Here is a 136,310-nt window from a genome sequence, read left to right on the forward strand (position 1 = left end):
GAATAAGTTTGATAGCCAATTAATTTGAGCCAACAGAAGTTTTTTTTTTGATAAATAAAGTTTTATTAATTTTGAAATCATTACATCAAGATGATTAAAGATCTTGAAACACTCCCGACCTTTACATAACTAGGGATGCACACAACCTTATAGCCAACAGAAGCTATTGAAGGAAGCTGAAAGAGGCTTGGAGGAAGATGCAAGTTGGAAAAAAAAAAGAATGCTCAATGCACCATGAATTGGTATATGCAACTATATTTGATAAATTTGTTTAAAAAATCTAGAAATAATGTATTAATTTTGTATATTTATAATTTTTTAAGATAACGAATTTTAAAAGGATAAAATAATAAATCAATTCGCGCTATTTGCACATGCCACCTTTCTATATAGGGGCGAACGGGGAGATAGGTTAAGAGAACTTATATCGAGAGTCATAACTATTAGGAGGAACAGTCGTATATACTGTGGAGATTGGGGTCCATTGGCCCAACTAGTTCTCGTACATATACATTAGAGATCTTGTATCCCCAACAAATTAACACATGGACACCTTCAACGTGCGTGGTGCGCGCTCGCTCGCTCGCCCTCACTCCTCGCGTTGCTCCTCCATGGCGATGCGGCGTCCACTCACCGAGGGCTTCAGGGTACGTAGCACATCACCCATCCCGCGTTGCCCGTCCCTGCTCTTCTCAATCCCATCAGCTTTGTTGTTTTTTACGCGTGAGCAGACGCCGAGGCCCCCGACCTCCCGTGGGCGAACGCGACCGCAGACGCCGAGGCCGACGAGCGCTTGTTGCACGGCACGTCCTGGGCTAACGAGACCGATCCGTGGGCGGCCGTCTACGGGCATGCTGGATGGTGGCTCTCGTGGAGGTGCCCACGGAGGGAGAAGAACGGAACCCTGCCCAGGATAACCAGGCTCTGCTACGCCCGCGAGGTAAGATTGCTGGAGAAGCTCCACCCACCGCCGCCGCCGCAGGAGAGCCCAGAAGAGGAGGCCCGCCGCAGAGTGGTTGAGATCTTGAGCACCTCCTCGGTGCAGGTGGATCCCTGGCCTGAGAAGATTCTTAATCCAGTGATGGAGTCAACAAGATACCGCACATACAGGGTCCCTCCGTTCCAGCCAGCAGCCCGGCACGCCCCGATTTAGATCGTGATTCCTCTCCTTTTTTTTCTGTTTGTGATTATCCACCATCTATGTGTAATCGAAGATATACGGTATCTGAGATAATTAAACAGAATCGAATCGGTTAATTAGGCTTGTTTTTTTATATTTCAGTGGCTATTATATCTGGCGAGCATATCTTTTATAAGCCGCAAAATTCGGATCCAGATTACCCACCCGCCTTGGGTGGTTCTTGACCTGTGAAAACGCTCTACGTGTAGTTCATGTTGCTGAAGCTACATCAAAGTGTGATCCGCATTGGAACCTCTGCTTATTTTATATCTTGCATACTAATTGGAAGCTCCGACAAGAGCCCCTATCCTAATCTTTGATTAAAAAGCTTTGTAAGTCCAAATGAACCAGATCAGGGAAGCTATTACTCCTGCAAAGAAGGTCGCTAAACAGATCACACATAAGAGAAGTCAAGTGGACAATGTTAATTGTGGTTTTTTTTACTTATTCTTGGTAATAGATTAAGCGCATGTGGTTGCAGGTAAAATTGCAAGAATGGATTATCCCTGGTCCCTGCAACGCAAAAAGAGATCCTACAGCATACCAGAAAATGGACAATAGAAACTCTGAAGATGCTAATGCACACAAGTTCAGTAGTTCAGGCCCTCCAGGCATAGTCAATAGCTCATGACGAAATCTCGTTTGGAAGCAGAAAGCGTAATATCCGTTTGCACCATAACAACAGGGACATACAAAAAGGGTAACTTGAAGTTGTGTGGAGAAGGTGATTCAGATGTATTAAACAAAGAAACAGAAATAGGATGCTACATGATTGTTACAGATAGACAGCGGCTCAGAAGATTGGATGTAGAAAGTACACTTACAGTTGCAAGTGCATCAAATTGCAGTGCAATCAGAACATTCTTTTCTTCCCACTGTTTGAGTTTGTCTTTGTGCAGAGAACCTTCCTGCCTTTGGCACGCCTGCGCTTCAGTACCTTTCTTCCAGAAGTAGTCCGCATCCGCCTGCGGAAACCATGTGTACGGGCAAGTGACTTCCGAGATCTTGACCTCTTGGTCATGCAGAGGGCAGCCTTTCCAGCCCTAATCTGCAGACCACGGGATCTTCGTGTTGTCATTCTATTGTAGCTGAACTCAATTCCCAAAGATGAACCTGACATACAATATATGTTCTAAGTTTTAGAACAATGACGGCACACAGGCATTCATAATCACTTATTTGTTAATACCCATAGGGTTGTGTTTAGATTTTGGAAAATATTATAAAATGCTTAAGTTTTTCATTGAATCCAATTCTTCTCTGCCTATTTTAGGAGCTTTGGGATTGCTTTAGGTAAATGGAAAAATCAATCGTGATTAAAGTGGTGTCAGGGTGAGTCTAGGGATCAAATTACTTGGAAGGTATTGCTTATGCTTCAACTGTGCTTTGTGATTTATTCTGTTATCTTGGATAATGATTCAGCCGTTTGCAGCACTTCTTAAAACTTGATTTCTCGTCGAGCAAAAGAAAACGTCAATCCAATGTTCTGTAACATGTAGCAACATCTAGATGGTTCAGGGCAGAAAACAAAGAGGCGAATTCTATGTAGCTGTTTTGTAACATTTTACGACATCTAGATGATTCAGGACAGAAAAAAGGGCAACTCTATGTAGCTAGTTTGTAAGAGTTTGCGATGTCCACATGATTCAGGAAAAAATTCAGATGCATACAGTCTAGAATCCATCAGATGGTACATGGGGATGACAACAAATGTAGAGTTTTGTATTTGCTCCTTCTCATAACTCAAAAAAAAAAAAGATCACTGAAACGATCAGATATGAGCACAGTCAGTTTCATGTTTGGAGTCTGGACACTAACACACAACTGGCTCTACAAGTACTCTACAAATTAACTTTGTCTCTTATTCAGATTATTAAATAAAACTTTGTCGATCCATGATCAATTACAGCCTACAGGAATGCTCAGACTCCATGATACAAAATTTCAGATTTCACAGAACCATCCACATCAACCAACAGGTTCAACAATAACTGAATTTCAGATTTTTCATAATACCAGCCAGACAAATTTCAATATTTTCAGACAACTAACCAGGGCACCTTATAATTCTGTTTCCACAGGTTAAACCAACATAAGTTCCCAATTTTTCTTCTGTTCCCTACATTGGACTAGAGCGATAAACTATACAAGCTCCACCTCATGCATATGATACATTTCTGCCTTTCTGGTATCATTTACTGAAGTCTGTATTAAAACTCGTACGAAGCATCCTATTATGCAAAACTAGTGCCAACACACAGTGCACGAAGTCATAATTTCAATGACATTTCCCCGTGTGAGCGTGTAAGCAGAACCCACTAATTCCCCAAAGGCCAAAAGCAAATGGCCCGCCCGAACGCTAGCATACGAACACAGAGAACAAAAGAAAGACGGAATCCTATCTCACCGGCGAACGAGGAAGAGGACGTGAAGGCCAGCGACGCTGAGACCGCCGCCGAGAGCGAGGCGGGGGAGGCGGAGGCGGACGACGTGGAGGAGGACGAGACGAATGAGCTCCGGAGGAACGGGGAGGCGGAGGCCCCCACCGGGGCTGCCCTGCCAGTGCGGGCGACGCCGCCGATAGCCGCCGCGGAGATCCTCCCGGAGCGGAAGGAAAGGGACGCCATTGGAGAGGCCAGCGCGAGCGCCATGGTTGGAGAACTCGCAGCTGCTGCGGGCTAGCCACTCGATCTTCCCTTCTGCTTGTGTTTTATCTTATCCACGGCTGGATGAGACAGGCCTTGTGGGCCTCCATTTTGGGCCCGTGCTTATTGGGCCTAATTTATCAATTCTTCTTCTTTTTTCCCTTGCTAGTTGCTCTACTCGTCTCTTGTATTTTCTTCTGAATAATTCTCTATTTAACATCAGAAAAAACTATGGATTACTTTCTCGATCTCAAAAAATTTTAATTCCTCATTTAACAGCAAATTCAAACTTACGTACACTCTATTGGATGGAATTCCTTGCACCACACTCTATTGGATTTTTCATCCGAACCATAAATACTCTGCGAAAACACAATTTTACTCGTATGGACCCTACCACCCTTCTACCTCCTCCCCCTCCCCTTCTCCCCGCTTGTCTTCGCCGGCCATCTCCTTGGCCACCTATCTCCCCGCTTGTCTTCGCCGGCCATCTCCTTGGCCACCCAATCCGGTGCACGGCCGCGAGGAGGTCGCTCCACGGCGCGCAGCCCGTGGCCATCTCGATGACCGTGCAGCCGAGCGCCTAGACGTCGGCGGCTGGGCCCTGCTCCTCCCCCCGCGCCACCTCGGGCGCCATGACGCTCGGACGGCGCGCTCGCCCAGGCGCCCGCCGCCCCCTCGCCGAGCCGCTCGGCGCGAACTCGAGGAAGAGCTGGCACTCCCCAGCGGCGGCTCGAGGAGACCATCAGCGGGCGTGGGGAGGCGCGAGGAGACGCTCGATGGGTGTGTGGAGCACCTCGACAGAATCGCAAGCACAGCTCACAAGACAGACGACCTCGCTTCTCTTCTGTCTTCTCCCTACCAACAGCCTCTCCTATTCAGCTTCTTGCTTCGATTGTTCCTGCAACACAAACTGCGGCGGCCATGGGGAACCACAAGAAGCTTATCCAGTTCCTGCGCCCGGACTCGGCAGTCACGGCGGCGCCCAAGCCGGCGCCGCCGCCGCCGTCGTCGGACAACGAGGACGACGACTACGCCTGCTCCACGCCGACCACGCCCACGACCACGACGACCAACTCCGCACCCCGCGTCGCCGTTCGCCCTGTCCCCCTGGACGCAGCTCTCAGGGCTCGCTCGTCAAGGCGGACGGCCACGTCTACTCCATGGCCGCGGCGGGGGACTTCCTCTACACGGGCACGGACTCCCGCAACATCCGCGTGTGGCGCGACCGCCCCGAGCTCGGCGGGTTCCGCTCCTCCAGCGGCCTTGGCAAGGCCATCAACGTTGCCGCCGACGGCCGGATCTACACGGGCCACCAAGACGCCAAGGTCCGCGTGTGGCGGCGGGCCTCCTCGCCGCCGGAGGACCCCGCGGCTGCCGCGCACCGCCGCGTGGGCTCCCTCCCGCGGCTCCGCGATGTTCTCAAAAGCTCCCTCCTCCCATCGCAATACGTCGAGACGCTCCGCCACCGCGCGGGGGAGACGGAAGCGACGGGGGTGGCCAGCGCTGCCGGAACCATGCTTGCCGAGTGCTGTCGCCGCTCGGCCGCACGCCCGGCTCCTATATCTTATCCGCAGGCACCTGACAAGAGGACGCTGCCGAGCCCCGCGTACGCACGCCCTCCTGGGCTTTGCCGCGGTCACACGAACAGAGCGAGAAAATATCGCACCCGTCTGGATAAGGCGCTGCTCTCGCGTGAACCAGACGCGACGCCGCGCGCGAGCCCGGCCGTTTCTTTCCCCCATGGCCTCATCGGTGTTCTCCCCGCTCTTCGCCTCGCTCCGGCTGCCCGCGCCCACCAGCTCGCGCTGCACTCCTCCTCCGCAGACCGCCGTGGCACCGTCGGCAGACAAAGCAGTCACAGTCCCGCGACCGGCGCCTCTCGTTGCGGTCGCCAGCCACCGGAGGGAGCTGGTGCTCGGGGCGGCGCTGGGCGCGCTGCTGTCGCGGGCGCCGCTGCCGGCGCAGGCGCGCGAGGTCGTGGTCGGCACGTACCTGCCGCCGGCGCCGTCCAACCCGGGCTTCGTCTTCTTCCGGGCCACGCCCAAGGACACCCCCGCCCTCCGCGCCGGTGACGTCTCGGTTCACCTCTCTGCTCCGATTGCTCAAGTTTGTGTGGCATCAGTTCATCGATCAATTAATTGGGCTCATCCGTGCCATTTCCAGGCAATGTGCAACCGTACGAGTTCGTCCTGCCGCCGACGTGGAAGCAGACGCGGGTGGCCAACATCCTGTCCGGGAACTACTGCCAGCCCAAGTGCGCGGAGCCGTGGGTGGAGGTGAAGTTCGAGGACGAGAAGCAGGGCAAGGTGCAGGTGGTGGCGTCGCCGCTCATCCGCCTCACCAACAAGCCCAACGCCACCATCGAGGACATCGGCAGCCCCGAGAGGCTGATCGCCTCCCTGGGGCCCTTCGTCACCGGCAACACCTTCGACCCCGACGAACTTGTCGACACCAGCGTCGAGAAGATCGACGGCCAAACTGTAATTCAACTCGATCGATCGATCCCCTCTCAATATGGCACGATTCCCGCGCAGCAATTGAAATATGTTTCATGGTTCTTTTGATTGATGCAGTACTACAGCTACGTGCTGGAGACTCCACTGGCACTGACCGGTTCTCACAATCTGGCCAAGGCCACCGCCAAGGGAAACACGGTGGTGCTCTTCGTCGCGAGCGCCAACGACAAGCAGTGGTCGTCGTCGGAGAAGGTTCTCAAGGCCATAGTGGACTCGTTTCAAGTATGATAGATTGCAGCAACAATGCACTCTGTGAGCTGGTTGGTTCAGCGGGTGATGAGTTGTTCGCTAGCAAAATCAGGTGATGGGTTGCTTATCTGAAGCTCTGAAATATGAAGTACATAATCTGACGAGGCAAACTACTGGATTTTGAGGCTTGGGGAGTGGAGCAAACAACGATTTTCTATGTAATGCTCTCTTCACATTCTCAAAAGATTTTCTATGTAGTTGCTATATATGGGGCTGTTCATAGATTATTGAAGAAGAGAGGTTAAGTGTACACAGTGACTCAGTGAGGAACAGATTGTTTATAGTAAGAATTGTAAGTGAGAATCACCTTATGCGGGTATCTTGCAAATGTTATTCTATATTGCCACTTCACTTGTCTGGCTGTAAAACCCATGATATGAAAATACTACACATCAGTCTCCCGGCGCCTACGTAGAAATGCCCAGCCATGAGGAAAGGTGGAAAGCAGCCTTCAAAAAGTGGGAAGCGACCTTGATGGCTTGTTTTGCGTTTCAAATTTGGTGACCCTCGGAGTCGTCAGCTGCGCCTGTGTAGACCGTGATGTGCTCTCTTGACTTGTCTGCGATAGTTCGAGAGTCAGTGGAAAAATTTGTGGCCGTGTAGTTGTTGTTAAGCTCCACCGAACTCGCTCTGCAGTCGCCTGTCGTCAGTCTTCGCGTAGCAAAGAAAATGTCCACGGCGGCGGCGTCTCGGCACGTGGTGGCCGTGCCGTTCCCCGGCCGCGGCCACATCAACCCGATGCTCGTCGTGTGCCGCCAGCTCGCCGCCGCGGACACCGCCCTCGCCGTGACCGTCGTCGTCACGGAGGAGTGGCACGAGCTGCTGGCCGCCGCGGGTGTGCTCGCCGCGCTCCCCGCGCGCGTCCGCCTCGCCACCATCCCCAACGTCATCCCCTCCGAGCGCGGCCGCGGCGCCGACCACGTCGGCTTCATCGAGGCCGTGCACGCCAGGATGGGGGAGCCCGTGGAGCGGCTGCTGGACCGACTGGCGCTGGAGCGGAGGCCGGACGCCGTCGTGGTCGACACCTACCTGACGTGGGGGGTGGCGGCCGGCGCGGCGCGCGGGATACCGGTGTGCTCGCTGTGGACTATGCCGGCCACGTTCTTCTTGGCGTTCTACCACATGGACCAGTGGCCGGCGGCGGATGGCCCCGAAGGGGAAGAAGGTTTTGGCTACTTCACCTTCCTCTTTTTTGCAGATGTGCTGAATGCTACTAGATGTCTAGATTGTAATTTAATCATTTGTTAAATAAAACGTAGCTATTTTTTTTCGATTCTTCAAATGTAGGGTAAATAAAATGAAAATCTCGTCATTTAAATCGGTAGAGGCAAAGGGCAGAGCTATTTTTGTTCTTCTTACTGCCGATTTAAGGCAATCACTTACAACATCGTTGTAGTGTGATGTATCCACTCTGCACTGCATGACCTGATTTTTTTTCTCCTTCCGAAGAAAACTTTTTCTTTGACCATTAGCCAAGACAATTAATACTAAATAAGATACCTAAAAGGAGAGTACCAAATGGCAAAAATAACTTGATTAGACTGTTTCTCACTACTGTTGTTCAATGAATCAATATCCCTAACATCACTAACAGATTTTGTCCGTAGAGAAATCGAAGCATAACAGCTGATTATTAGAATCTCTGGAATGCTTGGTCATGCATTTTCTGTTATGCTGATTATTAGAATCTCTGGAATGCTTGGTCATGCATTTTCAGTTAGCTCGCTTCTGAAACTTTATGTTCGTTTTCCATTTGTATCTGTACTAATTCAGATTCCGAACCCATGGTTCTTGCATATAACTACTCATGTCCTTTTCAGTTTCCATCTCCTGAATAAGCAAGTTACAGATGCTTATGATCTTCAGAATTCAGTCACAAAATCACTTGTTACTAATAAAAAAATATGAATAAGTTAGCCCACAAAATTCTTGTAATCAATGTCTTTACCCTTTAGCTGATCTGCTGATGGCAACTTCCAACTTTGCAGGCATTCAGAATCTCCAACTAAAATACCAATGCTATTCTGAAGTATTTCCAGCCAGTTACAGTGCTAATGTTTTGCAAATGTACTTTTAGTTGCTCAACTTAGTAACTATATATATCTGAATTTCTGTGATCTGCAGGACAAAGCTGCAAGTCCTTGGATCAATATTTCCCGTTCCCAGCCCTCTCATCAGTAAAATGCTCTGATATCAAGGTCTTCCGCTCCTGGGAGTTGCCGATGAAACGAGTTGTACAAGTGTTCTCCAACGTGCGCAAAGCACAGTGTGTCATCTTCACCTCCTTTTATGAGCTTGAATCTGGTGCCATCAATGGAATATCACAAGTGCTCCCATGCCCCGTATATACATTTGGTCCTTCAATTCCGCATATGCCACCAGAAGGCAACTCAGACAAGATTCAGCATGAGAAATACTCTGACTGGCTGGATGCCCAACCGAAAAAATCAGTGATGTACGTCTCATTTGGCAGCTATGTTTCGATGCCATCCTCACAGTTGGAAGAGGTCGCCATGGGGCTTCATGACAGCGCAGTCAGGTTCTTCTGGGTGGCCCGGGACAAGGCCACCACCACCACTCTACAGCAGATCTCCGGTGACAAGGGCTTGGTGGTGCCATGGTGTGACCAGCTGAAGGTCCTGTCCCACCCCTCTGTCGGCGGCTTCCTGAGCCATTGTGGGTGGAACTCGACCCTGGAGGCCGTGTTCACCGGAGTGCCTGTGCTCGCGTTCCCCGTTGCTTGGGATCAACTGGTGAATGCCCGGCTTGTTGCTGATGAATGGAAGATTGGGATTAACTTGAGGGAACAGAGAAGGGAGGATGGCGCTGTCAGCAGGGCCGCGATGTCTGCTGCTGTGACAAAGCTTATGGATCTGGGTGATGGTGATAGCCTAGAGATGAGAAGAAGAGCTGAAGGACTGCGGGAGGCTTCACACAGCGCAATTCAGGAAGGTGGATCGTCAGGGCGTTCTCTGAAAAGTTTTGTGCAAGATTTCATCAAAGCAAAACTGAATGTTGCGGAAACTTCACGGTAGCTTTTGATTCATGTAGTAGGGTCAGTGAAAGCACCTGAAACAAATAATTGTATTTGCTCTTCTCTTTATTATGCGTGTGCGTGTGCGTGTGCCCGGTTTAGGCCCGCGTTGTATCACTACTTTTATCTCTTCTTAATGGAATGATACGCAGCTCTCCTGCGTATTCTAGAAAAAAAAATATTATGCTCTCGTCAATCATGATATTTATATCTTCTTCTATACAGGTCTCCTTTGGCAGGCTCCGGCTCCTTTTAAAATGGGGAGGAGTCAGAGAAATCATTTTTTTTCTTTGATCCGACTTCTCAATACCAAATGTCTCTGACTCCTCCAATGCTCGTGGAGCTATTTTAGATTCTCTGTTTGGTAGAGCTCTAGCCGCAGGAGCTTAAAAAAAATTATATTTTCGTAAGGCTAATCTTAGTGCATAGTTTCATCGTATTGTTAACAACTGCCATGTCATCTTTTTAATGAAATGAAATTGTCACTCTCAGTGCATAGTTTCGACAATGAAAACAGTCTGTAGCATTTAATTTTTGTGTGAAGTTATGATCAAATATGTTCTGCGACGAAACTATAACATTCTCAGTGCAAGTTTCATTAGGTTTCATGGGACTTCGGAAATGTGACTGGTGGGTTTCATGGGATGAAACCTCCTCTTCTCTCTCCTCGTAATTAGGTTGCCAAATCATTAAAAAATGCTTACGTGGCATACGATGAAACTCTCCACGACACCCATTGAGACTGGCCTGTTCCTAAATGGTCCTCTTAATATATATGGCCCCACTCATCCGCTTACTATATTGTGGCTACCCATCAATCTGACGCTCTCCCACTCCCAGTCCCCGGACCAACCCGCCGCCGCCGCTAACGCAAGCCACTCCGGCAGCTGAGGGAGGAAGCTCACCGGTTTTCCTCCCCGCCACCGCGTGGCTTGAGCTCTGGTTTGCGCCGTTTGGGGTCCCCTCCTCCGTCCCGCTACGTGTTCGATGGCGCCCGCCCACAAGGAGGTCGAGGGAATGTTCAGGTCGGGCACCCTCATGTCGGCGTTGGAGGATGCCTTCAGGCTTCAGCACGGCCTCTTCGTCGTTCTTAACAACGGTCGTTCTCGGTGAGCACGGGCGCACGGCATCACGGCTGCCATTGCCACCTCGGCCGTTGCCTCGCAGCCAAAGGGTGCCCTGCACTGCACTGTGGCCATCTTTCAGTTGTGGTGGATGTTATGTGCAGCTGAAGCGTTCGTGGCCACCACCCAGCCTATTGGAAACAATGAGCGGTGGGGTGGGACGGTGGAGCCACGACCAGGACCTTGGCCGTAGACACTGCCACACTGGTCGTCGATACAGAGACCTATCTTGTTCAACGGCCACTCGAAAAGGAAGTGAAGCTCCGCAGTTTGAAGCTGAAAGTCATGCATTCAGTTTGTCGTTGCAACTGGAGAGGAACTTGAAACAAGGCAAATGTTTAATTTAGCCTTGTTGAGCAATGTTACTGTTTACTGTAAGATGGGCATTAGGCATTAGCATTATCAATCATATCAATAGTCACTGTCAATTGGTTGACCCAGTACACGCTGAACTAAGGCATTTGAAGTGGACGGGGCTGTTGTTGGCTGTTGGTGGGAGATTTTGGAAAAGCCTGGACTCTTGCAAGCATGAATTGTCTGGCTACATGGACATTTTTAGTATAGCTAAAGAGTTCGAGCTGATCAAAGCTTGGTTCAGAGTTAGGAGAATACCCACTGATCAAAGATCAGATGAAACTCTGGCTGTGGTAGGGATTTGGTAGGATTAATAACAGAAATAGCTCTCCTGCGTTGTTCAAGAAAAAAAAAGGAAATCGATGAGAAATGCAGGTTTAGACATGATTATATCAGGCTGAAAAGTGGAAATAGCTTGTTGAGATAGCTCTCATGTTCCCTTGACAGTAGAGAGTACTTTGGGGCTGATTTTGTATGAAATTTTTATGCAGGGAAAGTGTCAGTGCCACCCAGGCAACCTGATTTGAGTAAAACAGAACCTGCTAACAATCTAGCTTCACCATCTGCTGCAAAGTGGGCAAAATTTGAGGGTCCTTTGAGCAATGGATCTGAATCAGCTGCTGCTAACAGGATACCTACACAAGGTGGGCAAACATCAGCTTAACCTGAAGAGTGGACCTAAAATTACTCACCCAGTTGCTGCATCTGCTCCTAGGAAAATCAGTATGTCCACCATCAGTAAGGTAGGTGAAGTACTGAATGCCTTTCCTGGGAAATACACAAGACGAGTCCTTCGAGGGAGAATTGCCATTGAGGTATTGGATCATCTTTGGTACCTTTTTGTTTTCTCTTCATACTCATTGGCATTTGTATTTATCACAAGAAATTGGAGCAACCCTTTTCCTTACATTACTCTGGTTTAGTTCGTGGCAGTAATTTTTAATGCATTAAGTGCCTGTTTATACTTGTGCATTGTGGTAATTGCATGTATCACGGATTGCAAGATATGCTCCTTGCATTAAGAACATTAGGCTTTTACTATATCTTCTGTTCATATATCTTGTTTATGCCATACTCTGATTGAAACAAGATCTAGTATATTGAGCTCACAAGATTATCTGCAGGCCATTTTGATTCCATGAGAAGCTTCCATATGGAATTCAGGAACTACCTTTTTTCTTAGGCTGATTCAGAAACCTATCTCAAGAGGGTCTTAATTCTGCTGTTGAAATTGGATTGGGTGCTTCAGGGTGCTAAAGTACCCTTAGTGCCCAGTAAGAATGCGCTGGAGATGTCCTGGTATTGATGGATTTCAGGTACTTCTACTTCAGATTATAACTAAAACGCGTTCAAATTATATCTGTAATGTATCATCATGCGGCTTCCATTTGATTTTATCATTTTCGACAAATTGGTCGGCTGCATTTCTTTTGTTGATTTGCATCTTTGACAGTATTATGGTGTAGTGCAAATAGCTGTCAATATGCATAATACTGGCCCACAGAGCTATTCTTTGGACTCAAGCAATATGTTTCTCTTGCTAATGTATCAAGAAATGTTTGTCTTGAGAAGCTATTAGATGCCATTCATTAGATTGAAGGAAGATGTCAACACTACTAGTTCAGAGTGAAAAGAAGCTAAGTCCGTTAGCCTTGAGCAAACTTGTGAAATGTATAGTGTGCATGAGTCTAATGCTTTGCCTGCTATCACAGTATAATATTCCGATATTCAATAATACTGCAGTGATAAGTTTATGAAGTTGGTGCGCAGATTTTGCAACCTGTGCTTACTTGTTTTTCTGTTCTGTAGCAAGACAATACTCTTTTATCTGCTTGCCTGTATCTGTTGGTGGTATAGAACTGGAAACTGTACTCAAGAGCTTACATAGGATTCTGCAATCGGATAATACTACAAACAGAGATGGATTCTGAAGCATTCTGTAATTTTGAAGCTTGTTTGTTATGGATTAAAGTTTATGTGCACCAGAATGATGAAGCATTTGCAGATTCAGAAGGTTTCACCTGGAAGGCTGGAAGGTGATATGTTCTAAACTTCTTGAGACATGTTTGCCTGTTTCATGTGTTCCTTTCTGTTAATTTGCAGATTCAGAAGGTTTCACCTGGAAGGTGATATGTTCTAAACTTCCATGTCTCTATGTATAACGGGTGCTCTTCCATGTCTTGATGTGAGATTTATAATCTCAGATCCTTGACACAGCAGGGCCTATGAATGATTCTGATCATCATCATGGCTCGTGCTTTGCATACTATCAGCAACCTCCATTCCTTGTGCAGAGAGAAGTTTGTTTTTCAGAGCTCTTTGTGATTATGCACGGTTAGTACCACTTTTAAGCTTTCTCGGAGAAGCATGTGTACCATATACTTTTGAACTAAATAGGTTGTTCTAAATGTCATATATTTAAAAAATAGACCAAGTACTTCTATCGATACATATCAATTCATAACTGGCATGGTGACAATGTCATGGCCGTGAGGAAATGGCTGAATAGGAAATGAGAATTCAGAGAAACAAGATGAAAATTCGGAGAAAAGATGAGAACTAGTTTGCTCTGTAATTTCTTGATTCAATCTTGATACAAACATCATTATATAGCCAGACAATTTACAGTTATCTCACGATGATTCTGCGTAATTTCTGCTTCGTACCGATCTGTTAGAAACTTGTATTCTGTAAATTATAGGTCGTTTTAACTTTTCTAAATTATTATGCATTTAGATATAGGGTATATCTAAGTGCATAACAAACTCTATGAATTCAAAAAGCAAAAACGACCAATAATTTAGAATAGAGGGAGTAATATGAAGTATATAATAAAAATTCACTCTTTGTTGGGATACTATTTTCCTTATCATCGTAGTACTACTCCGTACTCCGGAAGATCACGAATTGTACATGACAAAAATATTCGAAAAATGGGTTTTCTCAAAGGATATTCCATAATCCATAAAGCGGCCACTGATACGGAAAGAGATATCCCCAGATTCTTGCGCGCGCACCCCATGTGCGCCGCTGCCAGGCTCGTCGGAGGGAGCAGTTCAAGTGAACCCCAGTGGAGCCGTCGCACCGCACGCCTCGCTCACTTGACCAACAGCAACAGCCATCGATTGCCCAGGCGAGGAGGCAGAGCGCCACACCGAGACGACAGCAACGAGCGGGATGGCCGCCGCCGCCGCGGGGGACGAGCCGCGCGTCCGCGGCTGCCACATTGTGGCGATGCCGTTCCCGGGCCGCGGCCACGTCAACGCCATGATGAACCTCAGCCGCCTCCTCGCCGCGCGCGGCGCCGCGGTGACCTTCGTCGTCACCGAGGAATGGCTCGGCCTCATCCGCTCCTCCTCCTCCTCCACCGCCGTCGGCGTCCGTCTGCGCTCCATCCCCAACGTCATCCCCTCCGAGCACGGCCGCGCCGCCGACCACTCGGGCTTCCTCGACGCCGTCGCCACCGAGATGGAGGCGCCCTTCGAGCGCCTGCTCGACGGGCTCGAGGGCCCGCCGCCCGCCGCGCTCGTGGCCGACGCCTACGTCCCCTGGGTCGTCGGCGTCGGCAACCGGAGGGGCGTCCCCGTCTGGCCGCTCTTCCCCATGGCCGCCTCCTTCTTCTTCGCCTACTACCACTACGACCGCCTCCCGACCTGGCTTACCGGCGACGGTAAGCACGCGCCGGACTCCGGTGAGGTTGTAGGTGAGAGTCCTTGTTACCATTGCTTGTTGTTGCCAGGGTTTTAGCTTGTCCTGAACCTCCTGATTAATTAATCGTGCACAAATAAGTATATAACTCAACTTTTGGACTTCTCCATCTTTATTCTGAATTATGTTCCTAGGAAATGAATTGCTGAATCTGGAGATTGTAGGATCTGTTTTCTGATTACAAATTCATGTGAAAGCTCTTCATGTCTGTGCATTTGTGTATACTCTTTTTTAGACCAAAGACCTCTTCGGTCCAGCTTTTACTGAAAGCTAAAATTAGGGGTACATTGTGTATACTTAATACTGCTGCAAAACAAACATATGCTGGTCACTAGGCTAGTAGGCTGTTAAACAGTCTAAACAAATCTATTTCTCACTACTCATTCAAATGTCATTGTTCATGTGCACAATCCAAAGCTACCAAAGTGCATGTGGAGAGGTGCAAGCAGTTTGACAGTAACGAGTCATGAATAAATATGAAAACTATTTGCTAGGATCACATGTAACTCTGCACTTGTATTATAGCTTTCTTTTTCTTGAGGAATAATATTTTAGCTTTTTTCACTCGTCAAGGAGTCTGTGATAACCTCACGTGATTTCGTTCTTAAAAGATGCTCACGTTCGGAAGGAAATGCAATCTTCAGCAGTTAACATAGCTGTACTCCACAAGTTTAACAAATCACCTACCCTGCTACTCATACACAATACTCACCATGTGCATTCAGCTAAGTATTTAATCCAAAAATAAGATATGGAGTATATTTTAGACATACGTTTAATGCTACCCACTAAGATTTGCTCTTTGGTTAATTGGGCTGGAAGGATGGCCACCCAACCTGCTATGTATGAGCATAGTGAGTGAGATATTTTGATGCCTTGGTATGGTGTGGCATGGTGAGTGAACCCCTATTTCAGAAAGAGTACATCAAACGGCTGTGTGAGCATGAATCAAGCTTGGAAAAGTGTTCCTTTTCAATTTGTCTTGGCAGAAATAACCTATTTCTCACTCGTGCTGATTCATAAATTTTAGATAGCTCCGTCACATGTCCCCACAGCTCCAGAAATGTATTTTTTTTCGTTATTGTATCTCATACTTCTTATTTCTGGTGCTTTTATACCAAACACTGACAAGGCAGCTTGCAACATTTCTCACCTATCTATTTTACGACCTGCAGATAACTCTGATCAGAGACTTATGCACTATATCTCCAGCCAGGCTTCAAGTTCAATAAGATTGTCTGATCTCGAGCCCTTAATTCACAACAAGAGAACAGTAAAGCATATCCTATCAGCCATCTCTAGTATTAGAAATGCTCAATGCCTCCTTTTTACCACCATGTATGAGCTTGAGGCCAGTGTCATCGACTCTCTACGGTCGGTACTCTCTTGCCCAGTGTACCCAATCGGCCCCTGTGTTCCCTACATGACACTTGGAGACCACAGTTCCATGTCCAATGGGGATACCAGCCAAGGAGACTACTTCACATGGTTGAATTCTCAACCTGTGAGCTCAGTGCTATATGTGTCCCTTGGCAGCTTTGTCTCAGTGTCAACCTCGCAGCTTGACGAGATTGCATTGGGCCTAGCGGCGAGTGAGGTCAGGTTCTTGTGGATTCTTCGTGAACAATCCCCTCAGGTGCGAGACCTCATTGGTGACACCGATAAGGGGATGATACTGCCATGGTGTGAGCAGCTGAAGGTTTTGTGCCATTCCTCAGTTGGGGGCTTCTTGACCCATTGCGGGATGAACTCGACACTTGAAGCCATCTTTGCTGGTGTACCTATGCTTGCCTTACCACTATTCTTTGATCAGCCAATTGATGGCCGATTAATTGCGGAAGAGTGGAAGATTGGCCTGAACTTGAGGGATTGGTCTGACAAGGATGGTCTGATTGGGAGAGAGGATATTGCACGTGCTGCAAAGAGGCTGATGTCTTCTGATGAAGCTGAGGCAAAGGCAGTGAGGAGACGTGCTCTTGAGTGGAAAGAGGCTTCTCGCAGAGCCGTTGACATGGGTGGATCTTCATATGGCAATCTGAGTTCATTGATGGAGATGGTATGTGCTTCAGAATAAGAGAGGGAATTCCTTATTTGACACTGGAATCAGCATGGTATGTACTGAAACCGCTCTTGTCATACTGTAGTGGTTTTGTAATAATCAATGTTTCAAATATGGATGCTACAATCATCCCTCTTAAAAAATTTACGAGATTTCTGAAAGGTGATGCAGATTTTTTTTTTATAAAGGAATGCACAGAGACAGAGTTACCTTTATGTAGTTGATGTGTGACTCTCTGTCATCTTTTAAACATACAATAGTACTTATTGTTAGATGTTATATTGTATCAAGCACCGAAATACTGGTGTGCTGTTTTCTCCTCATTATTGAAGGTTAAGGCCTTGTAGGATCCTATGATAGACTAAGAAGCTACGAATTAGCGTGGAGTCTCAAAACTTCAGAGATTTTGGCCATCAAGACTGTGAGCAATCTTTTAAAGGACAAAGGTGCCTACGTAGTCTGCTCGCACCTCTCACTCTCTCAGCCCAACATGATAGTGTGTGTGTGTGTATATATCAGGAAAAGCTATATATCTAAAAGCGGCAATTGCACGAACAAAAAAATATATGTAAGCGTCTGAACATCACCATCACGGCATCACCTTTCACCTGCATCATATCCTTCACCGCTGGGCAGCAGCTGACGAGTGAAGCACCCATCTGGAGTGGTAGCAAACAGCAATCATTTCCCACGAGGTGGCCTTGGCAGACGCCAGCCTCGCCGTTGACCGGCGGCCATGCCACATCGTGGCGCTGCCGTACCCAGGCCGTGGCCACATCAACCCCATGCTAGCCTGTGCAGACTGCTCACCGTCGTCCTCACCGAGGAGTGGCTCGGCCTGCTCGGCGCGCCGGCGGCGCTGCTTCCAGAGTGCGTCCGCCTCGCCACCATCCCCAACGTCATCCCCTCGGAGCACGGCCGCGCGGCCGACTTCTCCGGCTTCATCGAGGCGGTGCACACCAAGATGGAGGCACCCGTCGAGCGGCTCCTCAGGGGGGTGGCCGCGGCGCCCGCGGCTGTCGTGCTTGCCGTGGGCGGTGCCGATGGCCCTGAGGATGGGCGTGGCGGCCTGCTCGTTCTGCCCCAGCTCGGCCACCCACTTCGCCGCCTTCTTCCATTTGGAGAGCCTCGCGGCCGAACACCGCACCACCACGGGTCGCGCCGGCGATAGCTTGGCCGTCACAGGTCAGAGCTTTTGCCCTTGGCACAAGAAGTGTTTACACTCGAGATAACTTTCAATTGTCTGTGATGATAGCGATCTATCTTCATCTTGATGAGTTGCAGACATGGGCGATGAGCTGTGGAATCAGTATTATCCCTGGCCAGACTTGCATAAGGTTGCGCGATCTGGAGCCGACCATTCCAAACGAGTGTGAACAATTCATGCTGAGAATTCGCAGTGTCAAAGCAGCTCAATTTATGCTTTTCAGCTCATTTTACGAGCTGGAGGCTGGTGTCATAGACTCTCTAATGTTAGTGTCCCCCTCTTCCCTTATGTACCCGATTGGTCCATGCATCCCCTATATGACACTTCAAGAACAGCCGGCGATGGCTGCGAAAGATGAATATTTCACATGGCTGGACTCGCAGCCTGCAGGTTTGGTTCTGTATGTCACAAATTTCACAAGGTTTCACAATTTCTTTTTCAAAGTTTCACCAGGTGAAAAGGAATTCTGATGCTCACAAATCATGCTTATCAAGAATGGTTAGATAAGATTCATATCATCAGATGACAGGTAACTAAGCAAAACAAATTCCAAATCAGCAAACATCCAATTCCTCATCCATATTTATGAAATAACTGGTTACCGATAAATTCCAACGACAAGTATATATACACCAAGGTGTATCCATCACTGTTCACACCTTGGATTTTCCAGACAAATTACATAATCACAAGGTTGTCAATTTTTTTTCCAAAGTTTCACCAGGTGAGGAATTCTGATATGCAATTTTTTTCCCCACAAATCCATTCATGCTTATCAAGAATGGTTATTCATATCATCAGATGACAGGTAACTAAGCAAAACAAATTCCAAATCAGCAAACATCCGATTCCTCATTCATATTTATGAATAACTGGTTATCGATAAATTCCAACGACAAGTATATACACCAAGGTGTATCCATCAGATGGGGCAGAACATCCGAATCCTAATTGCCATCACAAGTCAGATAACGCTCCTGACTCATCTCTGAGAAGTGAGAACAGCCTAGCAAACAAACGACTGTCTCAAGTGTTCAAACTTTCTTGACTCCAAACAAGCAAACATAAAAAACCTAGCGAATGTCAGACTCGCCTTCCATTACACTCTTGAAACCAAAAGCAAACACAAATACTGGACGAGGTTATCATCATCTTCGTTTATTTGCAGATCTCCACTGCCGGTGGACGTAGTGCAACCCCTCCAAACTGCTCGGAGGAATACTTCTTGTAGACGACCCTCAACTTGCTCTCCGGGGCAGTCAAGTGTGCGCTCACCAGCATTTTTGTGCATTCCCTGAAACCATCACAGTTGGTCATCATGTCTAATCCAAGCTTATGCTGATGCATGATTTAGGAAGACATGGCGATGGGCAATGGGGTCTTACATTAGCTCTGACTCTCTGAAGCCTGTGTGGTGCTCGAGCGTGTCAGTCCAAAGTGGAGACTTCTTAAGAGTAAGCCTTGCTGCATAGACAGCAGAGGCAGCAACCATTGAAGGCAGGTGTGTCACCAAGCCATATTGCATCAGCGATAACTCCGCAAAGAAGAAGACCATGTTCTCCATCTGCATTCAAACATAGAGATTTTATATCACAGGAACAATAATGCTGTACCTCTGACTGAAAAAAACAGCCCAATTTGAATGTTTACCTCTTTATCAATTTTGATACCCGGAGACGCTGCCTTGAGAAAGCGAACGAGGAACATGTAAGATGTAGGGACAGTTAAGTTCCACTCAAGCCTATTTAGTATTCCCTTCTCCATAGAAAGAATCTGCTCCCTGGTGTATGCACTATCTGATATCAGGATGAAATCATTCACCTGAGAAAAGCACACAAACAATTAGAAGAAGAACTTGAAAAATAAGCACCAAAAAGGATAGGAGGGAGAGATATGGAAGCTTTCTGTGTACCTCAGGGGCCCAAATCTCCTCGTATTTGCAGGCGATCAGCATGGCTGAAACGCCCACAAGCTGCAGTTCCCTTCGCAGGACTGGTTGCAGTGAGAGGTATTGGTCGATGATGTACATAGTCAAGTAGAGAGTCTCGGGCATCAGTTCAAACTTGTGGTGTACTTCAATTATCCAGTCTGCCAGGATAGCCCTCATCTTGGAGTTGATCTCCACCTGGGCATCAATGTAGTCACGTGGCCGGCTCTGATGCTGCAATTAGCCAGGAAGAAACACTTTCAGAGACTGCTACTGATGGATCACGTAATTTACATAGCAAAGATCTCTGCAGTTACCTGAGCAGTCTTGTAAAAGGCGTAGATGTCCTCAATGTAGTCAACGACCGCGAGCTCATTGTTGACGTCCAACTTGTCAATGTCTTCTATCGCTTGTCGAGGCTTATCAGCGATTCCACAGGCAGCCTGACATTCAGATGGGCAACAACAATCAGACTAATTCCTCATGCTTTTTGTGGAACCGGAATTACTAGACCAAGGAGATATTTGACAGATCACACGCACCTTTGAGCGAGCCGAGAGAACAGATGTAAGGGTGTTGATGACCTTCTTCCTCGAACGGACGGAGCTGGCGCTGCTCTCGGACTGCGTCTTGCTCTGGTCAGAGTCAGAGCTGATCTCTATGACATGTTCAGGAGGCGGCGGCTTGGCAGGTGCCTTCCTCTCCAGCCTCGGCGCAGGCCTCGCAGGTGCAATTGCGGCATTCTGCTGCAAACATACGTTCCAGTTAGAAACAGACTGAATCGACTGCTTTCAAATGCCCAGATTACTCTTGCCGGAAGACCCCTAAGAGAAGGGAGGGTGATTGGTCTGTGTACCTTGTTTGCGGCGGCATTCGCCTGCGCGTTCTTCACGAGTTGAGCACCGAAGCTCCTCGTGACGGGGCGGTTGACCTGCTCCTGAGGCTCCGGCTTCCTGCAACCAAGAACGAGTTTGTTCTGAGATGAAGAGCGGGAAGGAAACAGTGATTTGACAGATAAAAAAGCGCTTGGTTTCGTTCGTACCCGTCGGTTGCGCGGACGCTGACGTAGTTGCCGATGTCGCCCAGGGGGGCTCGCCGGTTCATGGCGTCAGCACGGCCAGCCGCGACGGCTTTCTGCTTTCCCAGAGCGGGAACACCGCCTGACGATTGCACGGAGACACGAGATGAGAAATTCATCGTAACAACTAGCAGGTTGCAGTAAAATAAGAATCTTTCTTCCAGAATCCGGTAGTCGAACAGAGACAAAACATAGATTAACAGATTTGGGGGACGATGATAACAAAGATCCAATCTTTTTCATGAATCGAGTTAAAGAACTCGCTATAGAAGCTACTCGTTCCCGATTTGACCCGAAATCCAACCTTTAGCAAGAAACCAGGGAGGGGGAGCAACCAAGAACTCAGGACCCGTGGGCTCACCTCGGTTGTGATGAAGCTGCGGAGCGGCAGCGGCGGCGGCGGCATTGTGGTTGCGCGTGGCCATCTCTAGCTCGTCCTCGCCCTGGCCGAAGAGCCCGGAGAGCACGGAGGTGAAGAAAGACTGGAGGCGCGCCGCCCGCGTCCCCTCTTCCCCGCCAGCGAGCGCAGCCACCGCGGATCCGGCAAACAAGAAGCAGCAGCGCCTATTGCCCCCTTCCTTGCCTCTCCCTGTTCAATCAATGGCGATGGCGTGGTGGTACAGTTCTTGAGGGAAGAGGAGGAGGCTACGGCTCGGGGAGGAGAGCAGCAGATATATCGAGCGTGCGAGCGCTGCCGGGCAGGGGGGCGGCGCGGCGCGGAGCGGGTCTTGAGGTGGGGGAGCGCTCCAACGGTCGGGAAGGGTTCGTATCGCAACGGTCGGGAGAGGGGATCGGACGGCTGGGATCGGCCGCGGGGAACTAGCCGTTGCGACGGCGAGTGGGATTCGCCTCCGAGCTGGAAAAGGGCCTAGCCTTTCTTTACTGCGTGTCGAGTTCCTTTCCTGATAAAGGGAGTCGCGCAAACAAGGCAAGTGCGGCAATAAATGATGGCGATTCGCGAGAGTTCCCATCAAAGTTTTTCACATCAGCATCTCACAATTACACGGTAGCTTTGGTTTATGAATTTTTGCTGACGTTTGGTTTTGTGAACGTCAACGTGAAGCCAAATTCCGTTCAAATTTGTGTGTCAGATACAGAATTTTGTACGAATTTGACGGGAGCGTGTATGGCTACTTAAATCATGGGAAAGCAAAACTTAGCTGGTCGTCCGTCCAGTGAACGAGTAGGGGCATAAACAGCCGGGACCGGGAGACACCAGTCACGTACTCGTGACGATGCGGTCCAAGAGGTCAGTACTAGCAGCAGATGGACTCACTGACAAAAGGCTCCGTGACTGCTAGCTTTGGACCAAAGATAAGGTCTTCAATTCCCTCGCATCCATGTGACTATTCTATTCTTCTCAGGATATGAAATAGTTCAGTGCAGTTCGATCCACCCAATCAGGGATTGACGTCTAATTTGGTTCATCAGAGGATTTTTATACAGCACTCACTTGAAAGAAAATGTCGCCATGTTTGTCCGCGTGTCTCACAAAAAGAGTACTGCTGTTTCCTTTCTTTATGCAGTATTCATGCCACCTCATGCTCCAGCGATGACAAATGCAGTATCAAAGATCTTTACAGCTGATAATCGACAGATAGAACTCCGAATCATGTTCAACTACAAAAACTGTCCACACATCACGCATCCACTAAAGACCACCTGAATATCATCAATCGATGACTTCAGGAAACCAGCTGTCTGTACACATTTCTTAGTAAATAAAGGAAGTCTTCCTGGGAGAAACTATGACAAGCCTTTTTCCGTTCAAATATTACAGATGTGACGCACAAGAACAGTGATTGATTTGTACATCTTGTTTCAAGAAGAAGAACGTGGCTAGTGCTGCTGGCAGGCAAACAAAAACAATGCCTCCATAAAATATATGAAAAGGGGATATCCTCACGTAGTGTACAACCTCTACTCTCACAAGCACAAATAGACAAGCACCCAATCAGCCAATCCACACACCCTAATTATGTACCATGTCGCTGTCAAAACATGCCCTGATCACTTCATCAGGTGCCTTGATCACCCGGGCCAGTGAGAGCAACCTGCAGAGCCATCAAAAGGCATAAACCATGTTGTTTTCTGAATATCATTTGCACAATAAGACAACTCAAATAGAAAATCATACATTGCAATTCGAAGCAAATTTGCGAGCAATCATAATTGCAGCATTCCTGTCCCTGTCTGTTTCGAAAGCTAGAGTGTAGGACAAGCCTTTCCTAGCTTGCCAGAAAACTGCCCTAGCTGCAGCATTACCGCCACCACAGCTCCCACATAACTGTAAATGGAACAAGAAAAACAGATTTAAGAAAATTAATCAAAAAAATAGTGTTGAACTGGCTTGGACTGCAGCATAAAAAGTTCTGTCAACGAATGAACAGCATTTAATCAAATCCTTTGCACAGTCAATGAAGCATTGGACACATAATGCATTGCAACAATATGAGTGCATGAGACCAATATTCTTCTAAACATGGCTACTGCTACAACCACAGGATAGGCAATATGTCAAGCAAGTGCATATAAAGACCTAGAGAGTACTTTGGTTACACACATACTGTGATCAGACTTTACCTTCATCGTAGTGGAATACGACTCTCTTGCTTTTGTAGACCATCCTTTTCGGAGTTTTATTCTCAGCTTTCCAATGTGAAATACATGAACAGAATTTGACGAGTAATCCTTCCCGTTCATTTGGGTGACTACCACCTATAAAGCAACACAGGTGCGAATCTTAGTTCAACATAGCATTTATATTAAAGTAAAAGCTCAAACACTGTTTTCTACTGCAAATAATAATGCCAAAATATAGTCAAATTCAGTGTCGCTTCAACTGATGAAAAAACTGAAGGGCCTGGTTACATGTGGGGGGACTTGATGTATTCATCTTTTGAGGCTCAGATCCCACCACATCTGAGCAGGCCCTAAATAACTTTCAAATAGTGCTCACTGGTTTCAGTAAACTCATAGAAGGTGATTTCCAAAAAAGAATCAAAGAAACTGTATCATATATGACAGATGGAAATCTTACATTGAACTCAATATCCATCCTTTTCATTAGTGAGTCCACATAACGTTCAAGTCCTGCAGCTGTTCAAAGCACAAGAAGTCAGCTATTTAAGAGAAACTACAGTCATGTCAGAAGCTTGTATCAAACTATTAGTGGCTCACTGTTTTAGCAAGATTGTTATAAAATATGACAAGATAAATCATACAATACTTGTATTTACCTTATCTGATACTAATAGTAGGAAGTCAGATAAGACACAAATGTAGAAGAAATGTACAAACAATGAAAAAGTTAAAATAACAAGTGTCGATAATTGAATTTCAGGTATTTTCTGGAAGAATTGTATTAGGACTGCCATTCAAACTTGTTTAAAAAATAGATCAGGAAATGACTTGAATCAGTTAAAAAGCCTTGGAAAAAGACTAACCGTTCTCTATAGGACCATCTGTCTGAACTATAATTTTGTCTGCATTCAAAACCATCTCTGCTTGCAATAAGCGGCCAACATCAAACGGTTCTGGAGCATATGTAAATTTCGTTGCTCCTGCAGGAAGATTTCAAAATATCTTACCATATATATATATATATATATATATATATATATATATATATATATATATATATATATATATATATATATATATATATATAAATATAAACGAAGAAGAATGGGAATATGGGAACAGTTTTACAAATTTTAGGAACGACTGCATGAGATGCCAAAAAAAAACAGAGACAGTTATTATCAAATGAGACTGTTTCTTTGAGTGACTTATGAAGATGTCCTGCTAGATTGCATGGCGCTGCTAGATTGCATGGCGCTTTATTGACGTACCAGATATGAGCTCTCTAGTGCCCCCAGAGATTACACGGTACCACTGAATTGGACAGTTTGCAATGTTTGGAGCACCATCAACTCGAGGGATAATATGAAGCTGTGATCCGAGGGTATCAGAACCTTCAAGCTCAAAGAGGTCAGAACTATCCTCTTCCAGCCTCTTGATCATGGCAAGCTATAAATAGAAAGTGATGGTGGTGATTGGCATATGGTTGAACATTGCTTAAATTAGAAGACCCTATGAACTCTGTTTTATACATCTGACAGGAAATACCTCTTTCTTTAGCTGATTACAAAGCTGAGTTTTCTCTGAGATGAGGGTCCGCAGTGCCTTCAGCTCAAACTCCATGTCCATAACCTATGATTGTTTTTATGGTCATTAGTGATAAGCACATAGCACAAACATAATTATGAGAAGATGATATGTTTTTTTTCACTAGCTACATCAAACAAACTGCAGTGAATATATAGCAAGTCGATTAAGACTTGGATACAAGATATAAAAAGAGAAACATGATAACCAATGATGTGAAACAAACCTTGCTAGGCTGGTGTAGCATTTTTATTCTCCTAGCCTCTCGGACCTCTTTCTTAAGTTCCTCTATCTCCTGATTATTAGCAGGGAAAAATCAATATACAAAATAAATATGGGCTAATGGCAACTTGCAACAGCTCAAACAACACATGATACAATAGCCACAAGTCAAACAAACATTCATTGTGAAATAAGGCAGTACCTCTTTCTCCCTGCTACTTGAAGCAGAATCATGCACCTGCAATGCTTTCTCAACCTTTTCTATTGCGGCTCTAGCCTTTTCAATTTCAGCAAGTGCAAGAGCCCTTTCCTCTTCAGCCACTTTACGTGCATCTTCAGTAGCCTAAAATAAATGTAAAAGTCTGGTAAATCTTAAGGTTCAATTAGACTAGTCTGCTATGCCTCAAAAAGAAAAAGGAAGCTCCTAGGTTGCTAGTGGTGCTAAACACAATCAAAAGAGCTCACAAGAAGTTTCCAAATCATGAGAAACTGATGCTCAGTGTTTCCAAAAACAATTGTATTCCACATGAAACACGCACAAAGCAACTTGGTTATGTTGTAACACTTTGACAAAAAGGAAGCAATGTTCTAGGCCTCACCTCTGATTTTCAGGTTTGATTCACCATAATTTTAAAGGCTTCAAAGCTACTTGGATACTAATAAAAAAATGTGACAGACCTGCTTAAGGAAGTTAGCCAACTTTTTTACTTCAGCCTTCTCATAAATTAACTCCCCTTCTCGTTGAGTCAGCTGAACGGCTAGTGCCTCCACCTGATAGCATATAACTTCATAATCACTTTTTTTTCCAACTAAAGACAGCATAGAGGGAAAAAAACGTTTACAATCTCAATATGGACAGGGCACTGGGCAGGTATAACTCAAAAGTAAATTTGAAATGAAAAGTAAGGGGAAGTGCGAACATAGTCCTCATCTACTATTCAGAAAGAGAAAATAGAGATATATTCCAGAAAACAGAAATTCTAAAAATATGTCCAAAGAAGCTACAGATGATACATGTCAAAAGGATCTCATGACCATCTTGCAAAAAAGCTACCATGAGACTGGTTGGCAGGTTGCTATTTTCATTACAAGATTACAACCAACATACAGTAAAATCTAGCATCAACACACTGAGTGGGTGAAATGAAAAGAGCATACACTTATTTGAATAGCTTATAAGATCATTGCCTTTTATCTGGAACACTAACCTCAAGAAAGAGATACTTGAGAAAAAAAGGGTCCATTTTGATCAAGAAATGAATCTACAAGAAGCGTATAGAAGGAGGCAGAGATTGGCAAGTCAAGAAATTTCAAGTTTGTAAGAGAAGAGGTTAACCAGTGAGATAGCTTCCTCAGCATCATCTCTATTTCGACCAGCTACACGGCCTCTCAGTGTGTCTAAAACATCTCTGAGCTTCTTCAGAAGAACCTGCCTGTCTAATGAAGCTGCTTCTCTCCGCTTAGCCTGAAACATGAGGAAATAACTTTAGAATGGAACTCCATTTTTTTATTGGAGTAGCGTAACACTAGAATCTGAATATTCATAACAAACTTGTGAGTTCTCAACTATCAAGTAAGACGTCAAACATCACTGTAGCCCATTGTATTTATTGTCCCATGTGTTTATCCATTTCCTTCTATAAACAATATGCTATTGTGGAAACTTGAGCATGTTCAGGAAAGGAAGACAAACTGGCAAGTATTTCAGGAGGGGGCCCAAACAGCAAACTAGAAATAAAAATTAAGAAGTGATGGATTTGAGCTATGGAGGAAGACGCAGATACAATTAATATGAGACTGAGATAAATTTGAGCTCTGGAACCCACAGATACAATCATGCAATTAATGTGAGAATGAGCACCATCTTAATATTTTTACTGGCAGATAACTTGAACACAATTTGAATCTTTACCCTGTTGTCATTTCATAAAATATCAATGCTATATCCGAATCCAGCCGCACCTGCACTATTTGCATGAGAGGTACTCGAGCAGAATTTCCAATTGGCAATTGGTGTCTAGGGTGAATAATATTTTTGCTAGGATTCCCTACATTGAAAAAAGGAGCGGCAAACTGAGCAAAATACCTCTTCAGACAGCTTGGAAGCACCAGACAGACCCTTCTCAAACTTCTCTTTGAGATCACGCACTGAAAGGCGTCTGTGCTGCTCTAGCAGCTGTGCTGTTTCCTTGGCAACAATCTCCTTGAGAGGTACAGCCTCATGTGTCTCTTCTGGATCAATGATTTGGTTGTTTGGTCCAATCCTGTAGTCCGGGAAATGGCCCTTGGGGAAGTTAACATCGGATGAGACCAAATCGAGTGCCTCCTTCTGCACGCCATCTCCAGAGTCATGGATGACCCTTGTCATGTGTGGTTCTCTGATCACAAATTGAACACAAACATATATCCTCAATGCTTCAAAAACTTGAAAAACTACTAGCACATCAGAGAGCTATTACATATTGACAGATTTGTCCTGTGTGGAATTTTGTGTTGTTTGTGGCTACATATAACAAGGCACAGTAAAGTTGGTGTTAGATCAGGAGGTAAATTCCATTCATCCTAGCACCTAGCCACCAGTATCAGAAAACCTTACTAAATTGACATCCTAGGGACAGGAGTGAACTTTACAATTCGAAGCACTACGGCTGAAGGTAAAGCCACAGCCTTTATTTAGACTATAAAATAGCTGTTATTGAGTACAAGGACACCTAAAATTGGTTAGAGTAAGGCAAAAGCTGGACCCAAATTGCTGTTTCTATTCTCTTTTTTTGGAAGATAAAAAAAACAGCACTGGCACGTTGGCTAGATTCATCTTCGATGCTGAAGAACCTAATGGATTTGCAGAGCATCACTCAGAAGCATAAATCGACAGCTAAACGAACTTAGAAAAGGGAAGGAAATTGGATTCGATTGCTCGCAGTAACAGCAAACAAAAGGTCCCCCAGAACAGCACCAACTTCTAGAACAAGCGAATCCGCCCAATTGAAGCAAGCTGTGACCACTTACCAGCAAAATAACGAACCAAAAAAATCCACGTCCCCGATTAATCTCCACCCAAATCCACCAGGACAGTGGAGGAGCGGCCGGCGGAGGATCCGCCACGGAGAGAGCGAGGCACCGGCGGCGTCGGACGCTGGGAGCTTCTAGGCTCCGCACCCCCCCGTCTGGAGCACGCAACCGCAATTTGGTTGGGATGCGAGGAAACGAATTTCCCTTCCTCCAATTTCCTCTAGGGTTTTAACCTCTCGCAGCTTTTTCAAAAGCGGGGGCTTTAATAATCGGGAGCTGTTGCTTTCGATCCCGCGGACGGAATCCTTTTGACGACGAGTGGGTTCGAATTCTCGATGCGCCAGCCACGAGGAGACGGCGACGACGGGACGGCAGAGCAGGGGAGCAAAGCAAGCAAGCGAAGGGAAAGGGAGGGAGGGGGAGGGGAAGGGAGCTACTACGTATGCTGCCTGTAGCTGTACTTGCGCTGCGGAGACGAACGATTAGCGACAGGGTTTTTTTAGGATTAGTTGGAGCCGGGCGGTCACTGAGACGTGGGCCCTCCTTTTCTAAATGGCCTTGGGGTTGTGTGACTGCCAGGTAATAAGCCAGGCCGGCTGTCCAGAGCTGACCGGCTGGGGATTTTTCTAGGAGTATCACGGATTTGGCAACATAAATATATCCGCAAGTTCAAATCCCTCGTGCAGTTCGAGATGTGCTGCGTGTCTGCCCAACTGAAAAATCAGTGCCAGGATTAACAATGTGCTAGACTGCCCAACTGATGTACATTATGTTAGTACTATTACATGGAATTGTTTTCTAATAAAAAAAGGAAAAAGTTTATTTTACTCAATGACTTTGTTTTGCTTGTAATTTTCGTACCATCGTGACAAAACTTTTACTTCGGCGTATATGTACAGGTGCTTGAGTGCTATACGAGGTGAGTAGGTGACCACTTGACTTGTACTGAGATGCGGCCAAAGAGAAGAGACCGGCGGCGGCAGCGTCTTGTGCGCGGCCGACGGCGACGCGGCACACGGCTCGCGGAACGGTCCGTGACAGCTACACAAAACGGCCAACCAACCCCCTTTCGGCAGCGCGCGCGCTTTGACTCGCATCGAACACGCAAGCGAGGCAGCGACGGGTACGTGGCCGGCGGCCGGTGCCGGTCGGCGCGGGGGCCGGGGAGGAGGACTCGCGCCGGTGGCCTCCGCGCCACACGTTTGATGGTGTTTTCTATTTCTATGTTAGCGCATGCGCCTCCAATGGCGTCATCCGGAGAAACAATCTGGAGCAAGAGGAGGAGATGCTTGTAAGTTTGTAACGCAAGAACGGGCGCGCGCGTAAATGCCTCACCTAATAGCGTCGGCCCATGGATCCGGCGACGAGCCGTCACGACAGGGACAGGGTCGGGGGGAAGAACAGCAAATGGATGTTCCTGTTCGGTTCAGGCTGCAGCGGCAGGCCGGCTGCATGTAGAGAATGATCTGAATTTTGGAGTAGCGGAAGCTCTTTTGAGTCTTTGTGCACAGGTCAGGGACAAAGCCAATCAGCAGTGTGTCCTAGTGCCAATGTGCCATCTATACCAACCAACGATGAACACGCACGGATGCCGCGCTGCTCCTGGATTCTGGCCAGGTATGTTCTCGATGAGAATGAGACCCAAAGGGAAACACTTGGCGTGTAGTTGCATGACCTCCTTCCTAGTTGTCTACTGCCTAGTATTCTATCTTTTGATCGGCGAAAGATGAACGCGTGAATCATTGCGGAAGCGATAGGATTAGCACCAACCCAAAGCGCCGGTGGGTCGCTATCTCGCTTTGCATTATCTTTTTCCTTTTTTCTGGAACGTACTCGCTTCGCGAATCATTTCGCAGTTTTCTTTCTTTCCCTTCCCCTGGGGTGCATCATCCTGACTTGTTTTCTTATGCCACTGCATATTCTATCCCCGGGCGGTGTTCGTGCTCATCTTTGTTTATGCTACTGTTTCGCCCTCGCCTTTTATCTCCCGTCCTTGTGTTGGTGTTGTTCGGTTGGTGGATGCTGTCTGATGATGCCACTACTGCTACTAAAATGTAGCCACACCTTTATTAAGCATTGCTGCAAGGCTGCAATTGCCGGTACAGATTTAATGCGTGGTACCCTCCTGATGAAATACCAGCCAGGGCTCAGGATTGGAGTGGTCCGATCCATCCCTGCAGCAGCCTGTTTGCTTCAGCTTATCAGCCACTGAATAATATTTTTCTCTCACAACAAATCAGCCGTTTCAACTTTTCAGCTGGCTTATAAATCCAGCCGAACAGAGCTCGTGGTCTCAGACGTCTTCTCTACCAGAAATCACTTCGCTTCTTGGTTTGGAGTGCTATAGCGCGTACGGAAACAAATCACCGATTTTTGTTTAGATCTTGGTGGGTGGTTGAATGCTGAACGGCTCGTTAGTGTGCTGCTTATTAGGGCAGCTCTCTTTCATGATGGCCACTTTGTTTAGAGTACATGTTTTTGTACAATAGTTTTATCATGGTTCGGTGGTTCCAGCACTAGATCCGCTCGCTCACCAAAACACTCTCGAACAAACTAATCCGCCCTTTTGTTTTATTTAGGGGGGGGGGGGGGGGGGGGGGGGGGGGGGGGGAGCGGCGTGGTGGAAGCAAAATCACTCATCAGTACTAGCAGCAACAGTAAACTCATTGTTGGCATATCTCTCGGATGAGGACAGCAGGGCCCTGGGCCTACAATAAAAGCCCACTAAATCTCTATCCAGAATTAGGGAAGGAAAGGCCCATCCCGAACAGGCCAGCCGAGTCCAACGCCTGGCACATCTGTGGACTGACTCTGATACTATCACGAGTGTGTAAAAAAGAGAGGAGGAATACGACGAAGATAATTCATCATGAGTGCTCAAAACATCCAAGATTTATCCATAAGCAATGTAGGAGCTTCTATTGCTCCGAAAACAAGCTTCTTTTTATGTAGTGTTTATACCAGTATCTAAAAATGTAGTGTTTACACAGTTCATCAAGCAAGTGTACAGCATGAGAATTCCATGCGTGGTCCATATACTCAGCTTATTCAAATTCACTTAAACAGCAGACACTGGTCGTTGATAGTGTCTGCTACAAAGCGATACTGATTTCTCCAAGCAAATGGATTTGTGTACCTTCAAAATTTACCATATCTATGGTTCTCTTCTTCAGTTCACTTGAGTTTTGAGTTTACTCATACAACATAGCGGTATGTAACGTATCTGCCGGCCGTCTCACTGGGTCTGATGATCTTCACGACCTGACCTCGTTTGAGGCCATAGTATCTGGCAATAGGATCCGTAATCTGTATTCTTGGAAGCTGTTTGGTCCAATGCATTCAGGAAAAAGGAGAGGGGTTACAAACCTGAAGGCATGCTAATTACTAGAGACAGTACTGAAAAATGCTGAGGATATCATAAAAAACTGAGCCTTTCTGTGGTTAACATGAGAAGTTAACGACTTATTTGAAGTACTGAACAATGCAAGAAAACCATTGATCAGTTTTCAGTGGTTAATCTGGCAGACTTCCAACAGGAAAACTATGGACCAATTCTCTTGAAGCAAACTGCAGGGGATGAGGACATTCTGACAACCTGACCCATCTACATTAACAGTTTTACTGTTTCTTGCTTTTGTGGAGGAGCTAGTAATTACTTTAGTCTCATGCAATGGACTCCTAAAGACTTAAACACTACTCTTGCGTCATATAACATAGAGGTTTTCATGCATGCTCATGCAACAAGTGGGCTATGTATGTTTCCCTAATTAGGAATTTTCTACTATAAATGATTAAGCTACAAACTAGAATTGTGGAACTAAAAAGGTCAAAGATGGTTGATCGAAACTGACTATTTAAAATGGCTGGGGCTCTAGAAAAGTGGAAACTTCAAACTTTCTGTTAACTTGACGTTCACCCAGTTGGTAAATTAGAAAGGTATAGATATATAATTGGCTCCACTAGCCCCGAAATCTAAACTTGTAAGTGTGAATAAGCAGCAATACCTGAGTTTCCTTTAAGGTGTACCGTTCCAATAGTGTCTTCTTCTCCTCATTTGTAAGCACCTGATGCTCAGGAACAAGAACATGCTCCTTTATATTTATAAGCAACTCGGCCTCCTGTGCAATGCTTCAGTTATCAGATAGCACAGAGCAGCACGATAGGACGCTGACCAAGTGATGATGTGCTGGTCGAAGTGCAGTAGTTTGCTGTTTCGCAAGACTCACCTGGAAAATTTCCAAGTGTATCTTTGGCTCTAATTCAATGAGAAACGACTTGGCGAATGGAGTGAGATTCTGCTGAAGAACCAACACAGCTCTGGAGACGTTCTCATGTGTCATCATTTCAACATACTTCTTGATGTGTTTCATCCCCACCTTGTCATCGTTGGGAAAGAAAACATATATCTGATTGATCACAGAAAAACAAATTGTGCAATCAGGAGGACTACCAAGTTCAACTGTTAACTGAAAATGCTAAACTTTGCTATAATGGATCGAATTAATGCTGACAAAATGGCACTATTGCTATCTGAACTTTGGTAAAATTAGCAGATAGTGCTGTGGATATTCAGTCTTTGGCTACATCTGAGCTTCAAGATTATTCATCCCTACAAGTTTACATGAACCTATACCGAAATATCCAAGCATCGAAATGCTGACCATGCATTAAATTGCTGCAGTAGGTTCACACTTCAACAAGCTAGTAGTATTTATGGATCAGTTGACTGAAGATGTGGGCGCGAATTTTGGAATTGAGTGACCATGTCGAATTATGGTGTGAACACACAGAATCTAAACGCTAGTTAGGCAATTCGTAAGCTGAGATCAGGCAGACGATAAGCTCGATCGGTGCTCAACACTGTGAAGCATTTGGCTTGCCGCAGCATCCACGCCGCCGATCGCGATTCGGACCTCGAAATGATCGATCGTGCAAGACAGCAAGAGCAGAGCTGCGGATTCGACGAGAGACGCACCGATCCAGAGAAAGGGTCATCAACCGCAAAGGGAGCTGGATCGAGCAGCTAGCTACAAGCGTCCGTACTGTCTGATCCGATCAAGAGCGGCAGGAAAAGCAGGGGAGGCAGTTGACCGGCGGCGGAGCGGATTCGAATTGGATCGGGCGCTGAGCCGAGCTGAGACTGACCTGGTCGGAGGGGTCGTTCTTCTTGTACTTGTTGATGAGGAGGTCCTCGCGGTGGAAGGACTCGCCGAACTTGCGGAGGAAGTCGCGGCGGCTGGTGGCGAGCTCGTGCTCCACCACCAGGTACCCGCGGTCGCGCAGCATCTGCATCACCGTCCGCCGGATCCGGTAGAGCCGGCCCATGGTCACCTCGTCGGTCACCAGCCCCGCCGACATCTCCGTCGCCGCCGCCGGCTCGCTTCCTCTGCTTCGCTTTCCGGTTCGAGCGAGGCGGCTGAGCTGAGAGCTTGAAGGTGACGTCGTCCTAGCTCCGCACCAGTGGAGTGGGTATGGGTCGGGTGCGGGTGGGCCCGCTTTCCCGGATGCGCGCGAGGAAGCGAACGTGCCGCTTGCCCGCATCTGTTGGTCGTGCGGATGACGTGTGGGGGCCACGGCACGGCGGCGCACGCGGGAAGCAGCTGTGGCCTGTGGGCCGCAGGCCGGGCCATCGAACGTGACACGGAGCTGTACTGATTCTGAATTTTCTTCCTCGTTCACAGCTGTGCCACTTCACAGATCTTAATTGGAATCTACTGGAGTAGTCTATTTGTTTTGAAATGTAGCATTTCACAACTTTCCAAAATTTAGATATAAATTTATCTTAAATTCATAGGGTGGGAGATGGAAATCCATTTTGCAGATCCTCGTACTATATTTCTAATTTGCAACTTATAACACGCTCTTCAACTCGATTTCCCGTAGCAGAAGTGCAATAATATACAAATATATTCAATATATAATTATATTAGTTTAATTAATTTATATCTAAATTATGATTATTAGAATGGAATTCCAAGCGGGATTAGTGGTTTTTCAGCGGAAAAACAGTGACCAGAGATTGCTCAGCGCCCTCAAAAGTTGCAAGTACGAAAACATAGCGCAAATGGGCCTAACTTTTTAGATTGGCTCCTTTCCTAGAAGCAGAAACTGGGCCTGAGCAAGCTGTGTTCCCCGACCTGCCATCTGAAACTATAGCCACTGACGATGACTGATCATCATTCATCAAGACGCCTTCCTGAAATGCTCACCAGATACACGCACAGGATTTGGACAAGCTACCCGAACGAAGGATCCTTCAATTTTCGTTGGGAAATGAGACCCGTTGTCAAACGAGTTGGAAGGACATTTTCGTACACCTGCCGGTCGCGATCATGGCGCATACTGTATGTAGGAGCTTGTCCCCAGCTGCTCATGTCCAGCAAAGCAACGCCGCAGCTTATCCACTGACCTCACACTGACACCTAAGCGGCGCTGGCCAAAGATTCTTCACAACGCCATCCTGCCCAAGGCTTCACTGAACAAAAATACTGTGCACAGACGAACAGAACGGTGTGCTTCCTGCCAAGATCCAATCTTGAACAGCTCAGAACAGGAAAGCAACAGAGCACTGAAGGCCGCGGGAGCACGTGCCCCACACGCGAGGCCCCCGGGAAAGCTGAGGGGTCACTCACATGCCGCTGGGCCCGCCCGCTCGCCGGAGCCGTAGCGCGGACGCGTCGGACTCCTCTCACTGATGGCTGGACCTCGCACCAACCGGCACCCACTACCTACCAATAAGCGTACCCCACGATCGCACCCCCTCACATGGGCCAGCCGCTACGCTGGCCCACCGATCGCACCGCCACAACACGTCCTGGCATTAAACCTCTCAATGACTTGTGGGGCCACAAATAGTCGAACCCACCTGTCAGTAAGGTGGCGTTAACCCGCCCAGCGGAAGCCAGCTAGCGCCGACAGGCGGGGGCCAGCGAGGCGAAATTGTTACCCGGGGGCAGTTTGGGAACAGGCTAGACGGGGCGCGGACCCCGGGCGTCTATGTGGGCCCCGGCAGGGTGGCGATATTTGCAGGGGCAGTTCGGGTAGTTCGCCGCAGGGGGGGGAAATTTGAAAATCACGCAAGGAGGAGAGATCTGGGCCGTTCGGAGCGAGTGCGGGCCGTCGGATGCCAGCCGCTCCGTCCGCCGCCTACGGCTATTTAACCCCGCGCTGCCGACGCCGCACTCGCCCCGGCCTCCCCTACCTCGCCGATCTATCTCCCTCCTTCGCCGCCGGTCGCCTCGCCGTTCGGATCATCCCCTACCTCGTAAGGATTTCTGAACTGCCCTCTTAGGCGAGCTTTGAATCTGTGCTGCATCGGTTCTGATTTGGATTGGTGATTTGGGGCGTCGTTAGCTAGATTTTTGTGAAATTTTTGGGTCGTTTTGTGCGATGTATAGCCGGTAATGCGCTTGGATCTGCTGATTTCCATCGACGCATGCCCTGTTCCCGCACTTGTTTTTTTCTATTTCAGCAGAAATGATTCGATTGGTCTGGAGTTGTGGGATTTCGTGCTACTTGTGCGGCTAAACATTCGGTCTCGGGAATGTAGCTGTTACATGTAGATATCTTCGTGTGCCATGAATTTGTGGACTGATGTTAGATCTAAAACCGCCGTTTCCATTTGAGCGTTTTAGCTCGTGAAATTACAATCGCGATGAATCCTCGAATAGATCTGCTATAAATGAGGATGCATTTTGTATTTAGATGGCGGTTCAGTGATTGATCTGTGTAAGCTGGTTTTTAAACTACAGATCTGGATGTGCTCTATGTGATCTGTTTCGGAGTCCACTGACATTTCGGGTCTGAAACAGTGTAGCCTTTTAGTTTCTCCGTATTTAACAGGCTGTTAGATGTTTGTTTGCTTCAAACGGCGTTTGTTGTATTTCGAACCACACTTATAATTTGCCTAGAACATCCATCTGATGAAACTTGCACCCATTGCATATATGGTGAGATGGTTTGTTTTGTGCTATCTTTTTGTTCAAGTTGCCCCCGAATACTGTTGTATGGTAGCCATATCTGGACTGGTTTAGGATAATGTGAGCTTGCTTGTACTCTCATTTATGATTTCAAGGTTCTGATTCAGTTGTAAATGGCTGGACAAGTGTATATGCTTGATCTAATCAACTTGAGGAGTATAGCAACTAGCAAACTTTTTTTTGCTTTGGCACTGTTTTTTAAGTTAGTGTGCTTACTGCAGCATCTCAAATTAATTCATATGCTCTTTTTCTTGTTTCTAGGGCGAAGATGAGAGAGATCTTGCACATCCAGGGTGGGCAATGTGGCAACCAGATCGGTGCCAAGTTCTGGGAGGTGGTGTGTGATGAGCATGGCATTGACCCAACTGGGCGGTACACAGGCAACTCTGACCTGCAGTTGGAGCGTGTCAATGTCTACTACAACGAGGCCTCCTGTGGCCGCTTTGTGCCCCGTGCTGTCCTCATGGACCTTGAGCCTGGGACAATGGACAGTGTCCGCACTGGACCCTATGGGCAGATCTTCCGCCCTGACAACTTTGTGTTTGGGCAATCTGGAGCCGGTAACAACTGGGCTAAGGGCCATTACACTGAGGGTGCTGAGCTCATTGACTCTGTTCTGGACGTTGTGAGGAAGGAAGCAGAGAACTGTGACTGCCTGCAAGGTACTTGAGCTTATTGACATTAACTGATTGCTGGTAGTTATTAGATCAGTTTCTGTTGAAACAATTAGGGTGAGATGCTCATGTAGAAGTATCTCCTACTGTTTTAATTTTTTTTTGTTTTTAACATGCATGTGAATTATTATGAAGCTGCTCTTGCTCGTCCTAGTTCGAGTCCTATATTCCTGCACTGTCCTTAATGACATTGTTACTTATTACTGATTGTTTAGAAATTTTGTATTTTAGTACCTATATTTTGTGCCATTGGCATATCTACATTGAACAAATGGCATGCATAGCAAGCTGTTATAACTGATCATCAATGTCTTATCTGTGTCCTATTTCTTTGTTGGAATGTTTTTTTCTATTGACCAGGCAACATTAACGCCATCTTTTTGTTTGTTCAGGATTCCAAGTATGCCACTCTCTTGGTGGTGGTACTGGATCTGGTATGGGTACGCTGTTGATCTCAAAGATCAGGGAGGAGTACCCTGACCGCATGATGCTGACATTCTCAGTTTTCCCCTCACCGAAAGTATCTGATACCGTGGTTGAGCCATACAATGCCACTCTTTCAGTCCACCAGTTGGTTGAGAATGCTGATGAGTGCATGGTTCTTGACAATGAGGCCCTCTATGACATTTGCTTCAGGACTCTCAAGCTGACCACGCCTAGCTGTAAGCAGCCTTCAATCTTAATCAATTTTATCTTTTCAGCACTGTGGATATATGCATGCATGTATTGCCTGTGTATGATAACATATTCTGCATGTCTGTTAATTTCTGCAGTTGGGGATTTGAACCATTTGATCTCTGCTACCATGAGTGGAGTCACCTGCTGCCTTAGGTTCCCTGGTCAGCTGAACTCGGATCTCCGGAAGCTGGCAGTGAACCTGATCCCCTTCCCCCGTCTCCACTTCTTCATGGTCGGCTTCGCCCCACTGACCTCCCGTGGCTCCCAGCAGTACCGTGCCCTCACTGTCCCTGAGCTCACACAGCAGATGTGGGATGCCAAGAACATGATGTGCGCTGCTGACCCTCGCCATGGGCGTTACCTCACTGCCTCTGCCATGTTCCGTGGGAAGATGAGCACCAAGGAGGTGGACGAGCAGATGATCAACGTCCAGAACAAGAACTCGTCCTACTTCGTGGAGTGGATCCCCAACAACGTGAAGTCCAGTGTGTGTGACATCCCGCCAAGGGGCCTGTCCATGGCGTCCACCTTCATTGGCAACTCAACCTCTATCCAGGAGATGTTCCGGAGGGTGAGCGAGCAGTTCACAGCCATGTTCAGGAGGAAGGCTTTCTTGCACTGGTACACAGGCGAGGGCATGGACGAGATGGAGTTCACTGAGGCCGAGAGCAACATGAACGACCTCGTGTCGGAATACCAGCAGTACCAGGACGCGACCGCGGACGAGGAGGGTGAGTACGAGGACGAGGAAGAGGAGATGAACCCCGACGACATGTGAGATCTGTGACCATGAGGCTCTGGTGGTTGTAGCCTTCTATGGCAGGCAGATTTCGATGGGTTGTTCCTTACGTGTTTTGTTGCCATGTTACTACTGCTAGCGTACCACCGTCCTGCCACTGTCCGTCGCTGTTGATGCTTGTATTTTCCTTATGCTATGGAGTCTTGCTTTTGGTACTGTATTACTTATGCTGTTAGTATGCTCCGCGTTTATGAGGTTTCTGTTGAATTTGAGTCTTCCGCGTTGATACTTATATAGTTCTATGTAGTGATGTTTAGAACTAATTTTGTGCATTGCCCTCTGACAAGGAAATAACAGTTAGCCGACTACTCCCTGTCGCCAGTTGAATGGCGATCTAGCAACCACCACTCTGCCAGTGCTGACCATGAGAAAGGGGTGCCCATGGCGACACTTGCAACAATCATTCAGAAGTAGCACTTGCAAAATTCATTCAGAAGTAGCAAGCAAATAGAGAAAGCTCATGTATTCATTGTGCTTAGTTCCACTCTTTTCTGTGTCAATACAATGGTTTGTTTGACCGATAAATCCTGAGATAAAGTCTGATATAGAAGAATGAATGAAAATTTGAAATACTTCACATCCATTAATGTACAGAGCATCTATCTATGTATCGTTTTCACTCCAGGGTATCATTGCTGCAGAGCTTGTGCTTCAAGCAGAATGTTTGAGGCCAAGTTGACGTCATAGTTTGTCAACGCAAGAGCCTGAATTGCAGAGCTACGATCGAAGCCCATGGACATTAGTGCGGAAATGGAGGATTCTGTGGGGTCTTGGGTAGCTGTGCGCGCAACCTGAATGAGACACAGTGATCAGAAGCAGATGCAGGAAAATCTGTTGTGTTCAAACTATAAAATGAGCAACAATGAGCATCAACCTATAAAATGAGATAAGTTGAAGATTTTAAGTGCTTGCATCCTAGCTATCAAACTTAGTTTTTTATTATTTATCTTACTATAACTAATTGGAGGCTTCTTTTGAAACTTCCAAGTGAAGCGACCTAGGATTCCTAGGTGGACACTCTAGAAAAAGAGAGAAATCCTAGAAATTCTCACCACAAAAGCAAAACATCCGACCATCAATCGATAGATTCAAATCATCATAGTCATTGGATCTATTATGTTTTCTAAAAAAATACCCACCTATGCCATTATGAAAATAGCCTAAAGTAACCCCTAAATCTATATATAAATTATCCACCCCTGCCATTATATAAAATAAACTAACGTAACCTCCTAATCTTCATCCAAATTATCCACTTATGCCATTATAAACAATATTTAAATAACCCCTAATTTGCAATTGAATTGACTACCACTATTACTTTAAAAAACTTAAAGTAACCCCTTAAATTTGCATCTATATTACCCACACCTGCCATTATTAAAAATAACATCAGGTAACCCAACATTTGAATCAAATAACCTTAATTAAAAATATACAACAATATATGATTCTAAATTGTCTATATCTTTCACATGATGTGTGTCACTATTTGTAAGGATATAAAGTAATGAGAATATAGATTTCTATGCTAAAATTGTATTCTAAGTTCATTAAACAAATTCATGCGCATAAAGTGAAAGTTAAAGATTATAAATGTGGTTGAAAATATTATAGAGTAATTACTAACTAAAATCTATCAATATATTAAGTATATATCTACATAAGTATTATGTTCGAATATTTAACAAACGAGAGGTAGCTTATGGTAATAGTTTTGTAACAATGTAGTCTCATTTTTTTTCCATTGGAGACTCCGCATTAGTTCCCACGAGACAGGCTAGAAAAAAGAGACAAATTCTCATAAAAATTAAAAACATCAAACACCAATCCTGTAAACTCTAATAATCATAGCCATTGATCTATTATATTTTCTAAAAAGTTACCCACCACTGTCATTGTGAAAATATTCAAAAATAAGCTCTAAAACAATATCTAAATTACCGAGCTCAGCTATTATAAAAAATAATCTAAAGAAATCCAGAATCTTCATCCAATTTACTAATACACATCATTATAAAGCATAACTCAAAATGTCATTCTAAAATTTTATCTATGTTACCCACGTGTGTCGTTATTAAAAATAACCTAAAGTAAACACGTAAATATTAATCTAATTATCTTCACGTGCATCATACAAAAATATCAAAAAGTAAACTAATATATGATTCTAAATTACCTATTTATGTCATTGTTAATATAAAAATACTAAGTTAAAGTATATACACATGATGAGTGCCACCATTTAGACCATTTATACATGTATGTGAGGAATCGATGAAAAATATTGATTGTATGCTAAACATAATGTATGGAGGATTGGAGGTGTGATACAAAATGGAAAAAGTACGAATATGGATGAAAACGTGCATAGAGTAATTATTAATTAAAAATCAATCACAACTAGACAAAGATAGGTATATATCTATATAAGTATTATGTTGAAGTATTGAAAAATAAGAGAGTAGTAGGTAAACAATTTTGATTATCAGCTAGGAGTTTAATTTCTAAATAATTTTCAAATGCAATAGCTTCTAAAAATATTAGCCCGTGCGGGAGCACGGGTTGATGGACTAGTTTTCAAAATCTATAACAAACATGGTTAGTTATAGAATAATAAAGACATCCCTGTCATGACTCATGTGCTACTTATAAGTTTGGAGGACCTCCTGATTTAGTACCTAATATGTGCTGATCTCCCAAAAATTCAATATATTGCAACATGAAGCAGATATAAGGGTTATAATAACAATACTTGCCTCAGTTTGATGTACTTGGTGAGAAGGGATGTTTCCATCATTTTCTGTGGTCGGTAACCCTTGATAAGGATTGCTAGAAAAGGGCCATGATAACCGCGAGAAGAATGATGTTGCAAATTCTGGGAACTATTAGAGAAAATGCAATCGCGTTAAGAGTGTACTCTATCACTCATCACATTTCAGGAAGGATCTCGAGAGCATTACCTTCAACCTGCGGATCCCAAATGCATTCAGGCGATACAAAAGGCCAGCTAGTATGCCAGAAACTCCAGGTACAACAGAACGTCTTCCAGATGAGAAAAGAAGCTGTTGACAGAGATGAGATATGTAAAGCTATGATATAGAGGAAGATTTGAAACAAGGGAAGGCAAAGGTATCATAGAGCTGAACCTGGAGTCCCGCCAGATATACAAATGATTTATCACTTAAGCTCAAGCCCAATATGCGAAACTTCATTGAGATTGGAATGTCAAAGAAGAATGGCACATAAGATGCAAAAATGAGGCCATACAGTCCTGACGTGAGTGGATTTATTGAAGGATCTGCAATTCTGACACTAACTTGTCACACAAGAACAACATACAATATACAAAAAGTGAAGTTTGTATTGTGATTCTCCTAGCTACCTTGTTCTCTAATTTTAAATGGGGGGTTTCCAGAGAATTTGGTTGCAATGAATTTTCTTTTTGAACGGACAGTTTACTTTCCCCAGTTTGAATATGCACAACCAATTTCCATGGTAGGACTAAGAAAACTACTACAAATGTGCCTTCCATTTTGCTCCTAGACAATTTTGGCCAACTAAAGGATATGGATTTCAAGCTTCCTACGCATACAGTAAGCTGAAATAAGGTAGGTGAAATGTGACAGTAGTTTAAGCAGGGTTTAACAGATGCATGTATTACAAAGCACCAACAAAAGACATACCTTTCAGGTAACCTAAAGCAAGGATCTGAAGCAGGACAGACACCACGGTGGAGAAGACTATGAAGACCTATATGTTCAAATAACTACATCAGCATGAGCAAGTGATGATCGATAAACTGCGTGTCAAACGCCTTAAGCACAAAAATACTTACAGCATACTTGTTAGAACCTATTTGCCTTTCGAATACCCTAAAGTAGTACAGCAGGGTGGCTCCAAAGATCAGCTCAGGGGTCGACGAGAAAGCAAACACCGAGGTGATCAGCCTCCATATACTCAGCTTTTCATAAACATTCTACATTGAAAAGGGGTAATGAACCCAATTAGCTGCCTATTATAGCATTGCAGACTGTAGTCCCTGTGTTTGTCTAGCCAATTGCAGATGAAACAAGGGCAAGTTTATGGGAAATTCTGCTACACTTGTATTTTCAGAAACAAAAGGGGATTACAGAGAATAAGAAATTTTCCAGCAATTCCAACTTGTTAATTCGGAAACAAAGCAAACAAGTGTGCCTCTCAGTGAAAATGTTCGCCGGACCAGCTAGGATCTTACTAATTTTACTACACAATCGGTAGGAAGGGTAAGGGCGACTTGCCTGGTAGGACAGGCCGAGGTCGAGGAAGCGGCCGCGGAAGCCGAAGGGGACGGAGAAGAGCGCGGCGGCGACGACCACGGCCCTCGACGCCGGCGCATTGTCTGCGGAGAACCAGATCGGATCGGGCTAAGATCAGAGCCGTAACACAGGAGCAGAGAAAAGGGAAGCCGAAGCGGCAGCCGCTTCGAATCGAAAGAAAGAGGAGCCAGAGGGCGTACGGAATCCAGGGATCCCGCCGTTCATCGCCAGCAGCCGCCGCGGCGGCAGAGGAGGAGGCGAGCGGCTCCGCCCCTGAGCTGGCCCGGCCTGGTCGGTGGACGCGTGCGAGCCAGCCTGCCAGCTGCCACCGTGCCAGGGAGCAGCAACTTCTGGAAACGCTGGAGGACTGGTGGAAGGAGAGGAGAGTGGAGACGAGTCAGAGCCCAAGTGTGCACCTGGAGAGGCCAAGTTTTGGGCCTGACCGCTCGGTAGACGACGAATTAGGCAGCCCACCCAAATTGATACGTGCTCTGTCCAAGTACCAACAAACTCCCCAACCTCCATTTTTTTTAAAAAAAAAACTCCCCAACCCATTCGATGTAACGAAGGTTATCGCACTAAGCGTCTGATTTTTTTTCCAAATAAAGTGCATCATAGTCCTCCAACTTTAAGATTGTACTTTTATATCCATGAATTTTTCAAATCATTCAGCACACAAGTTCATACCCTCCACGTATGCACGTAGTGATGACACCGTGCATCTGCGTCTCCCATATCAGGCCCCCTTCGTCGTGCAGTGACCTTACCAGTTACCACTTGCTAAGCGTCTGTCTCAAAAAACGATACGTGCCAATGCCATTGGATCAAGAACATGTTGTAGCTTCGAAGCTCCTGTTTGGATCACTTGGACCCTTCTCATTGCTAATGCCTACTAATAACATAACCCCAACCTCCCCTTCGAAAAGATCCATCTATATTAATCTTAAAAAAATCGTGTCGCGAGTTCAACTCCCAACTCGTGCACTGGTGCTCCATAAAATTAAACAAGGAGAACGGCAGATTGCCGAGCACTGGTGCTCCATACTCAATTCCATGTAACTGATGTGTGTACTCGGAACACCCCCCCCCCCCCCCCCCCCAACCTCTGTTCATGCTTAAAATTCCTGTACAATGTTGTTTGGCCTGCAAATGGCCCCATTAATGAAATTCAGTTCAGGTGGGGCATCCCCCCCCCACCCCCGTTTGACTAAAAAAAACATGTTGTAGCTTCGAAGCTCTTGTTTGGATCACTTGGACCCTTCTCATTGCTAATGCCTACTAATAGCATAACCCCAACCTCCCCTTCGATATTAGCAAAGATCCATCTATATTAATCTTCAGAAAACCGCGTCGCGAGTTCGACTCCCGGCTCGCGCCGGGATTGAAAGTGACTTCAGCGCAACCTATCGATGCGTGGAGCCACAAAAGAGGCCGTGACACATCTGTCGTCGTCTATCCGTAATTGGATGACTCTGGTGATATCCGTAAGACGTGGTATTGTTTAGAGTGTAATTTTTACTTTTTTAGGTCTGGCCGTGTACCAGATGAGAGGCGTGTGACAGTTTTATCTTAGCTTGTGCAACACGGTTTGGGGGGAAAAAACACAGCGAGTAATAAAACACTAAATAAAATATCTAAAGGGTGGTTCCGCCAACCCATCTTAATCACGTACTATACTGCCGCATTGTGCCACGCACGCTAAACGGATTTTTGAGCAACATCGCAATTCCACGCCCACTCTGCCCTTGCCAAAGTCACCATCTCTGATCGCCGCCACATGAGGACTGGAAAAAAGATCGATCAGCCACCTGAAATATATCATCTTAGTATTAACTTTTTCCTGTACATATTTTAAGGGTCTCAGTCTCAACCGCTGCCGCACGCTTGTCTGGTAGATTGACTGGAATTAGGCGCACCCATCAGCCCGCCACGTCATTTTTCCTCCGGTTCCTCTCAAACCTTGTCAACTTTCGCTTTGCAAGACTCGACGTTGAACATCCTGTCGTCACCTCCGAGTTAGGCACGGCGCTGCCGCCGCATTCATCTGCAATGACTTGGACACTAAGCAAATCTGCTCACTCCCTGAGCATCTCAGGCGCCTGATGGGATCTAGTCGTGGTGAGGTTTCAGCACGCACACGCTATCCCGCGCACCGTAGCACACTGTAGCGTTTCATTTGTATTTATGAATTATTGTTCAAATATTGACTAATTAGGCTCAAAAGATTCGTCTAGCAAAGTACAACAAAACTGTACAATTAGTTTTTGATTTCGTCTACATTTAGTACTCCATGCATGTACCGCAAGTTTGATGTGATGGGGAACCTTCTTTTTGCATAGTGTTAAAGTTGGGAGTTTGGGAGTAACCCTGGCATTCACCGCGGACACTCCATTGAGCATTGAGGCCCTTTGGATGTCATGCAGGAGAATTGGCAGCATCGGACCAAAGATTTAAAGCTGGCCGGATTGCGATTAGCATTCCAGGGAATTATGTTGCATATATAAACCAGGATACAGCGACAGCACAAAGCCAAGTCGAAAACTGGATATAAATCTGTACATGGTTCGTAGCCTATCCTTCTTCTAGCAATCTTGAGCAGACTGAATCTCCCGCATCATAAATCTCTAGCCAAAAAAGATCCTTCAGAGTTCAGACCCGAGGAGGGGTTCAGTCCAGAATTATTTGGGACGCAGACGCGCAGGCCGACTGCAAATGGGACTGGCGATCTCCATCAGTTGAGGACATCCACGGGCCAGAATCGCCGCCACGTCGCGATCTCGTCCTTGGTCTGCAGCTTCCTGATGCCCCCGTAGAAGCCGTCGGTCTCGTCCCCCGTCTCCCTGTGATCCTTCCTGCTCACGGTGGTCTGCCTCCACCGCGAGCCGGGGGCGTAGTGCTGGAACTCCAGGACGATCATATCTGCAACAAACAGATGGTAGCAACTCAGCTGAGCAGAGTGATTCGCTGCTTGGAAAATTCAGACTCGCTGCTTGGATAATTCAGAGACTTTATCTATGTTCAAGTTCAAATGCGCTATGCTTATCTGTATATGGTCCTACTCCACGAGATTCAGTCGACGGAGGGAAATGGTCCTAGGTACTGGGACGATAGAATATGAACAGAGTATGGCTCTGGTACAGGATGGCACAAGATCCACATGAGAAGAATGAAGAGAATAACACTAGCAGGAATGTAGCCAAAGCGTATCTGGCAAGTTGCTCTTTTTAGCGACAAAACAACGAATATTGATCATCGAAAAGAGGAAAGGCGCCAAGAATCTTTATTGTCCCTCCCCAATATGTTTCCGAATATTTGTTTTCTCTGTCTCTGTTTTTTCCCCCAACTCTGATGGCATCATGTCAGTCAGGAGTAGTACAGGATAAGCAGAAGAAATAGCCGCCCTCCCTTGTACGGCAACCACTTTGCTCTTTTCTACTAGGGGCAATGTACAATGTTTATCCTGTCCGCACGTGTTACTGCCGACAATATCCAAAGGTGAAAAGAGAGACACAGAGAGAATGGGAGGAGAATCTTTACCGTCCTCATGGCAGCGACACCACAGATGCTCGTTCGCGTTGCACGACGCCTGGTGACCCACGACGCCGTACCACCAGCCTGTAGTAACGCATCGCAAAAAGGGCATCGTATCAGCCACTGAAGAACCAACAGAGATAGTAGAATCGTGTCGTGCGGCGGCATATTGCGGTTTGAATGCAGGTGAGGTGATCCGGGCATAAGTACCGTATGGGAAGTCCTTGTTCTTGCGCCACTGGATCTCGAAGTGGTCGCCGGGGCGCAGCGCCCCCAGGCAGCCCGACCCGTGCAGGTCGTGCGCCGGCGTGCTCACCGGCGGCGCGCGGATCCTGCTCCACTGCACGCCGTCCTCCTCCTTGGCCGGCTTCCGGCCGTGCGGCGGGTACCTGTCAAACGACACCGACCGCCCATCATCACCCCATAAAAACCACTCGCGATCACAGCGAATTGCAGCCCAAAAGATCTGATGAGTCTCTCCATGTTTTGCATTAAAAACATTTCTCCGTCACTGGTTTTAAATGCACATGCTGCCACGCTAATGGTGCGCACCGTGCGTGCTGGGCTTTACTGATGTGAGCTCGACGGCTACAAGGGTTTTAATTGACTTCGTTTTGGGTCAATTCAGTCGGCCTCGGGTCACGATCACAACAGTAAACTACTACCGCCTACCGGCAACAGGAGATTAAGCTGATGGAATGGATTGGTTACCTCGCCGTGAAGGTGTCGGTTCGCCGGTCGTAGCGGAGGTGCGCGTCGTAGCACGAGAGCACGAAGCCGACATGCCCGTCCTGCTAAAACAGCAAGCACATTCCCTCCTAGCGTTAATCAAACAATTCGTGCGCTTAGCCTAGTGTTAATCACAACTAGCGGCGATCAATACCTCGCGGTTGTACACCTGCGCGGGGAACCAGAAGTCGCCGCACTCGAGAGCGCGGTACCACGCGGCCACCGTGTCCGTCGGTGGCGCGGCGGTCGCGGGCGCTGGCTCGGCGGCAACGGCGGCCGGTGCCGGGGTGGCGTCCCCCTTGAGCCAGCGGCCGGCGATCCAGGAGAAGGGCCACGCGCAGGCCAGCGAGTCCGCCCAGCTCCTGCGTCGCGCCGGCCGCGGCGCGCTCGCGCGGGTGGCCCTGGCGCCGAGCTCCGCCTCCCACTCCTTCCGCGCCGTGCCGCCCAGCACGCGGCCCCACTTGGCGCGGAGGTGGCGCTCCCACAGCGCGTCGGCCGAGCACCGGCCCCTGAGCGCGGCGCACACGCACGCCATCGCGGCGAGCGACGCCGGCGAGAGCTCCTCCAGCACGCGGTCCAGCGCGAGCTCCGGCAGGTCCAGCAGCGGGAGCCCCGCCGCGGCCGGGGGCGCCGCCAATGCGGCCGGCTTCGGCCTGGGCGGACTCAGCATCATCCTCGCTCCGCGGTCCCGCCCCAGAAACCTCCTCCCCGCGGCGGTGGCGTGGTTCAGCAGCTCCGTGGCGAGCAGGAGCGCGAGGAGGCCGAGCTCCCGCGCGAGCTTGCAGCAGGGCTTGGTGGCGGGCGCGACGAGGAGCAGCGTGAACGCCGGGACCGTGGATATAAGCAGCAGCGGAAGCATCTCAGGAAAAGGCCAGCGCCCCGGCCGTACCAATCAGCAAAGGCGGCTGGCTGGCTGGCTGCTGGCGGTGGTGGTGGGCGACGACAGCGCCACCCAAATGCCCCAATGCGCACGACGCGGACACGGGCACGGAGGGGAGACTCAGGTCACTGGAATGGAGAGGGTAGGAGCGCGCGGGCCCGATCGGCTCCGGAAAGCGGGGGCAGTGGCGCGGGTGGCAGCCTTGCAGCGGAATGATTCCTGCTTCCCCCCGTTCCTCCTCCGCCGTGCCGCGCTGCTAGATGCTGCCGCTTCCCCCTCTGCTTTTGAGGAGCCTCACCCAAAAGGCGCGCACAGAGGGCAGCACTACGACGGTCGACGACGGGCTACTGCCAGTACTGCGCCTCGCGCCTCAGCACCTGCTCTTGTAATCCTTTGGACCTGGACGGTAAGAGCACGCAGCGCGCTGGACGCGCATGTGTGCCACTGCTCAGTGCCACCGGAGAGGGGAGCTCCAGCTCCTCTGCTGCCTTTGCCCACGCCTACATGCCGGCGGCATGTCCGATCGGATCCCGCCTTTTTGTTTACTCTCCAGTCGATTCGGTTGGTGCGTTGTAGATTTGCCTTTGGTGGATGGAAATGGAATGGGATGGCAAGTGAGGGAGAACCGGAGAAGGGTGGTAGTGGTGGGTTAACGTAAGAAACCACCAACGCCAACAGTGCACGCGACGCGCAGTGGAGGGGTAGATTGGCTGGCTGGCTGGAGTAACAAGGTACCGCGAGGAAGAAGGTCTGTGACTCCGAGTCGCGTCTCTGCATTTGTAGGGTTGGCAGAGGTGGTGGTGGTGGTGGTGGTCGTGGTTGGTGGGTGAACGGAGACAACCACTCGCCGCTAACCCCCAACACCACCACTCTACCGAATTGCGGCCAAACCTTTTTTTTTTCCTTCTTCATCCCATCGCAAAGCCAAAAACATTCGTCCCCATTTCTGCTTTCACCGAGGCGATGTTTGTCCCAAACTTTCCGTGCTTAGAATAACAACCTCCCGTGCTCGTGTCAGACAAGCGACGGAGGTGATTGGTGAGGGTGGTTAAGCAGCCTGGAACAGGGTTGCGTCCAAATGCTGGTGTGGAGAAAACAAGGGGGGAGGTGGCGCGGTGGGGGCGGCCGCGTCCGGGTTTTCTCCCTTGGTTGCTCAGACAGACAGATCACATTTTTTTTGTTTTTTGATAAGGTTCCTGGAATTGAATTCCATTCTACTAATCATAATTTAGACACAAATTAATTAAACTAATATAATTGTACGTGAAATATATTTGTATATTATTATTAGCGATATGAAAGAGATACTTATGTGCTACACTTTTGCTATAGCGAAGCGAGTCCAAGAGCGTGCTATAACAATTGAATTCTATTCTAATAATCATAATCTATAGAATCAATTTCCAACTCCACCCTATAAATTTAAGATAGCCTTATATCTAAACTTTGGAAAGTTGTGGAATGCTACATTCCAAGATAAATTAGCCTACTCCATTAAGTAGATTCCAATTCCTTCAAGACCTGAGGGTAATTTTTTTTCTTTGAAATGAGAGCACGGAATAGAGTGGCCGTAGTAGTAGCTAGCCCCCATGGCCCAGGCATGGCGCGAGCTGCACGGATACTGTTGCGGTCAAAAGTTTGCAGCTCACCAATATGTGGGCGCCTACGAACGACGATGCTGCTGTGGAGGAGCACGATGGAGCGCTTGCTATTATTTTAGGGTTCCTGCTTGCCCCTTCTGGGATGGGACGTGACCGGTGCTCGTGTGTTAAGCTGCCCCAGGGTTTCGTTTTAAGGAAAGGGACGCCGTTTGTTTAATCGGCCACTCATTGTGCTCTGCTGAGGGGATTCCACTCCGGAGTTTGTTAGCCTAAATGCCTAATCTCCATTTGGGGTGGAGTATACCCCTCCTCTGCAAGGCCTATCTTCCAGCTTGGTGTTGCTTGCTCTGGCCAACACATCCGGTGGTGCACGATCCTCTGCGGCACGTTTTTGTCGGGCTAGTAGCCCGTTCGGTGCGCTTCCGCTGGGCTTTTTCCGGCTGGGCTTTTCAGCCCAGCCGTTCGGTACGCTTCCGCTGGTGGCCTGTCGTGGAAGCCGTTCGAGCGGCTTAACGACGCACCGACGCTGCCCCTGTGCTTATCCAGTGCCTCCCTTTCGCCCCCTCCGTCGCGTGCTCTCGCCCCTGATCCGCCGCCGTCGCCCCCGCCGCTCGGCAGCGCCTGCGCTATCGCTGCTCTTCGCCGCCAGCATTGAGTCGCATCGCCCGCTCCCTCCCGGTCGCCCGCGCGACGCCGCCGTCGGTCTCGCAGCTCGCCCCCTCGGTCGCTCGCACTCCCTCTGGATCCGCCGCCGCCACAGCTTCTGCTTAGCCGCTCCCTCGCTCGCGCGCGCTCTCCGCCGCCGGCGAGCCGTCGCGTCGCCCTCTCCCTCGCGCTCGGCCGGGCGACGCCGCCATCGGTCCCGCTGCTCGCCTCCTCCGTCGCTCGCTCCGGATCCGCCGCCGCAGCTCCGACCGGGCGCACCCGCTCCCGCCGCCAGCGGGCCGTCGCGTGCAAGGAACGTCTCCCAGTCCGTCGCCCCCTCCCTCCCCTTCGCTCACAGGTATGGCACATATTGAACATGTTGCAGGAGATTAGGTGATGGCGTAATCTATTGGTTTGGACATCCGGACCATTATAGGCTAGTTTCCATATAAAAACTTTAATCTTTTGTGGCACCGGAGTTTTTCAAATTGCATCAAAAAATTTCCTATCCATTGAGGATGCCGATAGCCATAACACTTAACCATATTCTTGATTGTCCATTTCCAATCCTATATTAGGTTCTTCAAATTTTAGTAAAGATTGAGCTCCTTAAATAATTTAATTAGTGCGAAGGAAATGGATAATTAATTGCATTTTTCGTGACTAGGCACAGTGGCTATGCTCTAGTGCAACAGAATTTTCAGATGGTTGCTCATATCTTGTTAAGCTAATTACAACTTAAAGTTGGAATTACTTGGTGTACAAAGATGCCTTGTTTGTGCTTTAGACCAGATGTACTGATGAGTGTGATAGTGATTGAAAGAAGGCATCCTTAATACGAAGTGCTGGTCAACTATTTAGCGTTCACTTAACCTTCTTATTGTTGCTACTTGATAGCATATGCTTCGTATTGTTGCACGAATAAAATGAGATGTTTTGACTATGTTAGATGTTAAACTACCTACTGAAAAAGGTTGTAGCATGGCATGCTTATTTCTATATTTTTATTGCATAACACTCTTACTTTAATTCTGAAATGAAACTAGTGTCCAAATTAAATTCAGGATAACTGATTGAAATGATGAAATTAGCACATCAAAAACCTCAAATCTTCCTTTTGTGACCGTGATTGTATTTTCAACCTTCTGGTGCATTATTTTCACATTCTGTTTTTGGTTTTCTCACCTTTGCAGGCGACTGATACAAGGCTACTAGCAGGCCAACCGCTAGGAAGTACCAACGGTGCCCACACTGACATCGTCATCGACTTCGTCGTGCTCTCCCCCACCGGTGTGCCCGTACAATTTCTGCCACAAACGCGCCAAGACACCTGCTAAGGCAAGTAATATATCCATTAATTTTAGATTGTTTAGTTGTACGCAGCTCCTGGTTATCCGTAGCTCGGTGCCATATAATTGCAGCTCCTGTGTACTCAGATGAATAACCGTGCCAGCTGGGATGAGGGCACGACGAAAACTTTGCTGGACTTGTGCATTGCTCAGAAGAACCAGTTCAATTGGAGCAATAGATGCCTCACTAAGTTGGGATGGAAGAACGTGTACTCAGGCTTCAGGGCACAAACTGGGTTGCATTTGGGCAGCAAGCAGCTGCAGAACAAGCTCAACAACATGAGGAGGGCATTCCACAGCTGGCTGCCCTTGCAAAAGCAATCTGGTTTAGGGCGCGACACATAAACTGGTGGTGTTTCTGCTGATGCCACCTATTGGGAGGAGGACGAAGAGGTACGTCCTATGCTAGGCCCCTAAGTTACTCGGCATCTTATTTGTACTTCTATGTTTGTGGCCTTGATCATTTATTGTTGCTTCAACATTGCAGGACACCACTGGTGGTGATGCCCAGCCGAGGTCCCAGCCGAGTTCTGTTAAGCCTCCACCTTTCCTCGACGAATTGTTTGAGTTGTTTGGCCATGAACCCCAAGACAGGGGCACCTTGCTGACGGCAGGAGGTATTCATGAGGCGACACCTAGCGTGGGGACTGAGGGCAATGCAGCGGAGTTGGACCAGGACCCCCCTGCTAGTAGTGCTCGTGCCATGTCCAAACGGTCGGTCCGGGAATTCTCTGTGGACAGTCCTACGAAAAAAAGAAGTGACAACTTGGAGCAGTACATCAGGAAGCTATCTGACAGTGTGGCAAAAAGGAGCCAGCAACGTGCTGACCGTACCCATGAACAAATGGTTCGTGTATGCAGCTCCTGAAAGAAGATGGTATACAGGAGGGGTCTCCGTTTTACTGCCAGGCTCTGTATTTATGTACTAAGAGCGCGGAGTATCGGACGGCATTGACGGAGATGACAACGAAAGAGGGGCGAATGAACTGGATACAATTCAACTGGGACATGTTGAACAAGAAGTGATTGTGGCATGACTTTATTTTATTGTAGTGATGTGTACTGATGGTTTCGAAAATAATGTTTGCACTTGTGTCGGAACAGTAATGTTAGCTTCTGTAACATATCTTGTTTGTTGAATCTTTCGTTTTAGTGCTAGTTAAATTTCTTTGAAGTTTGTTGCCGTCCATGCTTAGAAATTTATTTCAAGTTAAATTGGATCAGTTCTTTCTGTTAAGTTCGTTTCAGTAGTTTATGTTAAGTTTTACCTATAAGTTTTCTAGGTAAGTTCCTTTCAAGTTCGATCAGTACTTTGTGAAGTTCCTTTCATGTTGCATCAGTACTTTCAAGTTAAGTTTTCAAGTTTTCTGTTAAGTTTTCAAGTTAAGTTTTCGAGACACCCACTGATTCCTTCAGAAAACATTATCATCGTTGAACAGACGAACACTACGGGCAGGTTACGGAGCCGCACGTGTTCTCGGTGAAAAAGTGGGGAAGTGAGACGCGAAATGCGAGTACCACACCACCTCTGCAGCTACTGGTACTCTCGCCCGACTTTCTCCCGCAGCCGGCTAATAAAAGGAGTACGTGCCTTCGAAGTCCGCGACCTGAATTTGTGATGCTGGGTCGAGCCTGACGACCAGCGTCCTCAATTTTGACCAGGATGAATGAACCAGTCAACTCTGATCTGAACACGGGGAAAAAGAACCATCGCTGTTGATGCCAACTTGTTAACCACCTCTTAATTAACTTAGAGGGTGTTTGATACCCTGCTAAATTTTAGTACACGTTACATCGGATATTTGTATACTAATTAGGAGTATTAAATATAGTCTAATTACAAAACTAATTGCACATATAAGTCTAATTTGCGAGACGGATCTATTATGCCTAATTAGTCCATGATTTGATAATGTGATGCTACAGTAACTATTTGCTAATGATGGATTAATTAGCCTTAATAGATTCATTTCGCGAATTAGACTCTATCTGTGCAATTAGTTTTGTAATTAGCTGATGTTTAGTCCTCCTAATTAGCATCCGAACATCCGATGTGACCCTACTAAAGTTTAGCACCTCGTATCCAAACACCCCTTTGTAATCGAAACGAACCTGACAGGAGAGCTGCCGATTTATTAAAAAGAAGATGAAGTTCAAACTGGACGAAAACAATAAAATGGAAAAACGACGCAAACACCGATAGGTTGGATGGGTCATCAACGCATGCCGCACCACGCCCTCACATGCAACTCAACTCTACACCACATCAGCCAGTTGGATTGGGACATCAACTATCGTCGAACTCCACTCCTCTCAACACCTCCGCGACCGAACCGAAGCCTTACCGCAGCCCAAACCACCATACACACGGTTAAGAAGTCGCCGAAACCTTACAGCGCGCGAGAAGTAGATGTTAATTAACTTATAGGATGAATGGATTGCTCTGCTTTTTTTTTTCTTCCTTCCCCGGACGACACGTCCAGATGCTTCGACCTTGTTTAGTTGCCCAACTTTGGTGTGCCCAAATTACTGTAGCAACACTGTAGCGTTTCGTTTGTATTTGTGAATTATTGTCCAAATATTGACTAATTAGGCTCAAAAGATTCGTCTCGCAAAGTACAACAAAACTGTACAATTAGTTTTTGATTTCATCTACATTCAGTACTCCATGCATGTACCGTAAGTTTGATGTGATGGGAAATTTTCTTTTTGCATAGTGCTAAAGTTGGGATTTTGGAGTGAACTAAACATGGCCTTCGTAGACCCGGCAACGCCGAGGATTTGTTGACTTCTGTCACAGATCTGCCTGCTTCTGCTTGGTGGTGATTCGGCCAGTCCACTGTAATCCTGCTTTTGTGCGTGCTGGAATCTGCATTTTCAGATCGAAGAGACTGGCCTGGCTGCTGCAAGTAGACGCTTAAAAGCTACGGAATTGGAGTACTAGTTTTCTCTCCTGAGACAACAAATCACGTGACAGAGAATTAGGGGCCGCCCGGGGCGGCTCCCGAGAGAGCGTGGCTTGAACGGAACCTCAGGCTTGCTCGACGTGTCGTGCTCAAATTTGGAGGGCAGTCAGGACAGGAGGAAGCTGCAACGAGACCAACACAAAGACAAAAAAAGGTTAGCAACGTTTTTAAATTCATTCATCTCTCTACACAAGAGCGCACAACTTTCCAAAATTCTCCCTTTGGTAAAGGCGGGGAGCGAAGTTTCTCAAGCTGGCCCGGATAGGTGGATAATGCCACCACACCACGAGTGTCACAGACGGAGTATGCATGCAAGTACTTTTACAACTGTTTCGGCTACTCGTGCACGACCATGGCAGCGACAGCGCCATCAAGCATGAAACCATGAGATTCACCGCCATAAACGCACCGCCATCGTCGCCATGCCCATAAACACCGGACCACACGCCGCACCCCCGCACAGTACTGTACTCGCCCATTCGATGGCGACGGAGGCACATGCATGCCCGTCCGTCCGGTGTCATCATGGGCTAGAGCAAGCTTGCAAATGCGCCCGTCGACGTCGAGCTCGTCAATCGCTCGATGACGGCGCAGACTTGAGCATGGATTAGGCAGAGAATCCACTACGCCCCTGCCCATCGAATTGGGGGGATGCCGGGGTGGGGGACCGGCGCGCCGTGTCGAACTGTCTGGCTGCCCGTCGAGCCCAGCGCGGTGTGCGAGTGCGACGTCGCGTCGATCGATGGGCCTGTTACTGATTATTCCCCTGCCTCCCGCATCGCCGGTGCGCGGCTGTCACTACTCGCTGTCGTGCCACCGCCTCCTCGGCAGGGCAGCCGGCCCCCCACCGCTCCGGCGAGGTCTTCCGCGGCTGGACCGACTGCTGAAATCTCATTCAGAGCTAGCTGCATGTCCTTGCGAACTATTTGATCCGATCCGATCTGGTCTGATCACTGAGACACTGACATTGTCGTCGATGGCAACTCGCGCGGTGTGATGTTAGAATCAGATCGGATGGCGCCATCCGCTCTTCGATCTCATCAATCATTGGCGTCCGGTGAGATCGTCCGTTGCGCGGACCGGAGACCGCCCAACTGCCAATCCTCGCCTGCACACTTGATACTCCACGGGATACACTGAGCTTCCCGCACGCCTCTCTGGGTGGTCACACGACCGTGGTTTCACGTTCCTCGATCGATCGGTACGGTTCTCGCCGGCGGCTGCCGATGGCCATCCCCTCCGAGACTCCGATTCAATGTAAAGCATGGCCAAGTGGCTGTGTTGCTTTGTGCTAGTCGGCGCGTTCCTGGCCGCCGCGGCGTCTGCGCACGCGCCCAGCTCACGCATTGCGCCTCGCCTCTCACGGGTTGCCGCGGCAGGTTCGCGGAGGCACACAAGCCACCGGGGAGGACGGCGCCGGACGAGCACAGCGCCGCGGCCCGGCCGGTGGATGTGCTGATCCAGAAAGTCCACGCCGCGGAGCCATTCAGATCGATTGCACCCGGACGGTAGAAGAAATACCGTCCAGCCCTGGGGGCCGTCTGGCCGCCACCATTGGCACTGTCCAGGCCTCCGCCGCAAGCACTTCTGGGGTCAGGATGGTTCCCGCAATGCGTTCCAGCTTCCCAGAGAGTAGACGCCATGGAGGGCTGTCTTCGTCGACGTGGTTGACGCCACACCTGTCGCGGCGGCGTGGTTTGACGCCAGCGCACAGGCGGCGGCGGGGAGGTGCAGAGCGTGCCGGTGGAGCTACTCGCCAATGGAGGACAGTGCTTCCTCGGAAGCCTGGCCGCCGCGGCGTCTGCGCACGCTCCTAGCTCACGCATCCCGGCGTCGAGTTGTCCATCACGGATTCACGGCCTCTGTGCCTCACTGCCTTGCGCGCCCTGCCCACGCGTGATTGTGCCATCCTGGACAGATCAATCGAATAATTGATCAAACGTCCTCGGTGTTCCGGATAGAACCGACCGAGCTGGCTGCCGACGCAGGTGATTTTGACGGTGGGGCTGGTTGTGCCAGTGCGGCGGACACGTTACGGCTTGCCGGCTAGCTTGCGGTCCCAGGTTTGCTGCACGGGTGTGGTCTGGAACGCGGGCGAGGCGACAGGCCACGGTGGCGCGCCGGTGTTGGTGAGGGGGACGGGCCGCGCCGTGCGCGCGGGGACAGCGACACGGCGGAACGCGGGGGGGCTCCCGCACCGGAGTCCCGTGGTGCGCGCTGTCGGCCTCATCATCCCTTAACGTGTCTCCTTTCCAGGGCCGGGCCCTCTTTTTTTCCGTCCCAGCTCCACGTGGACACGCCACGAGAAAACGGCGCCGTCCGTCAGCCCCGTTCCTCCTGTTGTGAGTAGAAAATGACTTGGGAGAGAGATGGAGATGATGCTTGTCTTCTTAATCATTCATGGTACATATTTATAGGGGTAATTACAGGAGGTTTAGGAGATAAACTCCTGGGAAGACGGTAGTGGGCAGTTCCACCTCCTTCACGTACGTGAATGTGCGCATGTCTGCACAACCATACGCGTACGCGCGCGGGAGATTTCCCGCTCACTCGCTTGGACGAGGTCAAAGCGAATCCTATTTGCAACACCTCCCATTCTTTCTCCTCCTCTGCTGGAAGCTGATCGCCTGGCATATGCTGTGAGGAGATCGATTTAGATGCAGGAAGCGACGGCATGAAACTCGATTTGGGTTGCGGAAAACTTCAGAAGTATTTGGGCTTCTGCCCAAATCGACCTCGATAATAGCTGCTTGGATTTCGATTTGCATGATCGGAACCTCGATTCCTACTTCGGGATTTCGAATTGGGTGGCCGGGATCTCGATTCATGATGCAGGATCTCAATTTGGGTGGTGAGGAATTTATTTTTGTGTTTTCTTGTTGGCTGCATCGTCGAGTTAAGGTTGTCGTGGTGGGACATCGACTTGATAGGCATCAATTACTTCGAAGACTTCTTCTTTACAGTGTAGTACGACACCAAGTCATTTTAGTCTGGTCAGTAAATAGTCTTGTGTTTGTGCTCTTTTATTCTTTAGGTACATACTTAGATTAGTTCATCGAAAAACCAAATTGGATTAATCATTTCTATATAATTTGCACCCCAAAAGAAATCTAACTTGCTGACAAAACATTGCGGCTCCATTACTATTTTATTTTGTGGATGATGGGGAGATGCTAATCTGATAATCATTATTGAGCTTTGTTATAAAGTACCAATCATTTCTATATAATTTGCACCCCAAAAGAAATCTAACTTGCTGACAAAACATTGCGGCTCCATTACTATTTTATTTTGTGGATGATGGGGAGATGCTAATCTGATAATCATTATTGAACAAAACCAGTGGTACTTGTAGATCCTTCTTACCAAAAAAAACATTAAATAGATTTACACATAATTAAAAAGGGCATCATAGTAATTTCTCACTATTTTTTACTTGGTCCCACCAAATTGGTACTTCTTGGTACTTCTCTTTAGTTATTTCATGGTACTTCCTTTGTTTCCACGGTTCGATTTCGCCGGATGGACGACTCTCTTTTTTTTTCGAGCACTCTAAAATTTCTCATTATTATTTTAATTTTAAATGTTCCTAAATTTCTCATTATTATTTTGATTTTAAATGTTCCCTCGCTAATGGAAGCAATATATTGTAATTGGTGCCTTTTTTTATAACCGACTTTCTAACTGCCGCTAATATTATCGCGGGGGATGGAACTGATGAGATATCTCCTTTTTCTCGATGCGGGCTTGGTGACGCCTTGACAAAAAAAAAAAATAGAGCCCAGCTCCAAGAGGAGAGCCAATAGATGGCTTCCACATGTTGGGGACACGGATGGAGATATGGAAAGGGGACAAGCAAGCTGCAGCCCCGACGCACACCCCCCGCGCGTGCGCGACGTTTTCGGGACGCGATGGGATTGGGTGAGTTGAGAATTGCGTGCGCCACCGGAGTTAGAGAATTAGGTGGATTGGTTAATCGGAAGTACAGTAGTAGCGATGACCATGGACAGTCCCTTCACGAACAAACCAAGCAATGGGGACAACAGAAAGAAAACGACAGCTGATACTACGAAAATGTACGTAAGCCTGTTCTGAATGGTTGGCCATTTTTGGGAAAAAAGTTATAAGGACATTTCAAATTGTAGAGGGATAGAGAAGGAACTACACAAGCAACTATTAGGCCCTGTTTAGATAGAAAGTGCTAAACTTTAGCACCCTCAAATGGAAGGTTAAAGTTTAATACCTTGAGGTGTTTGAATAGGGTGCTAAACTTTAGCATATTTAGTAATAAAAGATAATTATACCCCTCCTTTCCCTCCTCTCCTTTCCCTCCTCAACTTCTTCCTTCAGCCACCGATTCCTCCTCTTCCCCGATTCCGCCGCTCCCTCGCCACTAGGGACTTGCCGCCTCCGTCCCTCCTCTCCTCGCTCTCCAACGTTGGCCTCGGCTATTCCATCACCATCGCACTCGGCTTCCTCATCCTCCTCGCCTCGCTCCTGCTCGTCTCCTACCTCTGCTTTCGCCGCCGCGGCGGGACTACTGGGCCCGAGAGACCTTCACCACGGCCTCAAGCTTCGGCCACCTCTCCATCACCGTCTCGTGCGTGCTCTTCGTTGCAGAGGGGTCCGACTCCTGCTCTCCCGTTGAGCTCGGTGGCGGCGGGATCCCTATCGGCCAGCCTTTGGTGGAGGTGTGCGGCCTCGAGCTCGAGGCGCGAGGCTCGGGCCGCTGCGGCCACGGTCGTGATCTTGCACGCCACCTCTAGCTGCTCGTACGGGTTCAGCGGCAGCGCGACCGTGATGGCATCTGGCAGCCCCGCCGCAGGCGAGGCCATGGGCCCCGGCGCCTGTGCAGTGGATGGAGGCCGAGGGTGTGGGTGTGGAGGTCTGCATCATCGGAGGCGGAGAGCGTGGATCTGGGGCGGGGATGGTCGGCAGGAAGAGAAGCGGGACAGGCAGGCGGCGGGGAGGAGAGAGAGGAGAGGAGAGAGGGGGGTAACCAGGGAAAAATTGGGCTTGGGACCACTTTTAGCACTATCAGCAGGTTTTAGCACCCCTTTGATGTGCTAAAGAAAAGTGGGGTGCTAAACTTTAGCACACCACTTTTAGCATACCTATTTGGGAGCCCTAGTGCTAAAAAGATGCTAAAAGTGGTGTGCTAAAGTTTAGCACTTGCTATCCAAACATGACCTTAGCCTATTACAGTACACATTTACATGCTGGGCTTCTTGCAAGGAAACAGAGCAAATTGGCACAGATTGATTAAGTGGTGTGGGCCAGACGCGCCGCGCGTAGTGGAGTTTGGAACGTGGGCCGGGCGTTTTCGGCCAGTTTCGGTCAGCCCAACATAGGCCTATAGCTTAGCTGGGCCCGCAGACCATTCCCAAGTCACAATCACTGTACCTTGTTTGCTCATTCAATTTGCTGCGCTGCGCACTGCGCTGACCTAATCACCCCCACTTAGCATCCCTCAATCATCTCGTTCTCGTTGCGGAATTTCCTATCAAAATTCAAAAACTAGAAGCGCCGGCAGATAATTTGGGTCGCAGTCAATCACCACCAGTCCACCGCTACTAAATTCGCAAAGATAATTGCGCGCCTCTACAAAGCCTGAAGCCCTGAACGATTTCCTTTTCAAACTGCATGCCTGGACGGATATTTGACTAGTATATGCGCTAGCATATGGCGTGATGACAAGCAAAATCATAGGCAAAACCCTGTGTCTGTGTCCCACTGCCACGGACGTGCACGCCTTATACTCGACTCATGAGCCATGAACGTGCATTCCACCAACCTCATAATCTAAGCACGCACAACCCTGTCATAAACGCCGATATGCTCCTCCAACTCCAAGCGTCATCGGCTCCCATCCCCACTGGCATCCGATTCACCCCGCGTCGTTTCGGCTCGCAGGCAATGCTGCGTTACACCACGCCGCAGCCGTCTCCGCCGATGTCGCCGCTGGTCGCCCCCGCGACGCCGCGCACGCCCCGCCCCGCGATCACGCTCACCGCTCCGCCGTCCAACAAGCGGAGGCGCCGCGGGGCGGCGCGCTCGTCCCTGCGCGCCATCCGCGCCGTGCGCGCGCTGTTCCGGTCCCTACCCATTCTCAACCCGGCGTGCCGCTTCCCGGGCGTCATCCCGCGCCACGGCGGCGGCGGCGGCGGCGGCGGGGCCGGAGGCGGGCCGAGGGGCCACGACGGCCACCTCAGCGGCGCGTCGCGGACGACGGGGACGCTGTTCGGGCACCGCAGGGCGCGGGTGACGCTGGCGGTGCAGGAGACGCCCGGGAGCGTGCCCATCCTGCTGCTCGAGCTCGCCATGACGACGGGGAGGTTCATGCAGGAGATGGGCGCCGAGCACCTCCGCGTCGCGCTCGAGTGCGAGAAGAAGCCGCCGGGCGCCGGCGCCGGGATCGGCCGCACCAGGCTGCTCGACGAGCCGCTGTGGACGGCCTACGTCAACGGGCGCAAGATCGGGTACGCCGTGCGCCGGGACCCCACGGACGACGACCTCACGGTCATGCAGCTCCTGCGCACCGTGTCCGCAGGCGCCGGCGTCCTGCCGGCCGACGTCGTGGGCGCTGGAGCAGCGCCGGAGGGGCAGGAGGCCGGCGACCTGGCGTACATGCGCGCGCACTTCGACCGCGTGGTTGGGTCCCGGGACTCGGAGTCGTTCTACATGCTTAACCCTGATGGTAACAATGGGCCGGAGCTGAGCATCTTCTTCATCAGGATATGAAAATTGGCGACACTTTCGTTTTACATTTTGGATTTTGTGTGACTGAGATTAGCGTGTAGAAGATATTTAGCTTCACTAGTTTCAAGCTGTACGGGTAGCTCAAATTGCTCTGTTTGTTTCTCTGCGTTCTGTGTCAATGCTTTTCGGATGATATGGATGTCTCAATGCTGTGCTTGTCCAGTTAAATTATCTAGAAAACAGACAAAAAAATAAAAAATTTGGGTAAGATCCGCTGAAGCGGGTAGCCTTAACCGCAATGTGCTATAGGAAAGCTCGAAAGCTGTTCCCGACCCTGTCGGGGGAGATGCCAACCGTCTCTCCTTTCTACGAACACAGCAGTTGTAGGCAGGTCGAAGGTTATAAGCAAGGTGGTTCGTTCCTTGCTAGGCAGTATGGTACTAAACGCCGGACAGTTGACACCCCTGCAACTGCAAGCCTGCAGCATCTCATGCGAGTACAGAAATACTACACGTACTGCCCAGCAAGCCTCCCAACGCGTGTAACAGGGATGCCTAAGTTTTGGTCGTAACAACACATAGTCCCAGCGGATTGAAACACAAGATTAGTATTTATTTGACCCTGAGAATTTCAGTTGCTCCAAGTGTTGCTAAAATTTATATTTTTGAATCATATTTGCAAGAGAGTGGCCACCTTTCTTTTCTTAGTGGAATTGCTAACTTTCTCAATCGAATCAGAGTTTTTAAAATCTTTGCTACTTCTCAAAATCATCCAAACTCTAATTAGGCATCAAGAATTTAAAAAGCTTCTCATTCTCTATTTGGCCTGCAGGTCCATTAGTATTAAACATCGAACTGCCGGTAAAAGCCGCAACTGCTATTGTCTCTGGTGGATGTGATGAAGTAACAAAGAGACTTCACTCCTGCACAAATGTATGGTCTTACAAATGCCGATATATAGCTGGCCTGGCTTCTCCATGCCTTGTAATTGAAACTACGAAGAAAACTAATACACGCAAAATTCACTACAAATTCTTGTTTAAACCATAAGAGGAAGCACGGTAAGAGAGTTGGCACGATAGATTCATGGTGCGGGCAATTGGACACTGCAGTCTGAATGAGATGCACCATGAATCTGAGATGAACCAACACCCCGAATGCTTGCTCTTGCATTGTGCACATGCGGACAAAAGGAATTTGTTTCCGCGAATGCAGTGGGGTTTCATCGTCTTAAGCTGCAGGAGTGCATGCTAAGATTGTGTCTCGCCCGTCTTCTTTAGAGATAAGAAAAAATGTCGTGAAACCTTCAATAAATTTTGCAGACAGTACAGAGTATACCATACCTGAGGAAAGCTCAGGGGCTCATAATGCTCGCACTCTGATGTCTTGGCAATTGGCATCACACATGGTAATTGACAATGTTGGATTATGTTGGAAATGGGCTCATAATGCTCGCACTCTGATGTCTTGGCAATTGGCATCACACATGGTAACTGACAATGTTGGATTATGTTGGAAATTGAGGTGGTCCTAATACCCACTAATCTGAACTTACTCTGGAGTCGATCAACCCTTTTAATTTTTAGTTACTTAGTGCGACGGGTCCTTTCGACAGCAGAGCCGTCTTCTCATTTCCAGGTGGCAGGATCCTTTCGACGGCAGAGCCACCTTCTCATTTCCAGGTGGCAGAGCCAACGATGAAGTCCAGACTCTTGTGATCTCGGATGACAGAGGCAACCTTCGATGGATCACAACTTATGACTGCATAAGTACTTAGAAATTATATGGCCCAACCGGGAGACTAACACTTATAAGAAACAGAGCTTTATTACAACACAACAATATTACACAAAAGTGTATAACACCCTCTCTTTAGTGGCTAACCTAGCACTTACCCTCTACTTCTACCATACTCCACTCATCTACCATGCTTATGGTTGAATGGCATGGCAAGGAGGGAGCCTCTATTTATAGGCCAAGGGAGTTCATAGGATGATGACATGTGTCCCCTTCTAGAATTTTTACTAGACAAATATTTATGTTACAACATCCGGTGTCTTTATGAAAAATATCATGGATCAGGAGGAGTTACGGGTTCCTTCGACAGATTACTACAACTGTTTTGACGGTAGCTCCAATCGCTCGGTTTCTTTGTCTGCGTTCTATGTCAGTGCTTTCGGATGATACAGATGTCTCAATGCTATGCTTAATTAGAGATGTTTCGATGATGTGATGACCTAGTTAAATTTGCTAGAAAACAAACAAAAAATAATTTCAATAGACCTGTGTAAGATCTGCGGAAACGACAACCATCTTTTCTACAGGCACAACGATTTGACTGAGGCATACTGAAACTTTTAAGCAAGGAGTCCACACCATTGCCAAGCATTATGGCACTAAACAAGCCTGCAACGTCTCATGATGCGAGTACAGAATAGCACCAAGCCACGAACGCAGCTGCATTATATCGAGTTCAACCAGCTACCAGTCACGGAAATAGCAGAGATGCATGTTCTTTTTTTTTTTCTTTTCTTTTTGTCGTAACAAACGCCAAGGCCGAGCGGATGGAGACATGACTAATCTTCATTTGCACTGGCAGAATTTGAGTAGCCTAATGTAGCTGATCGAGTATGATCTTTTTAGTCATGTTTGTAAGAAAAATCGCTACCTTTCTTTCTTGCTTTTAGTGGAACATGCTACTTCTTGTTTGTTTGACCTTGAACCGCTACTTCTTGTTTGTTTGACCTTGAACCGCTACCTTTGGAACCAGCTTTCGCTGCTGCTCAAAATATACTTGATCACTCCCAACTCCAATTAGGACCAGGGCCGTCTCCAAAGTTAAAAGGCCTTTGTGATTCTCGACCCGTTTGAGGCCCATCATCGCTGGGCAATAAACTGCTAATGTATTGCAGTACTACTGTACTAGTGGGGTACTGGGGTGCGATCAAGAGACTTCACTCCTGAACATCTTATGGTCTTTACGACTGTCGATATATAGCTGGCTTCACCACGCCATGTAAGCTGTAACTCAAACACTACGAAGAGAACTAACACATGCAAACTTCGCTCTGAATTCCTGTAATAAAAAAGGTATAAGAGGAAGCACGCAAGGAGGATCACCATATACAAATCGAATTAGCGCGGGCATTTCGACACTGCAAATCTCATTGGAATGAGATGCAACGGGAATCGGAGCTCAACCGTCATTCAGAAGACTCGCTCTTGGTCATGGATAGGAAGTTTTCGTATCCGGGCTTTGTCGTCACTATCTAGCTGCAAGCTGAGTTTGTGCCTATCCTGTTGTCTTCAGTGAAGAGAGTAAGCACTGGAGTGGTATAATAAATTTGTATAGTTGTATTGATCATATTGTCATACGTACATTTAAACATGTACAGCATGCCTAACAGCTAGAGCTATTCCTGTACGGGAGCGAGCGCAGCGAGCGGACAAGCAGCTGCCGGTAAACGCAGCAGCTGCGATGAAGTAAAGAGACTTCACTCCTGCACAACACGTACGGTCTAACAATCGTCGATATAAAACTGGCCGCCTTCTCCACGGCATGTATTAGAAACTACGAAGAAAATTAACACACATGCAAACGTTTGGCGCAGAATGAATTTAGATGAGAGGATGCTTTAGCTGGCGGCGTTCTCTGTTGAACAATGATCCGTGCGAACCTTAGAAATGATGATAATCCAAACCTTTTCTTTTGAGATGACAGAGAATGCAACTAATAAGGTGTCTGTCATGCTTGTCTGTTCACCGATGGAATTTTAACTGTAATGTTCTATGCATATTGCGCCTCTATGCCGACTGTGATTATAGCCAACCTTTAGTCCATGACTAAACTTTAATCCCACTCCTGTTTGGTTCCATGAACTAAAATGGACTAAGGTCCATAAATACTGTTGAACAAAGATTCTTCTACCCTTCTTCCTTACCCCTTGGTACCCCTGCGTCTACTCCTTCCTGGCGCGAAACCAACCCGAAGCGTCCGATTCAGCAGCGGCCGGAGCTGGAGACGTGGACCCTCGCTAGATCTGCGGGCGCCTCCTCCTCCATCCCCACGGCCAACATCATCGTCCTCCCAATCAATCCGGCCACTGGCAAGCTACCACCACCACCGATGATGGCAGGCGAGCACAGCAATCAGCAGCGGCTGAGGTCGCCACCAGTGGCGGCACGCTCCTTGGCCCATCGCGGTCGGGCCCCACCATTATCCGCGCCTAATCTATTCAAGGGCGGCAGCGGTGGTGGCGACTGGCGATGGCATCCGCTCTCTCCTCCTCTGCTGCTACGGGGTAGGGTGCTGCGCTGGAAGGGAGGACGGCGGCGGGCAGCGACGGGAGGGACGGCGGTGGGCGGGAGGGAGGCCGGGTGGGAGGGAGGTGGTGGGCAGGAGGGAGCCGGGTGGGAGGGAGGGTAGTAAATGAGGGGTAGGGGTGTCCTCAACATCCTTTAGTCCACTTTAGTCCAGTTTTGTGGACTAAAGGACTAAACACTTTAGTCCTACATTTAGTCAAGTGTTTGGGTGTTTAGTCCAACCAAAGTGCACATTTTAGTCCATGGTGGGAACCAAACACCCCTATATCCTATATTTAATTTTTATTTGCTAACAACTCTATTTATTATTTGGAGGAAAGAGAAAAGACTGTATTTTTAGGTATGGAATAAAAGTTGTATGAGCTTGGCATGCATGCATACATGAACTCTGTTCCGTGCTAGTGTCACCTTACACCGATCCTCCGGTTTCAAATTGTATGTCGTTTTGCATTTCAAGGTTCATAGTTTTTACTATGCATCAAGATACATATGTAGCGAACAGGGTCCCATTAGGCTATAGTTTGTGATTTTGGTGATTGAGTGACAACATAGTTATTAGGACTAATGGTTTGCCAAGCATGTGTCTTGTAGGTTTTCTAGGTCCCAAGTATGCAAACCAAACCATGACAAGGACCAAATCATGGTATTCAAGCATTCAAACTATGGTATTCTTGATATCCAAATCATGGTATTCAAGCATCCAAGCTATGGTACTCTTGATATCCAAATCATGGTATTCAAACATCCAAGTTATGGTATTCAAGTGACCAAGACATGGTATCTAGGATTATTCTATGGTATTCATGCATCTAAATGATAGAAAATCCAGAGAGTTACAGGGAGCAAGCATCGGAGTAAGCAGCGGAGCAATTGGTACAATGGGGAAATCAACTTGAGTTCCAGGGAGCACTAGATGATCCGACGGTGGAAACTTTAGTAGCGTCGGAGCAATTCTCAGAGAAGGCAGAAATTGACCTATAACACCGGATGTTTCGATGCCCTATGAAGGTGACTGTCGAACGAAGTACATTTACTTTGCGAAGTTCTAGAGAGGTTTTGGCAAAAACCCTTCAACACTGGATGTTCCGACGATACCATCGGATAAAGCGTCAGATAAATTTTGATGTGTCAGTGAATAACTTGGGCGCGGGGAGGGCAACGGCTAGTAGCATCGGATGTTCCGATGCCTACCAAAAGAGACCATCGGAACATCCGATGGTGTACTTTAACTAGCCATTGGAGCAACGGCTCTTTGAGGCTTTGGGCTATTTATACCCCCTCCACTCGCCCATTTTAAGTTTGTTGGAGTGTGCAGGAGTCCATTGGAGTGCAAGACACATCAAGAACACATCCAAGCCACCAAAAATGCATAAGTGATTAATCAAAGGCTTAGCACAAGCTTAAAAGAGTGATTGGTGCTAGGATAGGCCTAGAGAGGAGAGAGTTCAACGTGTGCCTGCCTTGTGATCGGTTCAAGGAGTGAACCACAAGTGTACAAGGTGTGCCGGCACCTTGGAGCCTTGGTGGCTTGCCGGCAAGTCTTCGACCCTCCAGCTTGGTGTGGAGCGGCGTCGACGACTGTGTGCGGGAGATGAGCCCTCCTTTGTGGAGAAGCTCTGTAGTGGATACGGTGTCAAGGTGACCAGAAGAGAGGGAGTGGTGAGCCTTGCCTTAGTGGCAAACTTCTCATCCGGTTTCGCACAAGACTTTGTGGCGAGTCCAAAACCTTGACCGGGAGAGACTCAGTGACCGGGAGCACATCCTTGGTAGAACTCCAACATGGACTAGAGGTGGCATTTGCCTACCGATATCACGAGATAAATCATCATGCCGAGTTTGCATTCTTCCTAACCCATTTCTTTACGTTTTCGCATTTCATACTTGCAAGTTAGGTGCTTTACTTTGTAGAGTAGTATCTTGCTAGGATTGGCTCTAGGTTGGAACACTTGTTTTGGGTGGGAAGAATCACTAGATCAACCATAGATTGCACATCTAGATAGCATAATCTAGTTTATGTTTTGAAGCAAATAGTGGAAGCCATAGGTTAAGGATTTTAAGTTTGTCTAATTCATCACCTCCCCCTCTTAGGTTATGAGCACCGATTCCTTACAACATACTATGTCCAGATACATGCTAATAGTTATGAATCTAGATTTAGCAAAACAGCCTAATTTGGGACGGAGAGAGAGCAGTACGTACTGCCAATGTAGTACAAAGTAATCTGTTAGCCGTTGGATCAATGAAGTGTTCCACTTATTCCATCCAACAACACGGTCGTAACTGCTTAGCTACTAGTACCACTTTATGTGCACGGCCGAAACCACAAAACCAACACTCAGATCATTTCCACATGAATATAATATGGCTTGCAACCGCAGAGGAGGAAACTTGCTTGATTGCTCAGATTATTACTTGCGGGAATGGGATGCGTTAGGAACTTGAGTTGAATAACGGGCAAGCGAAGTGGCCGGTGCTTCGTCGTGGCAGGTCTAGCTAGGGAATAGGTTGCATGCGTGTGGAAGATTCCCATGGCTTGTAGGAATCGTGGAACATCTGTTGTGTTTGCACGGTGTCGTTTGCAACCCCGTTTTGTTTGATTCATCTTGGATTGAAGGGGATTAACCGTATAAGACTTACTATATATTAGGGCAATTAATTAATCCCTCGCACTAACGGCTATTCCGGAGCACTACTGAGGAGTGGCTTTCCACTGCAAATCGCATTTGCCTCCAGCGAAATAAACAAGCTAATTAAAGCTACGTACTGATGCTTCGGCAACAAATGGAATTCGGATTTTAGAGTTCAGCTACTGGCTACCGTCAAGAGCGTGCGTGACAATATGACGAGACACTGGTGAGAATTGATGAGGACATCTAGTTTCTTTGTCCGATGTTAGAAAGTGCTAACACAAATTCTATGTTCATATACAAAGATACGAGCACTCCTGCGTGTCATGAAAAAAAAGTACTAACACAAGCTATGATTTACTAAGAAAAAGATACCAAAACTAATCATGCTTCCCTCTTTGTAAAAAATTGAAAGATCCGGGGGGGGGGGGGGGGGGGGGGGGGGCAGAAAGATGGTTCGTGTGCATTACTAATAGAGCTACCAGTCGTGACGTCCCTCTGGTGCACTACTAAGTGTTAGCATTTTCTATGTTAAAAATGACAGAAGTAATTTAGAATTTTTATATATATATTACAATGTAGGTAATTTAGAATTTATATATATATTAGTCTACTTTGGGGTATTTTAGTAATATATGTAGGTAATTTAGATTCAAATTTAAGAGTTATTTAGATTATTTTTAATTACAATGTATGCGCACAATTTAGATGCAAATTTAGGAGGGTACTTTAAGCTTTTTTAAATACATAATTGGTAATTTAGATAAAGATTAGGAATTACTTTAGATTTTTTTCATAATGAAAGAGGTGTGTAATTTATTGATAAATTTAGGGGTTGCTTTAGACTATTTTTACACTATTAGATATTTTTTTAAAAAATAATAGATCTAATGGATATGATGATTGGAGTCTAACGGATGTTCTGAAGAATTTTATCAGAATTTTTAAGGTGTATCTTTTTTTAACGCGTCTCGTAAGGAGTCTCCAATTATTTAATAGTAAGATTGTTACCTTTATTTGAGATCAGGTAGACTTGAACATTTTGATCCATGCATGTAATAAATGGTGATTGAGCTGAGCCGGTGGGGCTTTATTAACTCCACGGGATCGTGCACCGGCAAGGCCGGCTCGCTGACAAATATATACCAGATCTCTCCCATGATGCAAAACCTGAGAAACACCAAGCCAAGCCGTAGTCTCATCAGTCATTCATGTAGAATGGAGGACACGATGAAGCCTGACGCCCGCTTTGAGGCATACGTCTAGGAGTGCGATGCGTTGGGAATCCGAGTTGGAGCCAGAGGGTGAAGGACTGCCCGTCCGGCATCTTCCCTGATGGCAGCGAATGGCAGGTTGAGCGCCTAGAGTGTTTAAACATATGCTGAATCACCAAAGAAAGAACTATACTCCCTTCTGGATCGTGCACCTGAGGCGACGACCGTGCAATTGCCACAAGCAAACCTATTGCGTGGTTGGATGGTGCGTTTGAGGATGGCACGGCATGGTTGGGTTCATGAAACCTGCTCATGGCAGGGCAACAACAGCTGAAGAACACAGCTATCCTAGAGCCGCGATCCAGTTTCAGTGTTCTGCTACGATCGACTCGGGGGCAATGACTCCAATGTATGTGCATCGTGTATTTTCAGGCGGTTTTCAACTGCACTAAATACTGGCACGTAAAGGTCAAAGTTCAAATATGGAAGGAAGCATTCGTTGTAGGAGTACCAAGCATGCATGATGAACTCACTAGAATAGGTGTTTACATGTTGAGTTGCAGTACAATACGCGGATGCACGCGGCGTCAGGTTTAGACTTTAGAGCAATGGACTAAGGATACAGATAATGGCGTTACGGACAAAAGAATGGTAGATGGGAGGGCAGTGGGGCTTCATCGTCTCAAGCTGCAGGCTGAGTTTGTGCCTAGCCTGTTGTACGTCTTGAGGGGCATGGAAACCAACGGTGAAACACCAACAGCTGGGGAAAGCTCAGGTGCTCATAGTTCTCGCATTTTCATGTTTGGGCATCACATGGGTGATTGGCGGTTTGTTCGAGTACTACACGTGCTTGTAAGTACTCCAACAGCGACACTCTCACCATGACTTGGCGAGTGTGTTCTGACTTGCAAGCTCTTAGTTTGGCACAAAACTTAACTCAGAGAATGCAACCAATAAAATATCTGTCACGCTTGTCTGTTCACTGATGGATTTTTAACTGTAATATTCTAAGCATGTGGCTGTATACTGACCTTGATCATATATTTACATGTTATATTTAATTCATCTTCAATTGTTCAATGGCTAGACTCCTTGTTGTAATCTTTGCTTTTGCTTTCTTGTAAACTTCTGTACCTTTTTCCTTTTAATATATAACCAGTAGGGGTGAAAACCACTCCTGTTTCGTCAAAAATATTTAATTTCATATTTTAACCGTAATCTATTTATTGTTTGGAAAGGGCAGAAAAGTATATTTTTAGGCAATGGAATAGAAAGTGTTTGGGCTTGGCATGCGTGTATATAGTGAACTCGATTCCATGCCTCTGTGCCTCACTCACCTTCCACTGATAATGAAGAGAAAGATACACATTTGATCCCCCAGTGTACAATGCAGTACAAAGTAATCTGCTGTAGCCGGTGGATCATTGTTCATTGAAGTGTTCGAGTTAATTGCACTAACGCAGCCACAGCTACTTTAGGTGCATTAATTAGGCTCCCAAGGCGTTGGCCGAAACCCCAAAACCAACACACACACATCATTTTCCAGATGAATAACAACCGGAGACGGGTAAACTCGTTTGATGCCATCTACAGCTCAATTGTGGCATTGTGCAAGAACTAGCGAGGTTATTACTTGCAGGAATGGGAATGTGATGCAGTAGTGATCGTCCTACATGTACGCTCAGCCAAGAAGTCCAACCAGGGGATAGGTTGCCTACAGCCTACGTGTACAAGAGTTCCGTGGTTCTGGGATTATTTTTTTTAATAGTATATGTATCTGTTCATACACACGCACGCCCACTCAACACACACACCACTCACACCACCCGTGTACAAACAAAACTACAACTACACTCAGATCCGAGATCGCGTCCTTCTTGAGATCACCGGAATCCTCTGACTTCGTAGGCGACGGGCGCGTCGCGTTCCATCGTGGCTTCACGCATGAGAGGCGGACGCTTGGAATCAAACTAGGTGCGACACCACCAGTGTTGCGATTGCAATGATCGAACTCTGGCAGGCAGCCTCGCCACTGCGCGCGCTACCACTAAGCCACTGGCTCGTTCGCGGTTCTGGGATTATTGTGGGACGTCTCTTCAAGGTTGCCTATGCAGAGGTTCGCTGCACCTTTTCTGGTCCAAAAAGTCCTTGTCTGCAACCCTTTCATACCAGAGACTCAGCTTTGATTGGAGGCCTTGAGCAGCTCGTGGACATCCTCCCCTTACCGGCTGTGCATGCTTTGCCTCGCCAGAACTCGGAGGAGCGGCTTTCCACTGCCGATCGCATTTGCCTTCAGCTAAATTAAACCGAGCTTAGACCATCAAACAAAAGCTAAATTACATTTTGTATTTTGTATGATTGAGATTAGCGCATAGAACATAGTCTTAGCTATTACCTAGTTCTAAGCTGTACGGATGGCTCAAATTGCTATGTTTGTCCCTCTGTTTTCAATGTCAGTGCTTTCAGATGATTTGCATGTCTCGATGCTGTGCTGATCTAGTTAAATTTCTTGGGGCAGAGCGATATGCTATGCTGATTATTTGCTGAAAACAAAAGAGAAATTTAACAAATGTGAGTAAGATCGGCCGAAGCAGGTAGCCTTAACGACAATAAAATGTGCTATAGAAGAGCCCCAAGGCTGGCAGCCACCAACGTGCCTGTCCCTCGCGAGCGCATGGGAGAAGAGCAGCCAGCCACCCGGTTGTTCTTCTAGCTTGCTGTTTCAGTTTCAGGTGGTCATGAACATAGCAGTTAGCACTTAGCAATTGCACAACCAAGTCATCTGGAGGGAGAAGATTCTGACGATGAGATGGTATCTACAACGATCATCGTTTACCCAGCTTCAGGCGGCGCTCCGGCGAGCCGCCGCGTGGAGCTAGGTCGCGGCCCGGGAATTTCGAAATCACCCTGAATATTTTTGAATAATCCCTAATTTGGATCGTGACTATTAATCGCGATCCAAACATTTACTTAAATACCCCTACAAGTCGCGATCCGAATATTTTCATTTAGCCCCGTAATATTTGCGTAAGCCTCGTCGTCGTCCGGCGCCGCCCGCCCGCCGCCGCCGTCCTCCGGCCGCGCCGGGAGCGCAGAGCGCCAAGGCCCCATTCACCGGCCCACCGATACCCCCGCTCAAAATCTAGCCCCCAAATGATACCTACCCATGACCATGGCCTCCGGCATCTCCATCTGACCGGAGGTACGCTGGAGTCCGACGCGACATTTGCGGCGCGTCTGAGCTCGCACCGATCATGGAGACCTCCACCGGCGGTGCCGAGTCCGCGACGTGTTCGTGGAGACTCCAGGCCCGCCAGGCATCTGATGGAGGGTGCCGGCATACCGAACGCCGCGGCAGGTTGTTCTGTTCTTCCGGAGCATTTGCAAGGCTGATGAGCAACACCACCTGCAGGTTGCTCGGAGGTTAACTGAGTTCCAACTTGAAATTGTCAAAGAGCTAGCAGGAGATCAATTCGATGATGCCTGATACACATGTGCTCTGAAGACTGAAGACGGACCGGCCGATGAGCACGGTCCGATACTGAATGTGTCGAAAAAAACAAAAATTGTGCCTGATTGCATGGTTGCAGCTAATAACAGCATGATGGATATCCTCAATTTCCCTAACGCAAATCGAACACATACTGTCATTTCATTTGCAATGTGCCTGCTCCATTTATTCTCATTTGTGAGCAAACCGTCAATTAACAGCTAATCGCCAAGCGAACACTTAAACTTCTGGAGCCTGGAGGTGCATCTGCCGACCAGATTGTTATCCACATCAACCTCCGATCAGAGGCTGAGCTAGTTGAGGCGTCATCCTACGCGCCATTAACACGCTAAGCACTTCTGACTGGAAAAAAGAAAAAGAAAAAGAAAACCAGGTTTCTCTAGGTGCCATGAGAGTAAATCATGGCCTCTTCTCTGAGATAATCTCGATTCCAGTGCTTCATCAGCATCTATGGGCGCCAAAGAGGACCTTTACAGCCGTACCTGCTCGGCTGCTCCTCATTACAACCCCTTCCTTCTTGATCAATCAGCCTGCTGGGATCAACAATACAAATATTTTCTAATTGGCACTCTGAAGCAGGGTATGATTCAAAAACACTTTGGTGACTTCCTATGCCCTTCCATATGGATCCTTCAGCAAATCTCTCTTAGAAAAAGAATCGACGTTATGCCTAAATATAATTGGTGAGGGAAAGTTTCTACATAAAAGATCGTCAGGATTCTCAGCAATTGAATTCTCCTTTACGTATGTCACTGCTCGATGACTAAAAAGGGATCATTCTTGCGTTATTTCTAATAATACTACTCGATTCTAATAATGAAACTAAGATACCTCTTGTTGGATGCTTGTATCTTGAGAGTTTTGACTTGCATGCAGAAAGAAACAGCAGTGTTCCATCCTCAGTATATCACTCTCCCACTATAATGAGAAAGATACGCATGTCGGCCCGTCGTGTACATACATGCTACTGTACAACACGGTCGTACTTGGGGATGGGATGTATTAGGAGTTTGAGCTGAACTAGGGGGCATGTTGAAAACGACTTCAATCATATGCTTTTGGTATCACCAACTTTTCGTAGGTCAATAAGAAATTGTTTGAAAAGAGAAAAGTATATGAGTTCGATCAGCATCCATATTCCATCCACACTACTCTGCAAAATATACACTCCCAACCGAAACCAGCACTCACATAATTTCCACATAATATAAAGTTTAGAGCTGGTGAGGAGGAAACTGGCCAGTCGCCATTGATAACTCAATGGTGCATGTCTGGCGACTCCAAGCCAGGGCCACCCTGGAACGCTCCCAGGGGGTTGTGCTAGCTAAACCAGCCGCGCGCAAGCCTAAGTTGATGCAGCCCCTCACCTTCCGTCGTTGATCATCTGCTGTAGTGTTCTTGGACATCACCATGGCTCGCTGGTCGTGCTGCCGTGGGGTGTTCCCGTTCATGGTGATGTCCAAGAACACTACAGCAGATGTTTATACGCCCACCCCGTTCTTCATGCGCAACCTCAGCGCCGACCGTGCGCCCGGCCCCCTGCTAAGAGTTGCTGGTCTGTAGTGCATACGACATGTTCATCAAAATGGGCTACTGACAAGAAACTTTTGGAATTTTATCATTTCTTTGTTTTTGTGAATTGCTTTCTGTTCTACTGTATGTTTCTCTTCTCCTAAATTTTGTCTCAATTTGTGAAGTGTTGTTTGATCTTGCTCGGATGGACGATAGGGAGTTGGGAGTGAGCAGAGTTGTCCAAGAATGATTAAAGTTTTCCGATGTAGTACAACACATTGCCAATGGAAATCTACTTTCTCGAGTTTTTTTTGCATATACAATATAATATTGTTACCTTTGAGATTAGGTAGACTTGTAAATTTTGCTCCATGTATATACGTAATAACTAGTGATGCTTGAGCTGAGCCAGTGGGGCTTTATTTACTCCGCGGCGTTCGTGCACCGGCTAGGCTCACTGATAAATATGGGGCCGTTTGGTTTTAGCCCAGCGCAGCCTTACCAAATGTTGGCGCGCCAACGCTCGGGCGGTCGAGGCGCCCGCAGCTCGCCAAATCGCTGGCGGAAAAATGAACCGGAACTCTGCAGTCGCAGGCGTGGGCGCGCTGGCGCGCGCCAATGCGTGGACGTCGAACCAAGCAACGGCCAATCACGCGTGGGCGAGCCTATGATTAGCGGGGCAGATTTTGGAACCAATCTAAACGTGCCCTATGATATCCAGGGTGAATCTGAGACAAAGCAAGCCAAACATCCTTCTCTATCGTGTCCTGCAGAATGGAGGACATAAAGCTTTGCTTTGAGGCATGCTTCCAGGAATGAGACGCATTGGGAATCCGAGTTGGAGCCTCAGAACAAAGGTGTGCTCGTCCGGCATCTTCCCAGCCCGATGGCAGCGGACGGCAGGTTGAGCGCCTAGAGCGTATAAACATTTGCGGAGTTGCCTCAGACTGGACTAGGATGTTTTGATCTGCACGCTGAGGCAACCAAGCAACCGCCAAGCTGAACTTTGGGGTTCATGAAACGTGGTTCATGGGAGGGCAACGACAGTGAAGAACACAACTTCTGTAGAGATTCCAAGGACCTCACGATCCAGTTTCAGTTCTGCATTTCTGGTCACCTGATTGACGGTGTTGTTCCCATGATTGACTCAGGTCCGGTGGCGCCAGTGTACCTGTGTAGGTGTATTTTCAGGTAGTTTTCCGACCGCGCTAAGGGGGTGTTTGGGAACACCGTGCTAAACTTTAGCACCTGTCACATCGGATGTTTGGATACTAATTAGGAGTATTAAATATAGTCTAATTACAAAACTAATTGCACAGATGGAGTCTAATTCGCGAGACGAATCTATTAAGCCTAATTAGTCCACGATTTGACAATGTGGTGCTACAGTAACCATTTGCTAATGATGGATTAATTAGCCTTAATAGATTCGTCTCGCGAATTAGACTCCATCTGTGCAATTAGTTTTGTAATTAGCTCATGTTTAGTCCTTCTAATTAGCATCCGAATATCTGATGTAACCCTGCTAAATTTAGCACCTCGTATCCAAACACCCCCTAAATACTGATACAATACGAAATCCTCCCACTACGAAAAAAAGGCAGTCATTTGTTGTGCCAAGCATGCACGATGAACTCGCTTGAACGGGTATACAACACATGTAATGTACAAAGTTCCCGATGTACAGAGCACTCTGGCGCGCTTGGGCTCCATTGAAGGTCAAGTTCTTTACATGGTTATCCTCAGGGATCGTTTGTGGACCGCTGTACGTCGCAAACGCCATGGGCTGCAAAATGATGACGGCTGCGCTCTATGCAATTAGAAAGCTGAAACTGCGGAGCATCTGCTCGCACATTGCAACTACACCCGACAGTTATGGTACGCTGTGGGGCAAATAGCAGGTTTTTCAGAGCATTACGCCGGCCCCAAATGAGTTGCTGGTGGACTTCTGGCTTCGGATAAGGCATGGTCTCAATCCAGTCATGAAGAAGGGCCTTGATTCATCTTCATGTTGGTCTCTTGGAAGCTAAGGAAGGAACGAAATGAGAGTATTCGCCAGGACAACGGAGAAGACGGTTGTGCAGCTAACAACGATGATAGTTGAAGAAGCAACTCTTTGGTGCGCAGCTGGGGCAAAGTGCCTAGCGGCCTTCGGTTGGCATTCTCCCAGTTTTACTTGACCTACATTTTTCCAATATCCCCCCCCCACTAGGTTGCTTTGGTATATTATATAACAAGTTCACTTCTGCTATAAACCATGTGCGAGTGCCCGGTTGCCCCGCATTGTAAAAACTACTTCTTCTTGATGGAATGATACGCAGCTCTCCTACGTATTCTAGAAAAAAAAACACATGTAATGTTGTTGGAATTAGATGTGTTGGGAATTTGAGAATCGAAGCCGTACTCTTAGCAGTCGCAGTGTTGGAAGTGTACATTTATGAATTTTTTTTAGGAAACAGCAGGTGTTGCTGGTTGCCCTCCTACTGATTATACTGTATAAAGTAAAGAGACAGATAATAGTGCCATACAAGGTTATTTGTGAATATTTAATTGCTAAAAAAAGATAAGAATATCGCTGCAAATAATAAACTAGATTTGTAAAAAAGAATTACTGCCTTCGATCTTAACCAAAAAGCGACAATCAATTATTCTCTAGCTGCCAATAATTAATGGATAATGAAAATCCTCTGGCTCTAGTGGAAGGACTGTCCAAGTTCTCCGGCTTACATGGCTTTGCTAACACAGGTCCATCTTTGTCGAGTTAATTTTGATCATAACAATAATGTTCCCTCTGATGTTAGCTAGGCAGGTTCGTTCAATTTACTCCATGCAGAAATGCAAAATCTCATCTGACTACCTGTTGACTGAGCAAAGCCGGTTTGGTTCAGCGAATCATCGACTCCGCACCATACCATGTAGGCACACCGGCTATAAATACGTGTGGTTTCAGAAAAGCGGAGAGAAAGCAAGCAACAAAACCACGTTCTCCGTCGTGTGTGGAAGGGCGACGAAGTCGACGCTAGCTGCGAGGCACGACACCAAGAATGAGACGCATTGGGAATCCGAGCTGGAGCTGGACTGCCAAACAGCCAGAAGCACAAGGGGCGCCCGTCCGGCATCGTCTTGGATGACAGCCGTCGCCAGGTTGAACAACGGCTAACGGCGGACGAGCATCTGCAGAGCAGTTCTAGATGTGGCTGGAAGGCAACCACGCGAGCGAACCACTCACGATAGCACAGCGTTGACGAAACCCAGTTCGCGGAAGCTCAACTATGGCTGCCGAGGATCGTGCTCTTGAACCCTCTATCGACTCCAGCGAATCTAGTCAGCTCTCAAAAGATTGAAACGCGGTGAAAGCTTTTCAGTTGCACCTGAATAATTCAGACACCTAGCAATTGTCCCCCCAAAACTAAAGCTTTTCAGTTGCACCTGGTGAAAAATTCAAGTGTTCGAGTTATTCCGTCCAACAGGCCACTCTATAAGTATCAGGGGTCCCAACAGGCGATGGCCAAAGCCCAAAGACATCACATCCTTTCCACATAAATTTAGGACTTAGCTAGAAGTGACAAGGAAGAAGAAACTTGGTAGCAGGTGCCTTCAACTATGATGACTCAAACGTGCATATGCCTAGTGAGGGGCTAATATGCGAATGGGATGCATTAGGAGTTTATGCTCAACAGCAGGGCAAACGAAATGGCCATTCCGTGACACTGCCAGAGGTTTGTGCATCAAATCTGGTGGAGTAGAATATTTCCCATGTGTCCTCAGGCCTGTACCCCGCGCCATTGTAAGCGAAGTTGTCTGCACCTTGTTGTTTGGTTGGAGAAGCTTTGTCTGCTCCAGCTCCTCCAACTTTCGGAGCTCAGCTGTTGCTGAAGTAAATGATGAAGATGGAACTTGGGCCAAATACTAGTAGTTTCTTACTTAGATCACTATCAATAAAGCAGCAAAGAAACCTAATATTTTGTACAAAACAGCATGAGTGGAGGATAGAGATGTCATATATGTATCCATAATGATCCATGATGCTCGTTCCATCTAAATCTAGTTCCTTACAATATTGGAAGGCAGCCGTACAAATATACATACACACTAAGTCAGTAACACACAGTTGAATAATTGAGGGTGAATAAATGGAAAAGAACACGTGTGCTTTACTGCAAAGGGCTAAATGGCGACTCGATCCATTAAACTCTCAAGATACCTGTCCTTGTCCTACTGTTGTTAGTGAGGTACTCCCTCTGTTTTTCTTTATATGACGTTCCGACAAAATTTTTTGCCTGCTTCCAGTGCAAATATTTGGTCGGGAACGTCAATTTAATTACGAAGGGAGGTAGTTCTACATTAAGAGTCTGACTTATTACTCGATATGTGCACGGTGCACCTACAACACTTCCTCTCGCATATAAATGGATCTGCCTTTCATTGTGCAAGGGGGAGAGAGGCAAGACAGCATTAAAAGACCAAACACCTCGTGCACACAAATTCAAGAGGAAAACTTGCAGTAGTAGAAACGAACATAGGGCAGTGAGCATTGGCAAGAATGGTTCCCCCTGCTGGTGGTAAGTGGTGTGTGTTCATGGTGAGATACTGGGGATGAGAAGTGTCGGGAGCTGAAGCTCAGCGTTGATCTCAAGTTTTGGGACGCATGAGAGTCGAGGAATCCATTTGGAAGGAACCGGACTATGTCAGGACCGCTGGACCGGGCAGGCTGTGGTTTGGGGAGCAGCGCACACCGTCCCCGGTGGCCGTGGCCAAGGATTCGTGCTGCCGCCCTACCGTGGATGGGTTTCGAGGTTTAAACTACAAACCAATCCAACTCCTTCAGAAACTCAACCCATAGTTTTGACTGGCTGGTTTTACGGTTTGCACCTCTTGGCACCAAACCTAGAACAACATTCCGCTTCCGATCTTCTTTAACACTCCGCTTTTCCATTCATCGGAGCTTCAAACCTGCATAAATTAGCGCTTGACTAATGACACCATTTGCCGATAGTGAACAGAAGAGTGCGGACTGATTTTCTGATGTACCAAGACTGCTCCGATCGTCTTGATCATCTAGGCCCCTCCAGCTGGTTCGAAGACGAATAGATCTGGTTAATCAAAGTTCGAAGCAAAACAAGCCATATGACCAAACATTGAGAGTGCAGCACTGAACAATACACTGCAATGTCTGAATGAGACCGCATATCTTAAGCTCCTACTCCAGACTCTACAGCTCGTAGTAATTTACCCCCAGCGAACCCAACCTTAACTCCTCTCCTGAATGCACTCAACCACCCCCGCCCGTAACAGTAACATTAGATACCGGAGACAAGCAAAACTGGTGCGGCATGTAACCTAGCTAACTAGCATCATGTGGATCGGTTTATGAAGCTGATGGTGAAAAAGTTGGTCGGAGTATCTAACCCTGATCGTAATTCTGGTACTAATAAAGAAAGAGGCCATGCTTGTAAACTTGCAGCACCGAGGTTCAATTTCTTTACTGGTAGCTGGGAGCTGGCCAGTGCTCTGTTTTCACTCTGTTAGACAGGGGATCTTGTCGTATGATCGTGTCGCATAGACAAAAGTTTGTTCCATTCATTCTCTAAATGCTGTTTTTTTTTGTCTCCCCAGAAAAATTCCTTCAATATTTGCTAAACTTGATATTTTCGAAAAAATTATATGTATTTAAAATGAAATCATTGTTTGGCCGCTTCTCCAATTAATATCAAATCGGCGCAGCTGTACAGAGACAGGACCAGTCGCTATAACTAAAACGTTTTCTAGTTTGTTCCCCTGTTTGGCCCACTTGCGACTCAACAACTTTCTTTAACTCCTTTTCTTCAAAAAAAAACTTTCTTTAACTCCATATGTACCACTAAATGCAAAGAGAATTCCAGATGCTGCATTAGCTAACCTTCAGTGCTACGTTTGTTGTCGATATATATATGCGTGGTTTCTCCAGCTCACCTTAGAAGCATCAGGGAACAAGGCCCAAAATCCCAAGACAAAACTGGGGATGGGTTCCCATGCGTGGCTGGAGGCTGGTCGACTGGTGTGTTCGTGGTGGGAAAATGGGGATGGGATACGCCGGGAGCTGGAGCTGAAGACACGACAGATGTTCTGGTACGGTTCCTCTGGGAAGGCAAGGCCCTCGGGTTGCATGGAACGGGGAGGACGACGAAGCGATGAGCTCTGCCTCGCAGCGATTGTTGGAGGCAAGCCACGAGACTGCTCATGAAGCTTGCGCCTCGTCGCAACGTCACGAAGCTTATAGATGAATTGTGATGTTAAGGTCAATATGTGAGGCCAATCTTGTCAGCTTTCTTCCCGCCGTGCGCAAGGGAATAATATGGACTAGTTGATGTCCTGCTACTGTGCTCTAGTGGTTGTGATGGATTGAGAGAAGGTCCAGCTGGTGCATAAACCTGAAGTCCAAGTGTTCAACATGCATCGATATATACGGGTGGTTTCTCCACACGCTTTCATAAAAACTACAAAGAAAAACCTGATGCGTTCGAAATTTTACTAGATTCTTTTAACACAATGCCAAGAGGCCCAAGAACGAAGGAGGATCACTGTGGATCATAGTTGGCGCGAGGTGATTCGATGCCGAAGTCTTGTTGGAATGTGATGTGTTGGGGATTTTAGCCAAAGCAGGTTTTGCATCATTTGCTATTCCTCTCCGCACCCATTTGGCCACAAGCTGCTCCATTTTCCTCCGATTGGATTCCGCATCAGGCGCTCACATGGTAACTGTCAAACCGCTCAGAGCCCTCATGCTCTCGGTGGTTCACATGCCATAAAGTGATATCTATTACTGGAGTTTTTGTATGATCTCTATGCAAATCTGTAAGGAATGGTTGTGGAGAATTCATTAGCTGAGATTCGGGGTGAGTGAGAATGGAAAATCTTGTTTCTTGGGACTTGTTTTCGATTTTCCCCTCATATTCTGAGGTAAAATAAAAATAGAAATCGTAACATTAAAAATAAAAAAATGTACGTAATTTCCATGCGTTCCATGTGCCTATTTGTATATTGACTGTGATATTTCATTCATGTTTAGATATTCATAAACTGATTAAATAAAGTAAAAGGTGTACGAAGATTGCATGAATACATAATGGAACTACATTTGAGTTATTACTAGAAACCATGGCGCGGTGTTGCCGCGCCTTTCAGGATTGGGCCAGCAGCTGAGGTGTTTATATCAGCCATGGACCATGGTCCATGTTTGGAGTGTTTGGTGTGAATGTTAACACATATTACTGAGACTCGGAAACTGATCTTAGCGGGAACAGTAGAAAGATGGTGGTGTACATAAAGTGCCCACTTGTGTAAATTAGTTTTAGGACATACATGTTTTTTAGATTGTGCATAATGTTGGTGGTCAGTAAGAACCAATATGTACATAAAAGCTTCTTTCTGTAGCTGTAGCATCTCTATATGGAGGCACATCATGTTAAATTTATGCAGCAATAGATTATTCTTGTACGGACACACAATCCTGTTACCAGATGGTGAAAAGGTATTAAAGGTGAAAGTAGATGATATGTATTTATATAGCAAAAAAGATTGATCTTAGCTTATCAGAATTTATATAGCAAAAAGATTGACACGTATGACATGAATTTAAGCTGCATGTGCATCCACCTCTTGAGCAAATCTATACTGCACTGCTTTATATAAGATGATACATTCAAAACTTGCAAGTTTCTCAATGTATCCTCACTACTATTCGTCGATTTGGCAATTCTATCTCAACTTTGAACTCAGACCAGTGCAGACTACAAGGAACTTGAGGGGGGAACAATCAGCAACATCAGATCTCAAAGGATCCACCACTGAAGGGCACGCACAGATGGATCTGCGGTTGATGAAGCATGAGCGCCAGCAATGCTGCTGCGAATTAGGGGTGGATAAGTGGTCCTGTCTTCGCCATCGGTGCTCTCTAAGCTGCTAACACGCGACAAGAGTCCCTAAGCATTGAGTACTACCAAGTAGCAATAGCTCTGCAAGTGGATTGCAACAGCAGTAAATAAATATAGATGAAAATGAGAGGATATCACTTGCAATCTTTTGGAAGATGAATAAGAAATGAATTTGTCAAAGTTAGCTTGAAATTTCAATGTGATGTCCTTTCCTTATGGTATGATATTTGCTATGCATACCTGATTGTCAATGAACACAAACAAAAGTTTTTTTTTTGAGTAATAACACAAACAAAAGGTTAGGCACTACGTAAACTGTTAGATTGGAATGGATAAATCACCTTTAGTTGTCCTACCGGAAGTGCATGCCTTGTAAACAGAGGTCTTTCAAGTAGTATATGAATATGAAATTAGCAAAAACATTAATTTAAATCAAGTAAAGTAAATATATGCAAACGAATAAGCTTTCAGACAAGAAGCCTGTGTTGATCTTGGAAATAGATTAATATATTGCAGAGCCTATAATATATTTTGATCCTATAGTTAAAACAATGAAGATAGTTAATCATAGCTTATTGTACTTAGGACGCAAATCCCAATATTGAGAACGACATGGTTTTAATGTAAGTGGAGAGCCAAAGAGTAGTTTGTTCTATTTGACGGCATTTGGCACAAACTTCATGAAGTCGTGGAAGAAGAGAATTAGCATACGTGCTGAATGTAAGCAAGACTGCTACCACAACACAAAATTATCTCACTTTCATCCAATAGCCGGCCGCAGTCCCACAGAATGGGAGCACTTGCAAGAAGGATCTGAGGTTCTGTTGCTTTTGCAGGAACGCCTCTGGTTCAACCAACACAGAAAAGGGACATGCTTTAGGATTTTAGGTGATGGTCTAAGAACATCAAGAACTAGGGGACATCATTACAGCATGGTTCTAACAACCAAATATTTATTCGGCAAGTGCTGTTTGGCTATTCAGTAAGCATCTTACCTTGGAGGCATTTTTTCGAACAGGTGTTTGTCGTCGTCCATTTCGACGGCCGCTCCGGCTGTTGGGGTGCTGGCCGTCGCGCTCTGTGGCGTCGGTAATCGCACACGCACAGGGCGCGGGGGAGGCGCACAGCAGGGGCGCCGCTCGTCTTCTTCGTCGCGCGCGAGCGGCGGGTAGCGGGCATTGGGGATGACGAGCGGCGGGCCGCGGGCATTGGGGATGAGCTCAGGAAGGAGCAGAAGGGGGCCGGACTCCGCCCCCGGCTACAGTGTCGCGCGCGTTCCTTCCCGGTGCTGCGACGGTCGCGGGAGCAAGGAGACAACAGCCATGGATACTTGCTAGGTAGGGGAGGGGAGCAGCGAGGAAACGAGAGTTGACTGGGAGATTTTTTTGAAATAATAAGTTGACTGGGAGATTGGCACTTGCTCGCGGGTGCGGTTATCGAGCGGAGTAACGGCTCAGGTGACGTCATCTACGTGCAAGAGGGTATGGAAACAAAAAAAAATTATAACTCTTGAACCGCACTCGATTTTACCATTAAATTTTTTATAACAAGCTCACTTGATTATGTTTGGAGAATATTTTTTAAAAATATTTTTTAATACGGATTAATTAGTTATGACTACTGCGAACAAATGGTTGAACACCACGAACAAATAACTATTTTCTACGAACAAAAAATTAAACATTGAATTCATATATTTTGTTCGATGTGTACGATTATTTTATTCCATGGGTTTGTATAATTTGTTTCACGTGTATATGTCTTGATTAAAAAATGTGAATGAAAAAGTTCATCCAAATATAGTCAAGTGGGATCTTGTTGCAAAAGTTTTATTGTTAGAAATCCAATGGTGCAATCGGAATTTAATATTGATGCCTGGTGTAAGATTTATAGTTTTTGTTATTCCAAACGGTTTGCATGCATGCAAGAGTTTCTCGAGAGAGTATTCATGCATGTAGAAAAGACAAAAATGATGACACGATCCACATGCATGCAAATCCAAAAACTAAAAAAAGTCATAACTGTTGAACCGAACATCCAAATTAAAATTTAAATTTTAGTTGCACCATTATGTTTATTACGACGAGATCTTCAAAGCACGACTCCACTTGACTATATTTGGTAGCATTTTTAAATTTTTTTACATACGAATTAATTAGTCAACAAATACTTGAACACCACGAATAAATTATTATTTTCTGCAAACAAAAAATTAAACATGATGAAAAAAATGGTACGATGCGAACAAAAACATTGAACATCACGAACATTTGATTGTATAGGACAAAAAGAAAAACTGAACATTGTGACTAAATAAATCCACATCATTGAACAACTTAATCTACAAAACCAAATATTGTAAGACAAAATAGTAGAATATGAGCATCAAGTTGGAAGATTTTTTTCCAGATACATATATCTGGAATAAATTATACGAACTCAAGGAAATTATACTCATAAAACAAATTAAATGAACTCACAGAACAAAAAATAAATATATCTAGAACAAATTATATGAACTCACAGAACAAATTAGTAGTACATATTGAACAAATTATATGAACTAACGAAACAAAAGATCTACATACCTTGAACAAATTGTAAAAACTCACAGACTTAGTATTTATACGCTTAAAACAAATTATATAAACATACCGAATAAAAAATTGTATGCTTGAAAAACAAATGCATTATGGACATATAACAATATTGTAATCCACGAATCAACATGATTGACTAGTTCAGTCTATAAAGCAAACAAACAATTTAACACACCAATCTACATGGTTGACCAGTTCATATCATGATAGGAAAATAAAAATATTTATACATGACCAACTAGTTGTTACAGAAAGAATAAGAAAACAGAAAAGTTAGTGTTCAACAATTAAACGAGTCTATATCCTTAACCAATTCAATCTATAAAAGGCGACTAAATGAGTCAGCTATGTGAAGGAATGAGCCTATACATTGAATATATAGAACAACAAAATATACTAAGCAACCAAAATTATCCAATAGATTACTTTAAAATATAATTGTGAAAGTACCGCTAAAGAAATTATGTACTAAGAAAAATATACACATGTTCATAAAAATACGAAATAGGAGGAGTAAAAATAAATAATGGAATGTAGAAAGGAAAATAAAATCAATGAGGAAAAAAAGATAAATTACGTACAAGAAGGAATATGCAGAAGAGAATCTAAATTAAAATAGAAAAATAAAACATGAATTAAACTAATAAAAAGTAAAATGAAACCAAAGAGAGAGAAAGAAAAAGGAATGAGAAAAAGAAATCAAATATGGCATGAAAGTAGCCTACATGCAGTAGCAATCAAAAATAAAGGAAAAGGCAAAAGAAAGAAAAGATGAGAAAAAAAAGAAGGGAAAGATAAAGAAAATAAATAGTATTACCAAAAATACAATAAAAGATAAGAATAAAAGAAAAGGAGGAAGAGAAAGGAAAAAAAGGAAAGAAAAATAGCAAAAACGTGAAAGGAAAAGAAAAACAAAAGATAAAAAAGGAAGAAAAGAAATATATTGGAAAATAAATAAAAGAAGACAAAGAAAGATAAAAATGGAAAAATGCATGTGCATGACAGGAAGCAACATGCGAGGTGATAATGACAGAATAGTACTAACATGGATGCACTGTGGTGGTGCTGTTACTTTCATGCACACCGCAGAAAATAGTATAAGCGGGTCCCATCACACACCAATCACAGATTTTATTGGGCTGATGCGTACTGGCCCATCCAAGATCCTTCGTGTGACAAAATGATTCCTATTACATATACGATGTATAGTCGCTGCGCTTTCGTGGAGGCAGTCGACCAGAGGACGAGCGGAGAGGCTCAACGCTGCAGCAAGGAAACGACGCGATGTTTATGGAGGGACGGCGACCAAGAACAACGCAATTGGACGGATCGGATCAAGCTCGCTGACAATCCAACGGTGCCCAAATTGAGGCGACGTGGTCGAATCGGTGAAGAGATCACTGGTGACGGTTCGTTCTTTAGAGATTCTATCAACCAAAATCAAAACCAACACTCACGTGAGCACGTCCTTTCCACATCAATATAAGGCTAAAGGCTCACAACTCGCAAGGAGGAAACTCGCCAGATGCTATTGACGGGTAAGAAACGTGCTGGACAAATGAGGTGCCTGTGGAAATGGGATGCATTAGGAATTTGAGTTGAAGGTCAGAGCAAGGCCGTCCAACCATTTGGCAAAGTCAAGTATGCGTGAAGAAGATTTCCTTTGCTGGCTGGGGTTGTGCTTTGACAGTTCTTACGATTGTCTGCTGTTTCACTGTCTGCACCTGGTTTGGTCACAAGCCTTGTCTGCTTCCCAGATCATCCAGCCACTGCCTCCATGCTAGTCCCTCGACCAAACAAGGTTCCGAGTTCCCCTGGTCAGCACACAGGCTCCGATCCTGAGCTCAGCAGCTAGCGCAGGTCTCGACAGAACACTCATCGAGCCGCTTTGCAGACCGTGTTATCCTCGTCCATCTAGCTAAACTCATCAAATGACGAAGGTGTCGTCGTTCCCGTTGCACTGGACTGAGTTCGCGCTCTTTTCCCCAGCGTGATGCACGGATTCCAACTTTCGAAGCTAAGCTTGCACCAATGTGAATGGAGATGGAACTGGTGGGCGAATAGCTACCAATTTCTTCTCCACTATCAGTAAAGGAAGGAACAACCAAAATTAATTTAGCAATATTTTTTTTAACAAAACTTCATGAGTAGAGGACAGGGATATAATTAGATATATCGATCATGCTCTGTGATGCTTGTTTTGTCAATAAAGTTCCTACAAAACTGGAAGACAGATAGCACTAGAAACATATTGAATTATTTATTTTAAAGAAAATGTTGAATTATTGTTTTTAAGAAAATGTAACCTATTTGCATAATTTTCCATGATTATTATATTTGGTTGCCAGGGATTCCTAATCTCCCCGTAATATTAGTACTGACGTAGCCGTTTTTTGAACTCATATTCAATTTATTTTTAAAAAATAATATTGAAGACAAAATTAGGTTTCCCAGATCGTTTCTGGTCATTTTCATCACTAATTCATGATTTTATTTCTCCAAGAAAATCTTGAGTTTATGTCATGTGCCCCAAGTGGTTGTTCGTGTATTGACTGAGATATCATTCATTTTTCATAAGTTAATTATAAATTGGTTGAAAAATGAAAAAGTGTACGAAGATTGCATAAATGTGTATTGTGATTGAACCACGTTTGAGTGATAGATTATTCTATCCGACAACCCAACCACACTACATTTACTCTAAAACTGACATGATCACTTCCTTTCCATATATGAATAAAACGCACATAACTCCCAACAAGAAAACTCATCACCAAAATCATTCGTGTGTATGCAAAAGATTTCCCTTGGCTGTTTGGATGGAGACCTGCGGTCTGGCAGCAATCCAGACCGACCGTAGGTTCACGAAATTGACCTCCTCGATTTGGCTTCTTTGGATCGGACCCAGGAAAACCTGCCTGCGCCAGGCGGCATCTCCAGGCGTCCGATTTCCACTGCCTGCGGCCGGATCGACCTGCCTGGCACAGGCAGCTTCTCCAAGGCTGCAAGCAAACATGCCCGCACTGAGCCAGGCAGCTTTGCCAGGTTCACAACCAAATACGCGAGTGCTGTTTGCATCTTGTTTGTTTGGTCGGAAGCCTTGTCTGCTCCCCTGGTCAGGCACCTCCCACATGCTAGGCACTCGGTATTGGAGGCCCACATCTAGTTCAGCAGAGTGTGGACAGCCTCTTCGATTGCCAGATGTTCGCTGGGCGCCTGGCCTTGCTGGAAAACTAATCTGGTGCGGCTTTGCAGTTTGTACTGTAGATCGTGTTTCTCTCCAGCTAGCTCAACGCATCCTGATGATGAAGCAGCCATCGCTCCGGTGACACTGGACGTGTTTAACGCTCTTCTCGAGAGAGATGAACAGAATCTCATTCCCCACTGCATAATAAATCAACAACCAAAAGCATTAGCCCTTTTCTTTTCAAAACAGCATGAGCGTAGGAGATAGATGAAACATGTATCGATGATGATCCATGATACTTGTTTTGTCGTACATACGTACAGTTCCTATAAAACTGCAGGCAGAGTGTAGTACCGGGAAATGGTGAATTATTGAAAGTGTTGCTTGGAAAAACAAAAAAGAAAAGGAAAATGAAACTCGTGCAGATGACTGCGAAGAGGTAAATGGCTATCCTGTACTCCCTCCATTCTATTTTGACAATCCTATTTCACTCTAGCACAATGATCAAGAAAAGATAATCCTATCATTTATTTAACCATACCATTAATTATTCCTCGTAAACAAGCGATTCATTAAGGTTCAAACTTCTTGATACCCACGTAGCCAATCTCATATGGAGGAATGGAGGGTCGCACGTCAAGCTCAAAACATCTATTAAATAGATGGACAATTAGATTGAAATAAGAGAATTTTCAGATTTAGAATCTAAATCAAAAGAGAATGGATGGAGTACTAAGCTAGCATTGTATGTTGGTGAACCACTAAATTATATAAGAGCCTGATTTACTCGAACCGTGCACAGAGCTTATAAAGTGGTGCAGCCATTTTATTGTTCTAGGAAGAGACATCATCATAAACCCAAAGCTCACCTCCTGTAAATACAAATGCAAGAGAGACAGATACTAGTATCAAACAAGGCACCGGTACAAAGGAGGTGGACACCACACGCAAGGTACTAATGTATGTGTGTGTTCATGGTGAGATACTGGGGATGGGATGTGTCGGGAGCTGAAGCTCAACGTTGATCTCAAGTTTTGGGACGCATGAGAGTCGAGGAATCCATTTGGAAGGAACCGGGCTATGTCAGGACCTGTCGGGCCGTGGTTTGGGGAGCAGCGCACACCGTCCGCGGTGGCCGTGGCCAAGGATTCGTGCTGCCGCACTTCCAACCTGCATAAATTAGCGTTTGACTAATGACACCATTTGCCGATAGTGAACGGACAAGTGCAGGCTGATTTTCCGATGTACAAAGACTTTGGTAATGAAGATTAAAAAAATTTCAAACTCACGACAATGTTGCCAGTTTCTACTTTGTACATGGACAATCCAGATGTTTGGCTGCCTCTCGCTGGTGACTGAGTGAGCCGGTGCGGACGGGTTAGTTCGCCCGTGCACTGGATAGACTCGCTGATAAATACCACGCTTAGGGTGGTAAAGAACTTTCTAATTTAACCTAGTAAATTTAAGGATTGGACTTAATAAAGGACGGGCCATAATACTATATATGATTTTGAACTAAAAATAAATAAATAGAGATCAGTTATATTATGTATGAGAGCCATGATCCATTACAACCCCTAACCACGCCTCTCCGTCTCTCTCCAAGGCTGAGAAGAGTGGGCGAAGCTGCCCTGTCGATCCCCCGGGTTGCATATAACGGAGGACGACGACGAAGTGATGAGCCGGCCGGCTGCAATCGCTGCGGCAGCAGTTGGGAATGGAATGCACTGGGACCTCGAGTTGAAGCCTGAAGGAGAAGGCAACGAGACTGCTCATGAAGCTTGGCGCCTCGTGACATCATCAGCTCATGCGGCGCATCCATAGGGTCCGTAGCTGCTGCCGGTCGCGATGGAGCATTCTGCGACAACGCAAACGGCGCACCTGTAACTTGTCTAGCGTCGTGTGATTCGGTTGAAAGAGTTTGTCGGAGTATCTGTGAGGACGACCCTGATTGTGTTTCAGTATCAATACTGCCACCAAATTAATCGACAGTACAAGAACATCGATCATCTACTCTCCAGGCTGAGTGTCACACGTTTTCAGCTGTAACTGAGTTCTGATGTGTAGGCCACAATAGTATAGCTCAGATGCTCAATGCTCAGTTTTGTTTCACAATAGATTGAGGGATTCATGTTTGTCACACTTCAGACTCAACAATTTTCTTACCTCCATATGCGCCGGTGAATGCTAGAGGATTCTAAAAAAATCATTAGGGGGCAACCCCTCCTGTTTCTAAAAGAATGCAAGAGGGTTCCAGTTGCCGCATTAACCTTCAGTGCTACACTTGTCGATATATATGCGTGGTTTCTTCAGCTCACTTTATATTAGAAGCGATCAGGGACCAAGGCCCAAAGACCCAAGACAAAACTCGCATCTGTTTCACACAAATATGACTTAGAAGGTAACAAGGACTCAAGAAGAAAACTTGGTAGTAGTAGATGCTTTTAAGGATGACTCAAACGAGCGTGGCTATAGTGAGGGACTGGGACGCATTAGGAATTTTAACTAAACAGCAGGGCAAGCGAAATGCCACGCCCGTCCAACATATTGATGCTGACACGCTCAACACCTGTGGCATATGTCCACAAGATTTTCCATGCTCGCTGGAACTGTAACCAGTGGGGGATTTAGCGCAACGAGCTTCCTTTTTCCTTCTTCCTTTACTCTCCTTTCTTCTTCCTCTCCTATGTCCATAGCTAAAATTGTAGGAGGGGCTAGCCCCATTGTATCCAAAGCTATAGGGGCTCGAGTCTCAGCTTTCCCACCGCTAGATCCACCCCTAACTGTAACCTAGCGTTGGGGGTTGTATGTGAGGTTGTCTGGTCTAGCTTCTCCATACTATGCTAAGTATTGGAGGCCTTGAGTGTTTTTTTCTAATGGAATAGGAGGGGTTACCCCCTATATATTTTAGAAAAAGGAAAGAAATATAGCACAAGTCTTTGTCACAAAAACAAATAAACAAAGAAAGTGAGCCTAGTTACATGCTCCAATCTATCCATAAAGTCACCGGGAATTTGAGAGTTTCTTCGGCTCGTATAACAATTAGAGCAAACTTCTTTTTGAACAAAGCTTTGTATGCGACTAGATAAGGTTGGACATTTCTGAAGATCAGATCGTTGCGCTCCATCCAAATGCACCGCCTCATTTAGATAATCACATTCATAAAGAAGGGGATGCTCAGTTGCTGCCGAAATTAAAGCTTTCCAGGATCAGATAGGGATCACTGTCTTGATTTATCTTCAGATGTAGAAGTCCCCAGCAGTTCTTGAGTTATCCTTCAGCTATCTTAACGCATGAAAATGGTGAAGGTAACATTGCCATGAGCCCATGACACTAGATGGTATTTGCGCTCCTCTCCCACTAGAGGCATGGGTTCCGACTTTCGGAGTTCAGTTGCTGCCGAAGTGGGTGAATATGGAACTTGTGGACGAATGCTAGCAGTTTCTTCTTCACTATCATATCAATAAAGGAACCACCAAAACTAATTTTGCATCACATTTTATTATGTACAAAGCTTAATGAGTGGACAGAAAGAGAGCGGTGTTACGTGTATCAATCATGATCCATGGTATAAAACTGGAAGGCAGCCATATATACAAACATACTAGGTTGAATTCAATGTGAAAACATATTCTAGAAAAGAAAAAAGAAAAAGGGATAAGAAACGCATGTGCATTACGGCGAAGAGCTAAATGGCGACTACACTAACTCTCAAGACAGCTATCTTATTGTTGTTGGTAAGCTACTAAATTAAGAGTCCCAACCTACACGATATGTGCACGGTTACAGTGCCCCTACTGCACTTCGACTCCCGCATAGTTATATATATAAATGGAGCAGCTTTTCATTGTACTAACAGCGAGAGGGGCAAGACAGCGTTATAAAACCAAACTCACCTACAAGTTCATGCATCAAAGAGGAAAACAGACAATAGAAATGAACAAAGACACCCACGGCAACATTAATTGGTTCCCATATGTGTGTCGAACTGGGGATGGGATCCATCGGGAGCTAGAGCTGAAGGCACATTAGCGATTCTGGTGATGTGACATCCATGCCATGATTATGGAGGTAGTAAAGTACAAGATCGTCTTGAAGCGATATGTCCAAGCAAATCAGCAACCATTTCCAACTGAAGATGAGTTTAGCAAAGTTGAGTACATTGGTGAGTTCCTTGGAGTTTTTGAAGAAACTACCAGGACGTTCTCAGCTGATAGATATGCTACTTCCCATATGTTCTTGGATAATGTGCTTTGTATCCATCAAACTCTAAATAGTCCAGAATGGTACAAGGATGAGGTTATTGGAATGGGAAATTTGATAATGTGCTTTGTATCCATCAAACTGTAATTTGGCAAAAAGCAATGGAGAGGAAATTTGATAAGTATTGGAATGGAAATTACAATATGGTCCCTGTTATTTGCAGCATACTTGATCCAAGAATAAAAGTTGACTTCTTAGACTTCTTTTATGAGAAGGTGTGCATGAACTTTATTGGCATTGACTTGAGCAAAAATCTAGCTAAAGAGTGGCTTCGCAAGTATTTCAGGAAGTATGAAGATGTTATTAAACAAAATGATAGAAATGAAGTATCACAAACTGGTGCGTCCAGGAGCATGGTGAACCGTTCTCCAGTGCTAGTTCTTGGAAAAAGAAGACTAGAACAAGAATTTGCTGAATATAGGTATCAGAGGAGAGGGACTTGGATTGAAAAATCAGAACTTGATGCATATCTAGATGAACCACCAGTGAGAACAGATGAAAATTTTGAAATTCTGACTTGGTGGAAGACAAACTCCAACAAGTACCCTGTGATGTCAGCGATGGCACGCGATTTCTTAGCAATTCCACTCAGTACCGTTTCTTCTGAATCAGCATTCAGTTTGAGTGGTCGGATTCTTAGTGACAATCGAAGCTCAATGACGCCAGAAACTCTTGAAGCTTTGGTCTGTTGCAAAGATTGGCTGTACAAGTATCCCACCAATGAAGGTAATTTTTATGTATGCTAACTCTTCATATAGTTAGCAGTCTGCTAGATTTGTAGAATTCTGTTGCAACCACTGTGAAAAGCAGTAAAAGGTTTATTGCTTTGTATGGTTCTAATTGTAACTGACATGCTGATGTGGCTTTATATTTGGAATCACTATCCTGTAGTATCTTTCATGAGACGGTGCTAAGTTTGATTCATGATTGTTATTTTTTTCGGTTCGCCGAACATACTTTGCTGCTTCAGTTATGTTAGTTTTATCTATTGTTCACTAAAATTTAGGGTGCACTTAGTTTTCATATGTATAATCGAGCAAGTTATCAGGAACTTCAAGGTTCAACTGGTTTCAGTTCTACAGAGTTCTTAAAATTTGCATACTTTTTACTGCTCTTGTGTACTGGTGAAAAATTATCTCAACAGTTGATCTTGTTTCGTTTTGCTTTCTCCCCAGGGCTTGCAGGACAAGATCAAGCTGGTGGCTATTGATCTTCAGGACAAACCAGCTTGGTACAAGGAGAAGGTTTACCCACAGGAGCTAGAAACTTTGTTGATTTAACTGTAGCTTGAGAGACTTGTTTTTTAAGCTATTTAGATATAATGTATTGCTATGGAGATGAATTGTATTTAGATATAATTTATTGCTATGCATCTCCTGTGACATGCTGCAGCGGCTCCTGTGGCATGCGGCTCCTCTATTTAGATATAGACTTGTCATCATGGCCAGCTGCAGCGGCTCCTGTGGTATGCAGCTCCTGTGCGGTTTAACTCATTTTGATGGGCGGGGTGGGGCAGGGTGATTAATTTATTTTTTAGGTCGGGGTGGGGTGGGGCGGGTGATTAATCTTAACTGCTGCGGGTAGGGGTGGGTACAACCCCCATTAGCAGGCCTAACGATGTCTCTTAGGGGTGTTTGATACGAGGTGCTAAACTTTAACAGTGTCACATCGGATGTTTAGATGCTAATTAGGAGAACTAAACATGAGCTAATTATAAAACTAATTGCAGAACCCTGTGCTAATTCGCGAGACGAATCTATTAAGCCTAATTAGTCCATACCATTAGCAAATGGTATGGACTAATTAGGCTTAATAGATTCGTCTCGCGAATTACACTCCATCTGTGAAATTAGTTTTGTAATTAGCCTATATTTAATACTCCTAATTAGCTACCGAATATCCGATGGAGCCAAACAGGCCCTTAGAAGGCGAGGCCATCGGGTTGCATAGAACGGGGAGGATGACGAAGTGATGAGCTGGCTCGTGGCGGTTGTTGGAGAAGGAGGCCACGAGAATGCTCATGAAGCTTTGCGCCTCATCGCAAGATCGGGCATATTTGGTGCAGCTCTCAGCAGCTCCAGCTCCCTCTGACACCCACATGATGTGTTACTGTAGAAGCATTGTTCATCGGAGCTGGTATTCCTCTCCCCTTCATCCCCCTCACAGCCACTGAAGGAGTCGGTGGAGCTACAAATTGTGGCTCCTCTGGCTCCGAATAATTGTGGAGTAACCAACTTAGCACGAATCGTGCTTGTAAATATTTGTTTTCTGTTTGAATTAGGGATAGAATTCTAGTCGGTTAAGAAGTCATCTGTACGGGGCTATAAATAGCTACCTTTGTAAATCTGTAATCATCAACCAATCAATATAACAAACTACTTTTTCCTCGTACTTACTTTCAAGCAGGCGACTTCGCCAATACTTTCCTCTTTCTCACGAGTTCGTGCGGATTGGCAGGGCTGCATCAGTTTGATCTCCGACCGATTCTGTAAGTTCCGCTTATCGAGTAACATCTAAGCTTTAACTTCGGGCGTATCGCTGTTGTTTCGTTTAGATTTATTCACTAGTTATCGATATTTACTAGAATCATAGGGTTTTGCCTGTTTTTCTAGTTTTATCACCAGTTATCCAGCTAGGGATCGGTAGTGTCGGCTTTCTTTACGTTCTGCTATCAAATTCATCTATTGCCGATTAGATCTATTCCTAGTGTTGTTATCATAGCTTTGTATCGATTACTCCAGTAGTTTTCTGTCTACAAGGCTACAGTGATCGGCTGCTTTATAGCCGATTCCTTTATTAAGGCAAATCGGCCGATTCGCTGATAAGCTCTCTCAAGATCGGAAACTTAGCCGATCGCGATTCCTGGACCTGACACGTATTCTTCCTTGCCAATCAACAGGTCATATTGGCTGGCACACCGCACGAACCGCACCAGGGCAATCACCCGAACAGGAGTTAAGCAGATTCTCCCGGGTCGTGTGTCGGACGCTGGGATTCGGTTGATCGATTTCTAGCGCCAACACAGTTTTGGCACGCCCGGTGGGACAAATACAACCGCCATCATGTCGAAAGCTGCTGAAGTCTCCGAAGATAACGTCATCGAGGTGACGGAAGCAGATCTGAAGGACGACCAGAAGGAAGAACTGGACAAGTATACGGCACAGTTCCGAAAAGCTTGCCTAAAGTCTTTCAGTCGCTCCAGAAGCGGGGAGACTATCAAGAAGACTCCATTCCCTCCTCCCCGCCAAATCACAATTTCTGAGGATTCGGACAAAATGTCCGATATGATTCAACAGTCTATTTATCACGCCTTCATTGATCAGTCCCCGGTACTTTCAAATATGGTGCACAACGCTGTTGTCAACTCCTTCGCCGGGGGGATACCTCAAGGATACAGGGGACCGGCATATTTTCAGCCGATTCCACCAAACCAGAATTATTCGAATTCGGCTCTACAGCCGATCCAATTTTCTGTCGGGGGTTCAGGTGCTTCCTCATCATCAGCTCCGATGGGGTATAACTCCGTCCAACTGTCTTCTGCACCATTCCCTCCAGTTAGCCCATCACCCTGGGGGGCACCTTCAGCCACGGCCGGTCAGAATCAATCGGCTAGTCAAGGAAACCCTCCATTCCAGGCATCCTTCCAGGCGGCCATTCGGCCGACCGTGCCACCATACCATCTTGTCGCTCCGGAGGTCAACAAGACAGCAGAGCTCATGCTATATGATGAAACGAGTGGTTCATTCAAACAGCCGACCTTTACTACACAGCCGGCTTTCACTCAGATACCACCTCCTTTCAATCAGCCTCCGTTTATTCCGCCTCCGGTGTACCAGCACGTGCCAATACCTCAGCCAACGGTTCACCAGCAACAGCCAGATTGGTCGGCACGTATTGCGGAGGTAATGCAAGAACAATTCGGCTTGAAGCCGAAAGTACAAACTTATACCTACAGAACACCATACCCGTCCACATATGACCTATTGCCGTTTCCTCATCGGTATAAAGTTCCTGACTTCACTAAATTTTCGGGGATGGATGATACTTCGACCGTAGAGCACGTGAACAGATTCATCATCCAATGCGGAGAGGCAGCCACGCAGGACGCTCTACGGGTACGGTTGTTCTCATCATCTTTGTCTGGTTCGGCCTTTCAATGGTTCACGACATTGCCGCCAAACTCGATTATCACATGGGCCGATTTAGAAAGACAGTTCCACAAATACTTCTACGCCGGGGTGCATGAGATGAAGCTGTCCGATTTGACCAGCCTCAGGCAAAGAAGTGACGAGCCGATATCCTCGTATATTCAGAGGTTTTGGGAAATCAGGAACAAATGCTACTCCCTGGCTCTAAACGATGCGCAGTTGGCCGATATAGCTTTTCAAGGCCTTCTGCCCCACATCAAAGAAAGATACGCCTCACAGGAGTTTGAGAGTTTGAGCCAGATTGTCCACCGATTGTCTGGACAGGAAGTACGTTCCTTCGATCCACGGAGAAATTTCCAGAAGAAAGTGGCGTTCCTGGAAGAGTTGGAGGACGAAGAAGACGTTGAAGTCGGACTTGCGGAGTGGATCAAGGGAAAAAAGCCGATATCATGCCCATTCGGCAAGAAGGAACCAGAAGTGTTCGGTTTTGACACGTCTAAGGCCGATAAAATCTTCGATCTTCTCCTCCAGGAAGGGCAGATCAAACTCTCGCCGTACCACACAATACCTTCTGCTGAACAACTAAAAAAGATGAAGTATTGCAAGTGGCACAATGCCACATCCCATGATACTAATGAGTGCAAGATCTTCAGACAGCAGATACAGTCGGCCATTGAGCAGGGCAGACTTAAATTTGAAGTGCCGACAAAATCGGCCAAGCCAATGAAGATCGACCAGCACCCCTTCCCCACCAACATGGTTGACACGGGAAAGAATTCGCTCCAAACAAAAGTGCTGACGTCCGAATCGGCTAAAAAGAGTGGCGCCGTCGACCCCAGAAATCAAGTTATGCCTGAAGATGTCAAGGGGAAGCGGCGGATGGAGGACGACGATGGCGAATCAGAGGAGCCACGCATTACTTCCCAGTTCCTGCTCCAGAAGTACCAACGTCAGCATGAACGCTCAAGGTCCCGGGAAGAAGCAATGCGACGGCACGAAGATCACTGGAGGTGCCCGTTCTTCATCCACTGTTGGGAAAACAACCTCAGGCTACCTTCGGCCGATAATTGCCCAGAATGCAACGGTCCATATCGTGGCAATCGGCCGTTCAACAGGTCTCACTCCAGAGACGGAAGGCCAGAACCGATCAGCAGGAATTGGCGCAACCAAGATGACCAGCGCCCTCCCGTGCGTGATCGGCTGGGGGGCAGAAGTGACCAATATGATCGGTCGGAAGATAGACGCCATGACAGGCAGGGGGCAGGACTGATCGGCATGACCGGTCAGAAAACAAGGCCAACATTCACAGTCGGCTCGAAGCGATGGCCGATGCTCGGGTGACAGACGAAAACCCGTTAGGACGCGAACCGGAGTGGGAACGCGCCAAGTCAGGGGGCAGACCAATAAACCCCAGGTGGTGTCCCGATGGATTGACCAAGTCTCAAAAGCGAAGAATCCAACGTCTCCGCCAATGGGAACAGCAAGAAGAGAAACAACAGAGCACGACAGGCAAGAAGGAAAGAAGGCCTCGGGTGTGGCGCCCCAAAAGAAACGATAAAGGGGACGACGAATCGGCGGGTGACGAATCGGCAGCCGAGATCGGCATGGTTTTCATACTGCCGAGGGAATTCATGACTCCCGCTGATCAACAAGATGTATCGGCAATAGAAGAACAGACAGCACAGTTGGCTTTGGAGCCAATGATGGCCACGTTCGAGAAGCCCGAAGATGACGAACGACAACACGTGAAGGCGCTGTTCCTTAAAGGGCATGTTGACGGCCGCCCCCTCACTAGACTGATGGTAGACGGAGGAGCTGCAATCAATATCATGCCGTACGCCGTACTCCGGAAGCTTGGGAAAAGCGATGACGACTTGACCAAGACAGACATGATGCTCAAGGACTTCGAGGGTAACGTGTCAAACGCTCACGGCGCTCTCTGCGTCGACCTCAGCATCGGCAGTAAGACCCTTCCTACCACCTTCTTTATTATTAATGGCAAGGGGTCCTACAACATGCTACTCGGCCGAGACTGGATACACGCAAACTGCTGCATCCCGTCAACAATGCATCAATGCCTCGTGCAATGGGTCGGCGATAACATCGAGGTGGTCAACGCCGATTCCGCGTACAGCATCGCGGCAGCCGACACACAGCAGTGGAGCTGCGAAACCGTCAGGTGCATATCCGGCAGAGTATGGGAGACCGATTTCCTGAAGGTCACCGATTTTGGCCTACAGCCGATCCGAGCAGTCGGCTCCGAAGACTCAGAGTAGATGGATCAGTTCGCCCGAGAAGATGGGAAGCTAGGGCACGGGTTCACGTCGGCCGATTCATTAGAGATGATAGACTTAGGCGATGGTACCAAACCAAGGCCGACTTATATTAGTGCAAATTTAGATCCAGAATACAAGTGTAAATTGACAAATTTGTTAAAGGAATTTAAGGATTGTTTTGCTTGGGAGTATCACGAGATGCCCGGTTTGGACCGATCTATTGTTGAACATCGGCTACCCATAAAACCAGGGTATCGGCCGTACCAACAGCCCGCACGGCGCTGCAATCCTAAGATTCTGCCAGACATAAAAGCTGAAATAACTCGGCTAATCGAAGCAAAATTTATTCGGCAATGCCGTTATGCCGAGTGGATCTCCAACATTGTACCAGTGTACAAGAAGAATGGAAAGCTACGCGTTTGCGTTGATTTTAGGAACCTTAATCAGGCCACACCGATGGATGGTTACCCCATGCCGACGGCCGATGTACTGATCGACGCTGCCGCGGGGCACAAAATCATTAGCTTCATGGACGGAAACGCTGGGTACAATCAAATACTCATGGCCGAAGAGGACATACCCAAAACGGCCTTCAGATGTCCAGGCCACCTTGGCTTGTTCGAGTGGGTGGTAATGACTTTTGGCTTGAAGAACGCTGGCGCTACGTATCAGAGAGCCATGAATTACATATTTCACAAGATCATTGGCATTCTGGTGGAGATCTACATCGATGACGTCGTAGTCAAGTCCAAAGGACATGAAGAGCATCTGGCCGATTTGCGAAAAGTGCTAGAGTGCACCAAGAAACACGGGCTTAAGATGAACCCCAATAAATGTGCTTTCGGCGTATCCGCCGGACAGTTCTTAGGATTCATGGTGCACGAACGAGGGATTGAAATCAATCGGAAGACCATTGCGGCCATCAACAAAGTCGTGGCCCCACAGAACAAAACCGAATTGCAGTCTTTAATCGGCAAGGTGAATTTCATCAGAAGATTCATATCTAATCTATCTGGACGGATTCAGGCGTTCACGCCACTGTTGAAGCTAAAGCCTGACCAGGAATTTATATGGGGAGAGGAGCAGCGCAAAGCACTGGAAGATATCAAGCAATATTTGGTCTCACCACCAGTGTTGGTTCCTCCTCAAACTGGTAAACCTTTTAAGCTATACTTATCAGCCGATGAAAAAGCTATTGGGTCGGCTCTAGTCCAGGAGTTCAAAGGCAAGGAACGGGTAATTTATTATGTCAGTAGAAGACTTCTGGACGCTGAAACAAGATATCCTCCGGTGGAGCGTTTGTGCCTATGTCTTTACTTTTCATGCACCAAACTCAGGCACTATCTACTGTCGGCAGAATGCGTGGTCGTATGCAAAGACGACGTAGTAAAATACATGCTATCACTGCCGATCTTGAAAGGCCGAATCGGCAAATGGATCTTAGCTTTGTCAGAGTTTGACCTGCGGTATGAATCGGCAAAAGCCATCAAAGGTCAGGTCATGGCCGATTTCGTCGCCCAGCACTGCGGACCGGAGATTGCCCTCGTAGAGCCAGCACCTTGGACATTATATTTCGATGGGTCATCATGTGGGGTCGGATCAGGAATCGGCATCGTTCTCATATCGCCTCGGAGGGCAAGCTATGATTTTTCTCTGCCGATAGAAACCGCCGCTACTAACAATCAAGCGGAGTACCGAGCTGTATTGAAGGGCCTACAACTATTAAGGGAAGTCAAGGCCGATTCTGTTGAAATCTTCGGAGACTCTATGCTTATTGTGGATCAACTGACCGGAAGGTCCGAATGCAAAGACGACGTATTAAGAATTTATTACGAAGATTGCTTACAGCTCTTAAAAGAATTCAGATCGGCAATAATCGAGCACATCCCAAGGGACCGCAACGAAGATGCCAACAAACTCGCCCAGCACGCATCTGGATATCGGCCAATTCTAGGCGCTATGGCTCTAGAACTCACGGCCGATGACTGGCGTAAAGAAATTGCCGACTACCTAAAGGATCCGTCTAAAAAGGTGGAACGACGAGTACGTTTTCATGCTACCAAATACGTACTGCTCGAAGACGACCTGTTCTACCGAACGGTCGACGGAGTTCTTCTCAAATGCCTTGGGACAGAGGAGGCCAAGACTCTAATGGGAGAAATCCATGAAGGGGTATGTGGAGCACACCAATCGGCCCATAAGATGAAATGGATGATCAGGAATAATGGGTATTACTGGCCAACGATCCTCATAGACTCGATGAAGGCCGCCGGCGCCAAGGCCTCCTCCGCCTCTTCTGGTACTCGTCCGTTGACGTCACTGAAGAGCTGCCGAATTGGTGAAGCGTCTTCTACTAATCGGCCGATGTCCCCTTGAAGGAGGGATCGGATACTAGCAAGTTTGGCTCGGACGTCATCAGGAATGGAACTCAGGGCAACTTGGCAGGAAGCGACTTCTTCATCGTCGGAGAGAGCAACCGCAAAAGAGAAAAGGCTGTTGTCGGGGGTGTCTTGTTCCTGGAAATAATAAAAGGAAAAATAAATCGGCTGGGGGTGGAAGCAAATCGGCTGAGTAAAGCCGGAGTATAACTTACCACTTTGAAACGAATTTCTTCCTGTTGCAGTTGGGTGGCCGTCACGCCTTGCTCAGGGGCTTGCGCCATGGGTTCATCAGAAGAAGAAGACTCCACAACGATCGGCGCGGTGCTTGGGCCAGCTCCTTGAGAAAAGACCGGTGGTTGAGGAGCGCTTGGTGTGCCGATGGCCTGTGTCAGAGGATCGGATAAGTACATTATACAAATACCGAGGAAAATCGGTAAAATAGTGCTATACCTCAATGGATGGAAGCGGGGGCGCGCTGATGGCCGTTTGGGCTGCTGCCGATTGTTGAGTGTCTATGGGAATACTCTGTACAGTCTAAGATAAGAAGGGTTAATATCAGAACAACAATTGGAAGGAATAAAACTTAGGTTTACCTGAACGGCCTCCAGTAACAATGACGCGGCGGCTGCCCTAGCTTGTGCGACGGCTTGGGTATCAGCATCTTGGATGACCTGAGAGGGTGGTGCGGCCGGAGTCTCTGCCGATACGAGCACAGGAGGATCCGCCGATTCTACACGAGCTCGGACTCGGCGACTGGTCTTCTTGGTGATCCTCTTCTGGACTTGTTTCGATCGGCCAGCAATCACGTCTACGGACGGAGCATCATAGCCGATAAGAGGATAAGTGGTGTATGGATGGCTCTCTATTAGCCGTCCGCTCCGGCTGTGTGTTGGAGGAGTTTGATTTTCGGCCTGAAGAAATATTAAAATCATTAGTGCTCAGTCACGTTAAGAGGAATAAAAATCGGCTAAGGAGAGTACCTCGGCGTTCGGGTCGATGTTGGCTGGGTCCAGGAGGTTGCAGTATGCTGATGCCGAATTGCAGAAGAGAAATTGCTTCCAATCGGCCCACCAGAGTTTGAACGGCTGGACAGCAAAGGGAGCTACTAGCCAGTTGTTCAGGTCAATGGTACTGGAGTCCGGAATTCGGTCTCGTAACCGACTATAATCCAGACCAGATGTGAGCCCATCTCTAAACTTGATTCGGCCAGCAAAATACACTTGAATCGGCAGCTGACCCATGCCGAACTGACGTGCTGCAACGAAAGGGTTGTAGAACTCATACGTAGGGGCGTCCTTCCCTGAGAAGAAGTTGGCTGGCAGGAGTCCTGGATTGATTAACTCATCATAGAGCTCTTCATCAAATCGGCCAGTAGTCGAATCAAAGCAGGTTGGGAGTTCAAAAACCGGGTCATCCCGCTGATAAGGAAACCAAATGGTTGCATCTTCATTAAAGCCGTTATAGAAGCATCGAAAGTACTCGGCTACCTTTGTAGCAGAATACGTGCAACCTGGGAAAGCTGATGCCGCTTCACCAAAGGACATGCATCGGCGACATTCGGTAGGGTCTTCTGCCGATTCGATGTTGGGGAACATCATACGGTCCACTCTCTGCTGAGTGATCTCGCTCATGTAAAGGTTCAGCCACAAGTTGATGAACCACCAGGGTCCGCCTGGATTGCCGATCGGCTCTCCCTTGGATAGTCTGATGCCGATTTGATGGAGCATGTGGTACGCGGCCCCTAGCAGATGTTTCCCAAGAGGGACATGGTTTCCTCTGGACAGTGCTTCAGCTAAAGCCTGGGTATTGGTTGACGGGCCGGCGGCTCTTCCGCAAAAGAAATGTTTTTCTAACCACATCATCAAGAAGGCCGTATGCTCCCTATCCTCAACAGACCCGGTTCTTTTATTGCTTCTGATGAACCCCTTCCACCCGCCGATTCCCCTTGTGTCCAGCCGATGTGACGTTGCGGCTAAAAGATGGAAAGGTGTGTCCGGGGAAGAAATGTCAAGGCCGGTCAACAGGACCACATCGGCCAGTGTTGGGGTCATAGGTCCGTGCCCAAATAAGAAGGCATTAAGTGCATCAGACCAAAAATAAGAAGCCGCTATTACCAACGGCTCATTTTTCTCCATCTGGGACAAGGACAGGTTGATGCACTGGCCGATTTTGAGCTCTTCCCATGAGACGCTCTTCGACGCGGCTACCCGTTGGTACCATTCCCTCCAACCTGGGGTTTCATTCGGCCAGGACCTAAAAGTACCCAACCAATGATCTAAGTCCATGTCGGACAGTTTGAAGGGTATCCTGTGGGTTTCCAAATTGATAAGATCTATTGGATCTGGGTTCCCCATAGGTCCGAGACAAACAAGGCCGGGATTTCCCATAAGATGGATGGTAATACGATGCCTAACTGCCTAAAAAAGGAAAGGGGAGTGTAAAAAAGTAAGAAACAGATCTAAGGTAAATGCATTGCCGATGGAAGACGGATTCGGTATTTACCTCTGGGATGAAGTTCTGAGTGATCGGCGTGGTCGCCGGTGCAGATGCGGACGATGGGGCCGCGATGGGGATCGCCATTGGGATCTCCGATGAAGCTCTTTCCTCTGTGGATGGAGCAACGGCCGTCGCCACTACCGCCGGAGGCGCTACTTCTGGAACGTCGCGCGCTGGAAAGCTGCCGGAAGGAGCCGCCATTGGAAGAGAAGGGGAAAAGTAACAGGAGGATGGCGCTAGAAGGCTTCGGCGGCAAGGGAAAGATGCTGGAGAGAGAAGAGGGCGCGCGCTTGAAAAGGGAGACGTGAGCTTGGAGATGAAGTGCGGGGTGAAGCGCTATTTAAAGGATGCCTGAAGGAGGGTAAAAACGGAATTTTCACCGCGCCGACGTTTCGAGTTTTTCGGGAGTAGTGCCTGTCGTGGGCGCCCGTTTCGAAAAGATTGCAATCATCAGCTGGAAGACCGCGAAACGGAAGGATATTTTCACGGCGGCCGTTTCGGAGGGGAGGTTATAAAGAATTTCGAAGTAAAAGACTATGTTTTACTCCGAAACTGGGGGGCATGTGTTGACACCAGATTTCGTCACTAGTAAAATCGGCGCCAAGAAGAGAGGGAATCGGAAAAGCATAGTTGGAAATCGGTCGAATGGTGCTACAGTGAGAGATCGGCCGGTGACTTCTGTCTCGCTTCGGGTCGAACGTGCCGGAGTCCCAATCGGTAGCCTTTTGCCGATAAGGAATCGGCCGATTAGGAGGATGGGTTAATTGGGCCTGTATGGGCTTGGAAATGAATAAAAGGAGGAGGTGGAGATCAGCCCACGAAGCGTGGAGTAACCAACTTAGCACGAATCGTGCTTGTAAATATTTGTTTTCTGTTTGAATTAGGGATAGAATTCTAGTCGGTTAAGAAGTCATCTGTACGGGGCTATAAATAGCTACCTTTGTAAATCTGTAATCATCAACCAATCAATATAACAAACTACTTTTTCCTCGTACTTACTTTCAAGCAGGCGACTTCGCCAATACTTTCCTCTTTCTCACGAGTTCGTGCGGATTGGCAGGGCTGCATCAGTTTGATCTCCGGCCGATTCTGTAAGTTCCGCTTATCGAGTAACATCTAAGCTTTAACTTCGGGCGTATCGCTATTGTTTCGTTTAGATTTATTCACTAGTTATCGATATTTACTAGAATCATAGGGTTTTGCCTGTTTTTCTAGTTTTATCACCAGTTATCCAGCTAGGGATCGGTAGTGTCGGCTTTCTTTACGTTCTGCTATCAAATTCATCTATTGCCGATTAGATCTATTCCTAGTGTTGTTATCATAGCTTTGTATCGATTACTCCAGTAGTTTTCTGTCTACAAGGCTACAGTGATCGGCTGCTTTATAGCCGATTCCTTTATTAAGGCAAATCGGCCGATTCGCTGATAAGCTCTCTCAAGATCGGAAACTTAGCCGATCGCGATTCCTGGACCTGACACGTATTCTTCCTTGCCAATCAACAGGTCATATTGGCTGGCACACCGCACGAACCGCACCAGGGCAATCACCCGAACAGGAGTTAAGCAGATTCTCCCGGGTCGTGTGTCGGACGCTGGGATTCGGTTGACCGATTTCTAGCGCCAACAGGTAGCTATAGCGAGAAATTTGAATTTTTGCCACCACAATATTCACAAACATTGACTTAGCAAAATCGCCACTTATAACGTTGGCATATTGTTTTCCTTGCTATTTGTGTCATTTTATTGATTTTTATTTCCTCTTCCCATTTACTTACACCTGAAAGGACCAAATTGCCCCGATGGTGGATCCTTCGACAAGGAAAACGGCATACCGGAAATGTTACAAGAACATCACACAGTCCCCACCCCCGAGGGCTGAGGCTGTTGTCATCACCACTCCTGAGTCTGTTGTCACCGTGATTGATTCCGGCCGGTGCCAACCTTTCAGTGTGGGCCTGGGCCTGGGCGCATTTGTTCTACCAAACATTCACGATGATGTCATTTTAGTCACTAGAACGAGTGTTTGTTGCTACTTGCGCCTACTATGTACTCACACAGTTGGTCACATAGCTTTAAAGATGAGTATGATGCGCGGGTCAATATGCGAGGCCCAGCTTGTCAGCTTTCTTCCGGCGCATGGAAATATCTGCTACTATCACCGTAGTGGTTGTGACGGATCGAGAGAAGGTCCAGCTCAGCTAGCTGCTGCGTCGTCAGGTCAATCCCAACCCACAATATTCGTATTTACAAGTAGTGTCAACCTTAACAAATCATCAAGACACCAACTCTAAAAACTACACTTCAACTCATAATTTTTTGACGTGGGACCGTAATAATTTTTCTCTCCTCTCTTCCCTCTCCTATTTTTCGTTGGATATCGTGTCAACACCATATCTTGCATGAGATCCGGTTTCTCCATATTTTTACATCTCTCCTCGTTAACTCTCTTGCCACCTCAGCTTTTTCCCTACATAGCACCATATTTAATGCTATGAAAACCAGCTAAAGTGGAGGGTTGGGACTGACCTGGTACAGTCGAATGCGCATCGATGTATACGAGTAGTTTCTCCACACGCTCGTGAAAACCTGACGCCTTTGGATTTTTTATTAAATTCTTTTAAGATAATCCGAGGGGAATAATGGAGGAGGATTACTTTAGTGTGGATCTTAGGGGTGTTTGGATCCATGGATAAATTTTTAGTTCAGGTCACATCGGATATCTTACTATTACTAATTGGAGGCTCCTTTTGAAGCCTTTAGGTGAAGCCACCTAGCATTCATAGGTGGACACTTTAGAAAAAGAGAGAAATCCTAGAAATTTTCACAAAAAAGCAAAACATCTGACCATCAATCAATAGATTCAAATCATCATAGCTATTGGATCTATTATGTTCTAAAAAATTACCCACCTATGCCATTATGAAAATAGCCTAAAGTAACCCTCTAAATCTATATATAAATTACTCACCTCTGCCATTATATAAAATAAACTAAAGTAACCCCTAATCTTAATCAAAATTACCCACTTATGCCATTATAAACAATATTTAAAATAACCCCCTAATTTGCAACCGAATTGCCCACCACTATTACTTAAAAACTTAAATAACCCATTAAATTTGCATCTATATTACCCCACACATGCCATTATTACAATAACACGATAACACTACGTTTAAATCAAATAACCTGAATTAAAAATATACAACATTATATGATTCTAAATCGTCTATATCTTGCACTATTGGTATATGATATAATAATCAAGGTCTATACGCACGATGTGTGTCAGCATTTATAAAGATATAGAGGAAGTGATGAGAATATAGATTTCTATGTTAAAATTGTATCACAAACTTAGGATTCATTAAACAAATTCAAGCGCATACCTATGATGCAAAGTGAAAAGTTAAAGATTATAAATGTGGATGAAAATATTATAGAGTACTAACTAAAATATATCACAATTGGATGAAGATAATAAGTATATATCTATATAAGTATGGTGTTCGAATATTTAACAAACGAGAGATAGTTTATGGTAATATTTTTTTAGCAATGTAGTCCTATTTTTTTTCCATTGGAGACTCCACATTAGTTCCCACGAGACAAGCTAGAAAAAAGAGAGAAATTCTCATAAAAATCAAAAATATCAAACACCAATCCTGTAAACTCTAATAATCATAGCCATTAATCTATTATATTTTCTAAAAAGTTACCTACCACTATCATTGTGAAAATATTCAAACATAAGCTCTAAACCTATATCTAAATTACTGAGCTCAATTATTATAAAAAATAATCTAAAGTAACCTCATAATCTTCATCCAATTTATTAATACATATCATTATAAAGCATAACTTAAAATGTCATTCTAAAATTTTATCTATATTATCCACGTATGTTATTATTAAAAATAACCTAAATTAAACACCTAAATCTTAATCTAATTATTTTTATGTGCATCATACAGAAATGTCAAAAAGTAAACTATATATGAGTCTAAATTATCTATTTATGTCATTGTTAATACAAAAATACTAAGTTAAAAGTATATAACATGATGAGTGTCACCATTTAGACTATTTATACATGTATGTGAGGAATTAATAAAAAATATTGATTTGTATGCTAAACATAATGTATGGAGGATTGGAGGTGCAATACAAAATGGAAAAAGGTATGAATATGGATGAAAAAGTGCATAGAGTAATTATTAATTAAAAATCAATCACAACTGAATCAATCACAACTGGACAAAGATAGGTACATATCTATATAAATATTATGTTGACGTATTGAAAAAAATAAGAGAGTAGTAGGTAATCAATTTTGATTATTAGCTAGGAGTTTAATTTCTAAATAATTTTCAAATACAATAGCTTCTAAAAACATTAGCTTGTGCGAGAGCACGAGTTGATGGACTAGTTTGATACTAATTAGAAGGACTAAACGTGAACTAATTATAAAACTAATTGCATAAGCTGTGGCTAATTCGCGAGATGAATCTATTAAGCTAATTAATCCATGATTAGCACATATTTACTGTAGCATCACATGGTCAAAATATGGACTAATTAGGCTTAATAGATTCATCTTACGAATTAACCTTTATTTATGCAATTGATTTTATAATTAATCTATATTTAATACTCCTAATTAGTATCTAAACATTCGATTTGATAGGACTCCCACAAACCCCTCGCATAGTTGGCGCGAGACGATTTGGTGGCGAAAATCTTGTTGGAATGCGATGTGTTGGGAATTTGAGCCGAAGCCGGGTTTGCATCATTCGCTGTTCCCCTGCACCCGTTTGGCCACAAGCTGCTCTCATTGGATTCTGCATCGAGCGCTCACATGATAACCGTCAACAGTGAGGAAAAACTCTCGTGCTAAGTTGCTAACGTGCTCGGAACCCTCACGCTCTCGGTGGTTGACATGGCATATCGTGGTGATTGGTGCCTTGGTGGTTTGTTCTAGTAAAATGCTTACCATGTTTCTCTAACAGCTAAATGCTCATCAATGATCACGAACGACTGATCTGGCTTTTGCGAGCCTGAGTTCCAAGTAGTGGTGCAAAACTTAGCTGAGCCTGCGAGGATAAGGTGATATCTGTTAGTGGAATTTTTGTACGATGTCTATGCAAATCTGTAAGGAATGGTGGTGGAGAATTCATCAACTAATAAAGATTTGGGATAAGAGTGAGAATGGAAAATCTTGTTTATTGGGACATGTTTTCGATTTTTCCCCTCATATGCCGAGGAAAAGTAAATAGAAATTATAACATTAAAAATAAAAACGTGCATGATTGCCACGCGTTCTAAGTGCCTATATGTATATTCACTGTGATAATTCGTTCATTTTTTCCTAAGATAATCATAAACTGGTTGAAAAAAAGGAAAAGTATACGAAGATTGCACGAATGCATGATGGAACTGCGTTTGCGTTATTGTTCTATCCACACGCAAAACCAACACTCACGCGATGTCCTTTCCACATGAATATAAGGCTCACAACTTGCAAGGAGGAAACTCGCCAGATGTTATCGACGGCTAAATCATGCTGGACAGGTGCCTGTGGAAATGGGATGCATTAGGAATTTGATTTGAAGGTCAGAGCAACCGAAATGGCCGTCGAACCAGCTGGCACACGCAAGTGTGCCTAATGGACCGGTTGTGTCCGTGAAGAAGATTTTTCTTGTTGGCTGCTATGACATTGCTTGTGAGGTTGTCTGTTGCCACATTATCTGCACCGCTTGTTTGGTTAGAATCAACTGTTTGAATACTAGGTGCTAAACTTTAGCAGTGTCACATCGGATGTTCGGATGCTAATTAGTAGTCTAAACATGAGCTAATTATAAAACTAATTGTAGAACCCCAAGCTAGACGAATCTATTAAACCTAATTAATCCATCATTAGCAAATGGTTGCTGTAGCATCACATTGTTAAATTATGGACTAATTAGGCTTAATAGATTCGTCTCGCGAATTAGATTCCATCTGTGCAATTAGTTTTATAATTAACCTACATTTAATACTTCTAATTAGTATCAAACATTAGCAGGTGGTATCAAACACTCCCCGAACCTTGTTCAGCCGCTGCCTCCGCCATGCTAGGCCTGCGACCGACCAAGGTTCTGAGTTCCTCCGGTCAGGCGGTCAACAATTAAACAGGCTCTGATCCTGAGCCCAGCAGCTACCTAGTGCTGGCCAGGTCTCGACGGAACACTTATCAGTGAGCCGCTTTGCCGATTTCGTTTTTAAGAAAAAAAAATAAATTGAAGACAAAATTAGATTTCCCCTATCGTTTCTGACCATTATTTTTTCTCCAAGAAAATTATGAGTTTATGGCATGTGTCCCCAAGTATTGTTTGTATATCGACTATGATATATCATTCAATTTTCATAAGTTAATCATAAATTGGTTGAAAAAGGAAAAAGTGTATGAATGTTGCATGAACGTGTAACGGAACCACGTTTGAATGATAAATTATTTTATTCAACAACACAACCACACTACATTTACTTCTTTAGATATATCATGCTCCTAAGGCAATATGTAGCCCAAGAAAACCCAAAACCGACACTCACATGATCGCGTCCTTTCCATACGAATATCAGGCACAGAACTCGCAAGGAGAAACTAGCGTGTAGGACTGTTGAGGTTGCCGGTCGCCGGGGACGTCGTTGGTGGACTCGGCGCCGTCGGGGAGGCCCTCGACGCGCGGGAGCGAGAGCGCGACGAGGTCGATGACGTGCCGCCGCGGCGGGAGGCGCGCGAGGTTGCGCGGCGTGGAGACGAAGGAGACGTGGTGGCCGCGCGAGGCCAGGCGCTCGGCGAGCTCCAGGTACGGGAGCATGTGGCCGAACGCCAGCCACGGGCAGATCACGATGCGCAGCGGCCGCGAGGGGGACCGCGACGACCCGGCAGCGTCCATGGCGAGGCGAGGATCGGAGGATGCCGCTGTCGAGGTTAGCCGCCTGGATCGGAGCCCTACTGCAGTGTCGCCTATCTACCTCTATGGGCAATGGATCGTTTGCATGCGTGCAAAAGATTTCCCTTGGCGTCCGATGTCGTGCTGCGACAGTTTATGGGAGGTTGTTTGCACCTTGTTTGGTCGCAGCTCTCGTGTGTCTTCTTGCCTGGTCACAGGCACCTCCAAGTCTCCAAAACATGCTAGGCATCCCCCCTTGTTTGGTGGTCACCCTGATGAGTGGCTGAGTTCAGCAGCGCGTGGATAGCATTTTCTCTTGTCAGATGTGTTTGCCGTCCTTGCCGGAACGCTAAACTCAGCGGCTTTGCAGTTTGCACTCCGGATCGTGTTTCTCTCCATCTAGCTCAACGCATCACGATGACGAAACATCCATCGCTCCGGTGCACTGGACGGGATTAGCGCTCTTTTGCCAGAGAGATGGACGGATTCAGACATTCTCTATTTCTCTCATTTTTTCAAGCACTCTAAAATTTCTCACAAAACAAACTTCGCATCAATTTTTTTCAAAACAGCATGAGCGGAGGAGAGAGATGTTACATGTACTGATCATTATCCGTGATGCTTAGTTTTGTAAAAATAATACAGTTCCTATAAAATTACAGGCGGAGTAATGGGGGAACTTGTGAGTTATTGAAGGCGAAGAAAAATGTCACTCTAAAAACAAAAAATAAAAATAAAAAAGAAACTCGTGAGGATGACGGCGAAGAACTAAAGTGAATGGAGATGAAACTCCTGGTCCTGGACGAATATCTAGCAATTTCTTCTCCACTGTCAGTAAAGCAACAACCCGCATCAATTTTTGTAGAAAACTGCACTAGTGGAGGACAGAGAGATGTTTCATTTATATATGATATATCGGATCGTATGATCCATGATGCTTGTTCTGTTCGAAATAAAGTTTCTATAAAACTGGAAGATCATGTAGTAATAGCTAGCTAGAAAATTGTTGAATTATTGATTGAGAAAAAAGTTACTCGAAAAGAAAAAAAAAGGGAAAAATAAAAGAGACTCACTGCCAAGAGCTACTAAATGGCTATTGTACTGGACTAGCGATGCATATTTATTTAGTCCACTAAATCAAACCCTCAAGATATATATATATATATATATATATATATATATATATATATATATATATATATATATATATATATATGTGAGTATACTTGGTAGCCAGCCATAGAATAGTCTATTCTATAGCCAGGCCAACGGACGCACCAGATGAGCGCATCTAGCTCCACCGAGTGAGCCAATCCACCCAGCTTCCACGCTAGCGCGTTCCCCTGTTGGCCTTCATGAGCCGAGCTGGCCTAGCATGGCAGCTGACGTTCCGCGTTAATTACTACCGTAATAAAGCGCAGAGCCCGCACAAGCCGATCGAGTTGTACCAGAGCCGAGCCAGCGGCGTGATGCATCGTAGCTGGCTTTCGTAATCCTGTCCGTGATTAACGGCTTGCTGCTGCTTGTACTAATAAACAAAAGATGCCTGCCCCATTAATTTTTAACCACATGCATGCGGGACTTACGAGAATTAATCCATGAACCATATTGTGTTGTAGTCTACACGTGCATGCAAGTGCACAATATTTACCAGAATAAACTATAGTTTTGTGATTTTGTCTACCAGCACCTGCAAAGTGCAAATCCGGTAATCGTAATACATTGCCACAATTAGACATCACGCTGTTTCGAGGAACCATTTACTATATTGACAAGAGGGATGTACCATGAATTAGTTACGGAAAATCCAAGGGCTCAAGACAGTAATTGAGATGGGACTAACCACAATTGAGCATCAAGCGTTTCTGGTAAACGAAATACTATAAGATCGAACAAATTTACGAAAAGCCAAATGGCATGATATTATATTTTCTAGAATGGCATCAACAATTTACCACAAGGTACTTGCTAGAATATCGTCATCAATTTGCCACAAAGTACCTACCAAAATAGCGTCATCAACTTACCAAAAAGGTATTTACCAAAATAGCTCATCAGTTTACCACAAAGGTACAAGAGTAGCGTCATCAGTTTACAACAATGGTATTTACCAGACTGTTGTCATCAATTTACCAGTCTTTTGGAAGTTCTTGGGTTCAGAATCAGAGTCCATTTTAGAGAAAAAAGATTACTTTTTGCAATTTAGTCTCTTATTCACAGTTCAAAGCGAAACAATATATCTTTCTTTGCCAAATTGACTACTACAAACGACATTACATCAACAGTAAATAATATGAGAAATTTACAGAGCTTTCTTAACACCTCAGAATCTGTAAGAACAATTATCTACTCAAAGTGAACCTACCTATCACTAGCTTACTGGCACCAGTAGATAACTAGATAACTCTTTGGTCCCATTGACTATATCAGCACATTTGACCAACAGGTCTGAAAAATCAATTGATGAATTGGTGATGGCGGCCGTGGAGCAGCCAAAATCGAGCTTTCTCTCTTTATTAATCCTACGCTTTGATTTTTCATGTACGAGTACGATGGATATGTGTGTCGAATCCTACGTGTGCATATGTATCCACGTCGAGTTCCTCAGGTAGTCAGGTAGCTGGAGAAAGCTCATTATATTATCTGAGTGTGTCCGGATGAGTGTTTGATCGCGTGATGGATGGTACAAGAACTGCATAGCGTTATCAGCTGCTGCCGAACTCATTTTAAGTGCCATCGTCTCTGCAGGGTGGGACGACCGTGTAATTAAGTTCTGCTGGGTTTTTTTTTTCAACTTCAGTGATACGGAAAACAACATATTTGCATGACTAACTCATCCCTTAAAGAATCCGTTCCTGTATCCACCAACTTTTTTTAAACAGAAGCCGGCGGGTTAACTTAACTGCCGGTCTATTAATATAGTAGCGTGTACTAAGTTGTTATTGCAGTCTTGTACTGCTTCTGTACTGGTAGCTGGCTATATATAAAGCATGCACACTCATGATTCAGACCAAACACCCCCAAATAAAATATATGCCGTGCCTCCCCCGTCTCCAAAGCTGAGAGAAAAGCAAGCAGGCCGAGAGCTGCCTTCTCGATCGATCGGTCGTTGTTGTTGTGCAGCTGTTGGGAACGGTCCTGCGCATTCGTGGTTGCCATCGATTGAGATAATGCTGGGGGCTTTAGTAGCGCCGTGTGATAACCAATGGCTACACTCGCCAATTGATAAATAGGTTGCGGCACTCGTTGATGCAAATGAAGCCTCCATTTGGGTCTCCTGTAGAAATGTTGTTTCTTGTTGAAGCGTCTGATACAGCGTAGAGAACTAGAGATGCAGATATGCACGTCCAGCGTTTCCCCCGACCAAACATAACGACAGGCTAGTTGGCACCGCCAGTCGAAGCGGATGCCCACGCTTCTCATCCTGAAGAAATGACAGCCGTTTCTGTAAGATCAGTGGAGTCCCTCATTCTCGGTAGGTTGGCTAGAAACGAGGAGTTTTAATTTGAAGTCACTAGGGAGAGTCCGTTCCTGTAAGGTTGTAGCACCAATTGCTTGCAGTAAAAAGCTCTTGCAGTCTTGTACTTCTATACTGATAGCTGGCGCTATATAATGCACTCACACTCGGCAAGTGTTGGGACTGAAGACAGAAGCTCGATGGTTGAGTCGCTGAAGTGACCAAGGAAGCACAGAAACGAGATGTGTAAGTAAAGTGAGCCTGTAGGCTGTATGGCAAAAACAGCAACAACAACAAGCTAGGTAAAAAGATAGGGGAACAAAAGAAGAGACGGCATGGGCGGCTCACTTCCACTCTAAGAATGAGAGAGAGAGGGGTTGAAATGAAGAAGACCGGTTTGGTTTGCACGTAGTAGGATTGTATGAATAGGATGCAACGGGAATCACGGAGCTTAAGATGAGGCGCTTAGTTGGGCTAAACTTAAACTTCATTAGGCTTCTCTTGTAGAACCTTCCATGTTACCTGAAGTCGGGTTGCAAGACCATTCCATGCCAAGACATGCGGATGGACAAGTTTTGAAAACGATCAAGCTGTACCTAAGTTAATACATTCTCCACGTGACCATTATAAAGATCAACTTTTAATAAGTAGCTGATTATTAGATATTCTATATTTCGATGACAAGTTTAGAAGAAAACCAAATTTCAAGGTCTAATCATCCACTCTCTCTTGGGCAAACGGACAAGTAACAAAATGCAAATACGAGAATCGGGGTGAATACTGCAGAAACTAAACAAATTTGGGGGAAAGGGCACTGTTTTCTCGGCTCCAACGCAACACTACGATTTTTCTCAAAACCAAATTGACTATCGAGAGCATAATCTAGCTAGATGATATTACAACAACATTTTCGATTTTATCAAGAGTAACTCCTCCGCGGTCACCTTTTTCCAAACACCACCAACCAGTAATCTACCCTTCAAAGGATAGGTCAGTTCTGGCATATCTGAAATATCATATTCTGGTGATCTTGGTATGTTCAGAATGCTTTCATCCTCCAACTCCTCAGACTGGGATTCAAACCTTTCAGAATGATCAACCTCCTCAAAATTTCCATGCTGTTCTAATGTGGCAACCTCCGGTCCATGATCCACAACATCAAAGGCAGGAAGAACAGCACATGAACTAAATGAACAGGGTATTGTTCCTATTGGACAGGGAGTCCATGACTTTGCCACAGACCATCTGTTATGCTTCTCTGGTGTGCTCGTGTTGAATGATCCTTCAGTGGTGCCAGTTTCCGTTAAGCATCCATTCTTCTGCCTCTTCAACTGCAACTTGAACATTTCCAGTGTCTCTGTTGCCTTTTCAATTGATCCAAGTTCGTTGCATATGGTTCTTGATTGTCGGAGAACTTTAGCCAAATTAGGAAGTGATAAGACAGGAAGTTTCCTCAATTTCTCCTTCACATTATTACTGTTGACCATCTCAATCAACAGCAGCGCTGCATCTATGATACATTTTTCACCTATAGTGGATAGATTCAGTAACTTCCATAGAAGTTTTGCGAGGCAAAAACGAGGGACTGCATTCTTTTCTGAAGAAAGTACTCCTATCTCATGAACAAATCCAATGTAGCCTGAATCCTTGAGCTCTTTTATGCTTGTGATAAGCCATAGAACCAAGGAGTATAGCCTTTTCACTTCAAATGGCGCAACTGGTAGACAAGCAAAAGATACACCTATAAATATAACAACCAATAAGGACAGAAACAGGCAGCACATATTGCACTTCACGAGACTTAGGAAATAAGAATAATTTCTGCAGAAAGCATAGAACAATGGAATATGATACTTTTCAAAGTACCTTTGTTTGTGAGTTCTTCCTTGGCATCGATCATTTCAATTACTGACTTCAGTACACTAAGCAGCAATCTTGGTTCTTTCTCTGAAAGTTTCATTATGATAGTTTTCATATCACTGTTCGATATTTGAGTGTCAGATGAGTGATTAACAGCAAAACTATGAGTTTCTTGCATGTCACTGCTTTCAGGGGACTCTGGAGCATCGAGTTGCATAAGATCCAATAGGACAGAGACAACCTCAAAGGGATAAGCGTAGTATAGCCGTCGAGTGTACTTTATGGCTTTGACTATCAGTTTCTCAGAACCTGCAATTTAAAAGCAACACAACAAACAGTGAGATGTCTTGGTTATGAAGATACATTCCCTTGAGAGAGACTTATATCTATCTACAAATGGCGATTTACTCATTTCTTATAAATACTACTAAAGCAGATTGACACCACAGATGGTAGCAATCACACATTCGCACTAGGAATATTTAGAAAGTAGATGATTTAATTGCAGCAAACAAAATTTTCATGATGTGCATTATTTGCATATTCCAGAGCCTAATCCTAGTTTTATTGGCATGAAGAGGAAAAATAGAATTCATCAATCTTCCTTGCAAAGTGCAATGCATAGATCAAAGCAAATCGTACCAATCTGTCAAAGTCACTTGGGCATTGTATTCCATGGATTCAAGATCTATGGATTTATAGTTGTACTATTAAGTCTGATAACTAGCGCTTGCTTAATCATAAAAAGTGGGTTACATTTATCTTTCCTTGAAGTTATGTTTTCTATGGAAAGTTGTAGGTATGAGCGTTTTAATTAGTGCAATCGATGTAACGGTCTAACGGAGAAAACCAAGTACATGTAAGAATAATGCATCTCTAATCATCCAAGCATCAGGCCTACCAGAAGCTGGTCAGAGAACTATTAAGCAAGAGAAGGTCATCTTGCCATTATACAGAATCTCTGTGCAACTCCAAGCAGATAAATCCTATATCTACCAGCAGCCACAGCAAAACCCCAAAAAATCCCGAGCAAGAAAAAATGCCCACCCAAGGTCCAATGCACCAGAGAAGATCCAAGTGGCAGGATCAATTACAGTTCTTTCTATAAGCTGCTGATACTCACGTTTCCTTTTGGAACCTGATTTTGTTTCTTTTGAATCATTCTCCTTCAGAAAGCAAGCAATCTCATGCAATCTCAACCGCAGTTCCACTTGAACATCAGGAATTGAATTACTCTGGCGATCCCAGTAAACACACTTCAACCAATCAAATGCCTGAAATTAATAATCTTATCTTAATAGGTAATTTATCATGGGTAGAAACAAAGAAACAAATTCAAAATCCTGGAACTGTCGCTAGCAACTGAATAAACTATATGACAAGAGATCCCGTAGATGATAGCAATTAGCAAACTCATTTTACCTTAATGCTTGCCAGGCGTAACAGTCGCAGGGAGGGAAGATTGCGATGAGAACTCTCTACATGCAGCACAAATAAAAAAGGCATAAACTTTTAGTGATTATATGAAAACCAGATGAAAATCAAATATACTGGGGATTAGTTCATAATGCTAAAGGGTGTGAGAAACAAAATCTTCTAACCATGCCGAATGTCCACTAGAACTCGTGGTATTCCAACAGCCTCAGCTAGTTCAGATATTGAACGGCCAGTTTTCTTATGTGGATTCTCCACAAAACCATTTACGAGTCTGACAGTAGAAAAAAGAAGTAGAGAATAAATGTTTGTTGCTTGTCGAAGTTTAACTGTGGAAAAGAAAACGAAAGCATATATTACACACAAGCTGATAATTGCAGCGAGAGTTTCCTCACCTCATGATTGCCATACTGTACAGCATCGCGAGCATCTCCTCTGACTCCATCGCATCATCAGCAGCCAATCCGCTCCTAGGGGAAAGAGCAGCAAACAACTTGTGGCATATAAGACTATCCAAATTCCGCGACTACGGGCAGATTCAAACTTTCTAAAAGCATCGTACCGGAAGAAGGGATCCCGCAGCCGTATCTCAACGAAAGCGGCGGTAACGTCCACGGGGATCAGGAGGGAGCCCCTGCTCCGCCACGCCGAAATCTGAATCAATCAACGAAACACTCAGAAAAATCACACCCCTGTGCTGAAAAATCGGGGCTTTCTCGGGCTATGGAGAGGAGGGTGTTACCCTGCGAAGTGCGGCGGCGGGGAAGGGGGAGAAGAGGCCGTCGCGCACGAAGCGCCATTCCTCCCAGCTCGACCACGGAACCAGCTTCCGGCCGGTGGAGAGGCCGCCAGCACCAGCATAGGAGCCGCTCGCTTCGGGCGCCGGCGCCGCCTCCGCCTCCGCCGCCGCCATGGGAGCCGCGACAAGCGGGAGTCGGAAGTCTGAAGTCTGAACCCTACTGAACCCGTTACCGTGAAACTGACCGATGGGGCCGCAGAGTATTGCTTAGGAAGAAGCTGACTCACTGCCGTGTGGGGCCACGATGTAAGCCTTGTACGCGAGGGTGTTTTTGCAACTTGAGCAGAGGAGTTGAGGCGCGCCGCGCACCGGCGCATCCCCGCGGGCGGCCCTCCGACGGTCGTGGAGACGGGCAGGCGACGGCGTCCGCGACGCCGGAGATAGTCCGGGCGCCGCCGGCATTCTCCTTCCGCTGCCAGCATCGTCCCTCTCCGACCTGTCCAAGTGTCCAGTATCAGCAAGTAAGTACCCAAAATCGAACTTCCTGCTTTCATTCGTGCTAGTGTGATGAGATTTTTATGTGGATGTTAGTTTTACATAATGGGATTCTCGCGACTCGCGAGGACGTAGCTATACGAACCAAAGCGTTGCTGTAAAATCTGGGGATTATAAACTGCTAGAGTGTGACTTGGGTGTTTCCCTGGCCTAATGAAGAAATGGGAGCTAATTTTCTTTGGCCAGGCTATTTGAACGAAGGAGATCGAAACAAAAACATTATAGCTTCCTAGTGTAGTACATTCTAGACTTAAGATTAAGACTTGGGAGTAGTATTGAATAAAGCTGTGGAGGACGATATAAATTGTCCAAAATGTTTTTTTATATAATACTTGTCCGAAATGTTATAAGTGGATAGGTACAAATTGATGATTTTCCTGGGCAAGTATGCTTTACACCATAGATCTTATCGTTAGCATAAGCATTCGTAGCTATGTTACAGATCATGTATGCTACTGTTTCCTTTTAGTGGGTATATTAACATTCTGCAAAGAACTCAATAATTCTGTACTAGTAGAGTAGTATATATACTGTTCTACGAGTACACCTTAGGTCCTCAACAATATTATCAACATGGTATTTCTAGTACCATAGTTTCTGTTACATTACTACAACTACATATATGGTCGCAACCCACTTAGTAGCAGCTAATTACTATCAAGCTGCAGGGGTTTTGTCGAAGCAAGATCAAATTGGAAGCTTTACATATTTTGCAGTTTGGTTTGTTTCACACTCTTATTTAGCCATTTAGGTAATCGAACTTTAGATATTTAAATTAGAAGAGAAGTAGGAAATACATAAAGTTAATACCTGTAATGTTTCATAGCTCATGAACAGTTTATTCTCTCTCCAGTTTATGCATGTTACTGGAGCTATAGTGAATCTTAGCCTTTGTTGACAGCAAAAATAAAAAGAGATAATTGCATCGTCAATGTCACTTTGAGGAGAAGTGGCCGTGCGCCACCTTCTATATCTGTTCAGGCAAAATAACATCTCCATCAATCTCAATGTCTGTGATATGAGCTATCTTGCCTCGATCTACCCCACCTTCTTGGCACCGTTGATTAATTAGGGGGCATTGTTTGATGTAGAGTTCCTTGAGCCCCCTAGGAAGGCCTTCTTCGGGCAAGCATTCAATCTCAGGGCAATTGCCAATCAGTAGTGTTTCAAGTGAGGAAACTTCATGCAGGCTCGGAGGCAAACATTGGAGGTCATCACAGCTTGATATCTCCAAGAATTGAAGCGTGTGAGGTAAGCCGTCCACTGGGAAGTTACTGATATCAGGGCAGTCAGCAATTTCAAAATGCCTGAGATGAGGAAGGTATCTTAGGCCGTTTAGAAGCACACATGCTAATTGAGAGCATGAGTTTAGACGGATGTCTTCAATTGAAGTGGGAAGCAAGCCTCCGTCAAGTGCTGTCCAAGGCACGAGACAAGGGCACTTGTAAATGTGCAGGCTCTGTAGTGATATAAGAGGACGGAAGCACTCCTTTGGTAGAGAAACAAGCTCTTCACAGTGAGCTATTGTTAGACTCTTGAGAGCTGTCGGTTTACGTGCAAGCAAGCCTACACGCAGAGATTTAAGATTTGGACAGTCATTTATGTATAGGGATGTTAGAGAAGACGGACTGGCTCCATTGTGAAGCTCTGGAAGCGAGTTAAGTCCAGATTCATATATCCTTAGTGATGTCAATGTTGATGGAAGAGGGGGTAGCTTCTTCAGGTTTGGGCACCTAATAAGACCAAGTTCAGTTAATTGAGGAAACAACTGCTGAGCATCATCAAAAATCCACTCTCTCAAATTTGGCATATCTTCCAATAGAAGCTCTTCTAAAGATGGAAAACATTTCAGTTGACCAAAACCTGTGAACTCACGTCCAAGTTGTGTCACCTCGGTTGCTCCCGCTATATCAAGATTTTTTAGGAAGGGAAGCTGACCTAGAGGTGGAAGCACCTTGCTTCTGCAGTTACATATGTGAATAGTTTGTAGATTGGGAAGAGATGAACTAGTGAGCCAGCTAGGTAACCTCGCCCCTGGGAATCCTTTAATCATCAACTCCTTTAAATCAAGATGTGGTTGAAGGCCTTCTAGGACTTCTTGATGTTCTGAAGGAACTACTATGCATTCCTCGTCCCATATAAGGTGTAAAGTTCGAAGATGTTCTTTGGTCCTCAACTTTGCACCAAGTGCCTCTTGTCCATCAACTACATTGTTAAGGCCACGAATTGAAAGCTGTCCATGAAGCTGGTCCATGTTCCTCAACTCTGTGATCTTGTGTCCTAGGCGCTTCCGTACAATAAATTCCTCTAGTTCCTGGAGGCAGATCAAACATCCAATTCCAGGTATACTGGACAATATCCTTGTGCTTGCTTCTAAGTGGCGAATGTTAGTGAGCTTAGTTATGCCTTGTGGCACTTCTCTTAGTGAATTGCAATCACTCAGCTTCAGTATTTGTAAATTGTAGAGCTTAACAATAGAAAGCGGTAATGTTTTGATTTCAGTGCTAGTGAGGTCTAGGAAGCGAAGCTGTTTCAGATTTCCTATAGATTCCGGTAGCTCTTTAAGACCTCTTCCATGCATATCGAGCACCCTAAGAAATTGGAGTTTCATAAAGACACCATCAGGCAGTTGAGACATCTTAGACTTGTGTCCATGCATAATGATTAGTGTCCTTAACTTCCTGTAACCATAAAGTGGGTCAGACTGCATGCACTTGCCACCATCCTTGCATGGAAATGAAAGATGACGGATCTTAATAGCACTCTCATGTCCGCTTTCATGCTCAAATTGGTCACAGTCTTCCACGGAGATAGATTTAGCAAGGTCATGCATGGCATCATGCATGACATAGTTATCCTTGTAAGGCTGGAAGAAAGATCTGCTTAGTAGCTCATTAAAGTATGCATTCCCGGTGTCCTCCAGTCTCCTCTTGCTAGATTGCCTGATGAAACCAAGTGCAAGCCAAATCTTAACCAACTTCTCTCTCCTGAATATGTAGTCTTTGGGATATACAGAACAGAACGCAAAGCACTGCTTGAGATAAGGTGGTAAGTGGTTGTAGCTTATCCGTAGAGCTGGCAGTATGTTATTTTTGTCTGCTGGTAGTTCCCAGATATCATTTCTTAGTATAGCCTTCCATTCTTCTTCATCTGTTTTGCAAAAGAGGAGGCTCCCTAATGCCTTTGATGCAAGAGGTAGTCCCTTCAGCTTCTTCACAATGTCCCTGCCAATCACCTCCAACTGTGGTTGTGCGCTGCAATCACCATCCCTGAATGCATGGCTCTTGAATACAGACCAGCTATCATCATCAGAGAGTTGTTGTAGCCTGTAGGGCTCTATCCCGCCCATTATTCTGCCAACATTCTCATTTCGTGATGTTACCACTATCTTGCTTCCAAACCCTCCTGAAAGTAAAGCTGCTCTATAGCTCAGCCATTTATCACGGTCTTCATTCCAGACATCATCCAAGACAAGTAAGTACCTCTTGCCCTGTAGAGCTCTGGAGAGTGTTTCCTGAAGCATGTTCATGTTAGTGCTAACAAAAGATTGGTCATAAGCAGCAGCCTCAAGAGTTTCCTGTGTCATCTTTCTCTCATCGAAACTTTCAGACACATAAATCCAGATTCTCAACTGAAAGTGTTCTTTCACTCTGTCATCATGGTAAGCCATCTGCATAAGAGTGGTCTTACCAAGCCCCCCCATGCCAACAACTGGGATGACAGAAACACTGCAGGAATTATGTCCACTGTCAGACAGCACAAGCCTTACTATTTCCTCTTTGTCTGCCTCCCTGCCAAATACAGCTGCACTATCTACAAGGGAACTTGACTGCGGTCGCTCTGAGGTATCACACCTACTCATTCCACTTAATATCTGGAGCCCGATGGTATCGCGTTCTTTTGCAATCTTATCTAACCTCTCCAATATGCTGCTAATCTGTTGTTTTATTCTGTACTGATGTAGATTCCTACGCAAGAAGGAGGTGGGAGGACTGATACTTGCCTTTGTGGGGAGCTTCATCTGCCTCTGCTTCAGATGCATACTCTTGGCTGAATAGCTATCCAGCAGATCATCAATGTCATATGCGACTTCCTTGAGCTTTGCCAGCCATCCCCTCACAGATGCATCTGCCAACTGCTTTGCCTCTGCATCATCAAGGAAGGCCTGCAATTGAGAGAGGGTGGAAGAGAGTGTATCTAGCTTGCCGTGGATGCCTTTATAAGAACTGAACTGATCAAGAGCTACTTCTGACAATTTCTGAAAGAGGGTCTGCATGAAGGCTCCCAAAATTGCTTCTGCAGCCATGGGAGTATGCTTCAGTGTTTCCTCCTCTTGTGGTCTTATTCTTGGTTTGTTTCAATTATTAGTCGGAACCATGAAGTGGGGAAAGCTGAAAGATGTTCACACTCCCAGAGAGCCAAAGCGTGTGTTGACATGTTGACCTGAAGATGGCGGATGGCCTTTTCCATTCAATTTCGGTACTCGAAGCATCACTGGCAAGTGGCAAGTGAAGATCTGGCAAGTGAAGATCTGTTACAGATCTGAAAGGTCGTCTGCGTTTTTTCCCCATACAACTGAAGCGACCTGCTCCTTACACGTCTGTTTGTGTTCTGTAAAAATGGTGCACAGAATTTTTCTTGAAGATAATCTGGAAAATTCGAACAAAAGAAGTTCTAGGTGTGATAATTCAATGCAGATTCGTTGAACAAGATGTTGGGTGACTGGTGAGTGAGGAAGCTTCGCTCTTTTAAAGCCACAGGAAAGGACTGGGGGAGCCAGTTTTTGACTTGCTGAAGGAGACAGCTAACAGCTCGTTTTGGCAGGGAGCAGGGAGCTTCCGGTGGTAGATGTTGTACCTAACCATTCGTCATATCTCTATGCTACTTTGGTTGACTTCTTAGTACAGTATCTACTCAGTGATGTAAGATGTTCCTGTCGAAGTGTCTCTGAACAAAAAGGGTGTCGATTTCGTGAGCAGTTCTACAACCTTAGAGAGAGTGAAATCGGACGAGGAAAAAGAATTGTGTTCTCCATATTTGCGCATACAGCAGTGACGGCGCAAGAAGCGCGACGCAGCTAAGCTCTGCAGAATCGCGGTGGAGGGACAGTGGAAGAAGGCGTCTGCCTGGCAGGTTGGAGGCAAATTCGTCATGTTAGCACACTCCTCTCATGAACCATGATACCACGATTACTGTTATGGCAGTTCCAGACTTTTCAGTGGCGCTCCTGTTGTGAACGGCTGTTTCTCTTCTTTTTGCTGTAGCGTTCGCACTGATGCTGGTTCTTCGTGATGCTCCGGAGTAGTACTGATCCTGCTGAACTGGGGAATCTATGCCTGTGACAGTTTGTCTTTGTAATGTCTTGAGACTGATTTCATAGACCTGGCAACACGTGTTGATATCCATGCTTTTGTGTGCCTACTGTGAATTGGCCACTAGATGGATAAGAGGATAACTCTCTACCGAAGTGTTCTCTTCATTGGATATTGTCGAAAGGCACGTGCAGGGATTGGCTCTCGGTGACGAGCACGAGCGGAGCTAAAGTTTGGTGTGGCGTGAACACGATGAACGGTGACCTTGCGGTTGTGAGAGCTGGTGGTCAACAGCCTCGATGGAATTATCTGAATGGATTGGGACGGAGCCCTGTGCGCCGGCCCTAGATCCCCACCAATCGCAGAGCTGCTTTCCGATTGTTAAATACTACAAGGCTCGTCGCGCCGCGCACGGTACGCCAAGTGAAGTGAGCTGCGACGGCGACTCTCTCATCTGCTCTGCTTCTCCGCTCCGCTAGCTCCGCCGGCAGCGCGGGCCATGGTGACGCCATCCCGTGCGCTCCTCCTGCTGCTACCGCTGCTCGCCGTCGCGGCATCTCATCCGGCGCACGAGGTGGGTGTGTTTCGACTCTGTCCGTTGCTCCTCCCCTTGTCGTCGCATGTTTGGCTGCTCTGGTCGGTCGCCTGACGTGGCTGGATTCGGCTGCGCGGGTGGGCAGTTCTGCGCGGCGGGGGGTGACGCCGGCTGCGGCGACGGAGGGGACGGCACGAGGATCCTGATCAAGGGCGGGACGGTGGTGAACGCGCACCGGGCGGAGGAGGCCGACGTCTACATCGAGGACGGCGTCGTCGTCGCCGTCAGGCCCAACATCCCGGTGAGTACTCGCCCCGCGCCTCCGTGAGATTGCTTTAGATCCCGGTAGCCCAGCGTTCTACTTCGTTCGAGGATGGCTTGGCGATTGCCCACTCTGTTGCGTTGCGCCCCACTTGCAGCCATGTTCCTGGATAGTCAAGTGGCCCGAAGTGCTCGGGATTCCTGACACTTGATTATTCTATGATAGAAGAATCAATTTTTATGATTGCAGTTATCGACTTATCGTGTCATTTCCAGGTCGGTGATGATAATGTCAGAGTGATCGACGCAACTGGAAAATATGTCATGCCAGGTGAGTAATTTTCTTACTGTATGTTATGTGGTGAATGCACGCAACCTGTTGTTACTTGTTGCTCGGTTTACCATCCTTCTGGCGGATTTCCAGGTGGAATTGACCCTCACACGCACTTGGCGATGGAGTTCATGGGCACCGTGACCATAGATGACTTCTTCAGCGGCCATGCTGCTGCACTGGCAGGTGGGACGACGATGCACATTGACTTTGTCATTCCAGTGAACGGCAACTTGACTGCAGGCTTGGAGTCCTACAAGCAGAAAGCAGCAAATGCAGCCATGGATTATGGCTTTCACATGGCCATTACCAAGTGGAATGACGAGGTTGCAAGGGAAATGGAGGTGATGGTTAAGGAACATGGTCAGTGGACATTCTGGTTTTTCTGTACTTTCAATTGCTTTGTCGAACAATTGCGTTATCCATTACATAAAGTGGCCCGTCCATATTAGTTTTACAATTAGTTTTAAAAAAAAGTAACAGTAAAATATTTTCCGTGAGACAATCCATATTTTGTTAGATGCTGAAGTGTGTACTATTGATTGTCACAATTGCAGGGATCAATTCTTTCAAGTTCTTCATGGCATATAAGGGTTCCCTGATGGTCACGGATGACCTACTCCTCCAAGGCCTGCGGAAATGCAAGTCCCTCGGTGCCCTGGCTATGGTACATGCAGAGAATGGGGATGCTGTTGTGGAGGGACAACAGCGGATGATCGACCTTGGAATAACTGGCCCAGAAGGGCATGCTCTCTCAAGGCCCCCAATTGTAATTACAAGTTTAACATTCCCTTTTATTGTTATGCTCCTTGATATATGTTCAGGCTTCCGCTGATAGCGAAGGCAGCATAGGAACTTTTGTGCTTTACTCTTACATGAAGCTATTGGAAGAGTCAAATAATTTAATTTTCCTATTTGCTGCAGTTGGAAGGAGAAGCAACTGCACGGGCAATCCGCTTAGCCACTTTCATCAATACGCCACTGTACGTTGTTCATGTGATGAGCGTTGATGCAATGGAGGAGATTGCCAAGGCTAAAAGAGAAGGTCAGCTGCCTGACATCTTTCTTCCACTATTTTGATGGTCTCCACTTTGGAGCCATACCAGAGTTCCTACTGTCAAATTGGGCTACGGTCCTCAGAGGTTAGCTGGTTTTCGATGACCACATAGGACCTGAGAACTGGATGACCCTTTTGATCATGTACTGAATATCTTGCTTGACTTAAATTTAGTAACATTCAGCATGGACTAGGTTGATGAAAACTTAAAACTTTGCAGGGCAGAGAGTCATTGGTGAACCAGTGGTTTCTGGACTGGTACTTGATGATTCTTGGCTTTGGGATCCTGACTTCATAGTTGCTTCAAAGTAAACGAGAAACAAGCTCACTAGTATGTTCTTCGGATTATATATCCTTGTATCTCATATGTGCTTGTAGGTATGTGATGAGTCCTCCGATCCGGGAAGCAGGGCATGGTAAAGCACTCCAAGCTGCTCTCTCATCAGGAATTTTACAGGTGATGCACTTTGTGTCATACTCTGAACTATCGAGTTCTGAAAAATGTGGTTTACTTATTAGCATATAATCAATGGTATAATAATTTCTTAGAAGCAACGTTTGTATTCTCCTTTTCAAAAAAGCAATGTTTGTATTACCTTCTATGAAGAAGGAAACTTATGTTGCATTTTCCGTAGTTGCATAAGCATCTAATTGTACTTTGTTTCTATGCAGCTTGTAGGTACTGATCACTGCACATTCAATTCCACACAGAAAGCCTTCGGCTCTGATGATTTTCGGAAGATTCCCAATGGCGTAAATGGTAGGGTCTACGACTTAAATGCTAAAAGTGAACAGTAGAATTTCTAGTGTCCTGTTTCAGTGTGAATATAAGCCAATTAAGACATCTCTCTCTTGAATACTTGAATCCAGGTCTTGAGGAACGGATGCATATTATTTGGGATAGCATGGTGGTAAGTTCTGTTTTTAGAACAGTTTAAAAGAAATTGACAATCAGTAATCCATAGGTTCTGTATTCAGTTCCTCTGCCCTGATGCTTATGCAACACAAACAGGAGACTGGCAAGATTTCTGTCACCGACTATGTCAGAGTGACAAGCACAGAATGGTATTACACATTAACTTTGCTGTAATCAGGATTTATTTTTCTAGTAACCAGATAAACTTATCAAAACGCGTTGTTCTAACTACCCAACTACAATGATACTACAAATTACTCGACCCTTTTCAGTGCCAGGATCTTCAACATATACCCTCAGAAAGGAGCAGTCCTAGAAGGATCTGACGCAGACATCATCATCCTAAACCCTGAAAGGAGCTTTGTGATGGGTGCCCACACGCACCATTCAAGGTCCAACACAAATGTATATGAGGGCAGGAAAGGAAAGGTCAGTTCTTTGCACATGTGAAACAGCAGTATTTGGCATGGAACTCGGATCCGACTTCTGAGTTATTCTGTTCATTTGTAGGGAATGGTGGAATTAACGATCTCAAGGGGCCGAGTGGTATGGGAGGATGGTGTGTTGAACATCACTCCCGGTTCAGGAAGATACATCAGGATGGCGCCTTTTGGCTATGTATTTGATGGCATTGAGAAGTCAGATGCCGCCTACAGAGCTTCCCTCCGAGCTCCTGTACAGCGTGGTAAAGCTGCTGCTTAACAATGACTTGCTCCATCTGGTTCGCTCCATCTAGTTCGAGAACGAGCTGCTCCAAGGTGAACACCGCCCGTTCCATGTGTATACAAAAAAGGGGGAAACTTTATTTAAGTTCAGATTCAGGATTGGTAAAGGCCTTAACTTGCCTATGTACATCGAACACATTTGTGACCCAGAAATTTATTGGTTCCAGACGATTTGTACAACTAGCAACTTGTTATTCCAATAAATGAAAGGAAAAGTTACGGGGTGTTTGGATACGAGGTGTTAAACTTTAGCAGGGTCACATCAGAGGTTCGGATACTAATTAGGAGGACAATACAGAGCTAATTATAAAACTAATTGCACAGATGGAGTCTAATTTGCGAGATGAATCTATTAAGGTTAATTAATCCATCATTAGCAAATGGTTACTGTAGCACCACATTGTCAAATCATGAACTAATTAGACTTAATAGATTCGTCTCGCGAATTAGACTTCATCTGTGCAATTAGTTTTGTATTTAGACTATGTTTAATACTCCTAATTAGTATCAAACATCCGATGTGATAGGTGATAAAGTTTAGCAGGGGTATCCAAACACCCCTTGTACACCAAACTTATATGAATTCACGCATTCAGATGCTTGGTGCAATGATAATCTTATTACATCATTTATCACCCGTGCTGTAATATCTGTTAAATCCTTCGTCATATCCATCATGAATCATCCCCAACGCTTACTAAAAGAACATGATTATTGATTGGTTCATGAAGGATGACCTACTTAGTCTTGTGATTTCTTTGGAAGAAAGAACTGTGCAAGCAGATGTTCAACTGTTTAGTTTGACATAGTTGCAATGCGAGCAGATGTTCAACTGTTTAGTTTGATACAGTCACTCGTATCACTCACAATGATGTTGCACTGATTTATCCACCGATAGTATCCACCAATTTGATCCCTGATAAGATCTTAGATTATTCCGCATGTATTTACAACTCCTGGTTTTTTTCAAAATTGTTACAAACTTGTCCAATAACTCATAATGACCTACAATATGAACTGAGCATTCACTTGAACACGTACATAAGAAAATTCTGCTCCAAATATCTCACCAACACATGAGCAATGTGAAGAAACTAATTGACATACTAGAGACAGTACCTAAAATTATCCTATTATCAATTAATTGAATTTATTCCCGTGGACGGGCAAGCCAAAGAGAACTAAGAGCACGCAGCCGAGAGAAGTAGTCGCTTATTGCAAGTAGAGCCCGGGCAGATTGACGAGTGGTTAAGATGCGTTGCATTTGCTGAAGTGTTTGTAGCCGCAGATTATCAGCCTGCAGATGACATTGTTAAAAAGAATTATGTACTTCCTTTATATGACTGCTAAAGTAGATTCAGTTCAAATTAGCTTTGTCCCAGATGTCATATATTAAAAAAAAAACGGAGAGAGTATGTTATTATCTATCAACAGGTTTTTTGAAAAGAACAGCCTTTCCAGTAATGTAACTGACATTGAGGTATTTCAATCAGAGTAAGCTTGTATGAGCTGCTCAGCAATTTTGTTCTTCAAGATATGGTTATGTATATACATAAGAACATAATTGATATAATCTGCACAATAGGACTTAAACAGTATTCAATAAATTAAGCAAAAGAAAGGTAATGCTGTGTTATGAAATTTGCAAGCCCATGATTTGCATGACAAACCTGTCGTAGGAAGTTTTCAAGGGTGCCAAGTTTTCCCATAGCCATCGCCATCTGTCCCATGTAACTCGCAACATTGCCAGAAGATCCAGCAGGGCCCAGGGATCCAGATGCTAGAGTTTCTGCAAGCGACTGTTGTAATGCTTCCATCCCTTGAGAAAGAGCATCTTCAGCTTGTTGGGAGGACTGTTGCAGGTTGGATATACCAACAAGCTGCTGGTCAGTAAGAGGCTCTAGCTGGCCTGCCAGTAACTGCAACAGAAATGTTGGTATAAAATTTAAAGAACTAGATGAGAACATGAGCACGGGTCAGAAGTTTGACTCATAAAAAGATAGAAGTCAATCATCATGCATTTTACATGAGGTATTTAAAAAGGACAATTAACAGATTTGCAGTTGGTCATCTTCAGACAGAAAATCCTAAAGGTCATTAAGCAAAACTTTTCGGTTAGAAGGAAAACCCTTATTGAGGGGACCTTGGAGTTCAAAGGCAAGAGACAATAGGCCAAGGAATTTTATCGTGCATTCAGAATAAAACCATTAGATCGGTACCTTAAGAAGCTCAGATGATCGGAAGCCACCTAACCACATGAAACACCTCTCAGCAGGGGTCTTCCACATCCCAGACAGCACATGAAAAACATCTGCTTTGGCTGCCACACCCTTGAGCCTGAAAATTTCATCGTAGTGTGCCATGATGCTATCAACAATACCCCGAAGATCATTATCACCGGCATGTGCATTGACTGCAGCCCTCAACTCATTTACATGTTTGTTGTGCTCCTCCAACCAGCGTGCATACTCCATGTCAAATGCCAAAGCTCCTACAGAGCAGAAAACATGAACATAAAGTGGAACTGGCAGTATGATGGGATCAAAAAAACAATTTATGATGTTTGCAAGGGTAAAACTACCTGTAAACTTCTAATCTTAAAGAAGCTACAGTAATTCTTTAGGAACTCATCAAGCATGTGTGAAGTGCTACTGTAGCTTGTTTGAGTTGTTTCATGTGTTCGCTGTGTCCTTACTTTTTACCCATAACTTATGAGTGATTAGGAGCACCCAAGAAACGGGCAAAGAAGTCAAGTCTCATAATGCATAGTACACAGTAGATGTACATTAACTTTGAACTTCTAGAAAGAGTCATGTGAGTGTAGTATTACCATTTCCGCTTGTTGATTGAGGTTGATCTCCTGATGTCGAAATAAAAATACCCTGAAGAATTACACATTGGTCAATGCATGTACAGCATGTTTAACTCCAGAAACAACTTACAAATTATGAATGGAAATAGAAAGACCTGTTGGCGAGCCCGCTGAAGCTCTTGCTCTAACTGAGTAAGTTTCAGTCTGCTACTCTCAAGGTTTTGGATGTAGGTCTGGTCAAAATACGCGATGAAACATTGCAAATTGATTCTACCAAAATGGTGCAACAAACGATAAATAGAATTGAAGGGGGGGGGGGGGGGGGGGGGAAGGTAGAGTCATAGACACAGAAATGCTAATTGGATCTGCAACCGTAAGTATGAGAAGCAGCTAGGCACACAGTTCTTGCTGGATTCATGGTCTACTAATAGAGCTCATGTGCAAAATAATATGTAACGTCAAGAGTGATACCATACTAGGGTGATGATTGATGAGAGCACCACATAAATGGAATCTGACAATAGTGAAAGTTCAGAAACGTTCCAAGTCACCTTCTTTCTTAAACGGCTTTTCCTGGCAGCTTCACGATTTTGGGCAAGACGGCGAAGTGTCTGTTTAAGAAATATATATTTACTTTCAGAAGTGGATTCACATGATCCATGTATCATAAATATAGTGACAAGAGTACCTTCTGATCTAGTTTGTCCCTTGATTTGTCACTAGAATCAGAAGCTGTGGGGCCAGCAACCAGTCCTTGTTCAAACTGATGGGCAGAATATACTTTAGGATAAGCTGATCAATGTTACTAAAAGATGAGCATATTTACAATGAAGCATTCTTTCCAACAATAAATCTATTAAGTGTGTTAATGGGAAGCATAAACCAACTGACTACTTGATTAAGCATGATGAATATACACCAAGCTAAAATGTGAAAAGAATTATTTCAGCAGCTACACCTGAGTACCTGACCAACATCCATGCAATAGTTCATCAAATATTGGGAGCAAATCGTACTGGTATATGCAATGGCTTTATTTAATGCACCATACATGTAATTTGTGCAAGAGAACGTTAATGCCTACTATTCGTTCAGGTCATTGCATATATATGGTATTGAAAATTCAAAGCATGCATGTTCCAAATTCAAAAACTCTTTGTGAAGACATCAGAAACCTCCCCAAACTGAGTATGAACAATTCTGTGAACATCAAGTTTATCATGATTATCATGATAAAACAGACCAACAGAGGAGTGAGATGAGAATGGTTGGTACCATCTGATTCCTCTCATCAGTATCTGGATCTGTTGATGTGTCAGTCATAGGACTATCAGCCATAGCTGACTCTCCCCAGTTCTCAATGTTACCAGTTGGTAAAGCCACCAGATTTGGTTGTGCTCCTGTTTGCTGTTCTAGCGACTGAGGGTCAATCCTTGCTGCAGCTGTTGCTGCGGTTGTGGTATTTATATGAGACGGAGAAATAGGCTACAAAGAGGAAAGCAAATCTGCATCAACTCCCAATGTAGATGGAAGTGTATGGGACATCACTTAATTGATGGGCTTTTGAGAAGTGACCAGAATTTTTAGTGTGTGGCCTGCATACCTTTCCGTAATTTCCAAACTGAAGAGGATTATTGCTAATTGTATGAGTATTTGTCTTCAGATTGAACAAAGTGCCTGGATATCAGAAAATGGTAAACGAGAATCAGTCAAACTATGGGCAATTGAACAGAAAAGTTACTAGTTCACATACACCCATAGAACTACTCCACTCTGTGAAAGGCATTGCAATGTATACAGCCATGGCGGCAGTGCTTGCAAGGTGACACCTCTACTGCGTGTGGTGGCAGATACAGATTGTAATCCAAGTTTTACAGCTTACAGGTACACATGGTAAACAGCAATGATATTTTTGTAAGCAATCATACCAACAAATGAGTCATAAAGTGCAACTAGGTATCAGATTAAAAAATTGAAGGCCAGATGCATAATACTACATATATTCCCAAAGCAGAAAAAAATGCAATTGCTCATAATTGAACTTCCTAGATCAACAAAACAACATATATAAGAAGCAATTTCTAGCATCTTTGATTGAGAATTGAACACATACCTGTATTAATATTAGCAAGATCTTCTATTCGGAATCCAGCAGACTGTGCAAGCGCCCCAAAGTCAGCAACTCGAGAAGGTTGCATGCTGTTCATATCTGTGTGGCTGAAAAAAGCAGTTTCACCAAAATAAGTTACTGGACATAAAAGGACAATATACACTTCTTTTCCGAAAATTTGATCTGCACTGTCAAAAGATCCACAATATATTAACCATGGGAAGATTACTTTTGTTTTATCTTTCTATTTCAATGTGGCATTCAATTGCAATGGTTGCAGGCTTGTGCCTATTTACTAACCATCAAAGGGACCATGGGTGCAGACAGTAGAAGACAAGAACTTCAATTTATTTCAGAACCATACAGAACCAGTTCCTTCAATACACAATGATTGCGACCATGAAAGACCCTTACATGAATCATACAAGGCTTAGCAAAAATGTATATTTTTTCACCCAATACTTGGCTAGTCCACACTTCACCCAAAATACATAGTACTAAGTTACTAATCCAAATGAGTTGGGTTGCGCATGGCCAACCCTTAGGGGGCCCTCTTCTCCTTTCATGAAGATCTGGACCTACCACTGCGATGATCTCCGGTAGCCTGGTTGGGGGCATGCAAATGTGGTCCAGTGATCAGTGGCAACAAGCCAAGCCCCTGACAGTTGACCCGGGGCAAGCTGCCAAGCTGTTAGGCCAGTGCAGTGAGTGAGGCCGCATGGGAAATCAATGGAAATCATTGCACCTCCCAGTCCTTGCACTACCAGAGCATAAGGCCAACAGAAACCTCGCTACTTCTAACAAAGTTATCATCCAATGATTACGGCACATGAGGCGGAGGTCTAATCTAATCGGGAAAGCTATCAGCTTTTTCCTCCTGGAAAGCAGAGGCAATCACCACCGCAATCCATGGCGCTGCGTCGTACCATGATCAATTAACCAGCAGTAATCAACAATCATCATGATGCTCATGCACGGGCAGGTGAGACAACCACAGAGCAAGCAGAAACGGGAAGAAACCATCGGAAGACAGAGAAGCGGTAGCGCGGGGACGTACATGGAGTGCTGAGGAGGCCCAAAGCTCGGCATCGCCCCGCCCGCATCTTCCGCTGCCGCTGCCGCCGCCGCCGCCGCCGAACCTCCTCGCCTACTCTCCATCGGCCACCATCAAGGCATCAATCACCATGCAACCCCGGGCGCCGCCGTAGCCTCACCTCGTCGCAGGCTCGCAAATTCAAACAACCGTCACAAGAAGCAGCGACGATTTTTGCCTCGGAGATAAGCACCACCAACACCAGCAGGCAGCAGGGTCCTGTCGAAAAAACTTGGATTTTTGCACGGCCTGATCAGTTCGGCGATTTGACAGGGGAGACGGGAGAGTGTGGGAGCGATAGTGGGTTGAGGAAGCAACCGATTGTGTTTGGGCGAAGCGAGGAGGTCAGGAGGAAATGGAGGAGAGAGTCCGTCCACTCCAGCGGCGGCAGGGGCAGGGGCCAGCAGAGGTTGCCAATGCCTCGAACTGCGGCCATTTTATAATGATTTCTTGGCTTGTGAGTCCCACGGCCACTGGAGGAGGAGTGACGTTTGGACCATGCCAATCTCAAGGCGGGAGCCATCCGCTGCTTCAGCAAGCACAGTGGCCTGCGCTGAGGCGGGTCCATCATCCACCACCTGGCGATGATCAACCTGCAAATCCTTGATTTCTACCCACCTAATATTGTTGGTCACTTTTGTATGTTTGCAGTGACGTACCAGGATAACTGAGTTTTGATTCTTCTCGGGAATTTCTGGCTGGGTTGGTTTCCACCACAGCCCCTCTCTTCTCTTTATTCCAACACTATGCACAATAGTTCCTTACAGTACCACTAATTACAACAATACACAACGCTCCCTCAAGTTAGGCTAAAGATATTCAACATGCCCATCTTGTTACATGCCAACTCATTATCCTTAGGACTTAGACCTTTTGTGAGACAATCAGCTAGTTGATCACGAGAATTGACATACTCTAGCTTTAAAGCCCCATTGTCCATCTTCTCCTTGACAAAGAACTTGTCAATCTCCACATACTTCATTAGGTCGAACTGGACCGGGTTATTTGCAATGTTAATTGCAGCTACATTATCACAATGTGGAAACATGGTTTCATTTCTCAACACCCGAAGCTCCTTCAAAAGACTCTTTAGCCACATCATTTCACATAGAGTCAACGCCATTCCTCTCTGTTCGGCCTCCGTAATAGATCGAGACACCACAGCTTGCTTCACCATGAAACAAGGTTACCCTCTACAAACGCACAAGATCAAGGCTCTATTTCGATGGTTTCATACGAGTGATCTAATAATGCATGATATATACTTATTTGTTGACCGGGGGAATTTCTGCTGGGTTGGTTTCCACCACAGCCCCTCTCTTCTCTTTATTCCAACACTATGCACAATAGTCCCTTACAATAGCACTAATTACAACAATACACCAACATTATTTATTCGCAAGTTAGCTCCATTGTGATGTAACCTTTCTTTGGTAATACATTAGAATTTTGTGATGAAATGAATGGATAAAACATATATTTGTTTGCGATCCCTAATTTGCAAAATCGAAAAATCTAAGTGGTTACATATTGCGCACATAGTTAGGTCTTGTTTGTTTTTCTACCCAATTTGTATAAGCTAGTTTACACTGTACGTCACTGACAACAAGCCATGGCGCCACAGACGATCAGGAGCTTTGGATGCAAATTTCCTCACCTGCCTTTGATAATTCGGTACTAACCTGTGCGCCGTTTCCCATGATTTGTTAAATCCTCGTTATCTCTTCAACTAACCCCCTCGGGAGCACCACAGGTTTCCATTTCTCTATCATATCTTTCACGTCACAACAATCCGGATTTCATTTCCTGTCGCCAAGCTGAAAACTGTACAATCAAATCAGAGGAAAGCTCGCATGCTTTTCGCTAGTCTACTGTTTATCCTTTTCTCTTTACTTTCATTGAGCAGCATAGTAACTCTTATTCACTCTTTTTTTTTCCATTGGGTAAAGCTGTGAGTCTCATTTCAAAGGAGTCTTGCAGATCATCTATTCATCCGAGCTGGGTCTGCCTGCTCATTTAAATATACCGCTATGCCACTTCATCATGCAGCCGATCCTGACCGTCCAGTCTTGTGGCTCTCGTTCGTAATCGCACGAGCCGGGCTTACGTGGCCCTATGATGTTGGGCCTACCTGGCTCGTCTACTGTTTTATCCTTTGGTTTTTAAATTTAGCGAGCAGTAACCCTTGCTCGCACTTTTTTTTAAAATAGGGTGAGCACTGAGCAGTGAGCCAGTGGCTCTCGGTCTCGGAGGAGCCTTGTAGATCATCTGAGCTGGGTCTGCCGCCTGTTAAGTTTAAGACCTTTTGTGCAACTTCATCATGCAGCCAATCCTGACCGTCCAATCTTCGTTCGTAATCCACATGATCAAGATACTCAACAGTGCCTGGCTTACGAGTTATTAGTTTACTCAT

General features: G+C 45.8%; 16 protein-coding genes, 2 long non-coding RNA genes, 1 other non-coding gene and 2 pseudogenes across 26 annotated transcripts; 9 read left to right on the top strand and 12 right to left on the bottom strand.

Annotated features, from left to right (window-relative positions):
- Window positions 1-406: 406 nt before the first annotated feature.
- Window positions 407-1,274, top strand: LOC117855828 (uncharacterized). Its single transcript, XR_004640576.2, has 2 exons — window positions 407-647; window positions 732-1,274. It is a non-coding gene; the product is annotated as an uncharacterized lncRNA (long non-coding RNA).
- A 500-nt stretch (window positions 1,275-1,774) lies between these two features.
- Window positions 1,775-3,877, bottom strand: LOC117855827 (large ribosomal subunit protein bL34c). The gene is made up of 2 exons (XM_034738222.2): window positions 3,588-3,877; window positions 1,775-2,293 (listed from the first exon to the last, which is right to left on the bottom strand). Exons 1-2 carry the CDS (start codon window positions 3,829-3,831, stop codon window positions 2,034-2,036), a joined length of 504 nt encoding a protein of 167 aa, XP_034594113.1. The 5' UTR covers window positions 3,832-3,877; the 3' UTR covers window positions 1,775-2,033.
- A 1,691-nt stretch (window positions 3,878-5,568) lies between these two features.
- LOC117855826 (psbP domain-containing protein 6, chloroplastic) lies at window positions 5,569-6,944 on the top strand. Its single transcript, XM_034738221.2, has 3 exons — window positions 5,569-5,896; window positions 5,992-6,308; window positions 6,402-6,944. The coding sequence occupies exons 1-3, from the start codon at window positions 5,569-5,571 to the stop codon at window positions 6,570-6,572; spliced, it is 816 nt and encodes a 271-aa protein (XP_034594112.1). The 3' UTR covers window positions 6,573-6,944.
- Window positions 6,945-7,099: 155 nt separating this feature from the next.
- Window positions 7,100-9,839, top strand: LOC117855825 (UDP-glycosyltransferase 87A1). Its single transcript, XM_034738220.2, has 2 exons — window positions 7,100-7,758; window positions 8,718-9,839. The coding sequence occupies exons 1-2, from the start codon at window positions 7,263-7,265 to the stop codon at window positions 9,626-9,628; spliced, it is 1,407 nt and encodes a 468-aa protein (XP_034594111.1). The 5' UTR covers window positions 7,100-7,262; the 3' UTR covers window positions 9,629-9,839.
- A 622-nt stretch (window positions 9,840-10,461) lies between these two features.
- LOC117855830 (UDP-glycosyltransferase 87A2) lies at window positions 10,462-17,033 on the top strand. 2 transcript variants are annotated; one of them, XM_034738224.2, is made up of 5 exons: window positions 10,462-11,920; window positions 12,230-12,421; window positions 12,915-13,439; window positions 14,107-14,808; window positions 15,989-17,033. In XM_034738224.2, the coding sequence occupies exons 4-5, from the start codon at window positions 14,283-14,285 to the stop codon at window positions 16,885-16,887; spliced, it is 1,425 nt and encodes a 474-aa protein (XP_034594115.1). In that variant the 5' UTR covers window positions 10,462-11,920; window positions 12,230-12,421; window positions 12,915-13,439; window positions 14,107-14,282; the 3' UTR covers window positions 16,888-17,033. The 2 variants fall into 2 exon arrangements, with proteins under 2 accessions (XP_034594115.1, XP_072149857.1); XM_072293756.1 differs by lacking the exons at window positions 10,462-11,920; window positions 12,230-12,421; window positions 12,915-13,439 and having other exon boundaries at window positions 14,100-14,808.
- Window positions 17,034-17,362: 329 nt separating this feature from the next.
- On the top strand, window positions 17,363-18,432 carry LOC117856521 (UDP-glycosyltransferase 87A2-like; annotated as a pseudogene).
- A 480-nt stretch (window positions 18,433-18,912) lies between these two features.
- On the bottom strand, window positions 18,913-21,772 carry LOC117855832 (cyclin-B1-1). 2 transcript variants are annotated; one of them, XM_034738226.2, is made up of 9 exons: window positions 21,446-21,772; window positions 21,049-21,166; window positions 20,863-20,959; window positions 20,549-20,749; window positions 20,324-20,449; window positions 19,992-20,240; window positions 19,730-19,900; window positions 19,465-19,643; window positions 18,913-19,373 (listed from the first exon to the last, which is right to left on the bottom strand). In XM_034738226.2, exons 1-9 carry the CDS (start codon window positions 21,507-21,509, stop codon window positions 19,238-19,240), a joined length of 1,341 nt encoding a protein of 446 aa, XP_034594117.1. In that variant the 5' UTR covers window positions 21,510-21,772; the 3' UTR covers window positions 18,913-19,237. The 2 variants fall into 2 exon arrangements, with proteins under 2 accessions (XP_034594117.1, XP_034594116.1); XM_034738225.2 differs by having other exon boundaries at window positions 20,549-20,752; window positions 21,446-21,771.
- An 872-nt stretch (window positions 21,773-22,644) lies between these two features.
- On the bottom strand, window positions 22,645-28,949 carry LOC117855829 (stomatal closure-related actin-binding protein 1). The gene is made up of 13 exons (XM_034738223.2): window positions 28,486-28,949; window positions 27,563-27,854; window positions 26,813-26,941; window positions 26,155-26,247; window positions 25,679-25,819; window positions 25,481-25,549; window positions 25,216-25,299; window positions 24,939-25,116; window positions 24,531-24,647; window positions 24,125-24,183; window positions 23,668-23,802; window positions 23,222-23,371; window positions 22,645-23,138 (listed from the first exon to the last, which is right to left on the bottom strand). The coding sequence occupies exons 2-13, from the start codon at window positions 27,842-27,844 to the stop codon at window positions 23,103-23,105; spliced, it is 1,473 nt and encodes a 490-aa protein (XP_034594114.1). The 5' UTR covers window positions 27,845-27,854; window positions 28,486-28,949; the 3' UTR covers window positions 22,645-23,102.
- Window positions 28,950-31,362: 2,413 nt separating this feature from the next.
- LOC117854480 (DNA-directed RNA polymerases II and IV subunit 5A) lies at window positions 31,363-33,950 on the bottom strand. The gene is made up of 4 exons (XM_034736685.2): window positions 33,634-33,950; window positions 32,715-32,894; window positions 32,493-32,606; window positions 31,363-31,809 (listed from the first exon to the last, which is right to left on the bottom strand). The coding sequence occupies exons 1-4, from the start codon at window positions 33,844-33,846 to the stop codon at window positions 31,684-31,686; spliced, it is 633 nt and encodes a 210-aa protein (XP_034592576.1). The 5' UTR covers window positions 33,847-33,950; the 3' UTR covers window positions 31,363-31,683.
- A 1,661-nt stretch (window positions 33,951-35,611) lies between these two features.
- Window positions 35,612-38,825, top strand: LOC117855155 (tubulin beta-4 chain-like; annotated as a pseudogene).
- A 241-nt stretch (window positions 38,826-39,066) lies between these two features.
- Window positions 39,067-43,292, bottom strand: LOC117855157 (rhomboid-like protein 20). The gene is made up of 8 exons (XM_034737445.2): window positions 43,117-43,292; window positions 42,899-42,999; window positions 42,457-42,597; window positions 42,305-42,371; window positions 41,768-41,919; window positions 41,582-41,683; window positions 41,378-41,503; window positions 39,067-39,409 (listed from the first exon to the last, which is right to left on the bottom strand). The coding sequence occupies exons 1-8, from the start codon at window positions 43,139-43,141 to the stop codon at window positions 39,248-39,250; spliced, it is 876 nt and encodes a 291-aa protein (XP_034593336.1). The 5' UTR covers window positions 43,142-43,292; the 3' UTR covers window positions 39,067-39,247.
- A 2,073-nt stretch (window positions 43,293-45,365) lies between these two features.
- LOC117857877 (F-box protein At2g41170) lies at window positions 45,366-48,841 on the bottom strand. 2 transcript variants are annotated; one of them, XM_034740773.2, is made up of 5 exons: window positions 47,331-48,841; window positions 47,159-47,241; window positions 46,658-46,836; window positions 46,454-46,531; window positions 45,366-45,835 (listed from the first exon to the last, which is right to left on the bottom strand). In XM_034740773.2, the coding sequence occupies exons 1-5, from the start codon at window positions 48,033-48,035 to the stop codon at window positions 45,648-45,650; spliced, it is 1,233 nt and encodes a 410-aa protein (XP_034596664.1). In that variant the 5' UTR covers window positions 48,036-48,841; the 3' UTR covers window positions 45,366-45,647. The 2 variants fall into 2 exon arrangements, with proteins under 2 accessions (XP_034596664.1, XP_034596665.1); XM_034740774.2 differs by having other exon boundaries at window positions 47,159-47,238; window positions 47,331-48,839.
- Window positions 48,842-60,443: 11,602 nt separating this feature from the next.
- On the top strand, window positions 60,444-61,523 carry LOC117856522 (protein MIZU-KUSSEI 1). The gene has a single exon (XM_034738866.2). It carries the CDS (start codon window positions 60,453-60,455, stop codon window positions 61,356-61,358), a length of 906 nt encoding a protein of 301 aa, XP_034594757.2. The 5' UTR covers window positions 60,444-60,452; the 3' UTR covers window positions 61,359-61,523.
- Window positions 61,524-61,568: 45 nt separating this feature from the next.
- LOC117859360 (U6atac minor spliceosomal RNA) lies at window positions 61,569-61,692 on the bottom strand. The gene has a single exon (XR_004641159.1). It is a non-coding gene; the product is annotated as a U6atac minor spliceosomal RNA (small nuclear RNA).
- A 20,419-nt stretch (window positions 61,693-82,111) lies between these two features.
- LOC117855515 (uncharacterized) lies at window positions 82,112-83,804 on the bottom strand. Its single transcript, XR_011898398.1, has 2 exons — window positions 83,411-83,804; window positions 82,112-83,259 (listed from the first exon to the last, which is right to left on the bottom strand). It is a non-coding gene; the product is annotated as an uncharacterized lncRNA (long non-coding RNA).
- Window positions 83,805-92,261: 8,457 nt separating this feature from the next.
- On the top strand, window positions 92,262-93,745 carry LOC140222908 (zinc finger BED domain-containing protein RICESLEEPER 2-like). Its single transcript, XM_072294027.1, has 3 exons — window positions 92,262-92,527; window positions 92,629-93,148; window positions 93,641-93,745. Exons 1-3 carry the CDS (start codon window positions 92,262-92,264, stop codon window positions 93,743-93,745), a joined length of 891 nt encoding a protein of 296 aa, XP_072150128.1.
- A 16,637-nt stretch (window positions 93,746-110,382) lies between these two features.
- On the bottom strand, window positions 110,383-110,931 carry LOC140222909 (putative UDP-rhamnose:rhamnosyltransferase 1). The gene has a single exon (XM_072294028.1). It carries the CDS (start codon window positions 110,701-110,703, stop codon window positions 110,383-110,385), a length of 321 nt encoding a protein of 106 aa, XP_072150129.1. The 5' UTR covers window positions 110,704-110,931.
- A 3,986-nt stretch (window positions 110,932-114,917) lies between these two features.
- Window positions 114,918-118,364, bottom strand: LOC117858976 (uncharacterized). 2 transcript variants are annotated; one of them, XM_034742137.2, is made up of 8 exons: window positions 118,194-118,364; window positions 118,014-118,105; window positions 117,847-117,921; window positions 117,619-117,725; window positions 117,440-117,495; window positions 117,141-117,291; window positions 116,024-116,326; window positions 114,918-115,874 (listed from the first exon to the last, which is right to left on the bottom strand). In XM_034742137.2, exons 1-8 carry the CDS (start codon window positions 118,362-118,364, stop codon window positions 115,054-115,056), a joined length of 1,776 nt encoding a protein of 591 aa, XP_034598028.1. In that variant the 3' UTR covers window positions 114,918-115,053. The 2 variants fall into 2 exon arrangements, with proteins under 2 accessions (XP_034598028.1, XP_034598027.1); XM_034742136.2 differs by having other exon boundaries at window positions 114,918-115,898.
- Window positions 118,365-119,698: 1,334 nt separating this feature from the next.
- LOC117858975 (putative disease resistance protein RGA3) lies at window positions 119,699-123,051 on the bottom strand. Its single transcript, XM_034742135.2, has one exon. The coding sequence runs from the start codon at window positions 123,049-123,051 to the stop codon at window positions 119,713-119,715; it is 3,339 nt and encodes a 1,112-aa protein (XP_034598026.1). The 3' UTR covers window positions 119,699-119,712.
- Window positions 123,052-124,494: 1,443 nt separating this feature from the next.
- LOC117858977 (dihydropyrimidinase) lies at window positions 124,495-128,116 on the top strand. Of its 2 annotated transcripts, none has more exons than XR_004641077.2 (13): window positions 124,495-124,631; window positions 124,738-124,893; window positions 125,130-125,184; window positions 125,278-125,547; window positions 125,742-125,953; window positions 126,109-126,229; window positions 126,462-126,549; window positions 126,620-126,698; window positions 126,914-127,001; window positions 127,112-127,152; window positions 127,220-127,306; window positions 127,430-127,586; window positions 127,668-127,808. XR_004641077.2 is itself a non-coding variant. In XM_034742138.1 (13 exons), the coding sequence occupies exons 1-13, from the start codon at window positions 124,557-124,559 to the stop codon at window positions 127,857-127,859; spliced, it is 1,587 nt and encodes a 528-aa protein (XP_034598029.1). In that variant the 5' UTR covers window positions 124,495-124,556; the 3' UTR covers window positions 127,860-128,116. The 2 variants fall into 2 exon arrangements, 1 of the variants encoding a protein (XP_034598029.1); XM_034742138.1 differs by having other exon boundaries at window positions 127,254-127,306; window positions 127,668-128,116.
- Window positions 128,117-128,780: 664 nt separating this feature from the next.
- On the bottom strand, window positions 128,781-134,342 carry LOC117858378 (transcription factor HBP-1b(c1)). 3 transcript variants are annotated; one of them, XM_034741436.2, is made up of 12 exons: window positions 134,216-134,342; window positions 133,862-134,128; window positions 132,808-132,911; window positions 132,298-132,371; window positions 131,970-132,179; window positions 131,383-131,457; window positions 131,246-131,305; window positions 130,850-130,927; window positions 130,713-130,764; window positions 130,102-130,373; window positions 129,553-129,801; window positions 128,781-129,179 (listed from the first exon to the last, which is right to left on the bottom strand). In XM_034741436.2, exons 2-12 carry the CDS (start codon window positions 133,960-133,962, stop codon window positions 129,033-129,035), a joined length of 1,422 nt encoding a protein of 473 aa, XP_034597327.1. In that variant the 5' UTR covers window positions 133,963-134,128; window positions 134,216-134,342; the 3' UTR covers window positions 128,781-129,032. The 3 variants fall into 3 exon arrangements, with proteins under 3 accessions (XP_034597327.1, XP_034597328.1, XP_072149858.1); XM_034741437.2 differs by having other exon boundaries at window positions 133,862-134,116; window positions 134,216-134,339; XM_072293757.1 differs by having other exon boundaries at window positions 133,862-134,309.
- Between the last annotated feature and the right edge of the window lie 1,968 nt (window positions 134,343-136,310).

Source organism: Setaria viridis, chromosome 5, assembly GCF_005286985.2.
Source record: "Setaria viridis chromosome 5, Setaria_viridis_v4.0, whole genome shotgun sequence".
Classification (NCBI taxonomy): Eukaryota; Viridiplantae; Streptophyta; class Magnoliopsida; order Poales; family Poaceae; genus Setaria; species Setaria viridis.

What these genes read in the sequence shown, in the direction of transcription:
- LOC117855827 (XM_034738222.2), bottom strand. Translation starts at nt 3,831, where the DNA reads ATGGCGCTCGCGCTGGCCTCTCCAATGGCGTCCCTTTCCTTCCGCTCC. An exon ending in GTCCTCTTCCTCGTTCGCCG is followed by an intron (nt 2,294 to 3,587) that starts GTGAGATAGGAT and finishes ATTGTATGTCAG; the next exon opens with GTTCATCTTTGGGAATTGAG.
- LOC117855826 (XM_034738221.2), top strand. Translation starts at nt 5,569, where the DNA reads ATGGCCTCATCGGTGTTCTCCCCGCTCTTCGCCTCGCTCCGGCTGCCC. An exon ending in CACCCCCGCCCTCCGCGCCG is followed by an intron (nt 5,897 to 5,991) that starts GTGACGTCTCGG and finishes TGCCATTTCCAG; the next exon opens with GCAATGTGCAACCGTACGAG. An exon ending in AGAAGATCGACGGCCAAACT is followed by an intron (nt 6,309 to 6,401) that starts GTAATTCAACTC and finishes TGATTGATGCAG; the next exon opens with TACTACAGCTACGTGCTGGA.
- LOC117855825 (XM_034738220.2), top strand. Translation starts at nt 7,263, where the DNA reads ATGTCCACGGCGGCGGCGTCTCGGCACGTGGTGGCCGTGCCGTTCCCC. An exon ending in TGGCCCCGAAGGGGAAGAAG is followed by an intron (nt 7,759 to 8,717) that starts GTTTTGGCTACT and finishes TGTGATCTGCAG; the next exon opens with GACAAAGCTGCAAGTCCTTG.
- LOC117855830 (XM_034738224.2), top strand. Translation starts at nt 14,283, where the DNA reads ATGGCCGCCGCCGCCGCGGGGGACGAGCCGCGCGTCCGCGGCTGCCAC. An exon ending in GGACTCCGGTGAGGTTGTAG is followed by an intron (nt 14,809 to 15,988) that starts GTGAGAGTCCTT and finishes TACGACCTGCAG; the next exon opens with ATAACTCTGATCAGAGACTT.
- LOC117855832 (XM_034738225.2), bottom strand. Translation starts at nt 21,509, where the DNA reads ATGGCCACGCGCAACCACAATGCCGCCGCCGCCGCTGCCGCTCCGCAG. An exon ending in CCTTTTACAAGACTGCTCAG is followed by an intron (nt 20,241 to 20,323) that starts GTAACTGCAGAG and finishes GGCTAATTGCAG; the next exon opens with CATCAGAGCCGGCCACGTGA. An exon ending in GTATCAAAATTGATAAAGAG is followed by an intron (nt 19,644 to 19,729) that starts GTAAACATTCAA and finishes GTTTGAATGCAG; the next exon opens with ATGGAGAACATGGTCTTCTT.
- LOC117855829 (XM_034738223.2), bottom strand. Translation starts at nt 27,844, where the DNA reads ATGACAAGGGTCATCCATGACTCTGGAGATGGCGTGCAGAAGGAGGCA. An exon ending in CTGAGGAAGCTATCTCACTG is followed by an intron (nt 26,248 to 26,812) that starts GTTAACCTCTTC and finishes ATATGCTATCAG; the next exon opens with GTGGAGGCACTAGCCGTTCA. An exon ending in GTAATCAGCTAAAGAAAGAG is followed by an intron (nt 25,117 to 25,215) that starts GTATTTCCTGTC and finishes TTCTATTTATAG; the next exon opens with CTTGCCATGATCAAGAGGCT.
- LOC117854480 (XM_034736685.2), bottom strand. Translation starts at nt 33,846, where the DNA reads ATGTCGGCGGGGCTGGTGACCGACGAGGTGACCATGGGCCGGCTCTAC. An exon ending in TACACTTGGAAATTTTCCAG is followed by an intron (nt 32,607 to 32,714) that starts GTGAGTCTTGCG and finishes AGCATTGCACAG; the next exon opens with GAGGCCGAGTTGCTTATAAA. An exon ending in ACACCTTAAAGGAAACTCAG is followed by an intron (nt 31,810 to 32,492) that starts GTATTGCTGCTT and finishes TGGACCAAACAG; the next exon opens with CTTCCAAGAATACAGATTAC.
- LOC117855157 (XM_034737445.2), bottom strand. Translation starts at nt 43,141, where the DNA reads ATGAACGGCGGGATCCCTGGATTCC. An exon ending in ACCTCGGCCTGTCCTACCAG is followed by an intron (nt 42,598 to 42,898) that starts GCAAGTCGCCCT and finishes TTTTCAATGTAG; the next exon opens with AATGTTTATGAAAAGCTGAG. An exon ending in TAGGTTCTAACAAGTATGCT is followed by an intron (nt 42,372 to 42,456) that starts GTAAGTATTTTT and finishes TTGAACATATAG; the next exon opens with GTCTTCATAGTCTTCTCCAC.
- LOC117857877 (XM_034740773.2), bottom strand. Translation starts at nt 48,035, where the DNA reads ATGCTTCCGCTGCTGCTTATATCCACGGTCCCGGCGTTCACGCTGCTC. An exon ending in ACCGACACCTTCACGGCGAG is followed by an intron (nt 46,837 to 47,158) that starts GTAACCAATCCA and finishes GTCGTTTGACAG; the next exon opens with GTACCCGCCGCACGGCCGGA. An exon ending in GTGTCGCTGCCATGAGGACG is followed by an intron (nt 45,836 to 46,453) that starts GTAAAGATTCTC and finishes TGTTTGTTGCAG; the next exon opens with ATATGATCGTCCTGGAGTTC.
- LOC117856522 (XM_034738866.2), top strand. Translation starts at nt 60,453, where the DNA reads ATGCTCCTCCAACTCCAAGCGTCATCGGCTCCCATCCCCACTGGCATC.
- LOC140222908 (XM_072294027.1), top strand. Translation starts at nt 92,262, where the DNA reads ATGATTATGGAGGTAGTAAAGTACAAGATCGTCTTGAAGCGATATGTC. An exon ending in GGAATGGGAAATTTGATAAT is followed by an intron (nt 92,528 to 92,628) that starts GTGCTTTGTATC and finishes TGTTATTTGCAG; the next exon opens with CATACTTGATCCAAGAATAA. An exon ending in CAGAAACTCTTGAAGCTTTG is followed by an intron (nt 93,149 to 93,640) that starts GTCTGTTGCAAA and finishes CTTTCTCCCCAG; the next exon opens with GGCTTGCAGGACAAGATCAA.
- LOC140222909 (XM_072294028.1), bottom strand. Translation starts at nt 110,703, where the DNA reads ATGGACGCTGCCGGGTCGTCGCGGTCCCCCTCGCGGCCGCTGCGCATC.
- LOC117858976 (XM_034742136.2), bottom strand. Translation starts at nt 118,364, where the DNA reads ATGGCGGCGGCGGAGGCGGAGGCGGCGCCGGCGCCCGAAGCGAGCGGC. An exon ending in CTGCGGGATCCCTTCTTCCG is followed by an intron (nt 117,922 to 118,013) that starts GTACGATGCTTT and finishes TCTTTCCCCTAG; the next exon opens with GAGCGGATTGGCTGCTGATG. An exon ending in TACAGTATGGCAATCATGAG is followed by an intron (nt 117,726 to 117,846) that starts GTGAGGAAACTC and finishes TTCTACTGTCAG; the next exon opens with ACTCGTAAATGGTTTTGTGG.
- LOC117858975 (XM_034742135.2), bottom strand. Translation starts at nt 123,051, where the DNA reads ATGGCTGCAGAAGCAATTTTGGGAGCCTTCATGCAGACCCTCTTTCAG.
- LOC117858977 (XM_034742138.1), top strand. Translation starts at nt 124,557, where the DNA reads ATGGTGACGCCATCCCGTGCGCTCCTCCTGCTGCTACCGCTGCTCGCC. An exon ending in CATCTCATCCGGCGCACGAG is followed by an intron (nt 124,632 to 124,737) that starts GTGGGTGTGTTT and finishes GCGGGTGGGCAG; the next exon opens with TTCTGCGCGGCGGGGGGTGA. An exon ending in CCGTCAGGCCCAACATCCCG is followed by an intron (nt 124,894 to 125,129) that starts GTGAGTACTCGC and finishes TGTCATTTCCAG; the next exon opens with GTCGGTGATGATAATGTCAG.
- LOC117858378 (XM_034741436.2), bottom strand. Translation starts at nt 133,962, where the DNA reads ATGGAGAGTAGGCGAGGAGGTTCGGCGGCGGCGGCGGCGGCAGCGGCA. An exon ending in GGGACAAACTAGATCAGAAG is followed by an intron (nt 131,306 to 131,382) that starts GTACTCTTGTCA and finishes TTTCTTAAACAG; the next exon opens with ACACTTCGCCGTCTTGCCCA. An exon ending in TCAATCAACAAGCGGAAATG is followed by an intron (nt 130,374 to 130,712) that starts GTAATACTACAC and finishes TCTGCTCTGTAG; the next exon opens with GAGCTTTGGCATTTGACATG.